This window comes from Mixophyes fleayi, chromosome 3 (assembly GCF_038048845.1).
Source record: "Mixophyes fleayi isolate aMixFle1 chromosome 3, aMixFle1.hap1, whole genome shotgun sequence".
NCBI lineage: Eukaryota > Metazoa > Chordata > Amphibia > Anura > Limnodynastidae > Mixophyes > Mixophyes fleayi.
The window spans coordinates 105,989,212-106,118,224 of NC_134404.1; the positions used below are offsets into that span (position 1 = coordinate 105,989,212).

Sequence of the window (129,013 nt, forward strand, 5' to 3'; positions counted from 1 at the left end):
ATCGTGCAGCATCGCAGTCCCCATAGAATAATTTGGGGACTGCGATGTTCTGTAATGCATGAAGCTTTGCATTGCGCAGACTGGTAATGCCATCTCAGCAGGCCCGGCGCTCCCATTAGGCAACGTTAGGCAGTTGCCTAGGGCGCCGGGCTCTGAAGGGCGCCACAGGATTAAAAAGCAGGTATACCTTATACTGTAAAACTGTGCGGTGACCGCGGGCATACCTTCCACGGCCGCCGCACAGCTATGGATCACCATCGCTGCAACGGCCCCCTACAACAGCTGATGGGGCGCGCGCCCCTCCGTCTCCTCCACCCCCCCTCCCCTCACTGACTGTCGGGCGTGACATCATCATCAAGGCCCGACAGTGTCAGTAAGGGATGGGACCCTGCAGAGAGGAGCAGCGTTATGGAGTGTAAGGTAAGGAAAGTCCTGGGGGCGGTTATTTTGGAGGGGGGGTGGCGGATTAATTTTTTTTTGGGGGGGGGCGGATATTTTGGGGGTGGGTGGCGGATTTATTTTGGGGGAGGGGCGGCCCTGCATCTCAGGATTCTGCCTAAGCCTCTGTGGCTTCGTAGAATCCGGTACAGTGAAAGTGCTGTGCGACTTCCCCCTGTCACCGGCAGCTTCGCACTGGTGACAGGAAAAATACTTTGCAAAACAGGGGTTTTGCGCAAGTACTGAAAATGAGGGGGAGGCTTGCTGGATTTGGGTGGAACATCAATATGTAGCGCCACATTCTTCAGCGATATATATTGATAAATTCCGCATCCCAACTGTCACAAATGATGCATAGACCCCTGTATGTATTATGGCAGTTGAAATTTATGATATCTCCCAGGGCCGGATTTACCACTAGGCAACCTAGGCACTTGCCTAGGGCCCAGCAGTCCCCAGGGAGCCCGGCAGCAAGGCGGGTGGTGGGATATACCAGCCAATAAAAAAAAATATTGTCTCCGAAGGAGAAAAATACAAATAAAAAATCACGATTGCAGCGGCCACCGGCAGCCTCCTCCCCTCCTCTCTGCTCCGTTGCGTTCTACTGGATGTCGGGCGTGAGTCACTCCGTGTGACCTCATCACGCCCGACATCATATTCAGAGAAGACTCATTGTGGAGCGGAGAGGAGCAGCGTATGCGATGGGGCAAGAAAGAAGACAAAACAGAACAGAAGATGAGAAAACAGAAATAAGAAAAGAGAAGAAAGCAATAGAAAGGTATGCAAACCAACGGAGGCACAATGGCACACTATGATAAAGGGGAAACAAGTTGTTTTAAACACAATTATAAAGGGGCACAGTGGTGATATGAAGGGGCACCATGGTGATGCGAGGGGGCACAGAGGTGCTGTGAAGGGGCACAGAAGTGATATTGTGAAGGGACAAAAGTGACAATGAAGGGTCAAATGTGTTATTGTGAAGGGGCACAGTGTGATGATAGAGGTTACAAGAGGCACATCCTTGGATTTATGCGTATTATTTTTGCAAACAACTTAATAAGTATTTTTGTCCTGACTTAAATACTTATTAGGTTGTTTTGACCCAACTACTCAAAAAACGGGATTGCTCTGTAATTATTTAGTGTTGCCTTTTTCTGTAGGAGGGTGGCCTAGCTCTTTTCACATGTTAGGTATGCCCCCAATTATGCAAGTCACGCCCCCAATGGTATGGCCACCCCTCCTTTTGCGGCACATAGCTTCCCTTCTACTCAACTATAGGGGTATATGGTATGCTACAAAAATATAGTGCTATGGATTGTTTCAGGTAGGGGGGCCCCAAACCAGTATCTTGCCTAGGGCCCCATGAGGTCTAAATCCGGCTCTGATATCTCCTGTGTTGAAACCTTTATAAATATTGCAATTAGATGCAATGGCCATTTTACAGACAAACCTGCTGGACCCCCAAGTGCTTCATTACCCCCAAACTATATTATTGCTCCACTTTAATGTTTATCTTTTCTTTTTTTATATGCTTCATTGAAATATAAAAAGGCAGAACTCCCCCAACAATAATATGAGTTAATAAAAAAAGAAAGCCTTCAATCTAAATTGCATGTTGTATTTGAGACAGAAGTTCACCTACATCTTCCAGAAAAAATAAATCCTCATTATCAGACAGATACTTAATTACTCATTAAGAACAATATATGAAATATTTGAAGTAGTGTCGCGTGGAATATTTGCGCACCCACGTATTTAGCTCTGTATTGCACTATCACACACTAGTATAGATACACTCAATACTGCTACCAGAAACAGCGCACCATCATACAGAAACTTGGGAGACTGCAGTGCTTGCTCCGAACATGCAAATATTATAAAGTGTACATAATGGCCCCAAGGATTAAAGCGCTATTCAGTCTATGCTAATAGATGTGCCTATTAAATGGAATAAAAAAATAAGCACACGTAGTGCGTTTTATGTATAAACTGATCGATTTGATTTTAATGTCTAACTTACCACTATAGTGTCTGCTCCTTAAGGTGCTTCTAAAATCAAAAGCAAACATTGATATTGCATGGATTCCCCAAGTGATAAACATCAGGTAATACTAGATCTACAGACATAGTATATCAATGTAAGTAACATCCGCGTTTTATACTTTGTGGCCAGCTGAATACAGATACTGTTGCAAATTGTACCTGGGTTACACAGCATGACTACAATGTGGGCTTTCCCAAGGGATAGGCGCATTGCTGCGTGTGGCCATTACATGCATTACGCTGCTAACCCGGCAGTGAGGCTGAATGCAGGGCAGGGCTATCCCCTCCCCGGATGTGTGCGGGTTCCTGCGTTCTGCAGGGACTCGGGACTAGGAAAAGGAGGAAAGCGAGAGGCCGCGGGGACTGCGATCTGCCGGGCTGTCTGCGAGAGACAACCACCGGGCACTGTGCGCTGCGCTCCTGGAGGACATGCCGACACAGAGGGACAACACCATGACCCAGCCAGTAGATCATTCCCACCAGGTCCGAGTCAAGGCGTATTTCAAAGGGTAAGTACTGTAGTAGGACATTCACAGAAGTGTAATGGTTTCTGCTCCCTATACACCCTGCATACCTTTCATCTCTCATAGAGCATGTTGGCCACTATAGTTATCAGTCACTTGGTTATACCGTCTCATTCTGTAATACAGAGGTGTTTGAGAAGCATGGAGAGGGCTTGGGCACGAGGAAGTTTAGTGTGTGATTTTGTGAACTAGTGATTTTATGGATGTAGCATGTAAATAAAGGTAGTGAATATATTTCAATTCAGTATATCCTATTGAAACGCATGAATAGATTAGAGCAGTGGATTCCAAACTTTGTCAGTTCGAGGCACCCCTATGGTCTCAATAATTTTTTCAAGGCACCCCTAAGCCAAAATAATTACCAAGTTGTCCCCTGCCTTGCTTACCACCGGCCCTGCCCGCAGCACCCCTGTGAGATCACTGTGGCACCCCAAGGAGCCGTGGCACACAGTTTGGAAACCAGTGGATTACAGTGTTGTGGAGTTTACATAGCAGATTAGTCAAAAGGGGCAAAAAGCATGTTTTCACTGGCAAAGGGGATTTTGTTTTCATTTTGCCCTATACATCAAAGAGTTCCCACAAGTGATAACCCTTGCTGAAGAAAATTTTGCTAGCTTCCCCTTGCAGTTTAATACCTGTTCTGTTATCCCCATCTCAGCATGGTGATATAAGATTAAAATCATAAAAAAATGGTTATTATTTGAATAAAGCATTTTTTAGTGTCTGTGGGGCACATTTACCAACAACCGCATAAAATGAAAAATAGTTTTCAATTCTTATCGCATTGATAAGGATTGAACTATTCTCACATTTATGAAAAAACTTCAGCAGGGACAGCGGTCATGATAAACTGCTGTCCCTGTGAGGTTTAACACTTACCTTTTCACTGAGTGGTCACTGTGAACAAACTTACGATGCCGCCGGCATCCTCGTTGAACTCCTACTGCACATGCCCAACCAAAAGTATAGGGCATGCGAACAAAGACGATACTAACGAGGAACTGTTGCCATGTGACAGGGAGGGATCACATGATCCTTCCACACATGCGCTGTGCAGGTCTGCTCTTCGGAGCAGAGCTGACAGCGAGGAAAGTTTTCAATTATGTTAATGTACGCCAGCTTCAGCTTCGGCCAATATTGCTCCGCTGCTATGAAAAATTTATTTTTTGTCTTAATAAATTGCAGCAACGAGCATTTTTTTTTATTGCAGCGATTAAAAATAAATCAACCTTATCACTACAATAAGGGCTCTTGATAAGTACGCCCAAGTATGCAGCATCATCATCACCATTTATATAGCGCCACTGATTCCGTAGTGCCGTACAGAGAACTAATTCAAATCAGTCGCTGCTCCATTGGAACTTACAGTCTAAATTCCCTAACAAACACACAGACAGAGAGAGCGAGCGAGAGAGACTAGGGTCAATTTTGATAGCAGCCAATTAACCTACTAGTATGTTTTTTGGAGTGTGGAAGGAAACCGGAGCACCCGGAGGAAACCCACGCAAACATGGTGAGAACATACAAACTCCACACAGATAAGGCCATGGTCAGGAATTGAACTCATGACCCCAGTGCTGTAAGGCAGAAGTGCTAACCACTTAGCCACCGTGCTGCCCTCTTTGCATTTGTTGTTACCATATTTTAATGTTTGGTTCCTATTCAGCACATCTTAGATTTATCTGATATTCTGCTATGCAGGAAAAGGTGGGATATGTAATTTCTGAACCAAATTTTCAGTGTTGTAGCCAATTTTTCTATGTAGAAATAATGGAAACGATTCAAGTCCAGCACAATGTTTGGCTGCATGCTTTTCAGGGTACTATGGTACCCAGCATTGCAGATTTTCCTGCTCCTCTCTATGGGGTGCAAGGCAAAATACATGATGTTGCATCACCATGGAGTGTGTTCTGGAGGGACTGATTTGAATCGCCCCCAATATCTTCACTTCAGGACTAGGAATATAGATGGCCGTGTGGAGGTGGGAGGTGGTCCTTTCTAGAGCTTCCACTAGTTAGAAATTATTGAGTTGGGAAATATTATAGATTGCACTGTGGACTTCACTATTTGATAGTTACTGAGCCTGTTAAATAGATTAAATCATGATTAAGGAATCCTCAGGTATTAACTGTTGTGGGTAATTGAGTACCGGAGAAGGGAAACACTGCTATTGAGGACATGACGACAGCATTAGCACATCTATATGACCAAAAGAATTATGTATGAACAAAATAAAAGGGCATGCAATAAACAGAGCTCTGGGTTGTGCCGCTTTATTCAGATCTATATTTTGGGCCAGATAACGTCTTTGCAGTTATAGGGGCAGTTTCTATTATCCGCAATGTTTCTCAGAACACTGCGACTGCGTATTTTTACCATTTATACGGTAAAAAGTGACGCTCACTTTTGCTCGCATCTCTATGGGGTGCAAACAAAAGTGAGCGGATATTTCACTTAAAAAAAAAATCGCAGCGTAGTGACTCGCGTCCGTTTCTGGACACTACGTCCCGATTTTTTTTTTTTTTTTTTACAATTGAATCTACCCCATAGATGGGAAAAAATAGCAAACCACATGCCACTTGCTTCTGGTTACTTTTAAAAGCAGTGCAAATGTTTATGGAGGATTTAAGTAGTACAAATTAAGAATAAATATTATATATTGTTGTAGAATAATATATCTTTGGTAATAATTAGAGGTAGGTGAAAGTTTATAAATTTGTCTTATTCTGCATTTGGAGGCAACAATTCACTGACAAATTTGAAATTAAATGTTGCCAGTCCTACCCTAACCACACTGCACAGCAGAATGAATAGCCCTTGCCCTAGTTCTATTCATATCAATACACGAAAACTGCAAATTTACAATTACAGTACGGAATGCTGAAGCATAAACGGAACTTATACTTTAGAGTAATAACATTAATTCAGCACCACATACACATGGAAGTCTGATTGGTATATTTAGTGTCCATGCTGTCAGTGGTGATGGGATAATTAATGGCTATGCACTACATGATAACCATCTCTTTTAAAATTTTATTTTAATGTTTACATTTTGTTAAATAAGTCTGATTGCCTTTAACTGGCAGTGTATTGCTCCGGTTACTGACTATACAATGCACAACAACTGTAATGTTGATTTGTGTTTGGGACACAACTCTTAAATTCCTGCCAACACTCAATTATAATGGAGACAGACAGATGTTTTTGAAAATGGTCATTGCAATGGATTTATTGCAGTCTTTTAAATGTTAAGTAAGTTCCATTTGACAGTTGTGTGGTAAGCTGTATTAGACTGTGACAGCCCAGTCTTTATTGCATGGTGACAGACTAGATATGTTGTGTAGATTATGATTATAATTGCTCTTCAGTGCTGCATTCACTGTTCCAATCGAGCTACTGGATGCGGCATAATTTTTTTATGATAGTCAGCTGATTAAGGCCTCATATGTCTTCATATTTGTTTAATTTTTAATACCAAAATCCTATAAACAGGTTTGGGAGTGGAACCCCATACCCATTAGCATTGACTCTTGCTCTCTGGAGTGCTTGTTTGGCTGTGCTGTTTTTGGACACTGCCTGCTACATTACTTGCGTTCACCCCAAGTGAATAAATTGGGGTCAATGGAGTGTCTTCCATTGAGTTTTCCTCCTATCTTCCAACATGAATGTTGACTGTAAATTTATGTTTTTGTACAAAAACATAAACATTTGTATCGTATAGGCTGAGAAATTGTTACAGAAATAATGGCCTCCCATGAAAGTTCTTTAATTTTCCCTAGCTTATGCTGCTCCTTTGTCCAATTTGTATCTCTTTGGTGTTGAACAGCCATAATTTTATAGCCCATGATGGAAATATTTATTTTGTGTTGTTTTTATGATTGATTGCAATGGGTGAAAAGTTTAACAGAGAAAAAGTGACTGGTTGGTCAAACAGGAAAGTCAACAGTTGTCAGAATTCTAGAACATGCATTGTCTGCTCAAGCTCCGTTTGAAAAATATGTTTGAAGATAGGGGCATAGTGAAGACTAAGCAGACTGTTCTTAATGTTCCATATTAATCTCCAATGTCTCACTTGTTTTTAAAGGCCTTTTATTATAGGAGTATCACTACTGACAAATAATCAGTATGAAAAGTTTGTCTGTAGTTTTTGGGGTCAAAACATTGTACAGTCCTGTTACCTAATATGAAAGTGTTTGGATTTCTCAACGTAATATTACCTAGATAAAGAGGTAACCGAGCATACCCTCAATCATGTGTTTGGAAAAGAACACTGGGGATTTTAACTGCAAATGAAAAGCCACAAATTGCTTAAGACCATACACCCAGTGGCATTTTGTGTTAAGAAATATAAGTCCGAGTGCCAGTCTAACCAAATGTCAAACGTGTGCCCCAAACAGTTGTTAATTGCATCTTTACTCACATTCAGGGGGAAGTCGCTTAGGCTTCCCCAATATCTTAGATGCAAGTTAATGGAACAGGCAGCATTCTGGGGGAAATGCTCCTAAATGCTGGTAACTTCCCAATGGGTATGGGGTCATTGGAAACAATGGATTTCATTTTCAGACCACTTTTTAATACTGGTACAATGCTGGAAACAGAATCCATGGGTATGAGGCTTAAGGCTGATGTTCTGCTGGGTAGGGTGATGCTCTATAAATAGATGTATATTTGTGTTCACTAGTTTGTTGCTTACCTGTTCTGCTCTTTACTAAGCAGAAATAGAAAATAGGCCATTGGTATGGTATCTCTAGTTGGCAGTATTTCAAAATAATGCCCAGTGATACGTTGCTGCTGAGCAGCTAACGCTAAGCGTTTTGTGTGTTACTGTTTGGTATGAGCCTTCCCTGTGTTTACTGCATTTGATGATAATGTTGTTGTGTTTTTTTGTTATACGATGTAAGAGGAATTTTACTGTACAGTTGACCTGCCTTGACAACTTGGAACTCTTATTGGGGCAAATCCTTTAAATCATAGGACAGTCCCTGAAAATCACAGGCTGGAGATATCTATGACAATATGTCTGCCGGACACAGGGGCCTGTATGAGGAAATCTAAATCTAATGTAACAAATCGGAGAAAGTTATTGATTTAAGCTTTGGGCATTCAAACTACATATTGAACTTAATCTACAGGCAGATATTACCTTTTCAATAGCTAAGTGGTTAGCGCTTTTGCCTCACAGTGCTAGGGTCTTGAGTTCAATTCCCGACCATGGCCTTATCTGTAAGGAGTTTGTATGTTCTCCCTGTGTTTGCGTGGGTTTCCTCCGGGTGCTCCGGTTTCCTTCCACACTCCAAAAACATACTAGTAGGTTAATTGGCTGCTATCAAAATTGACCATAGTCTCTCTCTGTCTGTGTGTATGTATTTTAGGGAATTTAGAGTGTAAGATCCAGTGGGGCAGGGACTGATGTGAATGAGTTCTCTGTACAGCGCTGCGGAATCAGTGGCGCTATATAAATAAATATGATGATAGTGAATAAATACTGTAAAGGAACATACAAATCTATGAGTTGTTTGTGTCCAAGCTTCTGAAAGCTGTTTTACAAAATTATACTAAATATGCACACACTGAGGTCTTGTAACAATAACATGGATGAGTGAGATTATAGCATAAAGTTAAAGAATGTTGGTATTTCTGATTGCACTTGGATTGTGCCTTAACCATGTCCTCTCTCTATAATGTATCCTTACATGGTGACTTCCTGGCCCCACTCACACCTATTACTCACTCTTGCTTGCACTCAGCTGCTTTGTTGACTAATTGCTTTTATGATCTGTGCATTCCAGTACCTTTAAAGAAGAGAAAGAACATAGGTAAATGAAAGCAGCCAGATCTGTGTTTTGCATGACTGCCTGATCTGCAGTGAACCATGTAAAGCATTAGCTGTACCAGCCACATTTATAATCTCTGTACAATTGTATTTAAAGGGCCACTAAACTGAAAGTGTAAGATAATAAAATAACGGACGTATACAGCACCTATAGAAAATGTGTAATAGTCTGCCTCTCTTTGGGGCCTATAATAATCATATAATAATAGATATCTTCTGAATTCGGCCATGCATCGCATTAAATCATTGGAAATTATGGGGGGTTCGGTCTCTGCCAATTTAACAAACTACGAAAAGCCTAGGTTTTTTGAGCTTGACCACAATGGCTAGTCATCCTGCCCTATAGGGAGAACATCTTCAGATCTCTTCCCAGCAGCCTACGTGCTCTGCCCTCCCCTCCATTAACTAACGAAAATGGCTCTGCTCATGCTTCACCTAAGGTTGTGTATACACAGAACCCAAAGTTGTTAGTGAAGCAAAGTCATTGCCAGGAGAGCCTCTTATTGGATGCGCTGTCACGGGAGGCTTTTTTAATGGCCGCATAATATCATCCCTTATCATTGCAATAGGGGTTGATAATGTGGGCATATTCTGCCATTCATAAACAGGCACCTTTGTACTCTCTTTCCTATACAAAAATTATTCCTACAGCAAAGTCGTCATTATCTGTAACAATTACGCTATCTTGTTCCCACTACCTTCCAACTAATTTTCAAGATAATTTTTTTTCAATAATTGTTCTTTTAACCCAAAACTTTTTGTTTGCTCCTGTATTGAATATTGATCTATTTCTATGAGTGATATATGTTCAGTCACTTATACACCGATAAGGAAGACAATTTTGTGGGCTGATTTAGACCTATAAATTATGCACATTTAGTCTGCAATAGCTTTCATTTAAGTTCTCTCTGTCTTTACATACACTACTTCAGCGGAGGTATGTATGTATGTATGTATGTATGTTATTGTTATAAGTCAATACAGGTTACTATGTGTGTAACCTTATTTCATACTTTTATTTGTTCCTCTCCAGATTTGTCTATCAGTGTTGCATTACTACGCAGATGCAAATAACTTTAAGTTGTATCATGCTATGGGTGGTGTTGCACAGAACTACAAAACACTGGTAAAATCTGACAATTGTCCTCCCATCACATATCTGTCAACATTCCAGAATGGAACATTGGGACAAATCAGTTATTCAACAGCTCCACATAGTCAATAATAGAGTGCTATAAGCTGGCGATTAAAAGCTAGATTCAAAATTAGACATGAGTCTTCATGAAAACAAAACAAATTTGTGTGAATACATATGTGTCAGTGTAATCTAAGCTGAAATAGCACTAAAACATCCCCCATGTATGGGTTTCAAGACAGTATAACCTGTTGGAGGAGGTGACTGTCTACTTTCACACATTTCTAAGACATGTCCTATTTTAAAGCCCCCTTATTTTGTGGTGATTGGATTGAAATTATGTGAGCAGAGTAATATCTGATTTGTATTCAGTTTAATTAGCAACAAATGTTACCACTGAATAAATACTTGTCAACTTTGTCTCCAGTCCTTGTGACTTTTACACTTTTTGATATATCCTTCTATATTTTTTCAGAACATAAAGAGAAAATATACTTTGGTTTATTAGTTTGTTCACACAAACCCTGTTTGAGGTGTGCCTTCTGTGCTTTTTAACATTTTAGTCAGTCGTCCATTTTCAAACATCCGTCTCATTTAGCATAGGAATGGTTACGTGTCCCCCAATGGACAAATATGCCCGCATCAAACGAATAATTACTTTGAGAGTCATTGTTTCAATATGTAAGAACTGTAATTACATATATTCTGTATATTTTTTTTTCCTGTTTGAAAGGATGAGTGTTTATTTTTTTGTTACTATTAAAACTTGGTTGTTCTGGAGTTCTTTCCTTAATATTTTATATTACAATTCAGTACTCTATATGATAGTGATTTTTAAAGTGTAATTTTATTAAATAATTATTAACCAGAAAAAGTACTTGTCACCCCCATTACCAGTTTGGGGGGGGGGGGGGGGGGGTTCCTACCTTTGTAGCACCTCCTCTGCTTATTGGGGATTAAAATGTGCCCCCACAAGAGGAGGAGGAGGTTTGCTCTGTGCTGTAGCTCAGCAATGTTTTGTGCACAACACATTGCTAGCATGTGGCCGGCAGGTCCTTCTTTTTGGATGCTGTTTACATAAGGGGTTTCTATAGTATATAGGAAATAGATCTCATTAGATGGCTCCACATAACTCTATAAAACCATATATTTATATATAATTTTATACAGAAAGTTGTAAAAAACTGGAATTATCTTGTGACTTATCAGATCTGTCTTTCATCATGTTGAAATGCACTATTCAAAGACGTGTGATGTCCGATAAAGGGGCATACAGTGTGTAGAGGAGTGCATTCTGGTTTCAGGTACTGTTTCTTTAGGTCTTGTGAGTCTGCATTTCTGACATTGTGTTGAGACCCACCCCGTGGAGTTCATGTCTTTATGACATTACTACAGTCCAAAGCTTCAGCTTCCTGTGGGAGTGTGTTCTGTCCTGAAACTAGAGTAGTTTGTTTGCTTTTGTGGTCTGTAATCACCACATTCCAAAACACAGTGCTGTACAAGGTGAAATACCAAGACCTCAAAGTAAATTAAATGCAGTTATAACAGGGATGCTTGTGAAATAAATGTGATTTAGACAATGCAGTTTGTTTTTTTCATTTATTAATCTATTAACCCTGTGTATTTTATATTGCCATTATTTTGTTTCTAGTATATGCTGTACAGAGAGCCATATTTACCTTTCTTTTCCCTCTACACAGTGTGGTCCTTGGTCACACTTGGAACTAGAGATGAGCAAAGTAAGGTCAGAACTTTGCATAAATTATGTGTAACGGAAGAGACCACTTTGCAGAGGTTTTGGAGACTGAAATAGTCTAGAAAAAGATATCTTGAGATTATGTAGAGGGTTAATTTGACTATCTAGAAGTTAGTGCTGTAGGCATACTCTAGTTAGACAGTGCCGGTGCTACACTATATTGGTTATTAGGTGATCCCTCAACCAAATTTTGTTTTATGAGTTGGGCTAAATGTCTGCAAAACAACACACCCCATCATTTGTAGTTGTGCTGTGAATCAGGGGATGGGTGGGCTAGTTGGGTAAGCTCTTGTGATTATCAGCTCATTAATGAGTCAGGTTAGGCTCTATCAACTAAGAGCTGCTCAGTAATGAAAATCTAATAATAAACTGGCCAGGTGTGTGTTGTGTGAAACATTCACACCCTTCTTTTGGTATGTTTTTCAACAGTCTGATTTTCTGATTTTGCTTAACACCACATGCCAAGCTAATGAATTGTTATTTAAATGGAGGGGCTGCTTGTGAGGTTATATAATCTAGAGGAGATTAAATTACTGTCTATGGGGGGGGGGGGGGGGTTGGTGAGATGGAGGACCGATCCCAATTTGCAGTCTCTTGCAGTTTGTTATTGGTCTTGCCACCTGGCCTGTGAGAGAGATGGAGGAGCCTGTTAAGTCGTGTACAGTATTTTGTAGCTTGAATTGCTCAATCATGAATTGCAGTAGGGAACACTTGCAGACTGCACGACAAAAAAAGAATTGTACAAGCAGTGCAGCCAGCAGTTTTATAATCAGTGTGAGTTGTGTAGTAATTTTAGGGGTATGTTGATGTGTTGGCAAACAGACTGCAGGCTTAAGGCAGAGGTGATACCTGCTTCAGGTTCAGACAGGCCTGGATCAGTAGGAGGTGTGGGAGGGGCAAGCTGGATGTCTCAGGAATAACAATGGTGTAATTGAGCAGTTGTATTGTGCCATAAATCTACTAAAACCTTAATTCCCCTCATCAGTAGTGTAATTAGCTCCTGGAACTCTATGGTAATGGCCCAAATCGGGCACATCCTGATGTGCATTGGTAATAAATGTCTCCCCTCAGACTCTATTTGTGGTGCCATCTACTGCCTCCAGCTTGCAGGTAGAACTGGGGTGGCAGAGCATCTTGTTGTTTTGGGGACAAATCTGTGTCCTACCCCTGAAAATATGATTCTGCACTTGTAAATTAGTGACAGTTGGCAATGATGGCACGTGAAATTCCGGGACAGCTTACCACTGGCTACCTAAGCTTGCTTTACAACATCGTTCTGTTGCCATTTCTGTCTTCAGAAATGGCATTCTAGTCCTTAGTGGTTATGCAGTGTTCCATTATTTTTGGCATACTAGAATGGGTGTGTGAGGAGTTTATTGGGTAGATTAGATTGAAGGTAAAAAGTTTGCAATGTTTCAAGCACACTAAAGCTGGGTACACACTACACTGTTTTCGTCCAATAATCGGCTCAATCAGCCGACATACGACCGCTCGTTCAAAAGTCGGGTCAGTGTGTACAGTGACACGATGGTCGAAAGTCTGCCCAAATGGACGATTCTCTCCTCATTTGGTTGGTCGTACCGTTTAATATTTTCGTTCCAATCTCGTTTCCGTTGTGTAGTGTGTATAAACTTCCGACCGATCCACAACAGTGAGTACGAAATTACAGTCATTGCTCACGACAACATGGCTGTAAAAAGTCGCTAAAGGGACGTCCGCTCTTCTCTTTATGGTCCTAAACAAGGCTAGTGTGTATGCAGTCCATGGACCGAGTGATCGCATGTAAAATCGCTCGGCATAAACAGTTGGTCGAAATTTCTGTATTGTGTACCCAGCTTAAGCCAAAAGGAAGGTGGCATTGCAGAAGGGTCCCAACCGTGGTGAGATTAAAAGACATTTGAGGAAAGGGAATAATTTCTACTATTTGTAATACAAAAAAAAAAAAATCAATCCAGAATGAATATAGTAGATGTTTATTTTTGACAGGTTAAATTAACAAAGTGCTATGCAAAAAATGATAACCTGTCTAAAATGCCACTGGGATGTATTCATCCAGTCTTTAATGGAGTATTTTAATATGTCAGTAATGTAGGAAGCTAATATGGTACTTATAGAAATAAACAAATCGACAATTTCTAAATCTAAATTACAGCGTTGACATAAAATATTTCTGACCATATCAAAGAAAGAGAAAATAAATTAAATATAAATCTAGCAGGAGCAATTAAAAAATTATTAAAAATTTTCAGAACAAAAGAGTAAATGATAGTGGGGTATTTTAATGTCCTTATTTTTGTTTGAATTGGGCCAAATAGTGGTTCCAAGCAGTAGGGGGGATATAGTCACAAGTCTTCTGTGCTATCTTAATATAGAGTTTGATAAAGTCCTTAATTATTCCCAAAGGGACAAATCCCCAATATTATATTCCCAAGCCCATATTATCTGCTGTAGAAAAACATATGATGATCATCCATTAAAAAGCTAATTTTGCAGGGTCCATTTATGTGGATGGTAGTTCAGAGTCCTCTATACAAATGATGCACAGAACATTAACACATTAACGAGCAAGTAATGCCATTTTACTTTACTTTATTTTAGTGAACTAAATGATATAGTTAAAATAGCTGCTATGTGTATTTTCTCAAACAAGTCTGACCACTGTTATATTCTTTAGGACTATGACTCCCAACTGCAGTCCTTCAGAGGCCCCAACATGTCAGATTTTGAGGATTTCTGTCTGTGGGGACAAGTGGGAAAAACTAAAGCTTAATTAAGTATTAACCACAGCTCTGAAATACTGCATAAAGCGGTACTGAAATAAGAAAGGACACATCATCATCATTTATTTATATAGCGCCACTGATTCCGCAGCGCTGTACAGAGAACTCATTCACATCAGTCCCTGCCCCATTTGAAGCTTACAGTCTAAATTCCCTAATATAGACACACACTCACACACAGACACAGATGGAGAGACTAGGGTCAATTTAGATAGCAGCCAAATAACCTACCAGTATGTTTTTGGAGTGTGGGAGGAAACCGGAGCACCCGGAGGAAACCCACGCGAACACAGGGAGAACATACAAACTCCACACAGATAAGGCCATGGTTGGGAATCGCAGAAGTGCTAACCACTAGGCCACTGTGCTGCCCTACACATGCAATGCATCCTAGTCTGTTCATTATTCCTCAGTCTTTTCCCCAGCATATTTTGCCATACAGGCGGCATTAAGAAGCAGCCGGGTCTAGGCAGTTGTAAGGACTGGTCAGGCTGATGGTCAGTGGTGTAACACACACTGCTGGTTGTAGTGCTCACATATTACCTTTTTATAATAGGAGAAACAAAGGTTTATTATATTATAATTAGGGGTGTGCACCGGCCACTTTTCGTGTTTTGGGTTCTGATTAGCTTGAGGTTTTGGGTTCTCATTGGTTTTGCCAAAACTACCCACTAAAGGTTTTGGGTTTTTTTCACTCCTACACTATTATTAACCTCAATAACATTCATTTCCACTAATTTCCAGTCTATTTTGAACACCTCACAATATTGTTTTTATTCCAAAAGGTTGCACTGAGATAGCTGGATGTCTAAGCTAAGCGACACAAGTGGGCGGCACAAACACGTGGCCCATCTAGGAGTGGCACTGCAGTGGCAGACAGGATGGCAGTTTGAAAAACTAGGCCCCAAAGAGCACATAATGGCAAAAAAAGAGGTGCAAGATGGAATTGTCCTTGGGCCCTCCCACCCACCCTTATGTTGTTGAAATAGGACATGCACACTTTAACAAACCAATCATTTCAGCGACAGGGACTACCAAACTACTGTGGCTGAAATGATTTGTGAACGTAGTTTAATATTGCAGTAATAATATTTCTGGACTGCAGGAACCGTGAACGTAGTTTAATATTGCAGTAATAATATTTCTGGATTGCAGGAACAGTGAACGTAGTTTAATATTGCAGTAATAATATTTCTGGACTGCAGGAACAGTGAACGTAGTTTAATATTGCAGTAATAATATTTCTGGACTGCAGGAACAGTGAACGTAGTTAGATATTGCAGTAGAATTTTTTTCATACTTTTTTTTAATTTTTTTTATTTTATTTTTGTATAATTTTTTTTATAATTTTTTTATAACAATGGACTTAGCAGGACAGAGCACAGGACACAGCACCACTGGACTCATCAGGGCAGAGCACAGGACACAGCACCACTGGACTCAGCAGGACAGAGCACAGGACACAGCACCACTGGACTCATCAGGGCAGAGCACTGGACTCAGCAGGACAGAGCACTGGACAAAGCACCACTGGACTCAGCAGGACAGAGCACAGGACACAGCACCACTGGACTCAGCAGGACAGAGCACAGGACACAGCAGGACAGAGCACTGGACAAAGCACCACTGGACTCAGCAGGACAGAGCACAGGACAAAGCACCACTGGACTCGGCAGGACAGAGCACAGGGCAAAGCACCACTGGACTCGGCAGGACAGAGCACAGGACAAAGCACCACTGGACTCAGCAGGACAGAGCACAGGACAAAGCACCACTGGACTCAGCAGGACAAAGCACCACTGGACTCAGCAGGACAGAGCACAGGACACAGCACCACTGGACTCAGCAGGACAGAGCACTGGACAAAGCACCACTGGACTCAGCAGGACAGAGCACAAGACAAAGCACCACTGGATTCAGCAGGGCAGAGGAGAAGGACACAGCACCACTAAAAACCCAATCTCACGCTACCCTGATCAATGCCCGACTGAAGATGGCGGCGGCAAGCGGGGAATTTATAGAATCCGAGTATCACGAGATCCGACGGCGGGATTTGGAGTTAGAGCCTCGTTTTCATTGTTTCTCTCCGCCGGAAATACCCAAACAGTGCTCGGATCGCCCTCGGTTCCGCACTGTTCGGGTGGGCTCGGATTGCGATAATCCAAGCCCGCTCATCGTTAATTATAATAAGACTCTGTTGGGCTCCAAGAGCCCGAGTGGCAAGTAAAACAGCCGCGTGGAGCTCCGGGAAATAGGTGCTGGGAGAACACTGACTCTGCCGCCATTCAATTACGCTGCTTTTGAAGGCCCAAAGGCTTTTGCGTTCCTACCAGCGTCGCATGGAGCGCTTGCACTTTTCAGAAGTGAGAAGATCACTACACCACCAAGGGAACTCAGAATCTTTGACATTCACTACCATAACTCTTTGCTACAAATCTAAATGCAGCTCATTGAGCCCATACTATTTAATCTGTGCTGGAAGTTTTGGAAGTAAATAAGCTTCAACTCTGAAGGAGAACGGAGCCAAGCATCAACATTTTTTAGGGTGCCCATAATTCTTATAGTCGGCCATGAGTACATATATACTCTTCCATCTTAGCTCTTACAATGATGAAAGCAAGAAAAACTCACATTTAAGTGTGCCAGTTCTACACTATATTGTTATGAGCCAGGCTGACTTTCTACTAAACAATACACTTCATCATTTGTAGTTGTGCTGTTTCCTCTTTTGTCAATCTAGGCTGCACTGGCCAAATCAGGGGAGGCGAGAACTAGTTAGGTAAGCTCTTGTGATTATCAGCTCATTGATGAGTCAGGTTAGGCTCCTGAGCTATCAACTAAGAGTTGTAAGTTCTGTATTACAAATCTAATAATAAACTGGCCAGGTGTGTGTTATGTGAAACATTCACACCCTTCTTTTGGTATGTTTCTTAACAGTCTGATTGTATTTAACACCACATGCCTAGCTAATAAATTCCTATTTATGTCTGCTGTATTCATACCTCTAGGTCAGAGGTTTTTAATTCTTTTGGATGCCACCCACTTTTGATTATCAGAACATTAATGACGGCTTAATTTCAATATTGTCATGCTCTGCTGCCCCAAAGAGCAGACATCACCATTTTCTTTAGAATATTTTCTTTTGTTTTCTACAGAAAATTTGTCTATTACTTGCAACAACCATTGCCCGCAACAACCTTTTTATTTGGGTGAAAAGTTAAAAGCACTTTGAGAGGTGAACGTTTGCTTACTACATCAGTACTGAACTGGTACAGTGAATTTAGTGATTGTTCTTGCTAAAGGTAAGGTGTACTATACAGTTACAGTTTGAGGGCAAACAGTTGTATGCACTTTTTTCCATGAACCAGTTGGCAGCACTTGAAGTAACTGTTTTTAGTGCAACCTATCATAGAATTAAAGAGTAATCCCATCCAAAAGTAATAACTTGGTTTTATGTGGAGTACTGTAAGATAGTATATAATACTAATACCACTTTCATACTGCCGCCCTGGCAATATCCTGGGTTGTTAAACCGGGACATTGCCAGGGCACAGGGCAGTATAGATAAGAAGATTCCCGGGTCGGGCGGGTTCATACTGCACCTGCCCGACCCGGGTTTTACAAAAAAAAAGTGTAAAAAAAGATTTTAATGAAAAAAAAATACAGTAAACATTTGTTATGTATTTTTTATTAATTAAAATCTTTTTTTTTATATTTACTTCACAATTTTTTTTTTTTACAGTATGAATGGTGAGACCCGGGAATTACACGGGTTGCACCATTCATACTGCAGGCGAGCGGGGTCCAACACAGAAATTACCCCTCGCAAAATCCCGGGTCTAAGTCCCGGGATTTTGTGGTTGGACTATTCATACTGCACCAAGACCTGGGTTTTTCAGCGTGCCTCTGCAAAAACCCGGGTTTTTGGTGCAGTATGAATGGGGTATAAGTTTTACAACCATAGGTGTATCAGCAACACTGTTAATTTGATAAAAGGCTATCTCTGGTAGGAGATAGCCCCAAGGACGGAGCCTTGTCTGCTTTAGTCGTAATGCGAGAGACTCCAGGACATTCTGTACAGGTAGGATATTGTGACGTAGACTGAAACCTGAAATACGTGCTGTTCAGGAAATATTGATGGCTCTCTAAGCCTGATTTTTAGTTGTGTCTTTGTATTTGTTTAATGTAAATATTAACAGAATAATTTGGAAGATATTCTTGTTATAGCAAGTTACCAATTTTCTGTTATGGTACTAGAGCAGTTGTCATTGTTTGAAGTCTCTTCCTCCATCCAGAGATCACTTGTGCTCACTGAGCCCTGTGAAGTTGTTTTGGATCTGGATTAGCTTCGGGTTTTGGTTTTGGCAAAACCACCCTGGTGGGTTTTGGTTTTGGATCTGTATTTTTTTAAAAAAAATTGCTTAAAATATGCTAAAATCACATAATTTTGCTCTTTTTTTGATCCTACATTATTATTAACCTCAATAACACTAATTTCAAGTCATTTGCACCTCACACATCACAATATTATTTTCATACACTTTTGGACAAATACTGCAGCGATCTGGCTGGATGGTAAGCGACAGAGCAATGACACAAACATACGGCAGTTCCTACCACATCTAGGACACATTGGCACACAGCAGTGGCAGAAAAGAAAAGTGGGGTAAGATGGAATTGTCCTTGGATCATGAAACCAGTTATGGGTCATTTGATCGCTCCACCTGTTTCTTGGATAAGTGAGGTAATTCTACAGCTAAAACATGTCAATGAGTGTTGACCCTTCCCCCGGGATGCATGCTTTTATCAGACACACACCAATCAAGGGTGCCAGACAATGCACTAAAAAGAGCCATTGTAATTCCCAGCAAAAAGCCAGTTGATCAGTGAGCTTCAAATCATCCCCAATTCCCACAAAAGTATAATATAGTTGGGTACTTTTCATGTAAAGTGCAGATTGCAAACACTTGATGAAACGGCAGCAAAGTGGAAAGTAATACATATATATACGTCTATTTAGACATCTATGCTTACATTACTTCTGCAAGCAATGTTCTTTGTTAATAAAACTGTTGTCTTTTTATACCGTTCAAAAAAATTTAAAATAATCCTCCACCATTCTTTGGATGTTGATAGTTACAGGTCTTTTTTTCTTGACCAAGGTAAAATGTTTTTTTTTATTTTTGTTTCCCTGACTTAAAAACACTATGCACTTTAACATAGGCTTTAGCAGATAACGTAGAGGGATTACTATCATCATGACTGGTGCCAGCAGCTGCTTGGTGCTCCTGCTCTTCTGTGTACTGCTGTGAATCCATTTTGATAACACTGTACACTTTTTGGTGCAAAAACAGAAGAAAAAGCCTGCAAGGACGAGTATTTGTATTTCAGCAATGACAATTAGCAATGGAGCTCTCCTGAATGTCACTGATTACTTTGTTGAACACTGCTACCACCCTCCTCTTTCAATTCTATAGCTTTGCCTGCCCAACATCTCTACACTCTGTACTACCCCTTATGTGTCCCTCTCTCAGATGGCGATAGATCGCCGGGGTGGGCGGTATTTATAGATTCCAAAACTTGCGAGATCCGACGACGTAAGGATGATGTTTTGCCTAGTTTTCAACTTTGAAAAAGCGCAAAAGTACCGAGCCGGCTAGGTACTTGGATCCCCTAAGTTCGGGTATGTTCGGTTCCCGAGGAACCGAGCCTGAGCATCTGTACTTGTAATCTACTTGGTCATGGCAAGAGATATGCCTGACCTCATTGGGGAGGAGTATGATGTCCTGGATTGTGTCCAAATTCAGAGAGGACTAAAATTATCACAGAGACCAAACAAAGATGTAGCGGGTGCAGTGGGATAATATAATATACATTAGTATAGGCTTTCTCTACATTTAAAAAAAAATACCCATGATAACTTTTTGAATGTGTTTTGATTTTTTTTAAATCTGGTGTTTTATGTATTAAAGTGTTTTATTTTGAGGTTTCATTAAACTGGAAGTAAGTCTGTACCCCTGGGGATGCACATACCACAGTTTTGAACATATATGGCACTTCCCTGTAGTTGGCACAATTAAACAAAGACAAAGATTAAGATTACAGGTCCTTTTTAGCTTTCAGGTGAATCTCTATACCTGAGATCATACCTCCCAATTGTCCTGATTATGGGTTCTTGTCCACCTGTCCCGGCAGACATAAAGTCTGTCCCCACTTGTATGGGAATGTCGGGCGGTATGTCTCTCAACACCGCTCTGCGGAGGTGTCTGCAGGGGAGGGTGTTGGGGGGACAGGCTGGCGCTACAGAATTGCCACTCCCTTCATGGGAGCCATGCTTTTGAAAGGAAGAAGTTCACCAGTCTCTAAATAGATAATGATGTTGAGCTTGTCTGTGGTTTCTGGGCCCATCCCAATCAGATCAAACTACAGTGACTCATTCACTGAGCTGGCTGATGATCTCAATGCATTGCTTAATCATACTTGTAATGTGTTTGAGTTTCTAATTAGTAATACGGACCTTTAAGAATCTCCTGGTATTCTATTTTTCTTTCCTGTAACACTCACTATTTGCATCCTTATTTCAAAGTTGTGCCCATTAGTAATAAAAGTATGATTCATAGGGATACTTTTTATATTTGCACTAATTTATTCTAAAGAGGAAATCATAAATATACATCTAGGACATTGAAAACCTGTATTATTGGCCAAATTCTCCAAAGTTTCCCATGATCTCATGCTATAACAATAATAGAAAAGCCTTGAAGTGCCTTTAAAATCATAATTACCCTGCATTGAAATGTAAGAGTAGGCTTACAAGTTATACACCGTGATAATGTATTCTACTCACAGGAAATTATTTCTATAGATTCATTCAGATTTATATATAAGGAAAGTGATGTTTTCCTGCTTATTTCCTCTACCAAGATGAAAGGAAGTATCAGTCACAGACCAATACTGCATTGTCTACTTTTGATTGAACAAGAATCGAATAGCCTTGGCGAGCTCTAAAGGCCAACTCCAACTCTTTCTATTACATTTTTTTTTGTACCGGTTGGAGATCTGTTACATGTGAAAACATAAAATATAACTCTTATCCTGTACACTCTGCTAGTGATCACATCCAGGGCCGCCATCAGGGGGGTACAGGAGGTACTGGGCCCGGGCTCACCAGGGGGCCCGGCACAACACACACTTACCAGGGGGCCCGCTGTCTTTCGAATCCACGGCGTCTACGCTGCTGTCTTCAGCCTGGCTGTCACCATGACAGCCAGGCAGCAGAATGCGATCGCAGGGGCGGAGCAATCATTCCCCTGCTGTCATGTGATCACAGGCAGCTGTCAATCATGATCGCAGGGGAATCATTGCTCCGCCCCTGCGATCATGTGATCCTTCCTTCACCCTGATGATGTGGTGTGACCTGACGTCACACCAGTGTTCCCGCCGCTGAAGAAGGAGCAGCAGCTGCAACATCTCTAACTGTAAGTATATTTTAAGGAGATGGACTTGAGTCCTCTCATCACTCTCCTCACATGTCATGTATGAGGGTCGACAATCTCTACTCTTGCGCACAGGAGAACTAAATTCATAAAACTCCGTGGGTTGTACCATTAAAAGTGTAAATCAGCTATTGTAATGTGTGGGCCAAAATATTGAATTTATGTACTTTTTCATCACTATGAAATCCTGTTTGTATATAATGTATATCACTTATTGTACTTACCCTCTTTTCAGGAATCCATGTCTACTGAAGTGGATCTATGTTAGGGCAGTCAGTCATGCTGTGATTCAGTACAGTGATTCAGATTTTTCTGTTTGTTTCAAGGGTCTACATTAATAAAAATGAAAATTGTAATTAATGGCAAAAATTCTGTGCTTTTTAGAGCATTGCTGGTAGATCATGTTTTTTTTTTTAAATTGATCAATATCGCATGAATTTAAAAGTTGGGGGAGGTACTTGGTCGTCGGGGGGGGGGGGGGGGGTAATCGACGTGGGCAGGCCTTTTTTTTTGGGGGGGGGGGGCGTCATTTGTACTGGGCCCCATGATTTCTGATGGCGGCCCTGATCATATCCAGCATTTACCTATGTGTCTAGTGTTGCACACCTGCAATGGTAAAGCTAGCAAGGAGAAAGAAAATCCTCCACCCCAAACCCATTGTGGAGAGGCTAAAACAATACAGTTTAACACCTTTTTAAAAGAAATGGAATTGAAATGATAATTAAACAGCATTGAAACAGAGTGAAACATCCATTTTATCTGTTCATAAGAATACACCGTGATTACTACTTTGTAGCAAATTGTGTTTTCTTGGGAATATTGCTTTAGCTCACAAAATTGATGCCTCCTTGCTGTATTGTGATCATACGATGACCAGGCAATTGCTGCATTTCTTTAAGATTTGTTTTGTTGTTTTAGAAGAAGAGGGTTAGTAGCCAAGGTTGCAATGTCTCAGGGGTCAGCTACTAATGACACCCGTCCAGGGCCAGACTGGCCATCTGGCACTTCTGGCAAATGCCAGAAGGGGGCCGATGGCTAGATGGGCCGGCCCGACACTTCAACATGCTTACTGATGGCTGGCTCCTCCCCAGGAACCAGCCACCTCCGTTGCGCGATCGATTATTCTGCACTGTGCCCTGTAATGTGGAAAGTTTGTTATGAATGAGGGAGGGGATCGCGTGGGGGGGGGGGGCGCGATTTTTGCAAGGAGGGGGGGGGGGGGGGAGAGTTGTCAGGAGTGTGAGAGAGCCAGGGTGGAATGAGTGCAGGAAGAGGACAGAGAGCCAGGGGGAAAGGGGTGCAGGAAGAGGGGTGACAGCCAAGGGGAAAGGGGTGCAGGAAGAGGGGTGAAAGCCAGGGGGAAAAGGGGTGCTGGAAGAGGAGTGACAGAGCCAGGGGGAAAGGGGTGTTGGAAGAGGGGTGAGAGAGCCAGGGGGAAAGAGGGTGCTGGAAGAGGGGTGACAGAGCTAGGGGGAAGGGGGTGCAGGAAGAGGGGTGAGAGCCAGGGGGAAGGGGGTGCAGGAAGAGGGGTGAGAGGGACAAAGGATAAGATGGTGCAGGGGCATAGCTAAAAGAAAGTTTAAAGGGAGAGACATCTTAAGATTGGGAATGCACAGAGGGGACAAGTGTTAAAAAAAAAATCAAACCTTCATACTCCATTCAGGTATATTTTCCATACCCCCATTAAATTTCCACTTCGACCACTGCCCTCGACCCCTGCTCCTGACTGCCTGTGTGAGCTGACAGCTGCTGATCCCTCCTCGCCCAGCGCGCCCAGTAGTAGAACAGAACACAGGATGCCATAATCAGGTAAGTTCATATATTTTCTCGTGTCCAATGTGTTTTTCACCATCCTTTCTTGAACTGGGGGCACTACTGTGTATCCAATGATGTTTAAAACACTATGTATTGCTCATTATTGCGCTGTAATGTTTCTTGCATATTTATCTGTACAGAGATTTTTAATTAAGAGGAAAAAACGCTGCTTGTCATACATTTTATCTGTGATTGTGTCAATATATCTATTTTTCTTTGCATTGTAAATGGGGTATTAAGCTGCTCCTGGGACTCACACTCTCAGTATCTGATATGCTGTAACAATTTTTATTTGTGAATGAGTTTTTGTCTGGTCACCACTATTGATTTGGGGCACTACTATGGCATAATGTTATTTGGGGGCACTACTGTATGGCATACTGTTATTTGGGGGCACTACTGTATGGCATAATGTAATTTGTGGGCACTATTGTGGCATAATATGATTTGTGGGCACTATTGTGGCATAATATGATTTGGGGGCACTACTGTGCCATAATATGATTTGTGGGCACTACTGCATGGCCAAATATGAATTGAGGGTAATTTTATGTGGCATAATATGACCTGAGGGCACTGCGATGTGACATATTAGGAGCTGGGAGCACTATGGTGTGGCATAATATGAACTTCTGCCAAAGGCAAGTCTCTCATTGTTGGATATGACGGGAGCCCAAAGAAGTTGTTGTACCGGGGCCCAAAATTCCTCTTGTCAGCCCTGCCTGTGAATCAAGCGGGTAGACGTCTCCAGGTAAATAATTTAAATGTTTCCTATCTAATTAAACTGATGGATCACATCCAATTATCTCTCACCCACCTCCTTTACCCCCCTTAATTTATATACTGTGTTATTTAAAATGACTAGAAAAGACGCATATCCAGTTGCTGTAGTAAAAAAAAATATTTTTCTCTGACATTTTGCTGTAGATGGAAATACTTTTAATGCGGCCGTGTTGGTTCAAATGATCGTTCAATAGTTGTTTTTTCTGATATATTTGTTTTATTTCATGTGGAATGATTCATGAAAATTCTGCCATTACTATTTAATTGAGGGAAAAGTGTACCTGTTAACTATATGTGTGCAAGTATTCTGTTGTTGCTATTTTGAGGGAGATTTGAAAATAGCAAAACTTTGGTTTCCTACAGTGGCGCCTGTATAATTGGTGGTATTGCTGTAGTACGGGGTGACGTAGTAGTGGCAATGTTGTAGTGTGTTTGGGGCTTAGTATTGCTAATAAGTAGGAGAGAGTATTGCTGTAATGTGGGGGTAATTCTGGTTGCTGTAATGTGGGGGGGTAATGCTGGTTGCTGTAATGTGGGGGGGTAATGCTGGTTGCTGTAATGTGGGGGGGTAATGCTGGTTGCTGTAATGTGGGTGGGTATTGATGTAGCATGAGTGTGTGTGGGGGGTTATTTACTGCTGTAATTTTGGTACAAATAATGTATTGTTATGGTATTTATTGATGTAATTGGGGTACTAATAATGTAAGTTTGCGGGTCATTAGGAGAAATAAATACCCCCCCCCCACACACACACACTCCTACTACATCATGTTGTACTGCACCAGCAACTCACACTACCCCAGCATCAGTGTGCAACAATATAGTGCATGAAGCCCACAACAGGTGGGCCTGTGTGCTTTAAATGCCAGGGCTGATTTTAAGTCCCAGTCCGGCCCTGCACCCGTCCCACCACCTACCATAGCGTTATGGCTGTTAACCCCTCTCGTAACTATTGCATGATTTCTACAATTTCATCTCTTCAAAGTCATATAATACATATATCCGTTTCATGTGTCTGTCATGTATGAATAGATGAATGTTGGGGTTTTTTTTTATTTGATTATGTTTAGATTGTGCTTTTATGTGTTTATATGAAGTGTCTATGATTGTACATTGCTCAGACACTTTTATTTTGCCTTTTCAAGAAAATCAAATAAGCTGCATAGTTTGTTTCTCATTGTTGGTACCTCCTTTTATTCCTCAGAGGGCTTCACCATGCACGAAGCCTGGATTGCAGCACAAATGCAAATTTCTTGCAAAGAAATGCTTGGAGCTTGCAAAGGTTGCTGACATATCCCTTCAGAGAGATAAAGGACGCAGGGTTTTAATTTATTTTCAAATGCAAAATGATGACTAGCTAATTTTGCTTTCAAAGGCAAACGTCCTGAAAAGGGCAAAAAATAAATAAAAAAAATTGCACAAATGAAAGTGGTGGGAGAGAATAACTGACTTGTCAAAACATGCTGTGCTGGCGACACACCGTGGCTGATATCCTGGGGAGTTGCTGTAATTGGATGTGCATTGCCATATGGTCTTGTTTACCCCTAAAGATGTGCAGGACACACATTAACCACTTAAGTGACCAAGGAAATAAAAGCAATGCTTTCCCAATGCTAAATTACATAAGCTTCTGTGTTTATTTTCTGGAACCTGAGACTTTTGTATTTAAAGTCTTTATAAATTAATAGATAAACAATGTATAGGTAGATAATTATATTACACTAGAACAGTGAAGCTGCCGGCTGGTGCACTGCCATGCCGATTATGGGCTGGGTGATATCACAGTCCTAGTCAGACACACAAGGCAAGATGCGAGGGGAAGGTTAGGGCAGAGAGGGATGCTGAGACACCCAGGGAGTTTGCGGCTGCCTGGTTATACTACAGGTCAATTTGTTCAAATATATTGATTCAAATTGCTATATATTTTTTAGTGGATTACTGGTTGATCACCAAATCCTAATAACAGCAAGTCGACCTATAAGTTGCCAGTTGTTAAAATCTCTGGGTGAGAAACCCGCATTACACAATCACTGGTGTCACTAATTTTTCAGGGGCAGTGTGGAAGATTTGTTTAGTATATTGATCTTGGAAGTTGTCAAAATTAAATTAATAGTTGCAAGCCCACACGAATAGTTTAAAGCCAATTTAAGAAAAATGTAAATAACATGCATGTACACGCATTAAACTAAGTAGACCCATTATTTTAATTTTGTTTCCACAGGTGTGCTAAAATTGAATTCAATTTAAATGAATGGGTGAATTAAAATGCGCAAAGCTCTGTCTATGGAGTTTGCAGTTAGCGGCCTAATGGGCTGGTTAAGTAAACCTGACATTTGGCCACCATGATGGCGGTGTCAGATGTAGTAAATTACTGCCCCATCTGCCAGCTCCCATGCCCCTCCAAACTTCTCGAGAGAATTGCCTACACTCGCGTCACACATTTTCTTACAGCAAACAACCTATTGGATCCTCTTCAGTCAGGCTTTCGCTCTCAACACTCCACAGAGACTGCGCTGACCAAGGTTGTCAATGATTTGATCACAGCAAAAAATAACCATTACTCTCTTCTAATTCTCCTGGATCTCCCTTCTGCATTTGACACTGTTGACCACTCTCTCCTCATACAAACGCTACAATCCTTAGGTCTTGAAGGCACTGTCCTATCCTGGTTCTCATCCTACCTATCTAATCGCTCTTTCAGTGTTAATTTCTCTGGATCCACCTCTGCTTCCCCTATCAGTTGGAGTACCACAAGGCTCAGTCCTAGGTCCTCTGCTATTCTCTATCTACACCACTTCTCTTGGAAAACTAATAAGCTCCTTTGGATTTCAGTATCATCTCTATGCGGATGATACACAAATATATATATCCTCTCCTGATCTTTCACCATCTGTGCTGTCTCGCTTTACTGACTGACTGTCTTTCTGCCATTTCATCTTGGATGTCTTCTCGCCAACTCAAACTCAATCTTTCAAAAACTGAATTAATAATATTCCCACCCAAAAACAGAAGCTTCCTGCCTGACATTTCTATTTCTGTTGATAACATCACCATAAATCCCACCCCGCAAGCTTGTTGCCTAGGTGTAATCCTTGATTCACAACTGTCGTTTATTCCCCACATCAACTCTATATCTAAATCATGTTACATACACCTAAAGAACATTTCCAGAATACGCACATATCTGACACGACACCGCAAAAACATTAATTCATGCACTCATCATCTCCCACATCGACTATTGCAATTCCCTCTTTGCTGGTCTTCCCAAAGTCAGACTTGAACCCCTACAATCTATTTTGCACGCAGAGGCTATATTGATTTTCCTTGCAAACCGTTATTCCTCTGCTGAGACGCTCTGTCAGTCTCTACATTGGCTGCCTGTATTTCAACAAATCCAATATAAAATTCTTCTACTAACATACAAGGCCATCAGCAAAATTGCACCGACATATATTTCCTCACTTGTCTCAAAATATCTCCACTCGACACCTCCGTTCTGCACAAGATCTACGTCTCTCTTCCACTCTCATCACATCCTCCCATTCTCGGTTACAGGACTTTTTCCGGGCTGCACCCACTTTGTGGAATTCCCTCCCACGCACAGTAAGACTTTCCTCTAGTCTACAAACCTTCAAGCGTTCACTGAAAACCCACCTCTTCAGGCAAGGTTATGATATTCCTCAGCCACCATCTTAATCTCCCTAGATTACCCTATTACCATCCTCTACACAGCTAACGCAAGAAAACAACCCTACATTGCCACACACACAGCCCACTCAATACTTTTACCTTTGCATTCTAGCTGGTCCATTGTGCAATATGATGTAGCACATGCACTTGTGTTTCAAACTCCCATTGTCCCATAGATTGTAAGCTTGCGAGCAGGGTTCTCTTACCTCTCTGTCTGTATGTATTACCCAGTATTGTCTTATTAATGTTTGTTCCCAATTGTAAAGCGCTACGGAATTTGCTGGCGCTATATAAATAAATGATGATGATGATAGTACACATGATCAGGTCCCGTCAGCATCAAATGGTTTATCCATTTCTTATCCCTTTGATAATGTTCAGTATTGAGAGCCTACTACTATTTAATTAACATCATTGCAGTTCAAGCTTTCAAAATTCAATATAATCTTAGTGTTGACAAATTGTTAAATTGCTTAATGAAAGACTTACAAATTGCTATTTCATGTGATAAAAAGCCAAATAATGCTGCTTGGGCTACAGGCACATGGAAACACACAAACAGAAATGTAATACACCTGTATAGTATCTTTCATAATATGTTTTGCTACATAAATAGGCCCCTCTGTCTCTCGCTGGCTGGCTTTGCAGTCTGCTCTCTGTCTCTCATAGCTGTCAATGTTTTAAACCCCTAAAGTTTAAAATCTTAAAGACCTGGGACTGTTCCTGAAAATTATGGACAGTTGACAACTACAACTGTAATCTGATTATTTCTTGAGTGTGTTTTGAAAGTGAAGGTGCAATCTCTAGAAAAGCTTTTTTGAATGTAATAAATGGAAAGCTTTTGCAGTCACAATCACTGGCTGGGAAATAACAGACAATTGTTTAATTACTGAACAATCTTCAGACCTGTGGGAATGGAGGCATAGTTGTCAGCAAATTTAATGATTATCAATAAAAAAATAAATACATTTTACTTTCAGTAAGAGAAGTGGAGATCAGTAAAAATACAACACACTAGTTAACTATTCCAGGTATTGTAGCTTTGGATGTGAGGAACTAGGACTCCTCATTATCTTTAGACTGGGATTTGTATGAAGTGTGTTTAAAATCATTGTCCGATAGTAAATACAGCTGTATGATTCAAACTACATGCCAGGATTGGGAACATTATTTGGAGGCCTGTTTTAAAAGCTTGCACTCTAGCATGGCTCATAGATGAGAAAACAATGTCTATAGTTTCTTTTCTATCATATAATTTGTTGCATTACAGATTAGCCTTGTTGTATTACTCTTATTACACGATTCTCCCTTATCCTCTGCTTTAGTATAAATAGGATGAATTCATCAATTGAATATTTTATTTCTTTTATCTTTCTTTTTGTCGCTCCATATTTGCCCTTACCACTGTATATTTGAGGATTTGCAGAACTCCTGTGGCGTGGCGGATACGCCTATAATATATACAGATTTCCCTATGAATATCTATTACATTTTTATTGTGTTGAGTCTCTTGGCAGCATTCCGAGCGCTCTGTGTTCCCTTGTAGCCTTTTGTGAGCACCTCATATAAATATCAAATTGCATTTATTGACTGTAAGCCAGCTAGACAATTCAACAAGGAAAATCCTAGTCCTATTGGTTTTCTAAATCACACTAGATCTGGAGGTTTGGTATCTTAAGTCACATTTCATTTGAAATCCTGTTTTGTTTACAAGATGGGAGGAGGTAGATAATTCTAAAAATCAGATTTCTCCACAATTTATTTTCCTGCTTACTTTAAGAAGCGTTCTCCTTCCCAATAACAGCAATTTGATAGGGCCGCCTCCCGTGGGAGACACACCCCTCGTTCTACTAAATGTTTCCATAGAAATTGATTATATTCTTCCGAGCGTCAACGCTTGTTCGCACTGCAGTCATGGGGAAACCAACGCAAAGCAAAACAATGTGTACACAGACCTATTCACTTTTTTTTTTTTTGTTTTCTTTTGTATTTCCAGTATTTTTATAATCGTACTCCAATTTTAACCTATAAAGTAATAGTCTTTAAACAGTGGAGGCAGCCATTTTTGGGGGTGAATCAATTCCTGTGAATGCATTCCATCAAGTCACAAGGAACCAGTGATATCACTGAACCAATTTTTGTGTCTGTGAAGGATACATATTGCATCCAGTGTGGGTTGTGTGTTGTGAGCTTAATAACAATTTGCGCTGTTTTAGCTCTTTTTTTTTTTTTTTTTTTTTTTTAAAAGCTGAATGTCAATATGTCCTTTTTCTCAAAACTTCTTAATAGTGTGTGGCATCACCATCTGGGGACCCCAAAAATGTACTTTTAACACCAAACTTTGGAAACACAGTTCACAAGTTACATATCCATGTTTGTACAGTTCATCCAGAAGGTGGCACTGTTGTGATGGGTTTGTAAGCTTCTATGGAATACAGAACTACCCTTAGATGACAGTAGTAACCAGCTGGCCACATAACCATTATTAAATGCAAAATAAAAGTATGTATGTATTAACTTACTGTAAATGGCATCAAGCTGTGTCCACCTCAGTGGTTGCCATACCTGACTAAACTCATGGTTTTATTGCACATGACAAATGGACTTAGAGTTGACATTACCTAACACTTGCTGTTTTCTCTCTCAAGAGACATCATGATTACGCATTTTGACCCCAGCATGAACTTTGACGGACTGTGTAATGAAGTACGGGACATGTGTTCCTTTGACAATGAGCAACTCTTCACAATGAAGTGGATTGATGAAGAAGGTAACCCTAGCAAGATTTTTATAATGTGAAAATATGTGGTCTATGTATATTTTATATGATATATTATTGTATTTGTTGATAGGGTGCTAATTTTGCAGAGGTGACAAAAACCCTCTAATTATTTCATGCATTCTCCTTGATATTGAGCACTAGGGATGAGCTAGCAATGTAAGTTAAAAAATTAACATCCTTTCATTTTTTTTTTATTTTTTATTTTTTTTTTAGCAAATCTAAATCAATTGCTAATATAATTGGGGGAATGGTGTCAAATTTTAATCTGAAATGGTTGATTTAAAATTCTTTGAAACATGGTGTATTGAAAACATGTAACAAGACTCTTAAAATGTTACAATGTGTAAAGCGATTATAAATCTTTAGTCTGAAAAATTAAGCTGAAAATGCATCTACCTCTATATAAAGCCATGTTTGAAACCTATAGAAATTGTTGCCAGCTATTTAACTAGTGCCACACTATGCATCCACCAGTCAGCATTTGTGCTAATAGCTACAGAGACAAAAAGTTTCATGTTTTGACAGTTCTGGGCAGAATGTAAAATTAACCACCCAAATTAAACCCCACATATTACTTTCTATGACAACCACTTGCCCATGTGTGGGCTTGGAAACAATGGCTATTCCTGTCTTATTTGGTTATAGAAATAGAAAGATGACCTCAATAATAACGTGAAGTCATCAATTGAAGCAATGTGATCTAGTCAGCCTGGTCTGATCTACTATAACAGTGCAATTTCACCATCCACATATGTTGCCAAACCGCTCACTGAGCTTATCATTTGGCAGTAGCACTGAACCGCTAAGTGGATCATAATGTGTGGCTAAGATAAATGACTGTCACAAGTATTTGTTCTTTGATCCCTATGAGATTTATAGTTCTCCATCATCACTACTTATGTTTTCTCATGACATTATGGGCAGGCATACAACGTTTTAATCCAGGTTATATATGTATTTTATAAGTTGGAAAACTTCATGTTGATCGTCTAAATAGTGTGTGTATGTATGTGTGTGTATGTATGTGTGTATATGTATATGTATATATATGTATATGTATGTATGTGTATATATATATATATATATATATATATATATATATATAATTTTTCTCACTTGCTAATTGTATTGCCTTGAGTCCCACTACAACAGCAATTACTAAACCGTTAATCCTCATACAAGTCTAATTTATCATCTCCTCCGGTGTCTTCAGAATCCTCCCTAGTATTACACACCAATAGCAAGTAAAAAATATAATGCATTGCTAAAGGGGGCAGGAGGTAGGCTGCCACAGGGGGGCTCAAGGAAATACAGTTTTTAGGTAATCGTTTTGTTTTCCTTTCATACCGCCACTGCAGCTGCTACAAAAAGGTCTCTACCTAAGTAGTTAAATTCACTCTTGCATTGGGAGAACTGCAGATTGTAATACTTCTTGCCAAAAGTGCTGTCTGCTAAAGCCCCTACATCTAACTAGAACTCTATCATGTTGCCTTACATAGTTTCTCTGTTGTGGCATGAGTCTTCTCTGCTCATGAAGTAACTAAGGCCTATGTAAAGCGAACATTATGAATACAATCCCTATGCCATCTTGCGTAGGTTACTTGGAGTTTGTCCCTTAAGTGTTCCGTCTGGTAGAACAAATCTTTTTAGTCTGCCTCAATGATTTGGTCCTACGTAAATATATTGTAAATGCTATCACCAAGTCTAAGATGTGCAAAGTCATTGCCTTAGGATTGTAGCAAAGGGGACGTACCAGTTCCTTTTATTAATATGAAGTAAGAACTGAGGATTAGTTCTTAAGACTACTTCATCTCTGAATATGTTCAGTAAAGGCCTAAAGGCCTTTGGCACCATAGTGAATAAAGCTCTCCAGTCCTCATATCAGTTATAACCACTACCAGGAATAGTCCTCTAAGATTGCCCACCTACAGGAACACCCTGTAGGGGTTCAAACAGATGCTCTGTTAAAGGTTCAGTTCCCAATGAGTAGGCAGAAATCTTGCTACAATTTTGTTTTGTACTAAGCCTACTTCTAAGAAGGAGCGCCATGCTGAATCTCAAACTGTAATAGATTGAGAACCAGACCTTTCTCTAACCCATCTTAATCTGTAAAAAATCAAGAATAAAAGCTATTATGTGCTGATCAAGGCACCAGATGGACAACTTGTTCTAAATTCTGTTATAACATTCTAAAGTGATAGGTGTCCTGGCCTTCAGGGGAACATAAATGACCCACTCTGGGAAAACTTTGTTCCTAACTTTTAGCCACTTAATGTTCACACACACATAAATTCTCAGGGTATAAATGACTTGAAATAGTATGTATAATAGAAGGGTTGGCTTCCGCTTTCCCTTAGGAGGAATTGGAGGAATTGTGGTAGGAATTGCTGCCGGGGGGACAAATAGCAAAAGGGAAGTCCCAACCCTTGATGTATAGCACTGGAAAATAAAATATGCCCCCCTAGGTGCAGAGAATGAAAACTAAAGATACAAAAAATAGATAATGGAGAATATATGGTACTTATACACAGATAATAGTGCTCCAAGAGCAAGTGGCTCAACATGAGAAACCTTGTCAGGTATAAAAGCTGGTGGTCTTGGTGTAGGTAAATACAGATGTAGACATATCTTCAGAGAAAGCAATATTTAATGCTCATAAACAAAGCAGGCAATTTTTAAAAGCAAGTACCTTGCTGTTCAACAACACTCACAGATGTAAATATTATAAACATACAATGCAAATAATAGTGCTCAAAATATATATGATATAATCACGGACCACAGGCAGCAGTGAAATGCAATGTAACAGATTCAAAATATATAACAGATAATCACGGACCACTAGAAATAGTATGTCTGGCCCAACAGGCGTCAGACAGAAGTACACCAGTCTGAAATTCTATGGCCCGCTAATTGCTTCCACCCACTGCTGCTGGACACTTTCTCCCTGAGAAGAACCTTTTGTATCTGCTTTTGTGGCCCAGAGGCCTATTTGAGGTTTTCAATATTTGTGCATTATGAACTAGAAAACTTTGTGATGCTGTAACCATTCTAATAGATGTATCTTGTTCCTGCTCAGAAAGTCTGCCCCCTCATTGTCCTCCCTGGCTACATGTATTGCAGAGATCACCTTTTGTTCTGCCCATTGAAGAACTTTTGTTGCTTCCTTCTTCAGTAACCAACTTTAACTCCCTAATGGTTGGTGAAAGATACCACTGCCCTGTTGTCTGATCAGATTTGCAAGTAGCTGTGAATAAACTGTAGTTGAAATGCATGATTCCTTGCCTGGCTGCCCAAATCTCCAGTAGATTTGAAGAAAGATATTTTATGTCCTTTCTCTACCTTCCCTGAGCTAATATATTCCATGGTGAGCCCCCAGCCTATCTGGCTTGTATCTGTTCTTAGACAAAGATAGTTATGGTTTTTGTGGCCTTCTTACTTCCAGCATTCTAGAGAGTGGCACCATCTCAGAGACTGCTATGGTCAGGTGAGTTCTATTGTCTGAATGGCCTCTCTTCCTTTTCCATTCTGAAATTACATTCCTCTTTACTTCCCTCATATGGGAATTGGGCCCAAGGTAGTGCATTGATAATCGACAAAAACATTCCCAGTACCGCCATGCAAGCCTCGCTAGTATTACTACTACTAAAACCAAGGGAAAGGTTTGCAAACTGATAGTGCTTTTTCAAGACCAAAATCAAACACCCTTTTAACATAGGGATTTGCAGATAACTTTTCTTTAAATTTATAGAGGTCATGTAGTCCCCTTGTTCTATAACTCCTAGGACAGACCTTGAGAACTCCATCCGAAATGCCTTTACTTTAATAATGCTGTTGATATACTTGAGATCTAAGACCGTTCTGAAAGCCCTTAAATAAATTATCTTAAAGAACAAGCTGTAACTAACACCTGTCGCTCTTTCTACTTGGGCGACATCTGAAATGACTTAGTTCTTTAGGAGTAGCTCAAGGCTCTCTGACACCTGCATTATTCTTCCCCTATTCTGAGGTATTGGAGAATAAAAATGTGTGTTCTATTTGGGAATACAGCGTTATAGGCACTGCTGATCTGTTGAACAAGTCCACAACTGTTTGGGTCCAGATTGGTTTGAACAGAACAAACCTCCCCTGCTGGTTGATATGCCCTAGAAGATGCCTGGACAACCTGTGGCTCTCCATTTGTTCTGAAATGACAAGCTTTAGCATGCATTGATAGCTGGGACTTTTAGCTTCACAACACCTAGAGAGCCACAGGTTGTCCAGACCTCTGCCCTAGAGTCTCTTCATCATAAAATGTTTAGCATAGCCTCCTTGGTTTTGTCTACCATACTCTGCCTAGCCTGTATGCTCTGGCTTCCATAAAACTGGATCTAATGTATTGCTAAAGGCTCTTCCTTTCTTGTGGTAATTGCTGTGAGCTTCCATCTGCCAGCTTCTGAATCATGTTGTCTAACTCCTGGCCGTAAAAAAATCTGTCCAGGACTTCAGCCATAGAGATCTCCTTATTTTACAATGCTGCTTCTATTCATTGATATTTGAGGGAATTCATTTGCACAACTTTCTTAAGGTCCTGTCAATGGGGTTTAGACCTGGACTTTGATTTGACCGTTCAAAAACCTCACTTCTGTTTCCTTTTTTGGTTATTCACTTGTAGATTTGCTGGTGTGCTCAGGATCATTGTTATGTTGCTTGGTCCAGTTTTAGTCAATTCTAACTTGTTGGACAAATGGCTTCATATTTTTCTCTAGCATGCTCTGGTATAAAAGGGAGTTCATGGTGAACCCAAAGACTGTGGGGTAACAATCCCAAATCGTCACTCCTCTGTCACCATTTTAAGGTTGGTACAAGGTTCTTGCGGTGATGCAAGGTGTTTTGGTTTTCTCCATCTAGACCAAAAACTTAGAAAATTGTTGGTCTCATTTGTCCAGGAAACATTGCTCCAGAAGAATTACACTATGTGGACAAAAATATTTGGACGCATGACCATTACACCAAAAGGGACTGTTATGACATTGTATACAAATACATATACTTTAATATGGAGCTAGTCCCCCTTTTGCAGCAATAACAGGTTCCACTTTTTTTGAAAGACTTTCCGCAAGATGTTGGTGTGTTTCTGTGGGAATTTGTGTGCATTCATTCTGTAGAGCATTTATGAGGTCAGACACTGATTTTGGACGAGAAGGCCTGGCTCCCAATCTCCGTTCCAGTTCATCCCAAAGGTGTTCGATGGCATTGAGGTCTGGGCTCTGTGTGGGCCAGTTAAGTTCTTCTACATCGAACTCCTCAAACCATGTCTTTGTAGTCCTTGCTTTGTGCACTGGGGCACAGTAATTTTGGAACAGAAAAAAGCCTTCCCCAAACTGTTGCCACAAAGTTGGGAAGCATGGCATTGTCCAAAATAACTAGGTATGCTGAAGCATTAAGATTGTCCTTTTCTAGAGATAAGGGGCCTAGCCCAAACCCTGATAAAGAACCCCATACCATTATCCCCCCTCCACCAGTTGGCATAATGCAGTCAGGCAGGTAACGTTCTCCCTGCATCCGCCAAACCTAGACTCTCTTATCTGACTGCCAAACAGAGAAGCGTGATTCGTTACTCCACAGAACACATTTCCACTGCTCCACAGTCCAGTGTCTGTGCACTTTACGCCACTCCATCCGATGCTTGCCATTGGTCTTGATGATGTGATGCTTGAATGCACCTGCTCGGCCATGGAAACCCATTCCATTAAGCTCCCGCCGCACAGTTTTTGTCCTTACATTAATGCAGGTGGACGTTCGGTACTCTTCGGCTAATGGTTGCATATGGAGACTGCATGGCTAGGTGCTTGATTTTATACACCTCTGGCAAAGGTTCTGATTGAAACACCTCAATTCAATAATTAACAGTTGTGGCCAAATACGTTTGTCCATATAGTGTATATTTCATTCCTATATACCTTTGCAAACCTTCAATTCAAATTGTTTGGAAAAGCCAGATAACCCTTTTCAAACTGAAGATCAGCAACGCTTGCTTGGCTGAGATTATTGCAGGTGTCTTTTCTCCTTTACATGGTGTTAAAAGAAAATTGAATGTTCCAAATCAGACTGCCGAAGATTCTGCTTTTACATAGAAGTTATTCCTGCTGATCAAATAACGAAATGCATTTGATTCAAAGTATCTGGTTCAAATTACGTTTTTTTAATTGATATGATATAGTGTACCTACTTTTTCACAATTGTCTTGTCCGTGTTGGTCTGTCATATGATATTAAATTTATCAAATATTAGACATTAGTGAGGATTTTATGATGGCTAATTATGTCATGAGATGTAAAAACACACATTTGAGGATGTACTTGTGTAGATTTGGTCTGTATGGGATACTGTAGTCCTGCCTAGACGGCTGGTCACTATGGTGATCTGAGAGGTAGTAGCGAGAGAGAGGCCTAGTTACAAAGTAAGACCATCTATTAAAGCGTTAAAAGTCAGATGAAAGTATTCAATACAGAAATAAGAAAACCATTTACAATACAGCTTTTAAGCATAGGAGAAAGTTTACAAATGCTCTAGAAGACGATCTCACCAAACCTCAAATAAGAGATACTGTAAGTAGTAGCGTATTGTGAGGGAATGTGTTATTACTACTCATAAAGGGGGAGTAACCCACATGTAAATGCTTTTTCTAAAATGTATTGGTGGAATAGTATATTGAACCCGAGAGAGATTTATAGAACAGGTTTAATAGACTATTCAATTTTAAGATTATTGCAACTAGCTGGAAAAGGGGCTCATTTAACAAAATGGAGCTGTGTGTGCACATTTTCTGAAGCACATCAGATATTTGCATTAACTTTTTTTAAACTGCATTGGCAACACAATGGTAAAAAACTGATTGGATGCTGTGAGCATGTTCCAGTGTAAAATGCAGTAGATAGTAATATATAGTGATCGATACATTTGTTACTGTCTTACATTGTACTCTTTTTATTTGTCTATTAATTACCTTCAAATCCAAATGTTGTGGTTATTCTGGCAAAAGGAGTTATCTTCAGGGGAATTTCAAGGCATAGCCAAGCCCTAGTTGCTAATGGTTGTAATGGAAATAGTACATTTTTCTACAGTCATTTGTATGTGTAGGCACCAAGTTGAAAATGAACTAATTTTTATTTAAGACACAACAGTTTCAGAAATTAGGTGCACTCTGCATTTTTCTCAAAATTATCTTCTGTATTTGCTCAAGAGCAATCCATTTACAAAACATAAGTGTGCCCTCTCTCCCATCCCTTTCTCCTGATGGCTCTCATCATTTTATTTACTTATCTTATTTTATATACATTTTATATATACAATCATTGAAGCACATTATTGTGTGTTAGGTAGCAAAGCTGCATGGAAATGAGGGTCTACAGTCCCCCCCAAAAAAAACCCAATTTTTTTATTTAAGGAGTTTTTGTCAAATATGTCGGTAGAAGATGGATATCTAAATTGTCTGAAATCTTGACTATTAAAGCATATTAGTTGCATTCTATGTTTTTTGTTTTTAGATAGGGTTTTCTTATGAACTGACAACATTTTACATCTAATTGTACTGGTCAGAGCAGCATGGGGTGGCCAGTGTATTATGTGTTTGCTTTGCGTTTTTTATTTTAAGAGCATTTGCGGATTAAGCATAACAGATCCAGTGCAGTTTCCCATTTCATGTGGCTAATGTGCTCAGTATTTTGCACTCTGTTATCAACCTTTTACTTGCATACCATGTTTTGTATGTTAGTGATGTGTGTACAAAAGTTGCGTTTCCACAGAATGCCGAGTATCTCCTTTAAAGAGTTCCTAAAACATATGTATGTTCGCGTGTGTGTGTACGCATACTTATTAGCATTTTTATTCGGATTTAGGTTTAAGAGTGATTATGTGTGTTCATTTTATTTTTCTTGCTGGATTTCATTTATTTGCAAAATAAATTGCCAGCTAATGTAGGGAGATTACATTTGTAAGACTTTACATTTATATCTATTATGGCCATATGATCTACATAAATAGGATTGCAAATAATTCCTTAAGACCTCCCAAATGCAGACATCTAGGGCCTGATTCATTAAGGATCTTAACTTGAGAAACTTCTTATTTCAGTCTCCTGGACAAAACCATGTTACATTGCAAGGGGTGCAAATTAGTATTCTGTTTTGCACATAAGTTAAATACTGCCTGTTTTTTCATGTAGCACACAAATAATTGATAGCTTATTTGTACACTGAAATTTAAAGTTGATATTTGTGTGCTACATGAAAAAACAATCAGTATTTATCTTATGTGCAAAACAGAATACTAATTTGCACCCCTTGCATTGTAACATGGTTTTGTCCAGGAGACTGACATAAGAAGTTTCTCAAGTTAAGATCCTTAATGAATCAGGCCCCTAGTGCTTCAGACAACTTCCATCAGTTGTTCGTTATAACTATCCTTATTTATGTGGCCCTATTTTATTACTCAAGTACTGCATTGTGATACCAGAACAGAGTGATACTGAGATGTATGACATTAAAACGGTGTAAAATTCTAAAACATTTTCAACATCAGTCTAAATTGCTTAGCTGGTTATATTCCAGAAATGTTTGTTATATCCGCTTAGTCTCTCAGAGCTGTGTTTGTAGATGTTTAGTTTTGGTATTGGAGCAATATTGCATCTTTACTTGTGGAAGACACTTGTAATTGACATGTATTGTTCTCTTTTCTTTTATATTGTTTTGAGCATTGTGACAGAGTGTTATTATAAGAATTGTAAATTGTATAGCGTCTGTCAGAACTTTCCTTTTATAGCTACCCAACAGCAAACAAAAATAAAGGGTCACGATATATTTATACTATGGCAGCTACTATTTTTAATTCTTGGCGTGTTTTCGCCAGTCAGTGCAAAAAAAAAAGAAAAAACATACTTTGTCTAAGTTTGGGGATTCAGTTGATTTCAAGAGATATGCACCTTTGGTATAAAAAGTTTTACCAATAGGTAAAAATAAAAAGTGGGTACTTTTGAAGCTAGTAATACCGTGGAAACATTACAGTCCAGGTTAAAACTGCAGAACTGAATTCTTACCTCCAGGGTAGTCTATCACTATATCTGTGTGTGTGTGTGTATATATATATATATATAACTGCATGTCATACAATTGATTAATTTTTTGGATAAACAAAGTGTAATATTAAATTGTGTTGCACTTTATAAACATTGGTAAACCATATATTTTGGAGTGTCTTTCCCTTTAAGCCTTTTTGGTACCACCATAGAAAAACCTGTTATAATATATTGGTGATAACATAGAAATGACTTAAGTGTAAGTACAGGTGGATTATTCTTGACCTAACCAGTCTCAGCAGGAGAAAGCAGCTATTATAAAAGTATAGTAGGACTGAACCACTGTTATATAATATGGCTTTATTACTCTGTTGTTCATCACTCTTGCTCGATGTGTCTTTTGTAAATGTTTGAATCATTTGTTTCCAGGATGCAACTTTTTCCAAAGCTTTCCAGCCATCTCCTACATTTTACACATATTAATCATATTTCCTCTCTTGTGTGATAACTTTAATCACCAAACAAAATTGACTTCTTCAAAGGTAGAAGTGAGGCTCTGTGTTTTCAGGAATTTGAATAAAACTAAAAAAATAATAATAATAAAAATAATCATTACAACATGTTAACTATAGATGGACAAATTGATTTATGTGTCTATTGTAATACAAACAAATGAACGTTTGAACAATTCTATTGTCTGAGAGTTCTGGATATTTTCCACAGGATGTAGACTTTGCTGTGCATCATGATACATATATTTCTGTCTGAGATTCCATGTTTTACCTTTTTGTGGAACATATAAATAGCAGCAGTCAGTCCCTGTGTTGTTCTGTGGATTCAGGAATGTTCAGTTGTGTGTGTCTGGGCTGCGTCCTGTAATACAGAGTATTCAGTCACCTTCCAGCATTTCTCATTGTAACCAATGACCACTATGTGCCTTTGTAGATGTATGTGTATCTAGCATTGCTGATCCATTTCTTGCCATGTGTGACTCCTGGACTGATTTAGAGAAGTTACATTTTCCAGGACTACAACCTGCAGCTGTGGGAATACACCATGTGCATGTACAAGCTGTGGGTGCAGGGCTACCATGGCTGTAGTGTAAGCACTGCAATATATCTCCTCTGAGTGAGGGACCAGATAGCACAGCTTGCATGTTTTTTTTCTCACTCTCCTTCTCTGTCTCAGATTGTAACAAATTACATAATATATATTACTGGCCCTGAGCGGTTCCATAATGATTATTAAAGATATTCTTTTGCATTTGGCACAGATTGGAATCCAGCACTTGATACGTGACTGCGGTATTAATATAAAGATGGCAGTACGTGTTATTGTAATTTCCGGGTAATGCAGCTATTTTATATTTGTCTTGGACATTCTCTTACTATTTCGTTTCTACAGCCAGGCTTAATCTTTCCATGTGTTCGTGTTCTGCATGTAGAAATTCCTTTACTTGACCAGGGTTTTTTTTCCCCATGAGCGCATACTTTGTCTATAAAAAGGTAACAATTATTAATAAGGAAATGGAGGGGTCAAGTTGTTAATATTCTAATCTCGGAATACAATAATACAAATATCTTGATCTGCAGGTCTTAAAGGGACACAATATTGAAAAAATTTATTTGTTTATATACAGAATGTTTTCCCGTCTTTTTGTCTGCATGTGAGAGATTGTTTACATACAGTTTGTTGCATGATTACAATGGTTTTACTTTCTGGCCACTAATGGCACTGTTCCATTGGATTTTGCAGATGATTCGGTTTTGTACCTCCGCCGAGGAAGCCAGATCATTTGTTTGTAAGGGGGGAATTTAATTCCCCCAGAATAGCACTGTAATAAATGTACTACCGTCATTACAGTACATACGGTCATTTTAACCCTGCTTTAATGGTAATTAAGCGCACTATTACCGTAATATCGGTAATAGTGCGCAGGCTGCGTTACTTTTGGCAGTAACACGGCCAATTGAATGCCACCCCCCCCCCCCCCCCCCCACGCCACCACAAAACTGCCAGACACTCTGTTGCAAAACATTCAAAGTGCGAATCGCACAAAAGAAGAGAACCTGTACAAATGGGGTTGACAAAGGAGATGCAGATATGAGACAAAGGGTAGAGAGGACCCTGTTTATGAGAGCTTACAGTCTGCTCTCTTCTTTTCATATAAATATGTAGAGCGATATGCTCCTGTTCACAGAATGGCTTTATATCCATTTGTTTTATTTTACATATGTATTCTAATAAAGTAAAAATAAGCAATGCTTGTAAATATACTAAACTCTCTCCCTCTGGCACACTCTGACAAAGGAATGGGAGACGGTCGTTCTCCTATCTTCCTCCAGTCAACAGAAAAAGAACACCCAGCTGCTTTCATTTCCCAGTCTTCTTCCCACAAGCAAAAGTATTGTGCACTAAGCAGGAACAGAAAGCGGCACATGAATCAATCACTTTTTAGTTTACCTGAAAATAAAGCATCAAATATACTGCATGCTGTGTTTTCCCCAGAAAATGTTGCCAGCCTGGTGGCATTAAGATGTAGCTGGGTGGGGGCAGTTGTAATACTTTGCAATAATAGCGAAAAATGTTGGAGGTTATTGCCTACACCTGCCAGGACTGGTCAGACTGGTGGTCAGTGGTCTAGCACACACTGCTGGCTGTAGTACTCACATAGTACCTGTTATACTAGGAGAAACAATGGTATATTGTATTATAATAGGCTTTTGTTGGACTCCAAGTGGCAGTAAAAACAGCCGGGTAGAGCACTCGTGAAATTGGTGCTGGGGAGAACATTGTGCATGTATTAACACAGCAAAACTGAATGTCACTTACTCAACACCAGAAACACTAAGGCTGGGTACACACTACAGAAAATTTGTTCCAATGTGACATTTGTAATGATTTTACAAACAGAAAGAAGGAGGGGGGGGGGAACAGTCCCGGTCAGCATGCCAATTCATATGTACACACTGTACCTGTTTTACAAGATTTACCTTCAGATCTGTGCTCTTCACCTGTCATAACCATTGGCTGAGAAGACTCTGCACATTCCATAGAGATCTATGGACACTGCCGGTCATGAGTGTATACACACTGCAGAATTGGAACGACTTCGATCCATCATTGAATTAAATTTTTAGTTCAAATGAAACGATAGGATGCTTTGAAACGATAATTGTTCATTATTGCAGTGTACATACTAATGCAATATGGGGCGAACGCTCATTATTCATGTGATTGGCCCGATAATCTGCTGGAAACCCTGTAGCATGTACCCAGCCTAAGACTGTGTGCAGCATTAGTGCCATAAGGCCTCGACACCCAAGTAATTCAGGAAGCATGCTTCACTGGCAGAAGTTGGCCTATATTTCCAGTTCTACTCCACCCATCCCACACAACAGGATGAATTGTCTTGCATTGTCCCAGCGCTATTACAAACGTGGTACAAAATGGCGTTCAATGAAATACACACAAATTGTGAAGACTGTATGGGTGGAACTTTGCACCGCTGTAAAACTTCCTCCTCTCTACACTGTACCAGGTTGTAACCTCTGATTTAATATCCGTTGGATACTGGCATTCTGAGTGACAGGAGTTATTTCATGCTTTGTTTTCATTTTTTCTCTCTCCCAAACACAATTATTTTTCCCTCACAAATATAATTATTGCTCATTTGCAGTATAATCACCCCCTGCCTCTGTACCTACTGTGAGGTGAAAGCAGATGTGTCAGATTCTTTCCCTCCACACATTAACGTCACATTGTGCCCTGGCTCTGACATTAGCTATAGACAGTTCTAGTGAAGCAGAAGGTAACGTCTTGCGGCATGTGAAATTTATAACATGGTATTTGATGTGTGTCACATTAGCAGGGTTAAAATTACATGCTACCTTTAGTAAGCCGCGTTTGCCTTATGTGTTAATTTGTGTGTAATTTTATGCATCAATCAGCTTTCAGACTTTTATGCGCTGAATAATATTGTTGCTCTTTTATGAATTTAAAAGAGCAACACCCATTATTTTTTTTAAACCCCAATCCCTAAATGATATTAGTGAGCTGCTAAACATTTTCCCTTCACCCACCTTTATATCTCCCACTACTTTACACAGACAGCCTTGTTTCCTGACGGGTATATTCTTGTAACTAAGCTACATTAGTGTATGTGTGTTGTAAGTAGCTCTCGTTATGAAGAGGATGCTTTATTATAATGAATAAATATAAATTATAATGAAAATCCAAAATCCCAGACAACTGCTTATTCATGCTGAGTCATTTTGTTGTGAATTTTTCTATTTTTGTATTGGAAGTAAATTGGGTGAAGATATAAAGGGGGAAGGAAAACACAATAGGGCAAGTGAAGAGGAGTGTGTTCCCTCTAAAAGTGTGAATATTGGAAAAGAATAATGTTCTAGTGAAGAGATTTCTTAGTCGGCTATTGTTCCCATATTACGTTGAATTTATCCTAATTGTCTCAAAATTGTAAAGGTTTTTTTTTTTCCCATGTAAGCAATAAGTCAAATGTTATTTCTGACATTTTGGAGATATGGCAATGCTGAATCCTTCCAATGTTTGTCTTCAACTGATTCAGCTGCATTGGTAATAATTCAGACCGGCTGCCCTTCCATGTAATGAAGATTGAGAATAGTCAGACCCAACAAATCTCACCACTGAGAAGTGAATGGACCCTTTGAGGTTCAACCCTTTTACGTATCAAAGAATTGACTTTGTTCTAAAATACAGAGGTTTTTGGACAGGTTCATCAAATATGTAGAAAGTAGAAGAAATTGAAATGAAGATTTTATGAAGTCTAGAAGGTACTAAATACAATTGTGTATATTTTATTAGGTGAGAATAGAGGCATTGGCTACTTTCTTTCTCCTTATGCCGCCATCTTTACCAGGAGTAGGGTCTAAATGTCTCTCCCAGTCACCCTCCATGTTTTTTAAGAGTTTCTTAATTGGTAGAGGGTAGAAGGCCAAAGGGCCACCCAAGCTCACCCGAAATGGGAGTGTGGTCATTCCAGGTTATTGATGAAATATAAGTGTTTTGTAAGTTTAGATGTAGTCCATTGATCTCAAAAGGTCATATTATAGAATTTATGCACCTGAGAAAAAAAGTCTTTGTCCTGGGTGGGCCCACACATGCCATGTATTATATAAACAATGTCTAAGCAGAGATTAATAGTGTTTTGGAAGAGCTCATGTGAGCTGCTAGAAATGACAGGGGTGGAAGGGACACTTGATCTATACAACTTGAAATCTATTGAAATATAAAAGTCAGCCGCCATGAATATATTGCTCTTTCTAACAATTTTTCTTTAAAATCAGGAGATCCATGCACTGTGTCCTCGCAGCTGGAGCTGGATGAAGCTTTCCGGCTGTATGAACTAAATAAAGACTCTGAGCTGCTAATTCACGGTGAGAAATAACAATATTTTAAATTGCATTTATCAAAAAAAATGAAAAGTTGTTTCTGTGCTACAATTTTTTCTATGTATTTGTATTCTCCAATTGCATTTAATCTAAAGCTTTTAATGGCAATGGAAAATAACAGCCAGTAAAAGAAATGATATTGACTTTAGATAATCTTTATGAAGAAGGATGAAACGTACATAGGTAACAGAATTATGTCTCTGTTTACAGTCTTCCCCAATACTCCTGATAGACCTGGAATGCCATGCTCCGGAGAGGACAGTAAGTACCATATGGTGATTTTATATAGATCTCACAGAGGTTTGCATAATAACCAATAAATTATGAACACCTTGATTCACATTGTTTGTCCAATGTAGACATTTACCAATCACCTTCCCTTGCTGTTGCTGATTTGAGACAAGGAAGTACCTAATTACCAGTGGTTTGTTAATATTAAAGTAGATAATTATTTGTACTCTTTATTATCCATCATTGTAACATATTCTGTTGTACTGCACTTAATTCTTTGACACTATGATACTTTTAAATGTTGTATCTGGCATTGCTAGACTGCAGATTCATTTTTTAAAAACCTAATTCTAGAGAGCGAGAGTTTGCGTTTGTGTGATTTCGTCTCCCCAATTTTCCCGAACACATCCGTCAATGACAGCCAATAGGGCTTGTGGCCATTTTTGTTCAGTTCCTGATCATGTGAACTGTGCAAACAGCATTCAAATGCAAACACTGTTTACAATGCAAAAGCTTCAGAGTGATGGGAAGTTTCATTGATGTCATCGCAGATTTCCTCCAAGTAGATTGGAATCTTGCATGGGACAGAATATCTAACTATTCTATGTAATCATTAATAATGGAACCCTGCTGAAATGGATGTATTAATAACTGTTAGTGTAGTTACTGATAGGTGCAGTTTGCAGTAAATTTTTAGTAATACAAATAGGGAGAACTATCGAAGTCACTGGTAAAGGTTAAAAGAGAGAAAAATACACCTATTTCTGCCCCTACAATTCTATAAGAGCTTGATCTAAAAGTATGTGCAATAGTTATTCCTGTATTAGAGATAATATGTATCACTAGTGAATCTGATGCAGTGCAAACCATACATTTTGGTCTGGTTATAGAGATGTAAACCACATTTGGTCCTGAAGTAGTTAGCAGACTTATGGTCCCTTTTAGGTATGCATATATATGCTTAACTTGAGCAGCCTAATCAGTGTCTAATTTCATCACACGAACGTGATGTAGAAGTGGAGGTATGGAAAACGTAAGTGAGTGGAGTTTGATTGTTTTACAATGAAGGAGGTAGAAGAAGTGTCTGTATTTCACTCCTATCACTATATAGATAGAGGTATAGATATATACTATATGAGCCTGAGTCATTAAGGAGAGCAAAGCAAAAAAAAAAGGAGTAACTTTGCACATGGACGAAACCATGTTGCATTGGAGGGGGAGGTAAATTTAAAATGTGGGGACAGATTTATAGTTGGGGTAGGGTGTGTTCTAGAACAAGTTTACATTTCGATGTAAAAATAAAGCTATCAATTATTTGTGTGCTACATGAAAAAACAACCAGTATTTTCCTTACATTCAAAATAATAAACTAATTTGCACCCCTTGCATTGTAACATGGTTTGTCCAGGACCAGATTTACTCCTTTTTTGCCTTAATGACTTGGGCCCTATATCTTTAACACTATCACACTTGATATATTTTAAGAAATACTTGTATTATTAGGTCTTTCTCTTAAATAAATCATGTTTCCTCCCTTTCCTGCTGGCTTTTCCTGTCTTTAGTTCTTTGATGGTGCTAGTAATCTGCTTACAGAGATCACCATTCATTTGCCATGCTATTGATTTTCTTTTTATCCTCATATCTTTATTTCCTCCCAGAGCTTTTCTGTCAGTCTTATTGAGTGGTTATAATCTTACAATCCAGTAGCTGTGGTATGTGGCCTTGTAGCATTAGATACATGACATCCTTGAGGATGGAGTATACTTGGTTATAATGAAGTCAGCAAAGTTCCAGAAATATGACCCAGAGCAAGTAAAGAGGTAGCATACACTACCCCCAATTCTTATATGTACAATTCCTAGTGTATACAATACAAGCAGTTTAGCTAAGCAATGAAACGTTTTGAAGCTGCAGACATTTATTTAAGCCCGGACAATGGCTGGGCGCAGTGGGATGGATTACATGGAATAATATAACTAGACCCTAGCATGCCAAAGAAGTGATGATTTCAACACTCTCTATAGTTAAACTGCTTCACACATGCAGTGATATGACTGTTGCTTCAGTAACATTTTCTGTCTCTATTGAATATATAGTTTCCTGAACATGTTGCTGGTTAAAATATCCTCTGAACAACTTGCGACACTAGGCTTTAATACTAGCCCCTGCCCAGCACCCCCACAAAGAACCATCGGATGAATATTTTGTGATTAAAGTAATTCTATTGAGCATTCCGCACATAAGAGTGCCTGATTATCTATCTCTGAACTATTTCTGGAAAAGTTCAGAGAAAATCATTTCTTCTCCAAGAGCTTCTAACTGAGTCAATCTTCAAACAGAAGAAGAAAACTTCAAAATGGAATGGTCTGACCAAACTCGGAGGCCTATACTAATCACATATATATTGAAGGCATACTGCTTAATTTACCTGTAGAATTGGTGATTATTAAGTTTACAGGTTCCCCCCTAGATTTTATAATTCTGAGTTATTGTATCCCATTGTATTTAGGTGTATTTCTTTTTATTTATGGGATAAAACAATATGTACTGTAAACTATATATTGATATTCAAACTCACCAAGGAATTTTGCAATGATAAAATAACAAAACAATAGGCCACACGCTTTTATACAGGGCACAGAAATCCAAACTCCTAGTAGTTCACATGTTTTTCTAATAAAAACATCATAAAAAAAACCTCCATATATGTATTTGCACATTGTGTATAGAAATGTTGTGTACGCCGGTGGTACAGTTTAAACATACAGCCTACGTACAATGTTTTATCAGATGGAGTCCAGTGGACTGTAAGTGTGCTAGGTATATTATGTGTTGAAAAAGTAAACTGCCACGTTAAGATTTTTGATGTTATTCATTGTATTTAGAGTCCATCTATCGGCGTGGAGCAAGAAGATGGCGAAAACTGTACTGTGCAAACGGGCACACCTTCCAAGCCAAGAGATTTAACAGGGTAAGTGTTATTCTTTAATTCTGTTATTCATTATTCTTTAAGCTTCCATTTTTATTATGAACAGTATCATGCATAAATCATTTCAAGAAGATTAGACTTTGACACTGCATTTCGGCTTATTTTTAGATGAAGGAATTGCTATTACAATGTAATGTTAAGGAGTTCTTCCTAGGGGCTTATCCACACGGACTAATGCTAGGTAAAAGGGTAGATGAATGTCACTCCACATAAATACAGTTTTGGAGACTGCACAGGTACTACACAGGGACTAGGGACCAATTAATATTGCTGCTTACTGCAGGTTCCAAGGGGCATGTTCCCCGTAATACAGAGCTACAGAAGTATCCTCAGATGAGAAATGGAAGTCCAGTCCAGCCACACCAAATTATCACCTTAATAAAGATAGAAAAATGTCAAATGTACACAGCAGAAATAGTGCAAACCACATAGTGTATGGTGCACTAAATTACGTTACCAGAGACTCTAAGTGAGCACTTTTTAAAAAGTATGTCAAAGGCTTTCAAATGCATGTTAAACTCTTTAATAAAGCCTGTGTGTATGAGGCCTTACGGTGGCTAAGTTTTTTTTTTTCATTGCAATTGATATTGTTTATTGCCTTCAAGCATTGCACACCTCATAATCAGGTTCTACACATTGCAGTGTATATTAGCAATGATCCAAGTCAACCTTGGATCAGGAAGGACTTGGATAAATACCTCCAGATATCTGTCTGACCCTCCAATAAAGCTTCTTGCCAGCAGAATTTGACCAGATGGTAATCACCAGGAGTTATTAGAAATTCTCAGATCCTTTTTCAGTTCGCCCAGAAGACACAGTTTCTACAGCTTATTGTGTTACTAGTCCGTCTACACACCTATGCTGTTATTGTCATATATGGACTGTATTGTAGACAGTGTATCCCTTGCAGACAACTGACTGTGTGGGTGTCTGTTATAGAGACAGTCTGTTGGAAATGAAATGTTTGCATGTGTGGTTTATCTCTGTGTTTAATGCCTTCCAGCGAGCATACTGTGCCATCTGCACTGACAGAATATGGGGACTAGGACGACAAGGTTATAAATGTATCAACTGTAAGCTGCTGGTTCATAAGAAATGCCACAAGCTTGTTAGCATTGATTGTGGGCGACATACGATAGCGGTAAGTATCTGCGTTCATCACACATAAGACACACATGTACCTCTTTGTTCTCATTGAAGAGACTACAGGTATGCAGTTATTACAGCTGTATATTACCTGTGGTGCCTGCAGAGTAAAACGCTGACACAGACAGAGGACTTTGCTGGTGCTGTGCACCGAGTGATTACATCTTTGTCAGCTTAGCCACCAATATGGGTGACCAGATTAGATTGATCCAGTTGCTAGGTGCTCAGGCCACATGAATGGATCACATAGAAACCAGTTAGTGAGGTCACAGGATGATTGCACAACACTGGTGGTCATTGGCCAAGCTGATTCTTCTCCAGAGTCGATCGGCATCTGGTTGTTGGCTGCATTAAGTCCTGACGTACAGTAATTTGGAGCTAGTTTGGTCTAAAACTATGAAATTGGCTCCAGTTATATTATTACTATTTCCATAGAAAAAGGAGATCCTTATTTTGTTTTGTTTTTTGCTGTATAGTAAGAGAGTCTCTCCTTAAAATGTAAGCCCAGTACAAATGATTCATACTGTTACAAGTAAAATCCTTGTTTATTTATTGCTGCAAATGATTTGATAATGTTATGAATGATGGTATTTATTAATCCATTTTGCTAACTGATTCTTATTCTACCTGTTCTGCTCCTCATTAAAGAGTTTGTTCTTTTTTTTTTATTTGGTTCATAGCCCGGCAGTTATGTTATACAGTGGGAGCAGTTACAAAGCATATTTGTAGATGAATTATTAATTTCACATTTAATATGATCAGAGCCTGGTAAAGCTGGTAGATATAGTAAGCTGGTTTATTAGATGCTGTGTGAGTAGCTACATCTTTAGTTTATTCTTGTGCAATACAGCTCATATTTCTTTCTGTAGACAAACACCTTGCATGAAAAATAGTACACACTGTTTTGTATTTACTAATGAAGTGCAAGTGTGCGGTAAGCCAGAGAAACCAATCAACAAATGGCTTTCATCGATCTGGTGCCAGTTAGACATTGACTGCAGATATCTGCTTAATTTAGGTCACTACAGATTTGCACTTTGTTAGCTTTAAGAACGTGTACCATAAGGGTCCCCATATAAAGCCAGTCGCTTCGATTTTTAAGAACATATTGAGCTTATGTATTTTTGTAAATAATTATATTTTCCCCGATAAAATATGTGTGTCTATATAAATTTACACAATTGCATGTTGTCTATTGCAGTCTACATTTCCTGTTTGTGATGTATTGTAATTGACAATATTAGACCAGCCAAACAACATCTAATTTTAGGAGGCAATTTTAATTAGTTTTTCAGGGTAATAAAATCTGTTTGTTTTTTAATGCTTGCAGGAACCAATAATACCTATGGAACCCTCGGACATGCCTCCACATCCACAGCCAGGTAAAAAGATTCATAAACGGTTCTACCTGCTGTAGTGTATTTTCTTGCTAAATATTTAATGCATTTATCACACACCTGATATCAGAGTAACAATCTTGAAATGCAAACTGAATTGTGTAATATAAAGTATTAATAACAGTCACAGAGATATTGCTATAGCTTATCAGATCTAATAATATTTGAGGTTTTATCATTGGAGAGCGTTATGTACACCAGACTATCCTCTATCAAAAACTGTCCATACCCAGCCCATGCATCTGGAACTGTACCCAGTTTTCAAAGAGCAAACTGGATAGATTTGGCCCTAAGCCTGAGCAACTAGATCATGTGATTAATCGACCACAGACGCATGAGGAAATAGCTTTCTAAGCAGTCTAAAAAGACACATACATGATCTTCATCAAATGTTGACGAGGATTGTTGTTCCTCTTGGGCCAACTCAGGCTACAATACCCAAACTGGCCATACAAATTGCAGCTTAGTCTATTGAATGATATTTTTGTGTGTCTCAACTTAAAGTAGACCTATCGAAAAAGTTGGACAGCAAATGAAAAGCAAGTCCTATATGTAAAAACCAAAGGTGTATGTAAAAGAGAGCTACCTTACTTAAAATGATTCTGTGTAAAGCACATATATACAAGAGTACTAAGGATACTGCGTGTATAATAAGAGTGGAAAGTACTCTGTAGCCCAGGGATTTTCTGATTTTAGCCATTCTTTATGTGCAATTTTTTTGTTGCATCAATGTTTCTCATATGATGTAATGTCTCCATAGTGTGCAGTTTTCTATAATTCACCAGCCTCCTTTTTTGAGTCATTTAGATGTTAGCTTCACTATTTCTTTATCATCATCATCAATGTTTATGTTTTTATGATTGCTACAATCCCTTTAGGTGAAATGAAGTGCACTAAACCAAAATGTCAAACTGTCTGTTATCTCTGCAGATGCCGCTTTCAGGAGTCAAAATAATATAGACCAAGAAGGGGAAGAGAAAGAGGTAAATTGATTTGATTGTGTTGTCTTACTCTATGACTACTACCTGGCAGGTTTATTTTATTTATTTACTGAACTTTTTTATTTTTTATTAAAGTTTTATATTTTATAATGGTTACATTTGACCATAGCTTTGTAGTTTGTGTGGGAGTATGACATACCTCAAGATGGAAAAAAAACGAAACTGTATGTTCATTGCTGTACTGCAAGACAAAAAAGAGATTGGTTTTGTAATACAGCACTGACCTGTAATCCCTTCTATCATTTCTCTGCTACTTTTATTATCCAGTGTAACTTATTACTTTGGATGTATTACTCTTCCTGGGGTAGGATCACTGCTGCTGAATAAAATGAGTGTTGATATTGCTGGGATTTGTCTAGTTCAAAAATATCCTCACTACAACAATAGAACATTTAGGGAGATTTCCAAGCTTCAATTCTTAAGAATAATTAGCGTATATACCACACTGACCAGGGAATATACTTTCTTTTAATTCTATTTACGTTAATATGGATGACCTCATTGTTATAGTTGGGCTGTCCAAATAGCTTCTTATGTGCTGCTCAGAACACCCTATACTGCACTTAATCATGTTGTCTTTAGGCTGGTCTTTGCCCAAGCCAGTGCCAGTGGTTGAAACATTGTTTCAGGGATACTTTGTAAATGGCATTACATAGAAGTCCATTTTCTTCTTGGAGTAATGAATTTGCATATTTTTTATTTCTAGAGTGTAGCTTTGAAATCTTTCTATTTGTTGTCTATTTGTTTTGCTTTACTTTTTACATATCTAACTCTCCATCCAAGCCGAACTATAGGGCTCTCAACAGGGAAACCAAATACAGCCTATGCTGAGCAGATCAATCTACCTTACATAGGATGAGATAGGCTGTGTATGTATGTGGGATCTTGTCTCTGCATTAGTCCAGATCATAGTACAAATACTCCGTTGGTTAAAGAGCTGACAGGTCTTTTTTTTTTTTTTTTTTTTTGATAAGTACAGGCTTTGAATCGCCTGGTTTGGATGTACTGTTTATTGGCTCTGCTGGGGTCCCTGATCGGGGTTAATGGTCCTACACTACACTACTCTCTCAAAGCAGGTCTATTAAGTGTTGGTGCTCTTTCCCCATGTGCTCTCCATTCATGTGAATGGGAAATTCACAATAAAGGGGCAGTTATACCCACTAGGCATGTTTCAGAATGTAAAAAGGAAAAAGTAGTAAAGTGTGGGACTGTTACAACCATAGGGTACCCTGGCAGATCTACCTAATGACACATTCACATTAAGGAAGCAACTTAGCTTTCTTATTAACTAATTGAGCTCCACACATAACTAAACTTTTAGTATTGTTTGAAATTAACTATTTAGGAAAGAGAACCTGTCAGACAGGTGACAGGTTTGTCTTTAAGTACTGATTGAAAGGCTTGCCATTTAGATGGTACTGTTGGAAGTGACAACTCCTATAATGAAGATGCTTATTTGCAATAAAAGTGAAAATGTTATGTAATGGAATTACAATGGCCTCTGCCATCTGACCTGTGCATACTTAAATATTTCTACCAAGCATTTTTCCATTCTGGAAAGCACTTCTATCCTGTTCGCCAGGCTCTATATATCCATTTGAATAAGAATTTCTCAACCTTCTTGTGAGTGCTGGATTTTTTTGGTTGTCACTGTTGACCATATCATATGGTATTGTTCTGCACGTTGGACATTAGTCCAGTCGTCCGTCCATCGAAGCTCCTGCTTGTTACAGGCACTGTTATGTGACTTCTGTTAGACTGTAGATAAGTCAGCAAGTTCTGTGTTCTAGAAATAAGAAATTATGCAGTAACCCACTTTTTCAGAGTGCATTCATGCTGTGTAGACGGCCTGATCTTGAAAGTAATAAACTGAATGCAGCTGGTTAATTGTATGAACACACTATTGTCATATTCTTTCTTGGTTTGAAACGTGAATACCTTTATATCCAGACAATAATAGATCCTGTGTGCTCAGTTGTTGGGCAGCATGTATTTGTCCTAAATTTTATTTCATAAAAGCCATTGTGCCAGAGTCGCCCTCCTCTTCTCTAGGAATTGAACAGTCTCAATAGCTACAAAGTGGTGTTCTAGCATGAAATGTCTGCTTTTATGAGGTCCTTTTGAACTTTATCTCTTTTATAGGCTAGGAACAGTGGGGACAGCAGTAAGGCCCCCTCCAGCCTGGGCTTGCAGGATTTTGACCTACTCAGAGTTATAGGAAGAGGTAGCTATGCAAAGGTCCTGCTGGTGCGGTTGAAGAAGACTGAACGCATCTATGCAATGAAGGTGGTCAAAAAAGAGCTGGTTAATGATGATGAGGTAGGCATTATTTAAATAAAATTATTTTTGTGCTCTATCTATATAATATAACATTTCTCCTTCTATATTCCCTCAATGTTTATCCAAGTCCTTTCTTTCCTCTATACTTGCCTGTTTATCTAATCGATGCTCTGACTCGTCTTGACCTGCTCCTATGGTATTTCTCCAATCCACCTGGGTCTTAGATCAGGATCATTCCTCTTTACACATTACGTTATCACATGAGTAAGCGGCACAACCTACATTTTAAGTGCGTACGGACAGTGTGTTTGATCAGGCTGATGAAAAAGCTTTATTAGTACTGATCAATCTTACATGGCAAGTCTAATTTGATAATAAATCTCTTGGGCTCAACCCTGTTTTCAAGATGTGATGAAATGCCTGGCTCTTCAAAAAGATATACCAGGTAACATTAGATGATTAGGTCACTAGATATTGTAGGTAAAATGTTGGTAACCTTAAAGAAGGTATAATTCTGCAGATATTGTTTCCTCTATGTCATTGATGGGTCCTTATGTTTTTCTTTTGAAAAAAAAAAAGTTTTATTTTTTATTATTTTTTTTTACATTTTTTGATATGATGATACCCCTGTTTATTATGCTGCTGTTTTGATAGAGATCATGAGAAACAGTGACCAGGCCCGGTGCTCCCATTAGGCAAGGTTAGGCAGTTGCCTAGGGCGCCGGACTCTGGAGGGCGCCACAGAATGAAAATTACTTTAAAATTGTGCGGCGACCGCTGATCATACCTTCCACGGCCACCGCACAGCTTCCGATAAATCCACGGGAAGGGGCTATGGATCACCACCGCCGCCTCTCAGCTCAGTCTCCTCCCCTCCACTCACTGACTGTCGGGCGTGACATTATCATCACGGCCTGACAGTGTCAGTGAGTGGAGGGGAGGAGACTGAGCTGAGAGGAGCAGCTTTATGGCGGCAAGTTAAGGTAAGGAAAGACGTGGGGAGAGGGGGGCGCGGGTGTGGAAGTGTGCCTGGGGGGGCGTGGGTGTGGAAGTGTGCCTGGGGGGGGGCGCGGGTGTGGAAGTGTGCCTGGGGGGGGGGGCGCGGGTGTGGAAGTGTGCCTGGGGGGGGGGGCGCGGGTGTGGAAGTGTGCCTGGGGGGGGGCGCGGGTGTGGAAGTGTGCCTGGGGGGGGGCGCGGGTGTGGAAGTGTGCCTGGGGGGGGGCGCGGGTGTGGAAGTGTGCCTGGGGGGGGCGCGGGTGTGGAAGTGTGCCTTGGTGGGGGGGGGGGGGGGGGGCTGCAGATGTGGAAGTGTGCCTAGGGCGCCAAGGACCCTAGCACCGGCCCTGACAGTGACACCCATAGCCTGCAGACTTAAGAGTTTCTCCACCCCATTTCTTAGTTATTTAGCTTTAATGGATCCTTGCTACATAAAAATATAACTCGGTAGACATGCTACTTAATGTCTGCCCAACATTGCTGCCAGGATCTTCAGTAGATCCCTATAGCGTGTGTTTGATGTATTTGTTGATATGTCTTAGCTTGCATAGCAACCGACTCCATTTGATGGAACAGCTCTTACTGTTAATGTATTTATTACCATTTATTTAGGGCTAACCAATTCTATAGTGCCTTACAATTGGGAACAAACGCCATAATAAATTAAGACTGTGTATTAATAAAACCGACGAACGAGTAAAGGGGCGTGGCTCACAGGCTTACAAGCTATAGGAAAATAGAAGTTTTGTACTTGTGGCGAAATGATTGGAGGATATATATCTGTTGTGTGTGTGTGTGTCTGTCCGAATTACAGCGTCAGAAAATGCAGTGCACACTTCAGTACTTCCTACAGGGGGAAAGATCCAAACAATTCAGAAAGGTTATTTGTGAGAGACACACTCTTCATCTATCTCAATGTTCTTGAAAGAAATGAAATATGGTCTTGACACGGGAAGAGGAGAAAAGAGCAGGAAATCATAACAAAATATCAAATATTGTCTCTGTTGCATTGCAGACTCTAGAAGTTAATTTAGTTTATCTGGACAATGCATGCAATATGACAGTTGCTATTGTATTAATACATTTAGGTTTTCAGATAAATAATTCTCACTGTATAGAGATATTACTATCCAACATTTATTTAGAATTTATAAACTGCTTAATATGACTAGCCTGTTATAGGATTAGCATTTTGCTCAGGTGTATGCATATACATTTATTGTATTAATGTAGAAGAATATTTTGTCTTCATGCTTAAAGTTAAGTTTCTTGATCTCCTTAATCTCCCTCTTATAGAGCACACCAAAGATTTTTCACCTGCCTCACTGTGCTATGACACCTTTTAAATGATGTGTCTACAGTCAGAGACCACACAACAGTTTCAGTGTCCTGTTTCCTCAGGCTTTGCGACTAGGAGCTGTCACTCAGTCTGCTTCCATCTGAGAACAGTAAACCTTTACACATTAGAACATTTATAAAATTAATGCTTGTTTAAAGTGTGAGCGGATATGTGCACAGTAACTTCTTTTAAAATCTGTACTGTATATTTAGCAGCATTTGGGTGTTTTTTCCCCCCCCTCCTTTGCAATGATTGCTCTGAATTTTTTTGTTTTGCAGTGGCAAAAGGGAACATGCTTAAAATAGAGCTGAAATGTGTTTTTATTTACCATACAAAAATTATTTTTTTCCTGCACAAAACATTTTCAGGGGAATACACGGTCAAAAATAACGCTACTTCCTGGCTAGCGGAAAAGATGCACAATCTTTGTAAGGTGTGTTGAAAGCCAGGCTAAAATGTAGGTGTGTGTGTTCGCATATACTTTATATTAAGACTTGCACATGCTCCACAAATTCATAGCAAAATTATTTTATTACAAGACTCAAGAAGTTTGCAGCTTCAACTTTCAGAAGATCAGGATCTCTCTTTTTATTTATTTTTTAATCTACCCTATTACCACCCGCTACACAACTAACATAAGACAATAACCCTCCGACCAACATTGCTGTGTGACTGATCACACAGCCCACTCAATACTTTTTACCTTTGCATTCTAGCTGGTCCAGTGTGCAATACAATGTAGCACGTGCCCTTGTGTATCAAACTCCCATTGCCCCATAGATTGTAAGCTTGCGAGCAGGGTTCTCTTATCTCTCTGTCTGTATGTATTACCCAGTATTGTTTTATTAAGGTTTGTTCCCAATTGTAAAGCGCTACGGAATTTGCTGGCTCTATATAAATAAATGTTGATGAATGATGATTTCCTATATTAACAAATGTCCTCTGAGTCAAATCAGATAATGGTTCTATTCCTTTAGGGAGCCAGATGACGCCAATTCACATTGTATGGGTTTTATATTAGGATTATATTTTTGCATAAGCTGCCGTATTTTATTTTCATCACACTGATCATTAATATTATTTTTGTTTGTGTGTACAGGACATTGACTGGGTTCAAACAGAGAAGCATGTGTTTGAGCAAGCCTCAAACCACCCTTTCCTTGTGGGACTGCACTCCTGCTTCCAAACAGAGAGCAGGTAATACTTAATGTTTTGTATTGACATGAGGCTTTTCCTACTGCAGATGATATACTGAATAAATATAGACCACTGCTTGTGTCTGCTGGCTGCTGTGTTGATATATGGCTTAAAGCTGATTTGCACCGTGATCACATATTTCCCAACTACAAGTGGAGGAGCACAAATGAACTGCTTAGTGTGGTAGCTGCTATGTGGTATAAATATAATATTGCAGAAAAAAAAATATTTTCCAGGTGTGTGTGTGTGTGTCTGTGTGTGCTCACCAAGGCCCTTTAGTTTGTAGACTATAGATTATTATGATCGGGTAGTCAACATATCAGGCTTTTCATATGGCATTGAACAATGTTGTTTTCAGCTGATTAGCATCTAGCTAAGATTCACAGACTACCTCCACCCGCTGGCCCTCTGTTAATAATTGAGGGTTGTCTGCACTGCAGAATGGCTTCACTGCTCACTTCTTAACATGCCACTAGGTTATTTACAATTGGTTTTACTATCATTAACAAAAATAGATTATTTTTTTTTTTTATTATTTTTTTTTTATATTAAACGGCATCGCTGTTCTAACAGTAGTAACTGTTGTGTGGATAGAATCATTTATCCATTTCATTGTTGAATATTCTCAATACATTACTGTGACCTATGATGCAGCTTCTTGTTTAGTTTGTGTTTCATGTACAAAATCGCTGTTAATTGACTAGACACAATTGTCACAAAATGTACTATGTAAGGATTAGTAAAGACATCACTGAGGCACGAGGCATAAGGCACCACATCATTAGGAAGTAGTGACATTTTATTTATGAATAATCATGAGGCACAGCTTCTAGTAAAGCAACAGACTACGTTCTCATTTATAATGGTCCGGACCATAATTGTCTGCCTCTTCTGTGTTCAAATAACAGTTGGGTACATTTTGGAAAGCTGCCTGTAAAGGTCCCATCACTCCATGCCACCACATAGTGAAGAAATCAATGTGTGTGTGTCATACTTGCCATTGTTTGCTTTCTCTACTCCGTGAGATCCCGGATATCGGCTGGCTAGGGCAGGAGTGGGGGCATGGTAATGCCATTTATTCACCATAGCCCTGCCCTCTCTTGCGACTGCTGCGATGTGGGGGCGGGGCTTAATGATGCAATTCATGTCATTAAGCCCCACCTCTGCCTGGGATTCAGGAGCCTCAGGGACATTCTGGGAGGGTAGGCAAGTATGGTGCGTGTTCACATAGGGATGATTCCTGAACATTTAAATTCTAGAGATGAATCACCGGAAAATTTTAATTAAATAAAGTTAAGCATTTAAAGTTGCATAGATAAAAAATCCAAAAATACGTGGTGACTGTGGTTGAGAAGGTTTTGATAGATGTGGTCAATCTTTCATTCTGCTTTGTTTCAGACTATTCTTCGTTATTGAATATGTAAATGGTGGAGATCTGATGTTTCACATGCAACGTCAAAGGAAGCTTCCAGAGGAACATGCAAGGTTCACTTATTCGTTATACTTCTTCCTTTATTTATCAGTATCAAATTTAGAGTTTGATGGATAAAAAAAATGAAAAACTAGTATAAATGTTAGAAAAAAGCTTTCTAGTGACCAGTAACTCGTTACCTCAAATGATGTCTGTGATTAATAAAAATGCCTAAACCAGTGTCTTTTTTTTCAGTTGCATTGTTCGTTATCAGAGAGTTGCACCTACTTAGATAAAAAGGTGCTATTTGGATTAAATGTATATTTCCAATGTAATTGAGGCTAAATGTATTTATTTTCATTTGTACCTCTCCTCTGGGTGTGATTCTTACATTGTGGTGTAACACCAGGAGATGAGGTATCTAGGCAGCCTCACTTTTAAATTTTAGCTATAGCACGTATAGCGGATCCAAAGGGGAAACAGAGCCCCCCTGTCTGTCTTTATTAGTAGATGTTAAAATATGATTTCATCGTATTGTGTTGAGCGAACTCCATTATAAAAGGATACAAATTCCTGCATTCCAGATAAACGTGAGCAGTGACTCTTTACAGAATTGTTAGTGTTGTTGTTGTGTTTTGTTGTAGGTAAGAAAGACATTTACATATCAGAAAGCAATCATAACTGGAGGATTTATTTAGCAGTTATGTCCTGTGCCATATTTCCCTGTGGGTAATAGACTTATGCATTTCTCTCTCTAGGTTTTATTCTGCAGAAATCAGTCTGGCATTAAACTACCTCCACGAGCGAGGAATTATTTATAGGGATTTAAAGCTGGACAATGTCTTATTGGATTCTGAAGGGCACATAAAACTTACTGACTATGGCATGTGCAAGGTGAGGAAAATGGTTTATGGTTTTTGTCCACTGAAGCGGATTCCTTCGCTATCCATAATCATTCCAAGCAAACAATCCACTACATCACCCATCAAATATTGAATGGAAAATAAGAAATTGCTATTAGGAAAATCATTTGGTTTGCGATTTTTTTTTTTTTTTTTTTTTTTTTTTTTTATGAAATTAGATGCCCTACATTATTTTCAAATAAGACAGAAGTCCTTTCAAAGAGTGCCCAGTTCTGTTTATTGCAGGGTACCCAAAGAATTAGAACGTGAAAGTACCCAATGCCGAGGAAAGCAATGTCGGTCAAAGTCAATCTATTGTATGAACAGGGATAGCCTTACATGTAATAGGAAAACATTGTAGTTGTACATTTGAGTTTCTGTACAGTATATATACTTGTGTGGAGTTTGTATGTTCTCCACGTGTTTGCGTTAGTTTCCTCCGGGTGCTTCGTTTTCCTCCCACACTCCAAAAACATACTAGAAGGGTAATTGGCTGCAATCAAATTGACCTTTGTATGTGTGTTAGGGAATTTAGACTGTAAGCTCCAATGGGGCAGGGACTGATGGGAGTGAGTTCTCTGTACAGCGCTGCAGAATTAGTGGCGCTATATCAATTGATGATGATACTATAAGCATTAGATCCTAACAGTGTTTACATGCTCTATTATATTGTCTGGTATCGGCACACAAACCTAAAAACTTATGAAAATCATAAATGTAGACCTCTTATCTCTCTACCTCTCCCCCTCTCTACCTCTCCCCCTCTCTACCTCCCCCCCTCTCTACCTCCCCCCCTCTCTACCTCTCCCCCTCTCTACCTCTCCCCCCCCTCCCCCCCTCACCCCCTCACCCCCTCACCCCCTCTCCCCCCCTCACCCCCTCACCCCCTCACCTCCTCTCCCCCCTCCCCCCCCCTTCCCCTCTCCCCTCTCCCCCTCTCCCCCCTCCCCCTCTCCCCCCCTCCCTCTCTCTCTCCCCCCCTCCCTCTCTCTCTCCCCCCCTCTCCCCCTCTCCCTCTCTCTCTCCCCCTCTCTCTCCCTCTCTCTCCGCCTCTCACCCTCCCTCTCCTCCCCCCTATACACATACTAGTCTGACCAATGTAACTAATTTATAATGATCCAAAAAGTAGACAGCAAGAAAAGTAACAGTATTAGAGTGTAACATTTATCAATTATGTTACGCAAGGGAAAAATATTTACTGACTGATGAAAAACAATCAAATCTACTCTTGGATCAATAATATTATAACTTATTCAAGTGTATACATAATAAAATGGAATAATACTTTTACATGGATAATAGGATGCTGGAGGCACAAGAATATAGTGAACACTGGAGTGTCATAGACTGTCACCCTGGATTATTGGCATTGTATCTTGCAATATTTTCTACCTATCTACACTGTGACAGCATTCACCCTGCATTGACCCGAGAGGCCATTTAAATGCTCCTTGTGATCACCATATGGTTCTATGATCCTTTAGTGTTCCATTTAAGCTGCATTTTGTTCTGTCACTGCATCTGAATAATATATATTATTATTATACACACACACACCATGTCTACATTCATGATTTTCATAAGTTTGTGTGCATCATGATACAAGACAATGTAGTAGAACATGAAAGTACTGTTAGAACTTATAATACGCTTTATTTTATTGCAGCAACATAGGTAATCAGTGTTTTAGCCAAAATCATTAAGACTGAACAGCTGGGCCGTGCCCATGTTTGCATGCTGCCAGTTTAGGCATTGTTGGCTCTCACCTTTTATTCTGTTATTTCACTGTGCAAATCTGATCTATTTAGTGCTCTGTGTTTACATCCCTACCCCCAGCTGCTCTTCCTCTATCCTCCAGCTGCACATTGCTGCTTATGCTGTATTTCTCCCTGACATATCTCCCCTGTGGTTCTCCTGTTATCACCTCGCTCTTTCTTGCTGCATCTACCTTTCCTCCACATATCCCATTGCTATCAGCCTTTTTTCTTCCTGATAACTATCTTGCCCCATATATATTGCCTCCCTGTCCTTCACCTTATCTCTCCTTGCGTTTTCTGTTTCTCTCTTTATACTTGGTGCTAGCCATGGCTCCTAAAGCTAGCAGCTGGCTCTTTTGATTCTTCCTAGTGTAAAACAATTACTAATCGCAACCTGAATGCAGTCTGTTCTATTTATATGGGACCTTAAATGTTATATGGGACCTTAAATGTTTGCATATAACCGGTTCTCTACAAAGCTTGGGTATCTTAGTCCTCTAGTGAGTTTTCAGTCACTTTTCAGCTGCAATGGTTCTAAAATTGTAGAGAACTTGGCGCACTTGTCTAGTGAGTAAAATCCTGTTTCTTCCTCTTCTATGATTGAATTGAAATTAGCACGTCCACTAGGCTGAAGTACATAGACAGATTATATGTTAGATGATTTTTCTGACTATCCCTCTTGCTGTTTTAAAGGAAGGATTACGGCCGGGAGATACCACTAGCACGTTCTGTGGCACACCAAATTACATTGCTCCTGAAATCTTGAGAGGCGAAGATTATGGTAATCGCTTATAATCAATCAGTTCACGCTCAATATCTCTGGATGACCGTAAATATCTGTATGGAATACAATGTGTGATTGTAGCTACTTGTCTTATTTGAGCTATGGGTGTGACTTGCTCTTTTTTGTGCTATCTTTGTGCTGTTTGTGTTTTTCACAAACCTAATCCACTAGAGGCAAAAGTTCCAGGTAATTGACATGGGATTTATTTCCTTTGTTACAAATAAACAATGACTGTACTGATTTACATGTGTACAGTTTTTTTCTGGATTACCTACAATGTATACTTCCAATGATCTATATCTCAAAGCACAGTTTCAGGTGCAGACACAATGATAGGACTACTTTGCCTTCAAAGCAACATCAAACCTTCATCTCCAGCATAAATATAGTCTTGCAAGCTTTGAAAGCTATCTAATTTAATATGTTCAATCTTTTTGAAGGAACCCATCCAGTTATTTTGAGGTTGAAAGTTAATTTTTCTCCTGCCTCTACATTCCAGAACTTCTCAGTAAAGTCTAATGAGGTTTAGATTCAGTGATTGGGGAGTTTGTGTTTGGTTTCATCCATTTGGCCACTCTGAGCTATGTGTATTGGGATATTATCTGTGAATGTGGGAACATTGCAGGTACAGTGTTTCCACCACTGGGGTTTCTATTTGTGTGACATCACTTTTTGTCTGGACCAAGCTATTGGAGGGAGTGTATTTGGACCCATCCTTCCACATACCTTGGAAGTTTATTCATGCCTTAATGGACAACATATATGCTCATATGCTTTTGCACACTGGGAACAGTTCATAGTTAGGTGCAAAACTTGCAGGGGTGCAAAATTTGCAGTCTAGTAAACAATGTTGCACTGCAAGTGGTGCAAATGTTTTTGGGGGGATTTCTACATGCAGAGCAGAGACATAATGCTAACGCAACCCCACTGTGTTGTATATTCTAGATTTCCTATGTGAAAGTCTGTTCAAAACACTTGCACATTACTTCCAACCCCTAGCTCTGCCAGATTTCACTTTTCCCAATTGCCCCCCAAACTTCTGTGATAAGTGTTGAGAAAGTGCAGCTTACTATACTGTTCTCTGTCAGTCTTATAACGTCTTGTTGAGCGATAAAGCTAGGCTCCCACTACAGGTTTTTCACCCAACTATGCGACCAATCACACGATAAACGGCAGTTAGGTCCGATATTGCAATAATGTGTATGCTCCTACAAGCGTGTTATATCGTACCAAAGCACATAGATCTCCATAGAGTTTACAGAGTCCTGATCTTTTCAGCCAATGGTTATGACAGATGAAGAGCACAAATCTGAAGGTTAATCATGTAAAATTGTGTAGGTGTGTAGGAATGAGTCGGCATGGTGATAGGGTCTTTCAGTAGTTGGTAAAATCATTAAAGATATCTCATTGGTCCAATGTTAAGCTGGGTACACACTACAGAAAATTTATTCCAATGTTCTGCTTTCCTGATGCATTGTTTCCATCTTCTCTGTATATTGTCATTGTTTTCAAAACCGTTCCCTTTGACTGTGGCTTTCCAGATATTGTGGAAGTTTATGGCTTGTAGGACATGCTGGATTGTATGCTTACACAACGTCTGGAGAGTCACCAGTTGCTTATACTATAGTACACATTTAAATAATACATTTGTATCTTGCATAGATTGTTACATGGCAAATAAGTATATCTGACTTTTTTTTGTTTTTCCTTTCTGTGCATTGAAGGTTTCAGTGTGGACTGGTGGGCACTGGGTGTCCTGATGTTTGAGATGATGGCTGGCCGGTCACCATTCGATATTGTGGGGAGTTCAGACAATCCAGACCAGAACACAGAGGATTTCCTATTCCAAGGTACAAGCCTTAAATTATTTTTTAATTTGAAGACCAAACGAATTTCACTGCACCTAAGTCTCACCTTCATGAAAAAGAAAATGACATTTTATTTTATGGAATTAATATTATGCAGTCTTTATAATGACACCTTAATTTGTAAACATGTCTGCATATTATGTTTTTTAATTATTTTAAATTTTGTTTTCGTTTTTTCTTATTTTAATCCCTAGTCATTCTGGAAAAACAAATTCGCATCCCAAGGTCTTTGTCTGTGAAAGCAGCAAGTGTGTTAAAAAGCTTTCTCAACAAGGTGAGTCTAATAAGTTTTGAAAGTTTTCTGTATTCCAGTATTTCTTTTAATAAAATATTGTCTAAAATATGGCCTACTCTTCTTTAGATAGAGATAATCTAAATAAACAGATATCACACAAACTGTTTTCTTTACTGAATACAACAACCAAAGGCCCTTTATTAGTGAGACCCTCATCCAAATAGTTGTTGTAACTATTGATCATTCCATCATCATCATGGAGATCTTTTTGCCCTTTTTCTATCTAAAGAGCCGCATGTGATGTGGTTTGTGATGTCTTTCATAAACTTTTTGCTTTAGGCCTTTGTCAAAATGTCATTAATTATGTTCTCTAAGATCAATGCTGCATGACCCACATTCTGTTAAGCTTAAGCTGATTTATGGATATCTAGAAAATGTTCATGTCGAATTTGTGATTTTGTTTGGATTTTTTCAACTTTTTTCCAAAGTCAATGAATATATGGCCAGTGTGTTAGAGAGATGAAAGCATTTTTTTTTTATTTTTTTTTAAATCAAATTTTGTTTATTGTTTATATCATATCTTGAGGTCAAAGTTCAGTAAATATATACATCCCATTTGTGAGTCTTAACATATCAGTGTAGTTTCCGTTATGATGAATTTATTTAACCTATATCATCTATATTTCAGGTTAACTTTCTTTTTGTTTTACCATTCAGGAACCAAAGGATCGTCTCGGTTGCCATCCCCAAACAGGATTTGCCGATATCCAGGGTCATCAGTTCTTCCGTAATGTTGATTGGGACCTTGTAAGTACATTACACTTTTTGGGAGTCAAATTTATGCGCGTCATTATTGTGGCACAATGTATCTTCTAATGGTCCACCTTCAGGCAGTCTGTCATGCATTTATGCCATTGCCCATTAAGTGGTCTCATGTCCTCCAAATTCAACACTGAAAATAAAAAAGCAAGAATATGTAGAGTCTAGGGATCTTAAATGCATGTTCAATAATACACCTGTTGCAGGACTTTCCCTATCTTTTATAAGGACATAGCAAACACATATATCTGTTTACCATGCTGTAGTGCACCACAATAAGAGATTTGGGGGTATCTAGTGTCATGCATTGCCAGATCAGTAGCAGACGAAGCAAGACAGACTGAGTTTGGTTATAACATAAAGCTATTTGTGGCATATGCATTATAAGGTTAGAGTGCCATTAAAGGGGAAATTCATTCAATAGACTTTCCCAAATGACTGTCTCTTCCTACCACTTGTGGAACCAATAGTAATACTAATCAGCTTCATTAACAAGTATCCAATACCCCATGTTTATTTCCCAGCTTCCCCCAGCTGTTATGTGAGGTGAGTTTACCATTATACTGTGGGAATAGAGCATTATGGTTCTTCTAATGTGTGATGAGTGTTTTGGGCTAAAAGGTTGCAGGTCCTACAGTGAAGTTTTCCTTAAGACACATTCAAAAAACAAAGAAAAAAAAAATGAAGAAAAATAATGTACAGTAACCCATAGCAACCAGATACAAGCTTTTTAGTAAAGTCAGACTAATAAAAGTTACTGTCTGACACTGGTGTTATGGGTGGCAACAAAGGTTTTAGATGTGGTCTCTTATTAAATAAGCCCTATTGTTTGATAACATCCTAATTTGGAAGGATTTATGAAAATAAATTGACATATTTTTGGTAAAATAACTACAGATTCTGATTAACATTAGAATATATTTTATAGTGTAACACAATTTGTAATGCAAAGACATTCTATCCACCATTTAGTCCATTCTGAATTATTTTCTGCATTTTATTTTAATGTACCATTATGGTCTCTCCAATTTGACAACTTGGCACAGTTAAATGAACACTGAACATTCCTCCTGCTAACGTCTTTCAACTTCTTTGCTTGTTATGCTAACAAGATGCTGTGGGATCGATCATTGGACTTGCTTGCTAATGGTATATTTGATGCTCTCTTTATTTTAGATGGAGCAGAAGCAAGTGGTCCCCCCCTTTAAGCCTAACATATGTGGAGAATTTGGTTTGGATAATTTTGATGTGCAGTTTACAAATGAGCCTGTCCAGCTCACGCCTGATGATGAGTATGTTGACTTGCCTAATTGTACCTGGAATATAGTGATTACTATTATGTTTCATATAACTAGCGTAACGATAAAATTAACCTTAAATGCCTCATTGCTTGCCCAGCTGAGATGCAATAGAATAGCCATAGGCAGGCATCCAGTAGCAGACCTAATCATGAAGACATAGAATATTTGCTAGGTAATAACATACATGAAGCATGGACGAGACATGGCTTTATTGATTGTAAGGAGGGATCTTGTATAATAATTGATAAAGGCACACTTATCAGTACCTATATGTGCAGGGCAGGCAAGGCTCAGAACTTTATACAGTGATGCATTGATTTATGCAAAATAGCTTAGCCAGAGATTGGTCAGAAAACATGAATGTAATGCTTTACAGGGGAATTACATTTTAAGAGGTAAAAAAAAAAATTCTGGTGGAACTTCTGCATTACATTCAACCATTCAAGCAGTGCTTCATACATATACCGGGTAAAGTAACAAAACCCTATTCTTGCCGTGAACTCGGCTGTTCAGTAATATAATATCTCCTTTGGAGAAGGTGGGCGTTTACAAGGAGAACACTTTATTGCAAGTCAGAATAGCAGCTAGAAAACTGCTGATATGAAATGCTAGCTTTATAAGATACATCAACCTAGGAGTCCGACTAGCAAGGTCAGAATATAAATATGTGAACAATGTGCTTTATGATGATGATTTACTTTGTTGCGGTATGTTCTATGTAAATCTACATTCCATTAATGGTACCAGGTTGTTTTATTCAAATGAGATATTAACTTCCACACCTGGAGTGCGTGTGATAGAAATACCCCCCCCCCCCTATAAATATACATAATGTGATGGTTTAACTAGAGTCCAGGAATACCCTTTACACCAGTAATAAAAGCTTTGCATCTCCTTCACATTTGATCTGGATAACAGGCCCCCCGCGTAGTGTGATTGCAGTGCATGTTACAGCTCGTTACTGATATCCATTCTCGCTCTAACAGGGATGTGATGAGGAAGATTGACCAGTCTGAATTTGAGGGTTTTGAATACATCAATCCACTCTTGATGTCTGCAGAGGAATGCGTATGATGAATAGGACTGATCAGTGCGCGGCCTCTTTCTGCACAAAGGCCACTGCTAGACGAACACCTGGGAAACACAGCCTATCTGCGCCTGTGCGCTACTAAATGTCAGGAATTTAAACCTGCAGGTCACTTATAATGGGATATATTTAACGTCTGGAAATAAATATTTCGGTTCGTGCTCTATCTCCCTTAAACTGGGATAGGTGTACACTGTGTTCATTTCTGTTTCCTAAAATGTTGTTGCTGAGGGAAATTCTAAATCATTTTTACAGCCCCCGTTACTCTATTTTCGGTATCTGAAAGTAATAATATTTCACCTTCCATTTATGAGAGAAATGAAATGGTCATTCAACAGAGATTGAAGACTTATGCCAAAATGACTGTTAATCATGTTGGCGTTACATTTTGGGGGGGTTTTGGCGACATAAATCAATGTGTGTTTTTAGCTAAATAAGTGGGTTGATGACATGACAGGTGTTTGTCACAGGTGAGAAATTAGGATGGAGGTTACAGATCATTCACCATGAAAACACTAATCACATGAAAATAATCTAGAGGGAGTTTGACATATTCAAGTGAAGACCACCAAAGTGAAATACATTGTTTTTAATGGTCACCAGCAAGACCAGATGTTCAAGGGAAATCTATGGAATATGTTGTTCAATGTGTTTGTTTGTCGATAATATTTATGTATGTTAGAGATCTTTATAAACCCACAAACCAGAAAGCTATGGGAGCAAGAGACTGGACAGGAAAGAAAGTAGAGAACAGCCAGTAAAGGTTGTGCTCCAGACCAGCAAACATCTCTCGTGTGACTAATTACATTATTTTGTGTAACTGTAGTGAATTCATAATGGGAACTCTGCTAGAAAATTGAGTTTAGTGTTAAAATATATTGGTGCCAAATTCATCAGTTTTTTTTTTTTTTTGTTTCACAGCATACATGAAAATATTTCTTAAATATGCTTGTTATATATATATATATACTTTTGTTTTTAACACTGAGAAATTATTTTACCTGTATTTGTTGCCTTTTTTTATGGGGGAACGGGTGGGTTGTAGAGAATGTCTTCCCGCTTATATGCCTAAGGTAAAGTGTAAATATGGACTGAGCTAAGCTAAAAAGCATGGTCAATTATTATGATAGCTAGCATTGGCTATATGTTGTGTCTGTGATGGAAATGCAGGCATTACTTTGCTTACACTGCATGTTGGTGTTCTAGCCTGACTGAGTTTGGGGGGGAGGAAAATTTTTACAGTCAAACAAGGAATTTGCTCCATTTTAATCTGTCAGATTTTCAGCAGATGTGTTAATGAGTTTCCCTGAATAGTACCACAGTTCCTAGACAAGTGCAGCATGCTGACTACATTAATACAACATTAATAAACATACTTGGTACATGACAAGGGTTCTAAATATGTCACATTTTATTTGCTTGTTCACAGCTGCACACAGTGATAATAGTGGTAGGTTGGGATTCAAATACTTATATTATTACTTACCAAGTAAATGAGGATTTTATTAATAACGTCCTTAAGCTCTGCTGCAAAGCATGTAGACTTTGTTTATGAGAGGGTGGTTAGTGCTAGTTCTCAGTTTTACCACACGAACTACTGTGTTTACAGTTAGCAAATGGCGCCCTTTATTAAATTTATTATTAAATAACACTTTTTAGTCTCTTTCAGTTATCTGTTAGCAGATATCACAAATATGGTTAGGTCAGGTAATCTGGAATAGGAGATTGTTAAACATGTTTGAATAGCTACAAAAGGTTCATAACCAACGCATTAAAAGACTTATTTATCAATGGCTTGTGCCAGAATCTCATAAATAATTTGTTCGATGTTGTGTTCATGCAGGTTGTATGTAAGAGTTTAGAGAAGGCTGAGTTATTTGTTTAATTCAGTCCTTGGAGTTACTATAGCACATGAGCTCGTTCTCTATGCACAGACAGATGCTTGGGATGCTATTAATGGAGATCATTGCAGGTTACCCGGCAGCAGAAGGATTGGAGTCTGACCTTTATGAAACCTTTACAATAAGCTGCACCCCCAGCATACTATAAAACACTACTTTGTAATAGAATGGCTTGAGGGATTTTTGGGTGCGCTGAACATATGCAGACTTCGCCTGTCATATTTTTGAGGCTTTAAATCCTATCAATACATTCCATAAATCACTAAATGATGCCTGTATATTGATGGACTGATGTTACCGATATTATCATCTTCCTCTTAACATTTTTTTTTTATCCTTTTACATTTTGTGTGTTTACCTCTAACAGGTTTTTTATGTTTCTTGGTATAATTTATGTGGGATTGTGAGTTTGTATGCCTTATTTTTTTATATTTGTTTTATTGCACAAAACCTCTCCTTTTCTATCATTTTAAAAAGTGTATAATTGTTTGAGGGCTCTTTTTGTTTGGTTTATCCTAAACCCCAGTTTAGTTGAGAGAGATTTGGTTGGCCTTAATTTGCCATGCGAAACAACACAGGAATAATAGTTTGTAGTATGGTGAGGTTGGTGACCCGGTTAAAAATATAACTTTTATTAAAGGGAAACTATTGACTTTGTTTTATTTATGGAGCCCCCTTGAAGGTCCCAAGCACAACACCACAGAACTCATATGCAGTATTCATATTGTGTAGTTGTATCAGATGGAATGCAACTTCTGCATAGTGTGAGGGTATGCTGAGCATGCTAAATTTTAGGTTGGGCAACAAGTATTTTTTGAACAGCTTAAACTGAAACGACTAGACTCCTGGGTATAATAAACTAACATAGAGCTTTGTATAATGCATTATTTTTTAGATGTTACGCTATGTGCAGTCCATTGTTATACACTGTTTCTGAATCTGTACACTGTAGCATTGTCTGTATGTAGAGACAAAAACACAATGTGACAAGTAATGTAATTGCAACTTTTGTTTTCTTTTAATAAAATGTTTATATGAACTCCAGAAGGTATGTGATCAATACAGTGTTTGTCAAGAACAGATAAACCCCTCTGATGCTAATAAATTTAATGTGTCTTTCAATATCGAATGCTGGAATTTATCTGTACTCGTGGATCTGCATTTTTGTTTTGTGTTATAGGTAATGTGAGAAAGCCACCTGCTGATTATGATTTTAGGATATCAATAGGTGATGAATTAATTGTATTCATAACATTGTAGCTATAAAGCCATAAACATTATACTTCACAGAATGATAGCATCATGCATAAACATTAATGTACAAAGCAAATATATTCTATGGGTAAAAATATATAGATTTAGCTATAGCAGCATCTTACAATAACCTCTTCATCATAATCGTGGTATAATATGCATAAGATTATATTCCATGATTAGTTCAGAAGCTCAAATAGATCAGAACCAACAGATGTTTCTGCTTCTGATAAAGTCTCAACAATATCTGCTTTATAAAACTGTACTTGTATTTTCCAATAAGAAAAAAAGGTTGATATAAGTAATTGATAAGGTACTGGATTGTCCTTAATTGATATAGATGGATAAAACAGACTTGTAGATAAATATTTCAAGCTGCGATTTTGCATTTTCAGCGAGTTTAAACTCGCAGATGTATTAAACGGCGATTTGATGTAAAATTGCCAGAAAAGTGCTGCTTTCAAAATCGCCATTCTTGAAGTTTGAAGTAAAAACCGCCAGATATAACATGCTGCTTTCTATAGGCGAGATTAGCAAACATATCACTGTTACACTGCAGGACAACGTTACTATAACAGGAGCCACAATGCAGGTTTAAGTAAAGCTTGACTTATTTTTAGATGGGCAAAAATGTTTATAAATTAGCTTACAGGGGACACATTATTTTACGGATAAATTAGTTGTGCACATTTCTATAATGTTTTTCAATCAGTCTACAGCATGTGCTACATTATTATTATCTGTTAGTTATAAAGCACCAACATATTACATATTAATGTACATTGAGGGGATCATGACGCACAAAAATTAATTGCGATGAAATGGAACAGAAGATAAAGATGGGCCTGGCCAAATTTTTACAATAAAAAAAGAGGTGTGGGGAACAGTTGATACTTAAGGTAGCACAATAACTATTGTAGCTACTGGTGAGTAAAGTCCCCGTGGCTATTCTTGGCCGTCGGCATTATCATCATCTGACAAAAAAAGGTATTGGTGTTTAGGTTTCTGTACAACATCTGTATGCATCTATCTATTTACATTTGTTTAATTTTGAGTTGGATGTAAGTGCTTTAGAATATTGTAATTCTGTACATTTTGTAAAATGTGTTGCAGTGCCCCTATGCCCAAATTGCAGCATTATTTTGAAATGCGTGTATCTAACACCTGCAGCCTCTTGCACTACAAGAGTCATATAAGGGGCATTCAGGTGTAATTACATTATAATATAGTAAGGGGCATTGGATGCACATTAAGCAACCCTTCCACTTATTTTGACATATGCCTATCTTTGAAATATGTCCCTTACCAAGAGCAAAATCAACACCCACACACGATGGGTGCTAATTTCTGTAATGAATATATGTATTGTGGTTTTTTTATTTAACTAAATTTGCTTACTATCTAATTACCAGTGGGACAATCATGATGTTAATATTTCCTGATGGGCACACCATTAAAACTACATACGTGTGACACTACAAGTGCTCATGTGCATGCTGACACTTGTAGTGCCACAAGTATGTAGTTTCAATGGTGTCCACATCAGGAAATATTAAGTGTTGCCACTTCATAAAAATATAAATATTACCCCACTGGTGATGAAATATTAAGCCACTGTAATATAAAATGAAAAAAAAAATCCATTATATATAATCATTAATTAAATTTGGCCCACTAAATTATTCATAAACTATTTTGTCCCCCCGTAAGAAAATTAATAATCATTTTTGCCCCTCTACAACAAAAAACTTGCTTTATTTAAGCTTCCATTGTGCCTCCTATTATATTAACATTGACCAGTTAGCTCAAACAACATGCTTTTATTTCTGTTCATTCTCAGGCGAGTTCTGTTGAAACTCGGGTGAGTTTTGGTTTAATCTCTGACGAATTTGACTACAACATGGGAGACATGGGTGTTTTAAATCAACACAAATCGCCAGAGATTGGATTTTGGAAAGTCAAAATCGCTGGTTAATACATATAGTGATTTTGCACATAAAATCAATGGTTATCTCTGGCGATTTGCAGTGTTTTTAAGTTGCTGAAAAAAATCACAGCTTTATACATTTACCCCCTAGAGTACATATAGCTCAATTAAGTTCATGCATGTACACTAATGCTCAAAGAATCAGAGGCATCGTTGGTCAGCCGCCATAGATAATCCATCTGCAAAGCTTAATGCATGCCCACTTGATAACTTTCCTCATATTTTCATAGAGCTTGTTTGATCATTTTTCAACTTTTCTACAAGCACATGAATTTGGACTGTTACTTAGGCACACCATAATTTTGTGTGTTTCTGTAACTGTTCCTGATTTTGATGAGTTGGAGGCACATAACTATAAAGAAGATTCATCTTTTACTAGTCGTTTTCTTCTACTATATGTACTAGGACAGCATACTAGCTTTCTTTGTTATATTTTCATTTTAAACCACAGCATAATTGATATTTCTCTTTCAGACAAGTTGGGGGACTCTGCTCACTTTGGGGTATAGAGGGCACTATCTAGCCTGTCTAGCCTGCTCCCCTCCTCTCTATGCCCCCTCCACAGGAAAATCTCAGTTTTTTTCTTAGTGCCTACGGAGTAGGGCACTTTTAGCCTAGTCTTAGAGGTTTTTTTTTTTTGTTTTTTCATAGATAGCTAGGATTTCTCCGCGACGATCACCAGGTGACCACCGCGGCTACTTCAGGGACAGCGCCTTAGGCACTGATTTTATGTAGGGCTCCCAGAAAAGGGTCACCTGGCACTCTGGTAGTGTCTAGGACCCAGCTGCTTCCAGGGAGGCGATGCGAGCCACCCCAGGAGCGGTGGCAGCATTCTCCGGTCACTTGTGACTGCTGTGGAGGCGGAGCTGCTTGCGGTCCAGTTGCCCAGCCTGTCTGCCGGCATTTGGAGGAGAAGTTGCAGTGCAAACAGCTAGTGGGCATATTATGCTGCGGGGCTCTGTCACTGGAGCACAGTCCCCACCAGGGTCTGATGTGTGTTTTTTTTTCTGCAATTGCAAATGTATGTTGTTTGCTGATTTTGGGCAGGCCAGCAGAGAGTTAAGTGGGCGCGGTTAGGTAATAATGTAATAATTAACCCGCCTGTTTTTTCCAGGGCTCTGGCAAGCTTATCAGCCATTTCTCACCCTGCATGCAGGACACATTTAGAGAGACACATTCCTGGGGATTGAGCACCAGTAGATATAGAGTGACTTTGCTGTTTCTTGTATCTTTTTCAGTGTTTGTGTTTTCTACCTGCTGTACATACTGTGGGAGTACATTACAGATCACTTCTGGTTCTAGTCTTAGCTGAAGCACTGTATTATTGTGTATTTCAATAGTGTTACAGTTTGCCATATACTGTACAGTTCTTTGTTATAAGATAGTTCTACAGTGTGTCAGAAAGAGGGACTGGGGCCAAATCCAAGGCTGTCTCTGTAATGTACTACACCTGTACTAGGTGTGAGTCTAAATTGATTGACAGTCAGACCAGGGGGGCCTGTGCACAGTATGCGAGGCCAAAGACCTGGGCGGGCGATCATCTACGGGTGCTGCGGACATGGTGGATCCAGCCTAGGCCAAGGTGCTGGCACGGTCTATTGCCGAATTAAGGAGAGACGATCCACGCCTGAGGACGGTAGGTGCTGATCTTTTTAAAAATTGTTCCATTCGAGTACAACAGGTGTATGGCTTAAAAGCTTGTCTGCCTATTGCCCAGGAGTTAATATATTTGGACACTGATCCATCCAAATTGGTGATGTTCTAGAGCAGGCCTGTCCAACCTGCGGCCCTCCAGGTGTTGTGAAACTACAAGTCCCAGCATGCCCTTCCAGCTATCAACTGGTAGTCTACTGGCAAAGCATGCTGGGGCTTGTAGTTTCACAACACCTGGAGGGCCGCAGGTTGGACAGGCCTGTTATAGAGGATTCTGACTGACGACTTGCCCACAGGTGAGGAGGATGTCCAATAGACAGGGCATTGAGGACCTTATCCTGGCATTGCGACAGGTTCTTAACATATCGGATGGGCAACAATCTGTATCACAGACCTCCATGTTTAAAACGGCAACAAAAAGAATGGTTTTCTTACCTCCTTGTGCACAACTGTTGGAAATTTTGAGACGAGGACTGATAATAAATTTCATATTCCCAGACAATAAAAACCTCTCTACCCCTTTCCAGATTTGGAGGTAGGATCATGGAAGACTCATCCCAGTATTGATGCTCCCATCGCACACTTGGCGAAGTCTACTGTTTTTCCGTTGCCAAATGCATTGTCACTTAAAAACAGTACTGACAAAAAGTGTGAAACTATTTTGAAATCGATTTATTAATTGTCTGGGCTGATGGCAGTGGCTTGGGTTGTTAAAGCTGTTGAAAAATGGGCCACTACCCTTCATGCAGGAATTCAGTCCGGCGTGGCTAGAACTGAGTTGGCTTCTCTAGCAGAGCATATTAAAGATGCTGCTGAGTTTTTAGGGGATACGGGTCAGGGGTTGTCAAAAATCTCTTTCTTACTAGTGGCAGCTAGGCATACGTTGTTAAGATCTTGGGAGTCGGATGTTGATTCCAAGAGAGCTATGTTATCTGTCCCAAATGACAGAGTGGCTTTGGTTCTCCTTTGGACAAATTCATCGTTCTGGCCACAGGGGGGGTGGGGAAGAGTGCTCTTCTTCTGGTAGCTGCACCAAAAGCAAAAGGGAGTCGTTTTCGGTCGCTCTAGGGGTGGTTCTTCCAGAAGCCAGGACCCGGTTACAAGGGGAGGGGGCAAAGAGGCAGACAGGCCTGCACAGAACGTCGCCCTGCCCCTAAGCCAGAAGACAAACAAGGAAGCACGCCTACTACTCTTTCAGGAGCGGTGGCTCAGGTCGATCACAGGCGCCTGGATGAAAGGTATAGTGTCCAGGGGATACATCTTGGAGCTAGTGGGGGCACCTCCACGGCGTTTCATGCCTACACCTTTTCCCAGGGAGTCAGAAAAAGACAGACTTTGCAGGGGGCAGTACAGTCACTTTGGGATGCCAGGGTGATGGTTCCAGTTCGGTTGGGGCAGAGAGGTGAAGGCTTTTACTCACCTTTTTCTGGTGCAAAAACCGGAACCAGACCAATTCTGAAGGACCTCAACACCTGTTTACGGGGACCCAGCTTTCAAATAGAGTCCATCAGATCTGTGATAAATTCCATAAAGAAAGGCGAGTACTTAGCATCTTTTTGGATATCAAGGATTGTTACCTACACATTCCGATATGAACAGGTCATCAAAGTCTCTTGCGGTTTGCAGTGGGTCTGGAGCATTTTAAGTTCAGGGCTCTCCCTTTCGGCTTGGCCACCGCACCACGAGTGTTCACAAAGGTGATGGCTATAATGGCAGCTCAGCTGCGTTTACAGGGGGTGACTATATTACCTTACCTAGACGACCTGCTGATCAAGGCAGAGTCGGTACCTCGGGTTCAGTCACATCAGCAGCTAACCAGGGACATTCTGCAGGAACACGGATGGGTGATCAACCCAACATATTGTATTCCTGGGATTGTTGTTCGACAAAAATTGTCAGATGGTTTTTCTCCCTTCAAAGTGCAGAAGATCCGGTGTCAGGTGAAAGATCTTTTATCTCTAAGTAGCGTCTCAGTACTTCAGTGTATGAAACTACTGGGTCACTTTGTTTCCTCGATTGAGGCTCTGCAGTTTGCTCGTTTACATTCACGCAAGTTCCAGCAGGAGATTCTGGCAAAGTGGTGAAGGTCTGATCCCCGCTTAGAAAGGCAGGTCTTACGGTTGTCACAGACAACACACCTCTCTTTTCTGGTGGCTGAGGGGGGACATCCTAACACAGGGGCGTCCTTTCTCGGTGTGGGACTGGACCGTGGTAACGATGAATGCCAGCTTGTTGGGGTGGGGTGCAGTTACTCTTCACCTAAGATTGCAAGGGTCTCTGAGGAAGCACAGTTGCCCATAAATGTTCTGGTACTACGGGCATTATTCAATGCTCTAGTTCAGGCACAGTCCTTCCTGGCACATCGGCCGATCCAAATACAGTCTGTATGCTATGGCGATAGCTTACATAAATCATCAAGGAGGAACAAGGAGTCCTCTTACCATGATGGAAGTGTCAAAGATCATGAAATGGGTGGAATAACAGGTTCCTGCAATTTTAACGGTGTGCAATTCGGGGGGTGGACAACTGGGAGGCCGACTACTTAAGTCGGCATGCCCTTCACCCAGGTGAATGGTCGCTCCATCTGGAGGTGTTATCTCAAATAGTCCTCCGGTGGGGTCAGTCAGAAATAGAAATGATGACCTTTCGGCACAATCGCAAGGTAGAAATGTATTGTGCCAGGTCAAGAGACCCTCAGGCGTTCTTAGTGGACGCTATGACGGTACACTGGAACTTCAAGTTGGTGTACCTTTACCCTCCACTTCTGATGCTGCCGCGGATCTAGCAGAAAGTGAGCAAAAGGGTTTCAATGATTCTACTGTCACCAGATTGGCCATGAAGAGCGTGGTACTCGGATATTCTAGACATGTCGATGGATCGCCCTTGGTGTCTGCCTCTCAGGAAGGATCTTCTTAGTCAAGGTCCATTCTTTCATCAGGACCTAGATCAATTGGCTTTGATGGCTTGGAGGTTGAATCCTTGATTCTCAGAAAGAAAGGGTTTTTGGAGAGAGTGGTTAAAACCATGATCCAGGCGAGAAAACTGTCGTCATTCACCATTTATCACCGCATTTGGAAAGCATATATATGTCGATGTGAGAATATCAAAGTGCCTACTAATTATTTTTGTTTAGCCAGGGTGTTGGCTTTTCTGCAAGATGGTCTGGACAAGGGATTGAGGTTGTCGTCCCTTAAGGTCCAGTTAGCAGCATTGTCGGTGTATTTTCAGAAACATATTGCTCTGTTACCGGAGGTGCAAATGTTTCTACAGGGTGTTCTTCATGTACAACCACCTTTTGTTCCGCCAGTGGTTCCTTGGGACCTAAACTTTGATCCTTTCGGTGCTTCAAAAGTCACCCTTTGAACCTTTGGAGTCTGTTTCTTTAAAACTTCTCTCGTGGAAAGTGACCTTTTTTTACTGCCCATTGCTTGGGCCAGATGGGTTTCGGATTTGGCAGCCCTGTCATGTCAGGCTCCTCTTCTGATTTACCCTGACGATTGTGCGATGCTTAGAACTAAGCCTTCGTTTCAACCAAAGGTGGTCTCGAGGTTTCACATAAATCAGGATATTGGTCTGCCAGTTCTTCCTCAGGATTCGCTGGTGCCTGGTCAGGACTCGATCTCTTTAGATGTAGTCAGAGCTTTGAGGATTCATGTGGACCCTACAGCTTCAGTTTGGAAAACTGATAGACTTCTAGTCCTGTATGATCGCAAGCGTAGCTGGCCAGCCACAAAGCAGACAGTAGCTAGATGGATCACCGCTACTATACGGCAGGCATACATTTCTGGCGGCTCTCTGGTTCCTGAAGGTCTGACACCTTATCCCGTTCGGTCAGTTAGCGCCTCTGGGGCCGCGCAACATGGGACCTCGGCTGAGAAGTTGTGTAGGGCAGCTACTAGGTCTTCTGTTCATACGTTCACCAGGTTTTATAGTTTTCACGTCTTTGCTTCAAAAGATGCAACATTTGGCCGTAAAGTTTTATGTGACGCTCATTCTGTACATTCCCACTGTCGAAGTCAGCAAATTGGATAAAGTCATTTCAATTGAAATCGAGCAAACTTGGTTGTCTTTGTCTGAAAAGATGTGTACGGTACGCTACGACGTACATGGGCACGCTACGGCATGAAAGGGCGTACGCATCCACTACACGTGGCAGCAACAGTAATTGGTCTTTTACCATACATTCGCACAAACACGCATACTTATAAAATAGTACACATTTAATGGTAGTTGCAACACATAGTTATGTCGAAATATAGTAGTATTTATATGTTATTATTAGAGTTACATGCATATTAGTGAAATACACGGAACAGGTTGAAGGAATCATATCATGAGTGGTATCATAATAAACCTTTTTACATATCCTACTGTTTGGTTCACTCTGCGAGGGAATCGCAGGGTGCATACACAAGTTATGAATGATAGGGAATTATGAACTAAAGACTAAGGAATCTTGGCGGGAAGAGCCGAGCATACCCCCTGGAGAGGTGACCCCCTCCTTTGGATTCCTTAGGATGAACTAGCCAATAATTGACAACCCCTTGGACCTTCCTGAGACCTGGACCAATAGATGCAAGCTATACCATCTTCTTTGTGTTACTGTATTTTTGTGTGTGTATAAGCAGCAGCTTCACATCTAGTGTTCAGACATCTTGTCCCCAGACTTCAGGATTGAATGCTGCACACCTGATCGAAAGCGCCTGCGATAAGTAACGGCTGTATTTATTATCACTTCGCTTGAGCATATTTATTCTACTATTTGCGAATAAATCTTTGTGAGTTGGAAACACAAATCGAGGTTCGACAATCGTTATTGGTTAGCGACAATACGCACATAACAATTTGGGGGCTCGTGAGCTTTGGAGGTTTCGTTGCCGATTATACGCAAGACCAACGGATTTCGGTTTCGCAACAAAGGGTGGAGACGCGTCATATACGGGTAAGAACGCAATGTGTTCAAAACCTGAATTTTACTCTGTGTTGTGAAACTGAATGTCCGTTTTGCATTATCTAGGGCACGCTAACTAGAACCTAGGGACAAAAGAGAAAACTGTTTCTTTTTACTGTCATTGTGCGTTTTAACTGTATTGCATTGCTTACCGTATGTGTATTTCCTGCTGTGCGTACGCGAACTTCCGGTAGATTTGCCACGTGGTTAAACAATCATTTTGATAGTTATTATATGTGCATAATATAATTACTTGTGAAAACCTCTGAGATATTATTACTGTAGTTGGGAACTTTTGATTTTCTGCGCAGAAAAGGTGTATAGTGTGTGATTTTGTAACGTAGATACACTGTTTATTATTCATTGTGCTCAGTTGCTGTCTGACGAGGCGGATTGCCCAACTGAAGGACGGTATACAGGGCAGGTATACCGAATGCGAAAACCGGGTTTTCGCAAAAGCGCTACCAATAGATCGCAAGATTTGCTAATAATTAGTATTGGTAGGCAGTGCGATCTAACCCGCACCGTTAGTGCGAATTGGTGAAGCAGCTAGGAGGAATTATATTGGAAAGGCTGGTTGATTGTATCGACTTTGTTCTCCCAGTTATAATAAACTCAACAGATTTTGTGGTTTAGCCAGGGTATTGAGGAGCTGATAGCCCTTGGGTCCCACAGTGATATTTCTGTGTTAGGGATTCTTGTTCGGAACAAGAAAAAGCGAGTGAACGCGGCTAAAGGAAATACGTTCACCGAGCATTAGAGATCTCTAGCGGTGATTGTAGCAACAGGTTTGAAATTGTTGGCCAGAAGGAACAGAGCATTGCGGTGTGTCTGTGTTCCGTGTAGAGTGGTGTTGTTCAACATGGGTGCTAAGCATACGCTAGAGATGGTCAGTGTACTGCCTAAGGAAGGTCCTATTGGTTCAGCGAGGTTTCTCATGTGTAAGAAATATGGTGCATACACAACTGTGTATTGTGACACGTGGGTCAAGATGACCAAAGATTGTGATAGGCCTTTCCCAACAATAGGAAGTTTTAATGCAGAGGTACTAAGTGCTGTAAAGGATAAAGTATGGTTGATCAAGTCAACGAAAAAGAGAAATAGACATAATGATTGTTTAAAATTGTGGCAAACGGAAGGTAACACGTGGCAGAGCAGCGAATGCAAACCGGAAGTAGGTGTGGCGAAAAGCGCACGCTCGGCGGAAGTAGCCGTTGAGAAGCGTGGCGAACTCAGCGCAAGCGCGCCCCCGCCACCTTATGTGGCGGGAGCGGTAAGTACAGCCGGTATTAAAACTGAAAATAGAAAAATTGCTAAGTTGTATCCTGTTTTAAGCCAGTTTAAATCAAGTGTATCAGAAGATGAAGATGAACCCACTGTGATTTCGGCCATTGCCCATGCTGTTAGTGTACTAGAGGCTCGGCGCAAGTATGAGAAAATGGCTGAGATAGGTGAGAGTAGCGTGATCACTAGGAGTGAAAGCGTTCTAAATCTTGAACCAGCAAATCCTTTAGTGTCCCCTGAAGTCAGTGAACCAGAGGGTGCGTACCCAGTCTGCACAATATCAGTTCCTAATGGGAAACCGGACAAGGATGGTGTAGTTCCTTTAAGAAATGTTACAGTGCATTGTCCCTGGACTAGATCAGAAATACGTTCCATTATGACTGAATTCCCAGATCCTAGAAAGGAGTTAGCTAAATGTCAGAAATTTGTTAAAGACTTAGGAAATGCCCACGAACCAACCAATAAGGATTGGCGTGTAGTGTTGAGGGCGTGTCTTCCTCCCAATACGAACATACAAAAATTTATTGAAGATTGTTTGTTGGAGGAAAATGACACCTTGACTGATGAGATTAACCAAAAGAATATAGAACAAATTGTCAAACACTTAGCCATCTATTTTCCAGTAGTAGTAAATTGGAGTAAGATTTTCACCATTAAACAAAAGGATAGTGAAACAGCAGCAGATTACTTCATTAGAGCTATAGCAGCGATAACACGGTTTACTGGGATATCCAACATAGGGGAGGACCCACATCATAGGGAAGTAGCTGTAGGAGTATTAATGGATGGCCTTAGAGAAAATCTAAAAACCAGAGTACAAACCACATTACCTAATTGGAGAGCCATCACAGTAGATTCTCTCAGGGAGTCTGCTGTGGAGCATGACAAAAACCTTTTTAGGAAGAAGGAAGAGAAAAGTGATAGGTTAATGACGGTGAGTATACAGGCTCTAGAGGGGATGCATACACGACCACCAGCATACAACCCATATAACAAGAAACCTAAAGTGATCAGGTGTTTCAACTGTAAAGAGGAAGGACATTACATGAGAGATTTTAAAAAGGAAAGACTCAATACACAGAGGGGTGGGTCACATAGATATCCTCCAAGGAGGGATTCACATAGACTAGAAGACTCACATCTACCCGCGCTTATTACAGCAGCAAATGCTGCGCGGGAAGTCAATAGTCAGCGCTAGGGGTCAGGTCATACCTGTAGTCTACAGCCAGTGAGGTTAACTGAGAGTCAGAGTGAAGAACCAACAATGATAGTTGACATAGCTGGTAGGAAAGAAACTTTTCTTGTAGATACAGGGGCGGCCCGATCTGTGATAACCTCTCCTTTCAATCTACAGGTGACCAGTAAAAAAATTCCAGCCATCGGGGTAACGGGAAAAGTGTTGCATTATCCACTAACTAAACCAGCTGAGGTTACTATCAGGCCCCTGCATACCAAGCATTCGTTTCTCTTGGCTGCGGCGGCTCCTACTAACTTACTAGGGAGAGACTTGTTATGTAAAATGGGATGTGTCATATACTGTACTTCTGATGGTGTGTTCTTTGATATACCGGAGAAGGTCGCACATGAGGTACAGGATATATTGGACACCCCTCAAAGGTTAATGTTACACTCTCCTGTTATAGAACTAAGTCCATCTCAAGTAAAGGGGATGTTGCTGGAAATACCAGGTTCACTATGGACCAGAGATGGACAGGACACTGGACTGATGGCAAACGTAGCCCCTGTCATGGTCAATCTAAAAAGTGGTAGGATAGCTCCAAAAATCCCACAGTATCCATTAAAACCGGAGGTGGAACTAGGGGTATATCCTGTTATTGAGAGGCTGTTACAACAAGGGATTTTAATTCGTACAGCCAGTACAGTAAATAGTCCCATTTTCCCTGTGAAGAAGAATGGGCGGAGGGGCTATAGATTAGTCCAGGACTTAAGGGGAATTAATAAAGTTGTTGAGAGCCAATTCCCCGTAGTGCCGAATCCAGCTGTCATCCTCATGCAGATTCCACCGTCTGCCAGTCATTTTACTGTCATTAATCTATGTTCTGCTTTCTTCTCAGTCCCTCTTCACCCTGACTGCCAATACCTTTTTGCATTCTCCTACAGGGGAGTGCAATACACATGGACCAGACTACCCCAGGGGTTCATTGACAGCCCCAGTATTTTCTCCCAAGCCTTACATGACTGTTTGCAATCCTTTCAACCCCACAATGGGTCTGTTCTAATTCAATATGTGGACGATTTGTTGTTGTGCTCTGATTCTTTTATGTCATGTTTACATGATACTAAATTGTTGTTGCTTCATCTTTCACAAACAGGGCACACGGTGGCAAAGGATAAATTACAGCCATGTCAGACTAAGGTCAAATACTTAGGACACTGCCTCACTAAGGGGCTAAGACACCTGACAACCGACAGAATTGAGACCATACAACACATGACTCTGCCGCAGAGCCAGAAGCAGATTCGTACTTTCTTGGGGATGTGTGGATACTGTAGATCCTGGATCCCAGGTTTTTCTATTCTGGCATTACCATTGCAGAAGCTAGTCTCTTCCTCAAAACCAGAACGTGTTGTACACATAGAAGAGTCAGAGCAAGCGTTCTTTAATCTTAAAGATAGTCTGACTAGAGCACCTGCATTAGGAATACCTGATTATGAAAAGCCTTTTGAGCTATTTTGTACAGAAGCTGATGGTTGTGCAGCAGGTGTCCTCGCACAGAAACATGGTGACGCTAGCAGACCGGTAGCATACTACAGTGCACAATTAGACAATGTGGCAAGATCACTCTCAACATGTCTCAGAAGTGTAGCAGCAACGGCTCTTCTGGTAAGTGCGAGGACCTAGTATTAGGACATAATTCAACTATCTATACACCCCATGCTGTATCAGCTCTGTTAAATTCAACCCAAACCAGACATGTTTCTTCAGCTAGATTCACAAAGTGGGAACTAGCCCTGATGGCACCTTCAAACATCACCATCAAACGATGTAGCACCTTAAATCCAGCTACATACCTTCCGTATGTGTCTCTAGAGACACAAAGGGTGGGAGGTGAGGAGACCCTGGTTGATGATGAGTTAGGCAAGAATACTGACACGCATGACTGTATGGAACACCTGAATCAGACCTTTACTGCAAGGCCCGACATACGTGACACCCCCTTAAAAAATGTAGATTTTACGTTTTATACAGACGGAAGTTGACAGAGACAGTAGAGCTATGTACTGGTTACGCTGTTGTAGACGATCAGGATGTGGTAGAAGCTGAACCCCTTGGTCCACCTCACTCAGCCCAGGTGGCGGAACTAGTAGCACTAAGGAGAGCGTGTGAATTGGCATAGGGTAAATCAGCCAATATATATACTGACTCTAGGTACGCCTTCGGGGTAGTGCACGAATTTGGGGCCTTTTGGCATCTTAGAAACTTTACGACAGCAGCAGGTACACCAGTGGCACACTCACAACACATAAAAGGACTTCTGATAGCGATACAGTTACCCAGAACAGTAGCCGTCATAAAGTGCAAAGCCCATACCTTTGAAGAAGACCCAGTGTCATTGGGCAACAACAGGGCAGACGAAGCTGCTAAATGGGCAGCAGGGCAACTTATGACTGTATCGACCGAGACTATGATGGTTTTTCAGACATTAGACATGCAGAAATTAATTGAAATGCAAGATTTGTGTTCCCTGCAGGAAAAGGCGGTCTGGAAGGCGAAGGGATGTGGCCAAGAGTCCTCAGGACTCTGGAGGGATGGCCAAGGTAAGCCTGTAGCTCCCCGAACACACTATCCAAGCCTGGCTGAAGCCGCACACGGCCTGACTCACCTGGGTAAAGAAGGTATGTGCAAACTGGTGAGAGCATACTGGTGTGCTCCCGGATTTTCCTCTCAGGCTGGAAAGAAAGCAATGTCATGTCTTACTTGTTTGAGGAAAAATGTTGGGAAAACTATTCCAACTGAGCCATCCCACATCCCTCCTACAGACGGACCTTTTCAGGTAATACAAATTGACTATATCCAATTACCACCGTGCAGGAATTTAATGTATGTGTTAGTGTGTATTGATGTGTTTTCCGGTTGGGTAGAAGCATATCCGGCAGCCACTAATACTGCTGTGTTCACTGCAAAGAAAATTGTACAAGACTTTGTGTGTAGGTTCGGTATCCCTAGAATCATTGAAAGTGATAGGGGTACCCATTTTACTGGTGATATCTTCCAAAATATGTGTAAACTCATGGGAATAGGTAGCAGACTTCACACCCCTTACCGACCACAAGCCAGTGGTAAGGTGGAGAGAGTAAACGGTACTATAAAGAACAAGCTTGGTAAGATAATGGCTGAAACTGGGTTGGCATGGCCTGAGGCTCTGCCATTGGTCCTCCATAGCATTTGAACCACTCCTAGACCTCCTCTTAATCTGTCCCCCTTTGAGATACTGTTCGGACGACAACCTCATTTGATCGTGAGTCCACAAGACGACTTGAAGTGTAATAATGAAGTGACTGTACAATATCTTATAAGAATGAGTAGACAGCTAAAACAACAACAAAAACTAAAAATGCTGTCACCTGGTATGCCAGAAACGAACTGTCATGATGTTGAACCTGGAGACTATGTTATGATCCGCAATTTCTTACGTTCAGGTTGTTTAACAGACTGTTGGGAAGGCCCGTACCAAGTGCTGCTGACCAGTACTACATCACTGAAGGTTGCAGAGAGAGACACTTGGGTCCATTCCACCCATTGCAGGAGAGTCCATAATCCGGAGAAAGTGCAAGATAAAGCTAAGACCAACGACATAGATCTGTCACTCGTGAGTCTGTTCTGGGGAGACCTAAAGCCTGCAGTCGAGACACCTGAACCAGAGACGTTGTCCCAGAACTATCTTTCCAGCGATGGAGTGGCGGTTTTTGTTTTTCTTTTGTTCCAGGATTTTCCTTGTTTTTACTCTTTCTAGGACATTCTATTTTTGTGAAGGAGGATGGAGGATGGAGGAGAGTTCTGGGAGTGATACGGATGAAATGGAGGCAGAAGAAAAGTTATTAGGATACTCAGAGCAGCCCATTATCAAACTTGGACTGGGGGTTATGAAAAGGTCTGCTAGCTCAGGAACTCGGAGGCAGTGTGAGGGGATATTGTCTGATGAGTATTGTATCTGCAAGTTCTGTGACTCCCTAGTTGAAGAGAGATGCATCCAACGATCCCAGTACTCTGAATATAGGCGGGCATCCTTTGGAGGATTATCACTGCCTGGTGGGTAAGGTGCTAAACCAGACCGAGTGTTGGGTGTGCTCTCACGTGCCGCAAGGGCAGCATAATATAGGACTAGTACCATTCCCTCTAAACATATCTGAAGTACTCAAATTGAGGGGTGGGAGGCCCATAGATGGGAGGTACAATAACACTAGGTCCCCTAGTCTGACGCTTCGACAATACTCCATAGGCAGATCTTTGCTGTGCCTAAACATATCTCATGCAAAGCGCCTGGAGAATTGGGAGGCTGACCCATCAGATCAGACAATGGCTCGCCACACTCATTTTAGAGGGAGACTCACAAGGTCACTAATGGACAGGAATTTTGATGGAAGTCACAAATTAGGGCGTATAACCAAACATAAGAAGGTATCCATTGGAAAAGTCTCTACAGATAAATGTAAAAATGTCATTAATGCCGACACGTGTCTAGAGCAAATGGAGACACTAGGCATGGGTAGTTTTATCAAAACTCTGTGTGATATAATTCATGGGCATACTGTTCCTTATGTTCGCCCTGATGATGTGTATTTTGTTTGTGGGAGGAAAGCTTATTCCTGGGTGACTCTGAGTTCCAAGGGCTTGTGTTTCTTAGCTAAACTGGTTCCTGAAATCATGACTATTACTCATGAAGAAATGGTTGGTATTCACAAGACTACATCACCACCATACATACACACACAGTATGAACACCGTGGCAAGAGAAATATGATTCCTGGTGAGGAACCCATAGCTACAAAATTGATTAGTGAAACTGCTGGTTTTCAAGTTATGGTTGCTCTAGACCTCACCAGGACCGCTCGGGGAACATTAAACTTGAAATATATCCAAGACCTAGCTGAATTAATAGATAATATCACCGAGATGTATGATGACACTTTCAGGTATACTGGAAGGGAGCTACAAGCGTACAAGAAGGAGTTGGTACAACATAGACTGGTACTAAATTATCTCACCTCTATTACTGGTGGGTACTGTGTGACACTGGCCACCCAGTTCGGTGTCAAATGTTGCACGTACATTACTAATAATACGGATGACCCTAAAGAGGTTATAGACCGGAAGATGGATGAAATTTTGCAGCTGAAATGGGAATTTCGAAAGAGCCATAATTTTTCGTTATATGAGGTCGGGGAAAAGGTGGCGGGTTGGTTCGCGTGGTTGAACCCTGTGAAATGGTTCTCCGGTCTGGGGGAGTGGGTACAGGAAATGGTTGCTAGTGTAGATAAGTGCCTTCTCCTTATACTGGGTGTCATCTTAGCAATTGGTTTAGTTGTCAAATGTGTTCCTACTGTGTTGAAGTGTGGAAAGCGGTCTCATAGGAGTAACACTGAGAAAGAGACTGAAAGGGTGGTACCAGATACCGAGATCATGGTCTGTGAAGAAGTATTGTATAAGCCTGAACTTGAAACGGTGATTGGGTGATAGTTTAGTACACTATCAAAGGGTGGAGCTGTCGAAGTCAGCAAATTGGATAAAGTCATTTCAATTAAAGTCGAGCAAACTTGGTTGTCTTTGTCTGAAAAGATGCGTACGGTATGCTACGACGTACATGGGCACGCTACGGCGTGAAAGGGCGTACGCATCCACTACACGTGGCAACAACAGTAATTGGTCTTTTACCATACATTCGCAGAAACACGCATACTTATAAAATAGTACACATTAATGGTAGTTGCAACACATAGTCAGTTATGTCGAAATATAGTAGTATTTATATATTATTATTAGAGTTACATATTAGTGAAATACACGGAACAGGTTGAAGGAATCATATCATGAGTGGTATCATAATGAACCTTGTTACATATCCTACTGTTTGGTTCACCCTGCGAGGGAATCGCAGGGTGCATACACAAGTTATGAATGATAGGGAATTATGAACTACTTAAGACTAAGGAATCTTGGCGGGAAGAGCTGAGCATACCCCCTGGAGAGGTGACCCCCTCCTTTGGATTCCTTAGGATGAACTAGCCAATGATTGACAACCTCTTGGACCTTCCTGAGACCTGGACCAATAGATGCAAGCTATACCATCTTCTTTGTGTTACTGTATTTTTGTGTGTATATAAACAGCAGCTTCACATCTAGTGTTCAGACATCTTGTCCCCAGACTTCAGGATTGAATGCTGCACACTGGATCGAAAGCGCCTGCGATAAGTAACGGCTGTATTTATTATCACTTCGCTTGAGCATATTATTCTACTATTTGCGAATAAATCTTTGTGCGTTGGAAACACAAATCGAGGTTCGACAATCGTTATTGGTTAGCGACAATACGCACATAACACCACCCATAGGGACAGCTTTTGAATGTCCCCAAGGTGAGTAGTGTCACCTAACTGGTATGATAGAGAAAATAGGATTTTTGCACTTACTGTAAATTTTTTCTCTGAACACGAGTTGGGGGACACTGCTCTCCCACCCTTTGTTCTGACAGTTCTGTTAGTTGTGTTTTCACCCTCTATTGTGGCTTGGTTAGTAAATAAACTAAGCTCTTCCTGGGAAGGGGAGCAGGCTCGACAAGTTTTTTAGTGCCATTACTTCCACAGTGGTGAGCAGTACCCCCCAACTCGTTTTCAGAGAAAGATTTTAGGGCAAGTACAAAAATCCTATTTTTTCTATTGGAGTGGAGTTCAAGACCAGTTTACAAAAACAATTAAAGACAACAGCTTTGCAAATTTAGTCCCTATATAATGGACAAAGGCAAAATGTAAACGCTGTATCAAACAAGGTGGGGAACGATCCTTGTTTACCATAGAAAAACTGGTCAAATATCACAATGAGGCTAGTTATATCAATGAAATCAATATTAAAGTAAACTGACACTTGATCCATTATGTATAATCAACACATCACATTTGCGTTTATTGAGATGTAGAAATCATGTTAAATATTACAAAATGAGACTGATTTTTTTTTATAGTGTAAAAACAGCAACACATCATCATCATCAACATTAATTTATAGCACTTTACTTTTGGGGTCAAACACAGTAATAAATAATACTGGGTAATACATACAGACAGAGAGGTAAGAAGGCCCTGCTTACAATATATGAGAGAATGGGAGTTTGATACATGAGGTTAAGTGCTACATATTGCATTTCGGTCCAGCCAGAATACAATGGTAAGTGATTCGTATGTTATATGGTCCAGTCACACAGCGATGTGGGTCAGAGGGTTGTTGTCTTGTGTGAATTGTGTAAAGGGTGGTAAACAAGGTAACCTAGTAAGATGAAGAAGGTGGTTGAGGAATATTATAAGCTTGCCTAAAATGGTGTTTTCAGAAAAAAGTTTGAAGGGCTCTAGACCAGAAGAAAGTCTTATTATGTGAGGGAGTGCATTCCATAGAGTGGGTGTAACCCATAAATAGTCCTGTAACCAAGAATGGGAGGATGTGATGAGAGTGGAAGAGAGACGCAGATCTTGTGCAGAATGGAGGTGCCAATTTGGGAGATATTTTGAGACAAGTAACGAGATGTTTGTTGGTGCCGTTTTGTTGATGTATGTTAGTAGAAATGTTTTATATTGGATTTAGTAAAAAAAAACAGGCAACCAATGTGAGACTGACAGAGTGGCTCAGCAGAGGAAGAATGATTTGCTACTAAAATCAATTTAGCTGCTACGTGCCCATCTATTTTATCTGCAAAACTAACTAAATAAATCACTGGTGTATAGCATTGAACCATCTGTTTAATAACATGCTCTAGTCCTCTCTATGTATATGAAATTATCATGTATAAAGTGAACAAGAACTGTCTAGACCAGTGATGGGCAACCTGACGTACTTCAAGGGCCATGTGCAAAGCCCTCCAACATTCAAAAGACAGCACATTATAATATAAATTTCAACAATTAAAAAAAACAGCCCCAAACCAGCCTTTGCACCCACATTGCACATCATAAAATGCAACTGATTTGCAACAAAATTTACCATGTGTCACAAAATACCCACACTAACAATTTAGACACCACATGTACTCGAGAACACCCCCACATACATTCTGGACTCCCACATGCAATCCAGATGTTCCCAACTGCCACTCAAACTTCTCCACTCCCAATCTAAACTAGTGACCTTTAGTCAACTACTTGCCTTTAGGCCACAGCACGCAGAGGGAGGAAGGGGAGCATGTGGTGCAGAATGTATTGTACGCTCCACTTTCAACTGCATGTGCTGTATAACTTCCCTGTGATGTGCAGAGGTCACGTGATGCACAACCAGCTCTAACTTTATGAAAAGGCAGAGAACAAGACGGAATGAAGCACAGAGCTGGGGGCAGCAGAAGAAGTCTCGCTGGACTGCCTGTTGTCACCACCTAGACTGCCTACAGCAGGCCTGGCCAACCTGTGGCTCTGCAGGTGTGGTGAAATTCTAACTCCCAGCATACCCTGCTAGCTATCGGCAGGCTCTCCGCAGGAAAAGCATGCTGGGACTTGTAGTTTCAGCGCACCTGGAGAGCCACAGGTTGGCCAGGCCTGGCCTACGTGTTGTTTGTTCACACAGATGTGCTTATTCCAATGTTCTCCCATAAACATAGCTAGTCAGACATGTCTATTCAATCACTATAAAGATCTAGTTCAGGCCAGGCCAAACTGTGGCTCTCCAAGTGTTGTGAAACTTTAAGCCCCAGCATGATTGTATATAGCCAGCTGATAAATGGCAGAGTATGCAGGGATTTGTAGTTTCACATAATCTGGAGAGCTACAGTTTGTCCAGGCCTGCTGTAGTGAGTTAAATATTAATTGGATGTAGTAATTATTAGTTCTGTTACATACTCTGGCTGGAAGTCTCGCAAATGTCACTTTTCTTTTAATACAGAGTTATATTTGTGTGTTTTTCCTAGTTAGATGCTAGATTTTTACTTAGTAAGTGGGTGTGGATAAAATTGCAATGAAATGTAATTTATTTGTAACATTTTAATCTGCGTTTAAAATAAATTCAGAAAAACATGGGCAAAATACCAGCAGCCCCTGGCTAGCGGAAAAAAATACATAATACCCAAGAGATATGTTGAAAGCTTTAAATGTAGCAGTGCGTGGTTTCTGCTGCATACATATATTTATATTACGAATTGCATATGCTTTATAAACGTATAGATAACTGCACTTATTTACCCCCTGAGCTGCATGAAATACCAGGCTTCAGTTTTCAGAGCATCTAGTTACGGCTTGGGCAACCAATAGGCTGATCCAGCTCCAGCCTGGGGCGCTGGGACCTGAGGGGGGTGCATTACCGGCAGCATTTAAGATTTCTTTTTTTTTACTTTTTATTTTTATATTTTACTATTGATTTGTGCACACAAGAACAGGTAAGAGAATATTATCTTAATCTTATAATATTGGTATGCAGACGGCAGTTGCTGAACACTGGCTCAGCTCTTAGCCCAAGCTCCCACTTTTCCTTATTCTCACAAATATAACGTTTTGGTTATTTCTAAATGATGATCGACTTCATACCAAAAAACAAGGCTGTTTTAGGATCTACAGAACTACCATCTTTGTCTAGCTGTGGGACCCACAGAGCTCAACTGTCATTGTTGTTTCAACATCTGTTCAGCTACTCACTGAGCTCAGTTGTGATTGCTGTTTCCATCTCTGTTTGGCTGCTAGACCCTCTGCACTCAGCTGTCAGCATCCTCCTGGACTTCGTGTCAGAGCGGCAGAAACTGCCTACTCCACTAGCTCCAGCCAGGGGACGGTAAAGTATCCTTCACCTCTCCTATTGCCCCAAACAATTTGGATCCATTGTTCCTTTCTACTCTTTCATTACCTATCCTAACTAAAACACATTCATTCACATCTCTCCATCATTCACCTACTCAAATTACAAATCTCTCCTATCTTCTGTCACCATACTTTTGTCCAAACTCCTTTCTTTCTCCATCATCCCATTCCTCCCTCCCTGATTATGATTTTTTCCTTTTACTACTTCCCTCCTCACTAGTCTGTACACATGAACTGTTTTGTCTCCTGCACACACCTCACTCACCAACCTACATAAACAGAAATAAACCTCACACCCACAAATCCTCCTTACATATCCACTTTCTCACCCCACTCTTTCTCATGGCTGCTGGTGATATCTCACCTAACCCTGGTCCCTGTACAATCCCCATTATCTGCTCACACACCTACCTCCACCCCAAACCTTTCCATCCCTCCAATATTTCCAATCCCGCCAAACACATATCTCTCTACTATCCTCTTTTCCCTTCTCCTGTGCACTATGAAACACCAGATTTGTTTGTAACAAACTTACATCCATCATTTCTAAATCCTTCAACCTCCTTGCCATTACAGAAACTTTTCTCACCTCCTCTGACACTACATCCCCTGCAGCTCTCTCCTATGGGGACTCTCCCTCAGCCACACTCCCAGACGTAGAAACAGACAGGGTGGTGGAGTAGGCATTCTACTCTCTCCACGCTGCACCTTCCAAGTCATACCCTCTGATTCCCCCCTCATTCTCTTCCTTTGAAGTCCACACTATCCGTCTATTTTATCCTCTTGACCTTCGTGTTGCTGTCATTTATCTCCCCCCAGGGTCCAGTTTCCCAATTCCTTGACAACATTGCGGCCTGGCTCACTTATTTCCTATCCTTTGACCTAGGTACACTCATACTAGGTGATTTCAACATTCCCATGGATAATCCTACTGTCTCTTCTGCCACTAAACTTCTTTCACTTACTTCCTCCTGTGGTCTCTCCCAATGGACCTCATCTCCCACCCACTGTCATTGGCACTCCCTTGACCTTGTCTTCTCCCACTACTGCTCCATCTCTAATTTCTCCAATTTAACCTACCTACTCTCCGACCACAACCTCATTTCCTTCAGCCTCACCATACCTCATGCCCTTCTTCCTGCACCCAAATACACACATACACAACAAAACTGAAGTACTCTTACCCCAATCCACTTCTCATATTCACTAAAACAACTATTTTCTCCAATGACTGCATTACCCTGTCCTAATCAGGCTGCCTCTTTCTATAACACAACACTCACTTCAGCCCTAGACAATGCAGTTCCAGCTACTACATATAGTCTCAGATCTAAACCCCAGCCATGACACAAGACCCGCTACCTGCAAAAGTGCTCCTGTACTACAGAGCGCCACTGGAGGAAATCTCGTTCCTATCCCGATTTCCTCATCTATAAATTCATCCTTTCATCTTACAGCACTGCCCTTTCAATTGGCAAACATTAATATTCTTTAAATATCTAAAATCCACCCAGTCTTCTGATCCACTTCGCCTCTTTGCCACCTTCAACTCACTTCTCTGCCCACCTGCAACTCCTCCTCCTTCCTACCTCACTGCCCATGATTTTGCCACATATTTTAAAATTGACACCATTCGACAAGATATTTCCTCATGCCAAATTCCACTCACTCCACTCACTCTACCCACCTTTACCTACACTCCCCAATCCACCCTTAATTCATTCTTTTCAGTAACTGAAGACAAAATCTCTGCATTCATCTTATCATCTCACCTTACAACTTGTCCACTCGACCCTATTTCCTTCCAACTACTCCGCTCCCTCTCCTCCACTGCATGTCCACCTCTAACTCACCTCTTCAACCTGTCTCTCTCCACTGGCACATTTTCCATCCTCCTTTAAACATGCGCTCATCTCATCTATTCTAAAGAAACCATCTCTTGTTCCAGCCTCTCTCTCTCCAACTACCGCCCTATTTCTTTCCTCTCCTTTGCCTCCAAACTACTTGAGCGATTAGTGTATAAACACCTGTCTCACTTTCTCTCCTCTCATTCCATACTCGACTCTCTGCAATCAGGCTTCCGCCCCCCAACATTCCACTGAAACTGCTCTCACAAAAGTAACCAGTGATCTACTTACTGCAAAATCTAGTAGTAATTTCTCAATACTCATTCTCCTGGACCTCTCTGCTCTTTTGATACTGTTGATCACCCTCTTCTCCTACACACCCTTCATTCCATTGGCTTTCGTGACACAGTCTTTTCCTGGTTTACATCCTACCTATCAAACTGCTCCTTTAGTGTTTCTACATCTGGCACATCTTCTCCTACACTCCCACTAACTGTTGGGGTCCCAGAAGTCTTTGTTCTTGGCCCTTTACTTTTTTCATTGTACACCTCTTCTCTTGGGGCACTAATTCGCTCATTCGGCCTCCAATACCACCTCTACACTGATGACACCCAAATCTATAACTATTCCCCTGACCTTTCTTCTTCTGTACTATCTTGTGTAACCAACTTTCTTTCTCCACATGCTTGTCCCAACGCTACCTAAAGCTCAACATGTCCAAAACAGAGCATATTATCTTCCCTCCTGCCAGAGTCACCACCTGACCTTAAATCTCCCTCATGGTCAATAACACCACAATTTCCTCAGTCTCAGAAGCCCGCTGCCTTGGTGTCGCACTTGACTCCGCCCTCTGCTTTATTCCTCACATCCAGGCTCTTTCCCTGTTATGTCAACTCCACCTTAAAAACATTGCCAGAATATGCCCTTTTCTTTTTCAACATGCTACCAAAACTCTTATCTATTCTCTCATCATCTCCTGTCTTGATTATTGCAACCTCCTGCTATCTGGCATTCCTGACACCCATATATCCACACTTCAATCCTAAATGCTGCTGCAAGACTGATCTTCCTCTCTCACTGCTCCACATCTGCTGCTCCATTTGCAAATCCCTGCACTGTCTCCCTGTGTCCTCCAGAACTGAATTCAAATTACTCACCCTTACCTACAAAGCCATCAACAACACCAAAGCATACATTTCAAATCTTATATCAAAATACTCTCCCTCCCGCCATCTTACATCTACCTCTGACCTGTGCCTTGTCTCGTCTCTGATAACCACCTCCCACCTACAAGACTTTTCCTCCCGTGCTGCTCCCCACTTATGGAATTCCCTACCACGCTCAATCACTGATTTTCCCACAGCCTTCAAATCTTTAGATGCTTTTTTTTTTTTTAGAGGTGACCTTCTCCTCGATAACACTATTCACATTAATGCACCCTCACAACTGTCCCAATCTCCACTCTGAGTCACACTCGCTCCTCTTGTTTCAGCTGTGCCCTCTTCCGCTTAGAATGTAAGCTCTCCAATGAGCAGGGTCCTCCATACCCTTTGTTTTCATGTCTCCATTCATTTTGTATACCTTGCCTGTCCCTGCTTCTCATATGTCCTGTCTGATGTATGTCCTTGTCTTCCCTGCTCTATGTGGAGCTCTGTGGCGCCCTACAAATCTCAGATAATCTGCCTAAATTTGTTTGCTGGAAAATGCTCCTGAATTTTCCTTTAATGATCTGGAGAGGGGGGGGGGGGGAGGGGCGCTCCGGGTGTATTAGTCTAGGGTGGCCAGAACCCTTAATCAGGCCCCTGCATCTGGTGCTGGTTTTATAAACATCATTCAAATTACCATGTGCTCCATAAGATTGCAAAGAGTCCTCTCGATTGGTGGTTATCGCCCTTTACCTATTTTGCGCTAAGTTCTTGTGTATATCAGTATAAGGAGGCCTCTGGTTCATTCACTGTTTGTAAATAACACTGAACATCTGCTAAACTTTGATCCGATAAGTTCTGAGTGGCTGACGACTATATAAGCACCGTGGTGATTTTGGGCATTTACTTTACAAAAGAAAAAAAAATGTGGGTGATAAACATCTTTTTTGAACACATTTTAGAAAACAGCACAGAACACATTCAAAAGCCAAGTAAAATTATAACCCCAATCAGAGCCGTAACTAGACATTGTAGTGTACTGGGTAAGACAGCACGTGGTGTGATATTTGCTGGCACCCAAGGATTGTGGCCAACCTACTGTGGGGAAGTGGTTAGTGGTATATTAATGCTAGACCACACTCAAATATATATATATCATCATCACCACTTATTTATATAGCGCCACTGATTCTGCAGCGCTGTACAGAGAACTCACTCACATCAGTCCCTGCCCCAGTGGAGCTTACAGTCTAAATTGCCTAACATACACACAGACAGAAAGACAGACAGACAGACAGAGAGAGAGGGAGAGACTAGGGTCAATTTTTGATAGCAGCCAATTAACCTACTGGTATGTTTTTTTGGAGTGTGGGAGGAAACCGGAGCACCTGGAGGAAACCCACGCAAGCACAGGGAGAACATACAAACTCCACACAGATAAGGCCATGGTCGGGATTTGAACTCATGACCCCAGTGCTGTGAGGCAGAAGTGCTAACCACTTAGCCACCGTGCTGCCCTATATATATATATATATATATATATTATAATTATTTTTTGTGCTATAGTCTGTTTTAATAAAAATGCTTTGCATGACTTACTAAAACAAAACAATAATAGTGAAAAAAAATAATAATAAAAATAGTTGTATTCCCTGAAACTCTAGTTGTTTTTCCTGGATTATGGCCTGGGACACAGGGGTGGGTCATTCTAGAGGGAGGTTCCAAAATGCAGAAAAAAATTGGCATATATATATATATATATATATATATATATATATATATATATATATATATATATATACAAGTTAACCCGTGCATGATACTCATGCATTCTAGTCAAATCAAGCTACTTAAGGTCTTAAAAAGGTTCTTGTCATGCATTTGGACCTAGCCCAGGCCTCCTCAGGGGAAGAGTGTTAGTTCCCGACGCAAGCGCCCTTTTTAATGTGTGTTCATGAGGTAAAATTACCTCACGAAAATGAGTTTGACCCCTCAACTCGTAAATTTAGCCTTTACTACCCCTCCCACGGGGGGAAGGGGGGATGATGGAAGTTAACTGACTTGACTATTCTAATTTTTTTGTCAAATAATGTCAGTATACCAAATTTCAGGTCAATTGGATGAGCCCTTTCTGAGAAAATAGTTTTTTCCACACACACACACACACACACTCACTAACGCACGCCTCTACACATGTGTGTTCATGAGGTAAAATTACCTCACGAAAAAGAGTTTGAGCCCTACCAAATTTCAGCCCTTTTTGAATTTTTTTTCCCACACACACTAAGAATTTAGTAGGTCAGTGTATAACTCTGCCCAGCAGGTGGCGCTGCAACTTGGGTTTTTTTTCCACACACAGACGCCACTAAGCATTTATATATTAGATATTATATAAACTGGATTACCCCATTTTACATTACTATCTATATTGTCTGTACATAATCACCACAGATTTTGTTTCATATCTTGGGGTGACAGAGTTAGGACTACATTTACGGATAAAGATTAACCCTAGAATGGATAGAAAACCTTCCTGGACTTTAGGTACAAGTTGGGAAGGGGTAAAGGAGAGGAAGCCTGCACAACAAGTCTAGAAGCTATCCGTAACAGCACAGAAATATCACTACTGACACATCATGGATTGTGATCATCACATGGGAACCTTTCTGTAGACGCACTTGTTTCCCGGCTCGGATGTGGGCAGTGGTGAGCGGTGTGGAGACTGCTCCTATATACTACGTGATTTCCCCTTGGAGTGTGTTGCTGTTGGGTGGTAAGAATCTTAACCCTGCGTTATTGGGACTATTATAAGCGCATATACGCATATTCCGTCTGAGTACCATTCTGATTTGTACATTTTTAGTACATTTTATATTTCTTATGCATATTATATCAGCTCCTTGTAGACACCAAATTGGAAAATGTGTCTATATTTTCTCTAATATAATACTGCAGATGCATATTGTATACGAACATTGTATGGATGTCTGTGCACACATGTTGCTACCATTTCCTTTTAAACAGTATAACTTTTAATAAACTAGTCTATTATTGGATTTTGTTTTTTAAACTATTTTCTCTCATAAAAAATATGTTGCTTGTTTTTTTTTTGGGATATAGCTGGCATCTTTTTATATTGTATACAAAAGGGAAAGGGTCACTGGTCTCTTGTTTCTGCAGGCATACCATACTACCATGAACGTAAATTTGTGATATCTTGTTATGTGATCCACATTCTATGCTTCTGTTCTATACTGTTCACATCATTTGCATAAACTGGTCCCTTTTTTATATGCAATAAAAATTGTTTGTCCAAAAAAATACAAATTCATGTTGAATATTACAAAATGAGATTGCTCGTTTATAGTGTAAAAACAGCAACCCAGCCATCTTATCTGCAAACCTAGCTAAAAATAACTGACTTACGTATACCATTGAAATATCACATACTCTAGTCCCCTCTGTGTATATGAAACTATAACGTAAGAAGTGAAGAAGCATCGTCTAGACTTTCTACCATATACAGTTTGGTGATGTAGTAATTAATAGAAGAAAAAAATGAATCTTCACAATTCAGGGGCAAACTCAGGATTTGTAGAGGGGGGTTTCCACACCAGTGGGCGTGACCAGCATGCATGGGGGCGTAGCTATAATTTTAGACAGTGCTTGGCTGCTCTCCAACTTAATATCACCATAATATACATAGGCAATGCTGCATGCACTAGTGTTAGGTGCATGCAGGTCTCTCTTTTCGAGCAGAGCTGTGTGAAGCGGGGGCAGGGTCCAGCCACCTCAATTATACAGTGCCCCAGGCTTGGAGGGGGATTTCCAGGCACTAGGAACCCCCCCCCCCTCGGTTTGCCTACGCAGTTATTACATTATACAGACAAACGTCTATATATATATGTATGTATATATATATATATATATATATATATATATATATATATATATATATATATATATATATATATGTTATATTTCTTGGACCTTTGTATGTGTGTTTCTTAGAGGCTAGATTTTAACTTTGTAAGTGGGTGTGTATAAAACAGCAACGAAATGCAATTTATTTGTAACATTTTAGTCTGCACTTAAAATAATTACAGGGAGTCATGGGCAAAATACCAGCAGCCTCTGGCTAGCAGAAAAATATACATAATACCCATGAGGTGTACTGAAAGCTTTAAATGTAGCAGTGCGTGGTTTCTGCTGCATGTGTGGAATAGATATTTATATTATGAATTGCATATACTTTATAACCGTATAGAAAACTGCACTTATTCTCCCCCTGAGCTGCATGAAATTCCAAGCTTCAGTTTTCAGAGCATCTGGTACTGGTTTTATAGACATTCTTCAAATTACCATGTGCTCCTTATGAATGCAGATAGCCCTGCTCTCCCTTGGTGGTTATCTTGTTTCCCTATTCTGTGCTAAGGTCTTGTGTGTATCAGCATAATGAGACCTCTGGTTCACCCACTGTTTGTAAATAACAATGAACATGTGCTAGACTTTGATCACAGTGGCTGAGGACTATTTAAGTACCAAGGGCTTGGGGCGGGTGTCGGCGTGCACGCCTTGTTAGGAGGTATGTATGTGCTATGATCTACTGCTCATAACTCCATCATCCCTGTTATATTTCTCTTATCTGCTGTTATGCAAATAGAAAGGGTGACTGATTTTCCCCATTTTGTATTCTCTTTTCTCATGTCTATGTCCTTTTTTTGTGTCCAAGATCTATTCTATCTTATCTGGTTAAACATTTAATAAATTATTTTTCTATGTTCCAATTACATTAATTAATTGTTTACTTCGAAATCCATTGTTATGTGATTATTTAGTGTGAGTGCCATTAAATTATTTTTTATTTGCTAAATTGGGTTTTATAATTTGTTTATGGTTAATTTAGGCCCAAAAATTTTTACTTAATTTTTTACTAACATTACTGTTATTCTGATTAGAATGAAATGAGGTGGCAGCTACATCAATTGTATTTTATATATACAGGAGGTCAAAGAAATTATCATTTAACAGAGCATAATCATCAATTATACTTTTTATAGAAAGCAATAACCACAATGACTATATAAAGGTAATGAAGGAAATAGAACTATAAATATATAAATAGAATATCGCTACAAATGTCTTAAATTTCAAGGATAGTTTAAAGCATGGATTGGCAACCCCCGACACGTTTGCCAGACATGGCAGACAGCTCCCTGTAGTCTAGCATGCCGGCCTGGCTGTCACTGCAGGACATCGCTGAGGTCATGAGTTTGATTCCTGACCATGGCCCTATTCAGTGTGGAATTTGTATGTTCTCCCCGTGTTTGCGTGGGTTTCCTCTGGGCGCTCCAGTTTCCTCCCACAATCAAAAATATACTAGTAGGTTAATTGGCTGCTATCAAGAAAATTGGCCATGGTCTGTCTCTGTGTGTGTGTGTGTTAGGGAATTTAGATTGTAAACTCCAGTGGGGCAGAGACTGATGTGAGTGAGTTCTCTGTACAGCGCTGTGGAATTAGTGGCGCTATATAAATGATGACATAGCCGAAACTGAACTGCTGCGTATGCGCAGCAGTTCCTCCCGGACACCATTGCCGAACAGATGATTCAAGAGATGAGTCACGCACACACACCTGCCTAATAAGGCATTATATTAATTTGGGCCACTTATGTATGGCATAATATTTGAGGGGCTTATGTGAGCCATAATGTGAATTGGGGTCATTTATTTGAGGCTTAATTTGATTGGGGACATTTATGTGAGGTTTAATATGAATTAAGGCACTTATGTGTGGCATAAAATGAACTGGGAACATTACTGTGGCATAATATGAATTTGGGGCATCACTGTGGCATAATATGAACTTGGGACATTATGTGGTATAATATGAACTGTGGGCACTTATGTGTATCATTATGTGAATTGGTGACATTTGTGAGGCATAATATGAATTGGGGACATTTATGTGAGGCATAATGAGATTGGGGCACTTATGAGAGGCATAATATGAATTGGTGGTACTACTATGTGGCATAATATGAACTGGGGGCACTACTCTGTGGCATAATATGAATTGAGGGTACTTCTCTGTGGCATAATATTAATTGAGGGCACTTCTCTGTGGCATAATATGGACTGGGGTCACTATTCTGTTGCATAATATAAATTGAGGGTACTATTATGTGGCATAATGTGAATTGGGGGCACAACTATGAGGCATAATATGAACTGGGGACATGTGTGCGTAAAGCTACTGGGCAGAGGGTACATGTGAGTAAAGCATGTGGGCATTTCTGTAATGACAGTGCTACAGGGCTCGTTTCCTAAACTATGGGAGCCCTGTAGCACAAAATTACTGTAATCTCTAATGACGATATTTATTATTATTATTATTATCGTTTATTTATAAGGCGCCACAAGGTTTCCGCAGCGCCGTACACAATACAAACAATGGACAGTACAAGGAATAACAGTACAGTACAATAAACGAGTAGTACCAAGACTTCAGAGGCTCCAGGCAAGGCAAATGTATGGAGGTTGGAGCAGAAGAGAAGGTAGTGAGACAGGAGGGAGGAGGTCCCTGCTCATACGAGCTTACATCCTATAGGGAGGGTAGACAGACGACAGGCACAGAGGATGTCGGAGGAGGGGAGCAAGCGCTCCCCTCTACTGAGGAGGAGTGAAGTGAGGAGAGTGAGCATGGAGAGAGGGTTAGGTGGAAGGCTGGTAGGCAATGCGGAAGAGGTGAGTTTTGAGTGCCCGTTTGAAGGAGCACAGGTTAGGGGACAAACGGATGGACCGTGGGAGTTCATTCCAGTGCAGGGGGGCAGCTCGGGAGAAGTCTTGAATTCTGGAGTGGGATGAGGTGATCAGAGTGGAGGAGAGGCGACGGTCATTGGCTGAATGCAGGGACCGGGGCGGGAGTGTGGATGGAGAGGAGATTGGAAATGTAAGGGGCAGTGGAGTGGGAGAGAGCCTTGTATGTGAGGGTAAGAAGTTTAAAAAGGATTCTGTAAGGGAAGGGGAGCCAGTGTAGGGCAAGGCAGAGAGGAGAGGCAGAAGAGGAGCGGCGAGAAAGGAAGATAAGCCTCGCAGCCGCATTGAGTATAGAACGAAGGGGGGCAAGGCGAAAGTGGGGGAGGCCGGTGAGGAGAAGGTTACAGTAGTCCAGCCGGGAAATGATAAGCGCGTGGATAATAGTTTTGGATGCTTCATGAGATAGGAAGGGCCGGATGCGGGCAATGTTGCGAAGTTGGAAGCGACAGGATTGGGCAAGGGATTGAATGTGGGGGGCAAAAGAGAGAGAGGAGTCGAGGGTGACTCCCAGGCAGCGGAGTTGGGGGACAGATGAGATAGTGGAGTTGTTGACAGTGATGGAGAGATCCATGTGGGGTGGGGACTGAGACGGAGGGAAAACAATAAGTTCGGTTTTAGCAATATTAATTTTGAGAAAGCGTGAGGACATCCAAGAGGCGATGGCAGAGAGGCAGTCAGATACACGAGAGAGGAGGGCGGGGGAAAGATCGGGAGAGGAGATGTAAAGTTGAATATCATCGGCGTATAGGTGATACTGAAGACCGAATGAAGTGATGAGAGCACCGAGGGAGGTAGTGTAGAGTGAGAAGAGTAGAGGGCCAAGAACAGAGCCCTGAGGGACTCCTACAGGGAGGGCGGAGGGGGGGGGAGGAAGATCCGGAGATGGAAACAGAGAAGGAGCGGTTAGCGAGGTAAGAGGTGAACCAAGTGAGGACAGAGCCAGAGAGACCGAGAGAGTGAAGAGTCTGCAAGAGGAGGGGGTGGTCAACGATGTCAAAGGCTGCGGATAGGTCAAGGAGGATGAAGAGGGAGAACTGACCCCTGGATTTAGCAGAGAGGAGATCATTAGTTACGTTGGTGAGTGCGGTTTCGGTGGAGTGGAGGGGGCGGAAACCAGATTGTAGAGGGTCAAGGAGGGAATTGTCTGAGAGGTGACAGGTGAGGCGGTTGCAGACAATTCGCTCGAGAAGTTTAGAGGCATAGGGGAGAAGTGAAATGGGGCGGTAGTTGGCGAGTGAGGTGGGATCAAGATTGTTTTTTTTTAGAATAGGAGTGATAAGGGCATGTTTGAAGGAGGAGGGGACAGTGCCAGAGGAGAGAGATAGGTTGAAGAGGTGAGCTAAATAGGCACAGACAGTGGGGGAGAGGGAGCGGAGAAGGTAAGAGGGGATGGGATCCAGGTGGCAGGTGGACGGGGGAGAGGAATGAATGAGGGAGTTGACTTCATCGCCCATAGTAGGGCGGAAGGAGCACCAGGGTGGGATGTGGGAAGAGGGGGGAGCGAGGAGAGAAGCAGGAGAGGGAGGGGAGGAGGAGATACCAAGTCTGATGGCCTCGATTTTGGAGGAGAAAAAGGATGCAAAATCAGTAGCAGAGAGGGAGAGTGGGATAGGAGGAGGTGGAGGGGTGAGGAGAGAGGTGAACGTGGCAAAGAGGCGGCGGGGATTAGAGGACTGAGAAGAAATGAGGGACTTAAAGAAGGATTGTTTGGCGAGGGAGAGGGCGGAGCAGTAGGAGGAGAGAATAAACTTGAAGTGAAGGAAGTCAGCCAGGGTGCGAGATTTCTTCCAGAGGCGTTCAGCAGCACGAGTGCACTTCTGGAGGAAGCGGGTGAACTTGGAGTGCCAGGGTTGCGGAGTTAAGGGGCGTCGGCAGAGGTGGCAGGGGCGACGGCATCCAAGGCAGTGGTGAGAGAGTGGTTATAGAGAGAGGTGGCTTGGTCAGGGCAGACCAGGGAGGGAAGAGGGAAGAGTAGGGTTTCAAGAGAGGAGGAGAAGGAAGTAGAGTCAACAGCGTCAAGATTGCGCCTAGTAAGGATATATTTAGGGAGGTGTGGGGCAGGGGAAGAGGACAGATTGAAGGAGAGTAGGTGGTGGTCAGAGAGTGGGAATGAAGAGTTGGAGAGATCACATTGATGAGAGAAGACAAGATCAAGGGAGTGACCAAGGCAGTGGGTGGGGGAGGAGGTCCACTGTGTGAGGCCAAGGGAGGAGGAGAGGGCGAGAAGTTTGATGGAGGCAGGGTCAGAGGGGAGATCAATGAGGATGTTAAAGTCACCAAGTATGATAGAGGGGAGGAAAGAGGACAGGTAGTGGGGAAGCCAGGATGCGAAGTTGTCAAGAAAGAGGGAAGTGGGGCCGGCAGGCCCGGCGCTCCCATTAGGCAACCTTAGGCAGTTGCCTAGGGCGCCGGGACCTGCAGGGCGCCGCTGCCGCTGACTAGATTTGAAAATCTAGTCAGCGGAGAGAAGTGGGAGATAGGTGCAGCGGCGACGGGGTGCCACTGTCAATTCATTCTGATGCGCCCGGGCTGCCCAGCGCATCGCACACCTGATCACTGACGTCAGTGATCAGGTGATAGGTCTTTACCCGGCGGCGCCTGCTGTATTATCACACTGTCTGTCAGTGACAGACAGTGTGAATAAAGTTCTTTCCAGACGCCCCCCTCCCCTCCCAGCATGCATCGCTCTGCCTCCTGTGTGAAGAAGGCGAGGAGCAGCCATAGGAAAGAAAGAAAGAAGAGAAGAGAATTAAAGAAAAGAAAAGAAAAGAGAAGAGGTTTGAAGAGCCCCCCTGCATCTACAGACCAGGTAAATAAAATGTAATCATTTATTTATTTATTTATTGTGTTCGTTGGGGGGCGGCGGGGCAGGAAGGGGTGGTGTTAAAATTTTGCCTAGGGCGCCGAAAACCCTAGCACCGGCCCTGGGGGCCGGGGGGGGGGGGGGGTGGGGGGGTGGTGGTATATGACTGAGACACGGAGGTGGATGGGGGAGTAGAGGCTGATGGAATGGACTTCGAAGGAGGAGAAGGAGAGGGAATGACCCGAAAAGAGCAATTGGGGGATAGGAGGAGTCCCACTCCCCACCTGGACGTCCGATCTTATAATATTTAAAATTATTCCTTGCCTAGTGCTTTTCACCTGCTAGGCACGTCCCTCAATGATGCACAGACACGCCCCCAATGGTATGGCCGCACATAAGTTTACATGCTGGTCACCTATAGGAGGAGCCCCATGAAGTTGCTGTACTGGGGCCCAAAATTCCTCTTAGCAGCCCTGTACACACCTCCATTGTTGAGAAAGATTCAGATAACAAGAATGGGGAACAAGTAAATATTAGCTGCTGTTAGATGATAATATCATACACACTGATACTATCACAGAGTGATTTCCCCCTACTGTTACTATGAGAAGATCTGCTAAACAAATTAATGAGGAGCGAAATTCCAGGGGATATGTGAAAACACAGAAATACAATTTATTATATGTTGGATATGGCTCTAAAATCCAGGCATTTTGGATAATCAAATACATATGTATGTATGTATGTATGTATGTATGTGTGTATGTATGTATGTATGTATCTATCTATAGATAAATATATGGTATAGATGATGCTATAATATTATTATCAATTTGCTATTATACTGTTTTTTATAAGGTATGCTGTGGTTAATTATTACTTGAGCTTTAACCATCTAGAAAAGATGAGGGAAATGTAAAAGAAAAATTGAAATCCATCTGTCAATATTCAGCATTGCTAATTATTATTTTTTTTTTTATAGCAGATCTACTAATTTGAGATGGATTATCAGGAGTGTTGACATCTGCTGGTGAAACCAGGGAACTTCATGTATCTTAAGTGACCAATTACTCTGTGCCTTCCCCCCCCCCCCCTTCCTGCAGAAAGACATGCAGTACTGTGCAAGTTTGTAGCAGATACCACATGTGTAAAGTGAATTCTGATAAAAGGGTATTGAACAATATAATAAATTATAGTTTTCTTACCTTCCCTCATGCTGGAATCTATAATTTATCTTATTCCAATTTGCATGAATAAGGAGTATACCACATTTTATAATGCCTGAGAGAAGGTTAGAAAATACCACTCTTGTAAGACAGCAAAATTGTTGTAGAAAACCATGTCAAAAGCAGTTTATGGTGTTTAGCAGTTTATGGTGTTTACACAGAGGGTGTGCATCTACTTTACCACTGTCAGTGGCAGTGATATCACCATTCTTACATATGTAGCATAGTGCTTCTGTAGCTCTATGTCTGTCAGTGGTGTAGATGCATACTCTCCAGTGCTGTAACTAGACATTACAGTGCCCTGGGCGACGGCACCGCCTGCACCACCCTAGTTACGGCTCTGATACTCTCAGACACCTATCTCTGGAGATCCTCTTACTCGGCTCCCGCTCAGTCCTCCACGTCCCAGGCACAGTGATTGGTTGACAGAACAGGTGTTCGTGCACATGCAGCTTTCATAAAAAAGTAGAATTTACATTTGTCAGTCTGATCCTTGAATTGGATCCCGACCATCTGAATGTGAAGATAAAATGATGTTACTTAAGATCATAAATCCAGTAATCCTTTTAAACAAAGTACCTTGGGATTACTGTTGAAAGCCAATAAATAATTTCACTTGGACCTAACCTGGGATAGTAAGAACTATTTCCCACAATTGTAGTTTAATGCAGTAACACAACTGTGTCTCTTAAAGGTAACTCATATAACGGCACCAGAACAGCACACATTGTGCTCCTTTGGGAAATATGCTAATCGGTATGAGTGGATAAGGGTCAGTACTGAAGGATGTGCAGCTAATCTTGTCTGTTGAAACCAACCTTTCTATCAAATAATAGTAATAGAGACAGCTAAATGGGGATTGTTCTCTGAATTGGGATGGTAGCTGAAATAAAATCCAAATTAGGTTATTTTAGTGCCCTCTCATCATCATCATCTATTTATATGGTGCCATTATTTCCGCAGCGCTGTACAGAGAACTCACTCACTTCAGTCCTGGCCCTCTGGAGCTTACAATCTAAATTCCCTGACACATACACACAGAGACAGACAGAACGAGAGATTAGGGTAAATTTGACAGCCTCTGCACAACTATCCTAGTTATGCTTGTCACATCTCCAAAACCATTGCTCGATAGTGAATTTTTTAGCTTGCATATAGGGCAGATATTGGACTTACTGCAATCAGTTGGACAGGGTATATTGAATGGCTTGAATGCCCAATAAAATATTTCAATTGGTTGATCTCTATAACTTGTTATGGGTAAAGGTATATACCCTCTGTACAGTCTGACACAGGGATTGCAGGGAAATACAGAACTGGAGGGGGTATATTTATCAAGCAGCAGTTATGACAAACCGCCAATTCGCTGTGGTTTTCCGTCAATTTTTTTTAAATAAACGACAATTTTAGTAAAGCTAAAGCCCAATGGGTTATGTCTTTTATAACAAAAAATAAATTGTTGCTAGAAAGTACGCCAGTACAACCTTACTGCAACTCATCAATTCCAAGTATAAACTGTTATTACACTGGCAATATGAGAATGCCTTGCATACAGACTTAGATTTATATTGTTCCTCCAATCCCCTGTCCACTTTTCCTGTGCTGTCCCATAATATAACCCATACCTTATCCCTACCATATTAAATAAAAAATACAAACTCATTGCTTACTGATTTATCCCATGATTAAGTAGGCAATATGTATCTAATAAATTATTAAACAGACAATTAAAATAAAATAGCTGTATAAGAGATGCCCTCTCCTAGCGGGTTATCAACTACAGGCATTGACATCTTTACGTTACATCCTTCTACTATTAATCCCCTATCATCCAGGTTTGATAAGGGGGTCTAGACATGTATTGTAGAATAAAGAAGATAGGAAAAATGCAAGGGTACCAAAATGCCAGACTCTGGTCTGCTGTAAAGATTTGTAACAGCCTAGCTAGGTACACACTACAGAAAATATCTCCTGATGCGATATTGTTAATGATTTTACCAACAACTGAAGTCCCGATCAGCATGCCGATTCCTATGTACACACTATACACGTTTTACACGATTTACCTTCAGATCTGTGCTCTTCATCTGTCATAACCATCTGCTGAACAGATCGTGACTCTGTAAACTCTACGGAGATCTGCCTACACTGCTGGTTGTGAGGGCATACACACTGCAGAATTTGCCCGACATCGTTTCATCATTTACAGAGATTTTTAGTCCGGTTATAAAAATTAAATGAAACTATACAATATGCTTTGGTACGATAATACATGATGGTGGAAGCTCACACAATAATGCAATATTGGACCTAACTGTCATTTATCATGTGATTGGCCGCATAATTGGGTGAAAAACCTGTAGTGTGAACCTAGATTAACACTCACTGAATGCCTTATTGCCATCTATCGCTCATCTGCTTTCCCTGGGTCTGAAACAATATTATTTTTATCTGACATTTTTGACAGTTAGCCTGCCCTTTACAGTTATATATTTTGCATATGATTGCTAATCAGGTCTAAAATATATAGATATAAAGGTCAGATTGATGCAAGCTAAGGCTGCAAGCTAAGGCTGCAAGCTAGTCATTTTTGTGAACAGTTTTATGCCTAAATGTAATAAAGAAGTAGGCCTGCATGAGGGGCATCCTTTCACTTTTCTACAGAATTTATATATAAGCTCTCTCACTGAACAATGATGTTTGCTTGGCTGTGTAGATAGCATTACATACTTAATAGCAATAGTTAATAGCAGTGTTTTATAAAAGGAGGCTGTGAAGCCATCCTATCCTGGTGTTATTCTCTCAGTAAGTTGGGAAATGGCTTTTGCTGCCTCTCAGAGATGGGATCATTCAGCGTTTGTAAATCATTCCCTGACAGATACACCGTGTATAGAGAATAGAATAAGGCCTACATTTTTCATCTGTCCTCCCCATCCACATACTGGTAGAATATTACAAAGGTTTCACTTATTTGGGGCAGTAGTTGTCTGGTCATTGAGATTTTCATTACTGCGATAGGACCATATATACAATGATTTGCTTTTTATAAGTTTCGAGATGTCTAGCCCAAATGGTAATGTACATGAGATCTTTGCTGCTTAGTGGTTAGTATAGTGTCCTAATGTTTCTTTGCTTTCTTTTAGACTTCTTTTAGACCCGGAGCTTGGAGATTCTATTCATCTTACAAGCATTTATATATCTTTTCTTGCCTCATAGCTTTGACGGATTTCATATAACTTCTATGAAATTGTTAGGGGCCACGACCAGTAAGATGAGCTTTTAGAACAGAGTGTAGAGATCTTCACCTTTAGCAGCCGCCTTTCCCGTAGAGCATTATGTGCTCACAGGTACTCAGATGCCCCCAGGTCTTAGGCTCAGAGTAGTAAAAGCTCAGATGGAACCGGGGGCGCTGGTCCAGACTGGAGCGGGTGGTCAGAGGCAGGCTGAGGTCAGGGATCCGTAGCAACACAGCGAAGTCCAGAATACAAGCCAAAAGGTCAGGGTCACAGGCAAACGGGTAAGGTCCAAGGTACAGGCAAAGGTCACAACAACAGATCAGGCAATAGATATCCAAGAGCAAATCAGCGCAGCACAGGACTGAAACACTATAACTGGCATAGAAATGGGGGGAGGTGGGAGAGTCTTTGAAGGGGAGAAGATATTGAGTTTAAGGAAGCGTTGGGACATCCAAGATGAGATGGCCAATAGACAGCAGGAGACACGAGAAAGAAGGGAAGGGTAGAGGTCAGGGCATTAAGATAGATTCGGGTATCATCAGCATAGAGATGTAACTGGAGGCCAAAGGAGTGGATGAGAACACCTAGGGAGGAGGTGTAGAGAGAGAAAAGCAGGGGGCCAGGAACGGAACCTTGAAGAACGTCAACAGGTATGGTAAGAGGGGGGGGGGGATGTGGAGTCATGTGTAGAGACTGAGAAGAAGTGGTTGGTGAGGTAACAGAAAAACCAGGAGAGGACAGTGTTACAGAGGCCTATAGAATTGAGAGTTTGCAAAAGGAGTGTGTGGTCAACGGATGGTTTCTTGAGTATGGGGGAGACAAGAGCATGTTTAAATGAGGAGGGGAAGATTCCAGAGGGGGGGGATAGGTTGAGGAGGCGGGCAAGGTGGGAGCAGGCTTCAAGAGAGAGGGAGCAGAGGAGGTGGGAGGGGATTGGGTCCTTTGGGCAAGTGGAGGGGGGGTGAGGAAGAGAGAAGGATATGGACTTTATCAGCAGATACTGGAGTGAAGGAAGAGAAGGAGGGTGAGCTAGCAAGAGGGAAGGAGAGAAAGGAGATAGCAGTCGCAGAGGAGGGTGGGAATGGGTACAGAGTGGGCAGGGCGGGGGGAGAGGGTGGGGTAAGAAGGGACTGCTGGGAGATACAAATAGACTCAATCTTGGAGGTGAAGTGGGTTGCAAAGTCGACAGCAGAGAGCGTGGGGGGGAGTGGAAGAGGGGGAGGGGAGAGGAGGGAGTTGAAGGTGGCAAAAAGCCGACAGGGGTTGGAGGATTGGAAAATGAATGAGAGCTTTAAAGAAGGATTGTTTAGAGAGTGATGGGGCCAAACTGTAAGAGGCAAGTATGAACTTGATATGGAGGAAGTCAGCATGAGTACGTGACTTGCTCCAGAGCCGCTCTGCACTGCGGGAGCATTTTTGAAGACAGCTGGTAAGTTTTGAGTGCCACGGTTGCGACAGAGACCGATGAAGCTTGATGGTGACAGCCGGGGCTACAGAGTCAAGTGCAGTGGTAACAGTACGATTGTAATATGAGACAGCCTCATCGGTCCAAGAAAGAGTGGTGATGGGGGAGAGGAGCGAGCCCAAGGTGGAGGAGAAAATGGTAGGATTAACTGTGTGAAGATTACGCCTGGTGAGAGTAACCTTGGGGGATGGGGATGGTGAGAGGGGTGGACAGATGCTAAAAGAGAGGAGATGGTGGTTCCGAGAGAGGAAAAGGTGAATTAATGAGGTCAGAGACGGTACCGAGGTGTGAAAAAACAGATCAAGGGAGTGGCCACTGCGGTGGGAGGGAGAGGAGGTCCATTGATGGAGGCCAAGGGAGGAGGAAAGGAAGAGAAGTTTGGAGGCAGCGGGCTCTGAAGGATTGTCTATAGGGATTAAAAGTCCCCCAAGATGAGGGTGGGAAGGTCAGAGGAGAGGAGAGAACGTGAGGTAGCCAGGTGGCAATGTAATCAAGAAATTGGGAGACAGAACCAGGAGGACGGTAGATAACAGCAACACGGAGGTGGACTGGGTGGAATAGGCGGATAGAGTGAACCTCAAAGAATGAAGAAGAGAGGCAGGGTTCAGGGGGAGAGAAGCATGCCGACGCCACCACCTTGCCGGTCCCAGGTCTGGGTGTGTGGGAGAAGGACAAGCCCCTGAAAGAGAGAGCAGCAGGAGAGGTAGTGTCCTCAGGGGATAGCCAGGTTTCAGTGATGGCAAGCAGGTTGAAGGATCTAGAGATAAAGAGATCATGGATAGAGGTCAATTTGTTACAAAGTGACCTGGCATTCCAGAGACCACAGGATAGAGGAAGAGAGGGAAAAGGGGAGATGTGGATGTGACAGTTAGGGTTGCTCGACTGCAAAGGTGAGTATGATATGGAGCGAGGGGCATGACAGAGAGAGAGGGTTGAAACTGGACGAGAAGCTGAAATAAGAGGGGATTTGTCAGCAGACAGGAGACAAGGGGCAGGGAGCAAGAGGTGGGGGAGGAGTGGAGATGGGGCAGATAAGGGGGTTTATGAATGGGAGAGGCAGAAAGTAGAAGTGACGTGAGGGAATAGATTACCTGGGGGGAAAGAGAGGGAGGTGGTAGGTAGAAGCAAACTGACGCTGAGAGAAGAGCAGCGAAGGGGACAACAGGGAAAGGGTGTGAGTGGGGAAAAGGAGGAGAGCGGGAAAGATGGTGGAGGGGGCACCGAGTCAGCACAGAGCACAGAACAGTAGAGAGGAGTGAAATAGGTTGGGGGTGATGGGAAGGGAAAGAGGGGAGTGAGTAGGAGGAAGAATATGGAAAGGTTGGACATGGGAAGCAGGGGATAGAGGGAGAGGACAGAAGTGAGAGAGGAGCAAATCATGATAAATCTAGAGAAGGTGTGGAATAGACAGTGGAAAGTAATACAGAAATCACGGATGGTAAGGGCTAAAAAGTGAAGTGAGGAAATGGTGAAAGTAGGAAAAGTGAGTGAAGCGAGAGAGTGCAGCGGTACAAGGAGAGAAAAGAGGAAGAAAAGATGTAAAGTATGAGCCAGGGAATAGGAAGCAGTAAGGACAGCAGAGATACCAGATGAGTGTGTTAAGATAAACAGTTAGATTAGACAGTACCATTAGGCATGATTGGAAGGCAAAAGTATAACATAAGGCATAATACAAGGTGCACTGAGCTGGTTATGTAAGTCCACAGGCTTCTGATTGTTAGCTGATAAGTGCTACTAGCTGCAGGAATAGAAAATCTGTTCAGTTGAGCAATTGACCAGAAAATATATGTATGACAAACATACAAAAAGTTGATGTCTAGACTTAGATTTGATAGGATATTGTCATTTTGCTGGTCCCAAGAGCGAACCACTTGGCTGGGGTAGCTATCAGACAAGCACCATGTCCAGACAAGCCATTTAGTCCTAAGAGGATGAGTCATGAGGAACAAAGCCGATGTCAATGGATTTAAGAAGGTAGCATTGTGAGGGAAGAAGCCAAAGCCATTGAGCTGGAGAAGTTGAAATAGTGAGGGATGAAGCTGCAGTCATTGAAGAGGCAAAAAAAACAAGACTCATTGTAGCACCAACAGAGAAATGCAAGTCCAAACTGTGCTTGTGCTTGGTAGGAGTGAGAGGTGTATAAAGGTTGCATACAGATGAGGTCTCTTAGTCCTGGTTGATTTGACTTTAACAGAAGTGCTGATGCCGCAGTGTTAGTGTTGACAGCGCACCGCCACCTGGTATTGCAGCAGATCCTCAAACAGGGGTTTATGCAGAGTTTGTCATAAAAATGAGTTTATGACACATCATCATCTGCAGCAAGTATTTGCACCTGTCCTATAGCAGGTGCAAAAATTATGCCTCCTTATAGACGTATATACAGGTCTGCACGAGCTGCATTTTGTAAACATGCCTTTATTGTACTCTCCAATGTTAAAACGCCCCTTTACTCTCCCGTCCTGTATGCACCCACTTTCTGGTCATGCATGGAGCAATTTCGAGCAAGTTACACTATGCAAATGAATGCATTGGATCCTCACAATGCCCCCTTCCCCTTTAGGAGCAGATTGCTGATGTGGCCCTCTAGGCTTGGCAGGATCAGGACCAAAGCTCTTTCCGTGCACCAGGTACTGCACTCATCTACTGGATCTGCTGGCATCAATAATTGACTGGGTGATGTATTTCTCTTGGCTCTCCACCTCTACTATGGGAGAAGGAACTACCACTTGCACTGGAAATGGGTCCTTCCCCAACGGTTTTAGAAGGAAGCTATGAAATGCTGGGTATATCTGAAAAGAAGAAGGTAGCCACAGCCTGTAAGCTACTGAACTTACTTTCTAAATGATTATGGTTTGATGAGTGAATGCAGGTATTTTCAGTGCAATGTTTCCTGGGAATAGCCACCATCTCCTCTGGTCTGAAAACCTTTTTTGGTTAGTTTTCACCATTTTCAGCCATTCCTGTAGTCCCTTCCATAGTCCCTAGAAATCCTGAACATGCTTGGCTGTGTGGGAGGATGGGATGACCACTGAGTGGAAACCGTGGCTAAAGTATAAGGAGAATACCCCCATGGAATCCTGCACTAGATTTTTCTATGAAAACTCTGTCCACCCAAGCATTTGGGACCAGTCGCCCTGAACATCAGAGACAAAGCACCGTAGAAAATACTTGAGGGATAGGTTAGCACACTCCGTATGTTCGACTGTGGGTGGTACCAGAACAAGAAATGAAGTGAAGTTCTCAACCTCACTTCAAACTGGACCCTTCAGTAGGAGATAATCTTCAAGGGAAATCTGTACAACTGGAAGATCTGAGAGAGCTAGAGTGCCCATGAAAGTTTTTTCAATGCTGTTCCATAGACTTTCTAGAGTAGAAATCCACTACAACCAGGGAGGTGGTGTTGCCCTGATGAAATTCATAGAAACATGGGTCCATTGCTTATGTTGAATGGGCAGAGGCATCTGGAGCCCAGAAAACTGGTGTGTTCACAGGTAGTAAAAGATTGGACAAAGGAGGTGACCTCTTTCCTTACAGTTGGCAACCAGAATTCCTGGAAAACTAAATCAATCATTTTCATGATGCAGATATGCCCTGCTCATTGTAATTTGTGTCCCCATTGAAGGATCTGCAGCTGGCAGAAAGAGGAATGAACTTCTTGTCTTCAAGTGCGTTAGGCACCTTGGTGAGTGTTGCTGTTTTGAAGTGGATCCTGTCCAGCATCTTTAATGAGATAGCTCCCGGAATTGAGAGTTCAACTTCTTTGACCACTGAATATACTGCAGGTTTTTGTGGCCAGTGAGAATATAGAGAGGGAATATACCCCCCCCCCCCTCCAGATGCTGCCTCCACTTAATTTCCCATGTCATAATTGACCTTGGTGGAACTGAAACTCTTTGAAATGAAGGTACAGGGATGAAAAAAAATCCTTACCTGTGCAGGAGTGAGCAGGGTGGGGATACTGGAGGATGAGAGCTGAGATGAAGTCTGTTGTGTCTGGGCAGCCCATGTGTCCCTGTGAATCCTCTACATAGTGAAGATAGTTATTGGACTAACAACTCGCAAAATTGTGGATGACACATTTGTAGTAGCTGCTAAATACCACAGACCTCTGGATTGATCCTTCTGGACACGAGCCAATCAAGAACAGCAGATTTTTCTGGTTCTATTTTTATGCTCTGTGCCTAAATGATCCAATGAAGCTCATTCTGGACTGGTTGAAGGAACACTTCTCCATCTTGGCATGGTCATTTATACAGGAGCCAATGCAATATTCCTCTCATGTGGTCATGATGCCAAGCATACTAGAGAAAATTCGGATATCTTCCAAGTAGATGAGCAGTGATGTCTTCCTTAGGTTCCTAAAGAGGTAATTCACATATACTTGGAAGAGGGCTGGATGGCGTGATCTGGTATTCCATAGTGGTCATCCTTTGTGATTGTGTTTCATTCACCCCCTCCTGGGCAAAGATCAGATTGCAGGCCCCTAACAGATGCAGTTTGTTGGAGACCGTGGCCTGATCGAACCTCTCAAAGAAGTTTGAGATCAGTGGAAGCCGGTAGTGATTAGATTAATGATCATGATTTCGTTGAGCCCCTGACCAAGGCTCTTAGGGAACAGTCCTTCTTCGCCTGAAAAAGAACCCTGCAGGAGCCAGGGACCTGGACTGCATGATGTACCCAGGTTAGTCTGGGAAAGAACAACTCTTCCTCCACTCTCGTCAACTTTGAGGATATAGGCCTGAAACCAGTTTAGAAACAGGAAACCAGTTTAAACACATGCTACGTCTGCATACTTATTTGGGATATAAGGCATTAGCATAGCACCCACCCCCACCTGCACAGCTGGGACTGTAATATATAAAGAGTATTAAAAGCTGAAATCCACAAAGATTCTTTGATTGCACAGATAAATCTCTTGATCATAGACAATCCACATTGCCCATAGACACTTCCCATTATACAAAGATACCAGCATTGTACAGTTACCATCGTTTGCACAGATATATTCCAATGTACACACTTAATCTCCATTCATTCTCCCAGGTTGCAATGACTGGTGATGCTGGATGTGACAGTGGAAGTGACATTTACACTGGGCACCTCTTCTATTACTGGTAATAAAATAACTGTATATGTAATCACAGCCCGGTCCTCTGTGTTACATATTGCTCTTTATTTTTCCCTTAAATAAAAAAGACTAAGGAAATTTGTTGTTTTGTAAAAGCTGTTGAATTGGGAAACACATTTTTTAAGGGACAGTATTCAGGATTACTTGGTACGCAATAAAATTATTAGTGGGAATCAACATGGATTTGTGAGGGATAGGTCATGTCAAACTAATCTAATTAGTTTCTACGAGGAAGTTTGTGGGAACTTAGACCAGGGCAGGACAGTAGATGTGGTCTACTTAGATTTTGCAAAGGCCTTTGATACAGTGCCACACAAGAGGTTGGTTTACAAAATAAGGGAACTGGGTCTTGGAATCAACATTTGTACTTGGTTAGAGAATAGGGAACAGAGAGTTGTGATAAATGGAACATTTTCTAATTGGTCAAAAGTCTTAAGTGGAGTACCTCAAGGTTCCGTGCTGGAGCCACTCCTTTTTAATATATTTATTAATGACCTTGGTGATGGTTTAGAGAGTAAAGTTTCTATTTTTGCAGATGACACTAAACTCTGTAAGGTAATAAAATCAGAGCAAGATGTAGCTTCTCTACAGAGGGACTTAAATAAACTGGAGGATTGGGTGCCCAAATGGAATATGAGGTTTAACACAGATAAATGTAAGGTTATGCATTCAGGGATCAAAAACAAGAACACAATCTATAAATTAAATGAAATTAATTTAGGAGAATCTATAATGGAAAAGCATTTGGGAGTGCTCATAGACAGTAGACTTGCAAGGGCAAACAAAGTATTGGCATGCATAAAAAGGGGCATAGATGCAAGGGAAGACAGTGTAATTTTGCCACTATATAAATCGTTGGTAAGACCTCATCTTGAATATGCAGTACAGTTCTGGGCACCACTCTATAAAAAAGATAATTTGGAACTAGAAAGGGTTCAGAGAAGGGCAACAAAATTGATAAAGGGTATGGAGTCATTAAGTTATGAGGAAAGATTAGCAAGTTTAGGCATGTTTACTTTAGAAAAGAGGCGTCTAAGGGGAGATATGATTACTATGTACAAATACATTAGGGGTCAATACAGAGAGCTTTCATGGGAACTTTTTATCCCAAGGACCATACACAGGACACATGGTCATCCCCTAAGGTTAGAGGATAGGAAATTTCACAACCAGCAAAGGAAGGGGTTCTTTACAGTAAGGGCAGTCAAGATATGGAATTCATTGCCAGGGAAGGTTGTGATAGCAGATTCAATAGATATGTTTAAGAAAAGGTTAGACAAATTTTTAGCGGAAAGGTGTATCCAGGGATACGACCATTAATTAAAATGAAGGATAGTAGTGGATATAGGGTAAAAATAGGACTGCAATATTGAGTCTGGGGGGATTTTCACAATTGAAACAGATAAAACGCATATGGCTAATGTCCTTTTCCTTCACGCACCTTACCAACCTTCGTACTTTAAAAGTGTTACTTAATCTAATGAAATAAAGACACAGACACGTATAGCTACTTTGGCAAAAGGTCGCAGTTTTTATTAATCATAAACCAATTAAATGAAAGTCACCTGATGGTGGTGAGAGCAAACTGCAGTCAACTAAACAACTAATCATCTAACCAAATACTGCAATGCCCAAATGGCATTCAAGCTAAACCAAGGAATACTCCCTTAACATTGGCCGGTGTTAAACAGGCGTCAGCATGACTGCTCCCTTCTGGACTCAACATTGACGGCCACGCAAAGCACGCCAAGGGATCCTCCACTCAGAAGGATCAAGAGTAATGTTACTTGAAAGGGGCAGTGACGTGCGGCCAAATATCCTAACCACCGTTGTGACTAATCATTGACTGCACTGCTCTCCCACCAACTGCGCCTCCTCTGTAAAAAAGATTGTTAAATCAAACAATAACTAGCTGGGCGGGAGGGAGGCATCCGTGAAATCGCGGGAAGGAAAGATCTAGAAGCCCATGGGAGTTTCTAATGAGGTGACTGAAACCACTCCCCATGGATTCTATTGGCTGGGACTAAAACAACTTTAACCCCTAATGGGTAAGGACCTGAAAAACATAATCCATGCATTTTAAGTGCCCTCAGCTAAAATGGCTTCACTTAACATAAAACGCATATGGCTAATGTCCTTTTCCTTCACGCACCTTACCAACCTTCGTACTTTAAAAGTGTTACTTAATCTAATGAAATAAAGACACAGAGAGGTATAGCTACTTTGGCAAAAGGTCGCAGTTTTTATTAATCATAAACCAATTAAATGAAAGTCACCTGGTGGTGGCGAGAGCAAACTGCAGTCAACTAAACAACTAATCATCTAACCAAATACTGCAATGCCCAAATGGCATTCAAGCTAAACCAAGGAATACTCCCTTAACATTGGCCGGTGTTAAATAGGCGTCAGCATGACTGCTCCCTTCTGGACTCAACATTGACGGCCACGCAAAGCACGCCAAGGGATCCTCCACTCAGAAGGATCAAGAGTAATGTTACTTGAAAGGGGCAGTGACGTGCGGCCAAATATCCTAACCACCGTTTTGACTAGTCATTGACTGCACTGCTCTCCTACCATAGCTGGTACCCTTTAACGGGTTCCCAGCCCGCCACCACGAGCACAAAACCACGAACCTAATTGCTCATAAATCTCCCTGATGAAAAACCCCATCCCTTCTTTATTCAAATGAACACCGTCCGGCCGGAACAGGTGTGTATTATCCGCCTTAATGGATGGGTGGAAAATTTCTACCCCCCCCCCCCCAATTCTCTAACCAGTTTCCCCGTGACACTATTAATTTTTCTTAATAATCTAGTAAGTGTAGAGGGGCGAATGGGAAACCTCCAGTATAAACGAGGGATAATGTTGGACCAACAAATCCTAATTGTAGGCCATCGTGCCCGAATAGCACGTAAATCTTCTCTAATGCTTATTATGAGGGCCAATGATTTAGTCTTCCCCACATCATTCCCCCCGAGGTGCAAAACAAGAATATCAGGATGTTGTGATTTTGCCAATTCCTCTTCTAACCAAGAAACCAGGAATGGCCAGCAAAGGCCCCTCTTCCCCATCCATTTTATATCCACCGGGCATGGGAAATTAGACCACTCATTCGCCAAATGATGTTTTGAAGCCCAATACACAAATGAGTGTCCCATTATCCAAATGTTTATCTTCAGGCCTGTAAACCAAAGATAGAAAGAATTGGTGATCTGGAGTAGTAACAAATATTCCAAAATATTCCTGGAATATAAACCAGGGTCAACACAGGCCCTGTAACCTTTACTTTTTTCCTCCTATATGCATACATAACACCAAGACCCACCAGCTCTGAAGAGCAATGACCCTGACCCCTGCATACTTTAAACAAATTGTCCATATTTGCAACCAACCGCAAAGGTTTAATACCAACCTCGTATGGAAATGTGGGACAGGGGGGGGGGAGAATGGACCAACCAACCGGTTTATATGACTAGATATATGATAGAACTGCTTATATAATAACCCAGAAATCTAATATGGCCAATGATGAATAAAATTGCTTAAGCTAAAGAGAGGGGAACTATATGTGTGAGGCTATAAATGCCAACCTATTAGACTTATATTTTAAGGGGGGCATTAATAACAGGATTACCTTTACCACTCTGATGAGGTGAAATGATGAATATATATGCTCAATGGGAATACGATATGACGCCTATACGTGCCATGTAAACATACCAACCTTTAGAGGTTTAACAGGAGGTGGGAAATAAGTCATGGTTTACCGTATGTTACACCAACATGACAATATATTAATTCTATGGTTCTATGCCCGACTATCAAACACTGCGTGATTTATGATACAGACATGCAAACATACCAACCAATCATGGTTTAACATAAGCTATGAGGTACCAACCCAAACGGTTTAACACCCCTAGGCGGGAAATATCACCAACCTAAACAGGTTTAATAAGAAAAGAAAGTAAAGGAACGGTAACCCAGATGAACCAACCCAAAAAACCGCGGAGGCTCACCACTAATCAGGCCTTAATCCGTAGGAGAAATTGGGAAAAAATCCCTCCATGCCCCCGCTGAACACGGCAAGCAGCTCTCGCCCTGGATTACCGAGGAAGGGGGGGGGAGGGAAGAGTAAGGAGGAGAAGGGACAAGGACCAGAAAGATAAAAGTAAAGCAAGAGAACAAAGTATAGACAATAGAGAAATAACATATGCAAAACATGAGCATATAACTGCCTTAAGGTCTAATGTACCTTTTATAATTATTGGACTTCCATCGCCCCAACAATTTAATATCGGGTACGGAGACCCCTCCCATGGCAGCAGCTGTAGCTGCTCCAATACGGAACGAGTGAGTTCCATAAAATTTTGGGTCTAAACCCACTTTTATCACCGCACTTTTAAAAATGGCATTAAACTGAAACTTGGACAAAGGAGACCCATCCATGTGTACTAGCCAAGCCTCACAATCCCTAGGCCTTATTCCTGAAAACTTATTACACCAAGCCACCGGACATATAGTCGTATCATTGCAAGGAGACAAGGTGACCCAATGACCCCTACTAAACTGATCCATTTTGGATCGTGCAATTTTTACGGAGACCTGCGTACTAGCAACTAAAGTATATTTTCCCAAAAGGGCTGTACCTAGGGAAACTCTCGATTTAGCAACAAGTTCGCTAATTCTAAACGCTCCGTGAAACGCCATAGAAAAAGCTGTGCTGAATAAAGTGGACTCATAGGAGCTAGAAGTGACCTCCGCAAGCGACATAATCAACTGCCTAAGCACGGGAACCGTAATGGGACGCCTAGAGTCAGGAACCGAAGGGCGGGTTCTAGCCCACCCTTTCATAGCCTTGGAAATAATAAAACCTCTTGTGGGATCAACTTTTGAATGTACTTTGGCCATGAAAGAAATGTCTGCTAACGCTGAGGCCATAGCCGCCTTTTTAACACCCGTGTTATATCTTTCCCACATAAACTCTAAAATCTCCTCCGCCTGACCTGATGTACTTGGGGCCCTGGATTGTAAGAAAGCCTCCCACTGACTCCACGCTGACTGATACGCACGTCTTGTGGATTGCGCCAAGGATGACTCCGCCAACTCGATCATTCCGACTCGACCCACTGCCATGCATAGAAAGGACAAGGGATGCCGGTTAATTGAGCCAAAGGAGCTAGCTCCCTAAAGCGCCGCCATTGGAAACGCGAAAGCGCATCTGCCACCTTATTCACCTCTCCGGGTACATGTCTGGCCCGGAAAATTATATAATTTTCCAAACATTTCAGAACAAGTCTACGTAACAGGTTCACTGCTGGCAATGACGTAGCGCTCTGGCGATTGATTGCCTGCACCACCCCAAGGTTATCACACCAGAAAACAACATTCTGGCCCGCTAACCTCTGACACCATAGATCAATGGCTAAAACTATTGGGAATAACTCTAGAACCAGCAAATTTGACACCAAACTGCTCTGACGCCACCCCTCAGGCCAAGGGGCTGCACACCACTCGTCCTGAAAAATGGCCCCAAAACCATTCGCCCCAGAGGCATCTGTGTGAAATTACAACAAAACATTCGAGACTTGTCTCTTAGGCCATATCCGCACTCCATTGAAAGACTGCAAGAATTTGGCCAATACTCTCAAATCTCCCTTTATTTCCGCCGATAGGCGTACTCTGGCATGAGGCCTTTTTAAGCCTGATGTGGCCATTTGCAATTTTCTAGAAAAGATACGTCCCATCGGTATCACCCTGCATGCAAAATTGAGCGATCGGAGAAGAGACTGAACCTGACGCAAGGAGCTACCCTGTGAACTAATCGCCTCAGAAACCGCTGCCCCCAACTTGTTTATCTTTTCCTCAGGCAAACGACAACAACCTGCAATGGTGTCTATCTCTATGCCCAAAAATGACAAACATGTGTTAGGCCCTTCAGTCTTGTCATGCGCCACTGGGACCCCCATGATTGTGAACAATGCCGTAGCTGAAAAAAGCGTGTCTGCACACACTGCAGATGAAGGGGGACCTATAAACAAGAAATCATCCAAATAATGGGCGATTCCTTGGTGACCCGTTCCTGCTTGTAGGAACGAACTAAACTTTTCAAAAAGAGCGCATGACACTGAGCACCCCATGGGGAGACAGCGATCAATGTAGAAACCGTTCTGTAGCCTAAAGCCCATGAATCTAAAAGATTCTGGGTGAAGCGGCAGCAGTCTAAATGCTGATTCAATGTCTAACTTGGCCAATAAAGCCCCTTGCCCAAAACCCCTAACTAAAGTCAAGGCCTCCTCAAAGGACTGGTAATTGACTGAACTGAAGCTAACATCTATTGCGTCGTTAACTGAAAAACCGGGAGGATGGGATAAATGCTGTATTAGACGGTATTTACCCGCAGCCTTCTTAGGGACAACTCCTACAGGGGAAATTATCAAATCAGGAATTGGGGGGGGAATCAAAAGGCCCAATCATACGACCCAAGCTAACCTCCTTCATAACCTTATCCTTCAACACTTCAGGAAGCAAGACTGCTGACCTAAGATTCCTGCCCGATGAAGACCTAATTTCTCCTACTACTGGAAGCTGAAAACCATAATGAAAACCTTGGGATAGACACTGGGCTTGAACAACATCTGGGAAAAAACTAAGCCACTTATCCAGAACTTTTAAATCAATAGGGGATGGCCCCTTAGTTAGCACCTCCTGGCGCACCGCGGCCCCTGCCCACTCCTGATGACTGCCTGGTACAGTCCTTAGCTGGGTGACTGCCTCGGCATTTGGAGCATACATGCCTATTCTACAAGAGTCACCCCTTCCGCACGAGGTATTGTTATACGCAAAACATCTGTTCTTACTGTTTTGGGGAGTACTACGCCTCCCCTGGCTCTGAAACCTAGGCACTACAGGAGGCATAGCATCTTCAGTTGGCAGCATCAGCGCCATCCATGAGACTCAAGGTCCTTACACCCAAATGGGATAGTATGCATTTTGTTTGCCTTGCTACGAAAACTCTCATCGTAACGCCTCCAAATTGTACCACCCGCGTTAATCCACAGATCATTAATCAGGTGTAGGTACCTCCACACGTCCGCCCTCGTGTCCGGTCTAGACTCCACATAGATGGCAGAGAATATACAATACCCCCTCAACCAGTTTGGGAACGTTCTATAATTTTCTTCACCCATTCCTCCCTTCCCACAGGCAGCCAGCAATTCTTTTTTGGCTGCAGAGGTGAGCATAAACAAATCGACATAGTACCCTTTGTCAATCCTATCCTTTGAACTGCGACGCACGCCTCTTAACAATGCTGTATTGTCGCATCGTACCATAGGACCGCCTAGCGCCGTGGGTGGTGCTATGCCTGAAGGGGTCACCCTAGCGGGCTTCGCTAAATGCTCTGTTAAGATTTTTAAAAGCTTGCGCGGACCCTGACCTTCCTCATCTGATTCTTCACTAGTGGTAGCTAAAGGAGGACTACGTGTATGTGAACGATGTATCAAAATAGAATCACACTCACCACTTTGCGCAGATGTCCCTGGTAACGCAAGTACTTGGGTTGATGCTTCTCCTCTTGAAGCCGAATCCACTGCTGGCTCCGTCTGTAAGGCAGAGCTCCCCGTCACCGTGATAACTTCTGGCAATGGCGCGGCTGCCCCTCCGCCAGATACTGCAGTCACTGAAACAGAATGTATGTTAGCTACTTCAGACACAACCGACTGGTTAACCCTAACTCCTGAAATACTGTTCAACGACTCTATTGGGACAGGCGTACCAAAGGAAAAACCTGGGGCTGGTGGGCGGGCCAGATCTTGAGAGGAACCAACGCAAAAGGGGGAGCTATTGAGATCAGGGACGGGTATATTTGTAATGCTTGCATTTGAAGCATGCCCATAACTTGAACCATAAGGAGGTGGATACGGTGCCATCCAATTCTGCATTGGCCGCTGGACCCCTTCTGGATTAGGAGGAGGATACGGTAGTGACCAGGAAGGCGGGTTCCCGTGGGGCGCTTCCACCTGTGCTACTGCTGGTCTTGCCCATGGACTAAGCGTTATGTTTGGCATTTGTTGAAAGCTCCCAGACTGAACCAGCGCCGAGGGATGACCCCCGACATTGATGGAATCGCTATATGGAAGCCTCTGCAGAGGAACATTAGCAGCTTGTATTGGAGATATGAAATTATACTGTATAGGGGGCACGACCTGAGGTGGTGAGGGTGTGTGTAATTGATAAGATAACATGGGCTGAAAACTTACATTGTTAGCCATATGAGGGCGCACTCTACCCCTGATCCATCCCTCAGGCATAAGTGGGGGGATCATATTAATTTGAGGGATACTGTCACCACTGCTGCTGTGTAACCAGGGTCTGTGACGTGTGGCAGAAGCAGAGACATGCTGTGACCCCAAATTTAACTCATTAACAGCTATAAGGTGATGACCAACAGGGGAACTGTAAGAGGAAGCCAGTGCCTGTAAGCTTCCCTCTCCCCCTGCTGCCCTGGGGGAGACCTGACCTGCCAAACTGGGAGGTGGAGAGCGAGGAGGAAGGGAGGACTGGCTGGACCTAGCAGAGGTAGGAGAAGGAGATCTCCTCCTCTGCTGACTATGCTGCACAGCAGCGCTGGCGTCCCCTGAGGCAGCCAGGGCCGCTGATCTCTCTGGAGCCCGGGACCTGCGAGCGCCGCCCCTCCCCGGATCTCCACCAAGACCCAGCGACAGGGGAGTCCCCTGAAGCAATATTAACAGCGCTGGGATGCCCGCTTTTAGGCAGCGCTCCCAGCGCTTCACTAGAGGGGGCAGAGCTGGATGAGGTAACAGGCGGGCGCAGACTCCCGGCCGGGAGCTGCGACCCGTCTGACAGACGTGCAGGGGGGCCCGCTGATCTCCTGGGTCTGGACATTTTAACGGCAAGGGGAAATACAGGGGAAAAGAGAAAGTGGAGAGAGGGGAGGAGGAGGCTGGGAGAATAGAAAGGGGGGAGGAAAGGGAAGAAAGGGAAAAAGGAGAAATAAATGAAGAAAAAGAAAAACGGGAAGGGTTAAAAGATAAGGCAGAGGATAAGATAAAACAGAAAACGATGAAAACAGGGAGTTAGAAAAGATTGAAAGCTGAAAGCAATAAAACGATCTTATCTGTCTCCAGGGAGCTCCTGCATCCGTGAAATCGCGGGAAGGAAAGATCTAGAAGCCCATGGGAGTTTCTAATGAGGTGACTGAAACCACTCCCCATGGATTCTATTGGCTGGGACTAAAACAACTTTAACCCCTAATGGGTAAGGACCTGAAAAACATAATCCATGCATTTTAAGTGCCCTCAGCTAAAATGGCTTCACTTAACAATAGCGGTTGCTTACTCTGGATCAATTTCAAATATAAGTGCAGGATCGCAGGAGATCCAAAATAGGTTGAACTTTATGGACTGGTGTCTTTTTTCAACCTCATCAACTATGTTACTATGTATATTTATTGTGACCTTAGTTGTCTTTATTTTATTTTTACACTATTTACATATATTTTCGGATCATACAGCTATATAGGTGAGTTACCTCAAGGAGCTTTATATTAAGCAGAAATCAAACATGGCAATACAGGTTCCTGTGATTCTTAAAATATAAGATAAGTACAACATAAGGCTTTATATGGAGATTGATGATGAGATATATTAAGTTATATGCAAGTTAAGTGTCAGGATCTGCCTTCGACTGCAGCATCTTCCATAGGGATGTTGCTTAGCTCCTGTATGCTAAAATCTATGTTTGGACCATTATGTGAATCTGGCCTGCAGTACCCCTCTACCATCAGAGGTGCTGCTGTCTCACCATTGTCATTTCCACCTCACTAGCAAGTTACCTCATTCCCCAATCAGCACCAACACCTGTTGACTGCCTTTATTAGACTGCCTCTCCCAGTAATCTGTGTCAGTTCATAGTTGCAATATGAAGGTAAGAAAGAGAAGAAAGAGATATATATCGAGGCACTCCGGGATATGAAATAAAATTAAAATATAATTTTTATTGGTATACGTTAAAATATTGTTTCCATACGATTAGCAAAAATAAAAAACAAAATGTGAGACATATAGTGTGCAAATTAAAATGCAGTCACACTGCAAGTTCTACCATCTCACAATCATGGAATAATAATAATCAAATATATTAATTATATTAATTTACTGCCTTGAAAAGGGACCTTGTTCTATAAGCTGAGAGATCCTTAATACACACTATTAGGTTATAATACCTTTGAATTCGTGGAGCTCTTGTATATGGAAATAAAACGGACAATGTGATATATATTAGGGTATTATACCATTGAACTTGTTAAGCCTCTATATATGAAATGATAAGGGACATAATTAGCTGTTTGTATCACAATTATAGGAACTTTGCTCTTGAAGTTGGGAGATCCCTAATATATTTCATTGGGTTATTATATTAATATAGTTGCGACTTAATATCAAATTATCAGAGGATTATCTTAATTTCTTGTAGGAAACTATTAAGATATGAGCATTTCACAACCAATTATCTTCAATATATCGCTCTCTAATAGGCAACACGAGTAAATCATTGAATATTATAACAATAGAGCATTATACCTAACTCTTGGTCCTTATGATATTGTCCTATAATGCTGTTATATTGAGACATATTATATTAGACATCTTGGGGCTATTAGATTGCATCGGAGCAGAAGGGATTATTCTCATCCATCGCTATTCCAATCCTAGTTGATTATATTGAATATTAATCCATATTTATATTAATGATATTTGGATATATGACTACCAACTCGGGTTAGGGTTATACATGGACAAGATATTAAATCAGATATCCGGAAGGGCAGTAAATTAATCTAATTGATATATTTGATTATTATTATTTCATGATTGTGAGATGGTAGAGCTTGCAGTGTGACTACATTTTAATTTGCACACTATGGGGTAACTGTATGAAGCTCCGGGTTCTTCAACACCGCGAGTTTGGCGTCTTCAGCGCTTAAATTTAAAGTTTGCAAAGGGACACTTCCGTTTACAAGGCAGCGCCGCTTTAAATTTAAGCGCTGAAGACGCCGAACTCGCGGTGTTGAAGAACCCGGAGCTTCATACATTTACCCCTATATGTCTCACATTTTGTTTTTTATTTTCGCTAAACGTATGGAAACAATATTTTAACGTATACCAATAAAAATTATATTTTCATTTTATTTCATATCCCGGAGTGCCTCGATATATATCTCTTTCTTCTCTTTTTTACCTTCATATTGTGACTATATTGAGTATTTGGGTGCACCCTCCAGTATCATTTATTATCTCAAGATAATTCTGGACATAAATTGTATGACTAAAATATAGGGGATGTGTTGAGAATATAATCTCTTTATTTAATTAACTTGGTGCGGCTACTCCCTTAAAACTCAGTTCATAGTTGTCCTGCCTGCTGCTGCTGATTCTGCATAGTATCTTGTGTCCTGTTCCAGTCTGAATTCCTTGTATCGACCTCTGCTTGTTCCTGGTCTTGACTACACTCCAGCTCATTCTCTGGTACCTTTGTCGCTCTCCTGGCCCTTTTGACCAGTTGGCTTATTTGACCCTCCTCTACTCTGACACCCACAAATCTATTCAGTGCCTTGTGCCTCCTGGCAAAACCTTGAGTCCTGACTACCATGGTTCATCCAATACCTCGTGCCTCTGGAGCAAACTAGGTATCCTGCCATCTGTGGTTCACCCAGTACCTCGTGCCTCCAGAGTAAACTAGGTATCTTGAGACTGTGGTACATCCTGTGCCTTCAGCCTTTTCTGCTTCTCAAGCCTTTCAGCTAGGCCTGGTATCCGGCTACTCTGTACTGCCTCTATGAACTTTGTTACGATTTGTGACTTCCTAAGTTATTGAAGCTATAATTGCCAGTCCTGCTGTTTGTATCTGCTACCTTGAACTGTGTTGCCGTTTATCATTACTGCACCATTCTTTGCCTGTGAATCTCGGCCTAATAAAGACACTTTATTTTTACACTATCAATCTCTCTGGAGTTCAAGCTAGGAATCCTGACAATAAGATAATGTGAAGAGATGTCTTTCTTGAACACAGTAGACAATATGTAGGTTTCTTATATACTTCATATTCTGACATTACTTATATATAGATTGTATCAATCATTCTCCTTCAACATGTAAAAATATAACCATCCTTTTTGCCTCTTCTCTTTGTGACCATATTAACTATTTTTGCTCCACAGTTCTGTAATTTTAATAGTATCCTTGCTCCAGGGTCTGATAATTTTTAATTAACTACATTGTTATGAGATGTGTAGGCCGTTTTAGGGGTCACTGGGAACCCATCTATCATTTTATTATATAAAGAAGGCAGTCTGCTTTACCAAAACTGCATGTACTAAATGAGAGTATGTTGCACCATTAACCGTATTTTGTTGTGCAGGGAATCCTAACGAGCAATGTGAAGTGTTCTGTTTCTTGAGCAGCAGATGGCTGAGGATTCTTCTGGGATCTAAGACGGAGGAAAGATTCTCTCCCCAAAGCATACAATGGTTTGCTGAGCTACAGGTAATACCCTAAGTTCCTGATTAGACCAGTTCAGTTCGGAGTTTTACAATTGTGTTCCTAAAGGGATGTTGCTAATCATTATCTCTCAGTTCTAAAGTGCAAAAAATATGGAGTGTTCCTTCAAACATCTTGCTACTTTTTACACAAAAGTGTAGCTGTATAGCATTTTTATGATAGAATATAGCTAATAATGTGATGGAATTAAAATTAGTTAAATCAATTACAAATTTGTATTCTAATTAATAATCATAATATCGCCACTCAGACACAACATTAAAACCACCTGTCTAACATTGTGTAGGTCCCCCTTGTGCTGCCAAAACAGCTCTGACTCGTCGAGGCATGGAATCCACAAGACCTCTAAAGGTGTCCTGTAGTATCTGTGGAGCCTCAATGGCTCTGACTTGGATTGAGAACTGGGGAATTTGGAGGCAAAATCA

The 129,013-nt window shown here is 41.1% G+C and overlaps 1 protein-coding gene across 1 annotated transcript; it reads left to right on the forward strand.

Moving 5' to 3' along the window:
- Positions 1–2,764: 2,764 nt before the first annotated feature.
- Positions 2,765–71,331, forward strand: PRKCI (protein kinase C iota). Its single transcript, XM_075202108.1, has 18 exons — positions 2,765–2,990; positions 30,948–31,069; positions 45,464–45,553; positions 45,779–45,829; positions 48,685–48,770; positions 49,792–49,929; positions 51,265–51,316; positions 52,262–52,314; positions 54,475–54,651; positions 58,047–58,144; positions 59,543–59,629; positions 60,314–60,449; positions 62,908–62,995; positions 64,723–64,848; positions 65,061–65,140; positions 65,819–65,908; positions 67,097–67,212; positions 68,208–71,331. The coding sequence occupies exons 1-18, from the start codon at positions 2,911–2,913 to the stop codon at positions 68,293–68,295; spliced, it is 1,758 nt and encodes a 585-aa protein (XP_075058209.1). The 5' UTR covers positions 2,765–2,910; the 3' UTR covers positions 68,296–71,331.
- The last annotated feature ends 57,682 nt before the right edge of the window (positions 71,332–129,013 follow it).

What these genes read in the sequence shown, in the direction of transcription:
- PRKCI (XM_075202108.1), top strand. Translation starts at nt 2,911, where the DNA reads ATGCCGACACAGAGGGACAACACCATGACCCAGCCAGTAGATCATTCC. An exon ending in CTCTGAGCTGCTAATTCACG is followed by an intron (nt 45,554 to 45,778) that starts GTGAGAAATAAC and finishes CTCTGTTTACAG; the next exon opens with TCTTCCCCAATACTCCTGAT. An exon ending in CTTCCAGAGGAACATGCAAG is followed by an intron (nt 59,630 to 60,313) that starts GTTCACTTATTC and finishes TTCTCTCTCTAG; the next exon opens with GTTTTATTCTGCAGAAATCA.